The following is a 144,179-nucleotide window of genomic DNA, read 5'->3' as shown; positions in this document are numbered from 1 at the left end:
TTGATGTTGAATTTTGTTGCCATCTATTATCGTTGTTACGGCCATGTTTCATCCAAATAAAGCCATCTTGCACTATTTGAATGGCCTGAAATTTGATGTTGAATTTTGTTGCCATCTATTATCGTTGTTACGGCCATGTTTCATCCAAATAAAGCCATCTTGCACCATTTGAATGGCCTTGAAATTTGATGTTGAGTTTTTTTTGCCATCTATTATCGTTGTTACGGCCATGTTTCATCCAAATAAAGCCACCTTGCACTATTTGAATGGCCTTGAAATTTGATGTTGAATTTTGTTACCATCTATTATCGTTGTTGGGGCCATGTTTCATCTAAATGAAGCCATCTTGCACTATTTGAATGGCCTTGAAATTTGATGTTGAGTTTTTTTTGCCATCTATTATCGTTGTTGTGGCCATGTTTCATCCAAATGAAGCCATCTTGCACTATTTGAATGGCCTTGAAATTTGATGTTGAATTTTGTTGTCATCTATTATCGTTGTTACGGCCATGTTTCATCCAAATAAAGCCACCTTGCACTATTTGAATGGCCTTGAAATTTGATGTTGAATTTTGTTACCATCTATTATCGTTGTTACGGCCATGTTTCATCCAAAAAAAAGCCATCTTGCACTATTTGAATGGCCCTTGAAATTTGATGTTGAATTTTGTTACCATCTATTATCGTTATTACGGCCATGTTTCATCCAAATGAAGCCATCTTGCACTATTTGAATGGCCTTGAAATTTGATGTTGAGTTTTTTTTGCCATCTATTATCGTTGTTGTGGCCATGTTTCATCCAAATGAAGCCATCTTGCACTATTTGAATGGCCTTTGAAATTTGATTTTGAGTTTTTTTGCCATCTATTATCGTTGTTAAGGCCATGTTTCATCCAAATGAAGCCATCTTGCACTATTTGAATGGCCTTGAAATTTGATGTTGAGTTTTTTTTTGCCATCTATTATCGTTGTTACGGCCATGTTTCATCCAAATGAAGCCATCTTGCACTATTTGAATGGCCTTGAAATTTGATGTTGAATTTTGTTGCCATCTATTATCGTTGTTGTGGCCATGTTTCATCCAAATGAAGCCATCTTGCACTATTTGAATGGCCTTGAAATTTGAATGTTCAGTTTTTTTGCCATTTATTATCGTTGTTAGTGGCCATGTTTCATCCAAATGAAGCTATCTTGCACTATTTCAATGGCCCTTGAAATTTGATGTTGAATTTTGTTGCCATCTATTATCGTTGTTACGGCCATGTTTCATCCCAAATGAAGCCATCTTGCACTATTTGAATGTCCTTGAAATTTGATGTTGAGTTTTGTTACCATCTAGTATCGTTGTTACGGCCAGTTCATCCAAATAAAGCCATCTTGCACTATTTGAATGGCCTTGAAATTTTGATGTTGAATTTTGTTTCCATCTATTATCGTTGTTACGCCATGTTTCATCCAAATGAAGCCTTCTTGCACTATTTGAATGGCCTTGAAATTTGATGTTGAATTTTGTTGCCATCTATTATCGTTGTGTTGTGGCCATGTTTCATCCAAATGAAGCCATCTTACACTATTTGAATGGCCTTTAAATTTGATGTTGAATTTTGTTGCTATCTATTATCGTTGTTACGGCCATGTTTCATCCAAATGAAGCCATCTTGCACTATTTGAATGGCGTTGAAATTTGATGTTGAGTTTTTTTGCTATCTATTATAGTTGTTGTGGCCATGTTTCAACCAAATGAAGCCATCTTGCACTATTTGAATGGCCTTTTAAATTTGATGTTGAATTTTGTTGACATCTATTATCGTTGTTACGGCACATGTTTCATTAAAATGAAGCCATCTTGTACTATTTGAATGGCCTTGAAATTTGATGTTGAATTTTGTTGCCATCTATTATCGTTGTTACGGCCATGTTTCATCCAAATAAAGCCACCTTGCACTATTTGAATGGCCTTGAAATTTGATGTTGAATTTTGTTGCCATCTATTATCGTTGTTACGGCCATGTTTCATCCAAATAAAGCCATCTTGCACTATTTGAATGTCCTTGAAATTTGATGTTGAGTTTTGTTGCCATCTATTATCGTTGTTACGGCCATGTTTCATCCAAATGAAGCCATCTTGCACTATTTGAATGACCTTGAAATTTGATGTTGAATTTTGTTGCCATCTATTATCGTTGTTGTGGCCATGTTTCATCCAAATGAAGCCATCTTGCACTATTTGAATGTCCTTGAAATTTGATGTTGAGTTTTTTTGCCATCCATTATCGTTGTTGTGGCCATGTTTCATCCAAATGAAGCCATCTTGCACTATTTGAATGGCCTTGAAATTTGATGTTGAATTTCGTTACCATCTATTATCGTTGTTACGGCCATGTTTCATCCAAATGAAGCCATCTTGCACTATTTCAATGGCCTTGAAATTTGATGTTGAATTTTGTTGCCATCTATTATCGTTGTTATGGCCATGTATCATCCAAATGAAGCCATCTTGCACTATTTGAATGGCCTTGAAATTTAATGTTGAATTTTGTTGCCATCTATTATCGTTGTTACGGTCATGTTTCATCCAAATAAAGCCATCTTGCACTATTTGAATGGCCTGAAATTCGATGTTGAGTTTTTTTGTCATCTATTATCGTTGTTACGGCCATGTTTCATCCAAATGAAGCCATCTTGCACTATTTGAATGGCCTTGAAATTTAATGTTGAATTTTGTTGTCATCTATTATCGTTGTTACGGCCATGTTTCATCCAAATAAAGCCACCTTGCACTATTTGAATGTCCTTGAAATTTGATGTTGAGTTTTGTTGCCATCTATTATCGTTGTTGTGGCCATGTTTCATCCAAATGAAGCCATCTTGCACTATTTGAATGGCCTTGAAATTTGATGTTGAATTTCGTTACCATCTATTATCGTTGTTACGGCCATGTTTCATCCAAATGAAGCCATCTTGCACTATTTCAATGGCCTTGAAATTTGATGTTCAGTTTTTTGCCATCTATTATCGTTGTTATGGCCATGTATCATCCAACTGAAGCCATCTTGCGCTATTTGAATGGCCTTGAAATTTAATGTTGAATTTTGTTGCCATCTATTATCGTTGTTGTGTCCATGTTTCATCCAAATAAAGCCATCTTGCACTATTTGAATGGCCTGAAATTCGATGTTAAGTTTTTTTGTCATCTATTATCGTTGTTACGGCCATGTTTCATCCAAATGAAGCCATCTTGCACTATTTCAATGGCCTTGAAATTTGATGTTGAATTTTGTTGCCATCTATTATCGTTGTTACGGCCATGTTTCATCCAAATGAAGCCATCTTGCACTATTTGAATGTCATTGAAATTTGATGTTGAGTTTTGTTACCATTTAGTATCGTTGTTACGGCCATGTTTCATCCAAATAAAGCCAGCTTGCACTATTTGAATGGCCTTGAAATTTGATGTTGAATTTTGTTGCCATCTATTATCGTTGTTACGGCCATGTTTCATCCAAATGAAGCCTTCTTGCACTATTTGAATGGCCTTGAAATTTGATGTTGAATTTTGTTGCCATCTATTATCGTTGTTGTGGCCATGTTTCATCCAAATGAAGCCATCTTGCACTATTTGAATGGCCTTGAAATTTGATGTTGAATTTTGTTGCTATCTATTATCGTTGTTACGGCCATGTTTCATCCAAATGAAGCCATCTTGCACTATTTGAATGGCCTTGAAATTTGATGTTGAGTTTTTTTTTGCTATCTATTATAGTTGTTGTGGCCATGTTTCAACCAAATGAAGCCATCTTGCACTATTTGAATGGCCTTGAAATTTGATGTTGAATTTTGTTGACATCTATTATCGTTGTTACGGCCATGTTTCATCCAAATAAAGCCACCTTGCACTATTTGAATGGCCTTGAAATTTGATGTTGAATTTTGTTACCATCTATTATCGTTGTTGGGGCCATGTTTCATCCAAATGAAGCCATCTTGCACTATTTGAATGGCCTTGAAGTTTGATGTTGAGTTTTTTTTTGCCATCTATTATCGTTGTTACGGCCATGTTTCATCCAAATGAAGCCATCTTGCACTATTTGAATGACCTTGAAATTTGATGTTGAATTTTGTTGTCATCTATTATCGTTGTTACGGCCATGTTTCATCCAAATAAAGCCACCTTGCACTATTTGAATGGCCTTGAAATTTGATGTTGAATTTTGTTGCCATCTATTATCGTTGTTACGGCCATGTTTCATCCAAATAAAGCCATCTTGCACTATTTGAATGGCCTTGAAATTTGATGTTGAATTTTGTTACCATCTATTATCGTTATTACGGCCATGTTTCATCCAAATGAAGCCATCTTGCACTATTTGAATGGCCTTGAAATTTGATGTTGAGTTTTTTTGCCATCTATTATCGTTGTTGTGGCCATGTTTCATCCAAATGAAGCCATCTTGCACTATTTGAATGGCCTTGAAATTTGATTTTGAGTTTTTTTGCCATCTATTATCGTTGTTAAGGCCATGTTTCATCCAAATGAAGCCATCTTGCACTATTTGAATGGCCTTGAAATTTGATGTTGAGTTTTTTTTGCCATCTATTATCGTTGTTACGGCCATGTTTCATCCAAATGAAGCCATCTTGCACTATTTGAATGGCCTTTAAATTTGATGTTGAATTTTGTTACCATCTATTATCGTTGTTGTGTCCATGTTTCATCCAAATGAAGCCACCTTGCACTATTTGAATGGCCTTGAAATTTGATGTTGAGTTTGGTTGCCATCTATTATCGTTGTTGTGGCCATGTTTCATCCAAATGAAGCTATCTTGCACTATTTCAATGGCCTTGAAATTTGATGTTGAGTTTTGTTGTCATCTATTATCGTTGTTACGGCCATGTTTCATCCAAATGAAGCCTTCTTGCACTATTTGAATGGCCTTGAAATTTGATGTTGAATTTTGTTGCCATCTATTATCGTTGTTGTGGCCATGTTTCATCCAAATGAAGCCATCTTGCACTATTTGAATGGCTTTTAAATTTGATGTTGAGTTTTTTTGGCATCTATTATCGTTGTTACGGCCATGTTTCATCCAAATGAAGCCATCTTGCACTATTTGAATGGCCTTGAAATTTGATGTTGAGTTTTTTTGCTATCTTATATAGTTGTTGTGGCCATGTTTCAACCAAATGAAGCCATCTTGCACTATTTGAATGGCCTTGAAATTTGATGTTGAATTTTGTTGACATCTATTATCGTTGTTACGGCCATGTTTCATTAAAATGAAGCCATCTTGTACTATTTGAATGGCCTTGAAATTTGATGTTGAATTTTGTTGCCATCTATTATCGTTGTTACGGTCATGTTTCATCCAAATAAAGCCATCTTGCACTATTTGAATGGCCTTGAAATTTGATGTTGAATTTTGTTGCCATCTTTTATCGTTGTTACGGCCATGTTTCATCCAAATAAAGCCATCTTGCACTATTTGAATGTCCTTGAAATTTGATGTTGAGTTTTGTTGCCATCTATTATCGTTGTAACGGCCATGTTTCATCCAAATGAAGCCATCTTGCACTATTTGAATGACCTTGAAATTTGATGTTGAATTTTGTTGCCATCTATTATCGTTGTTGTGGCCATGTTTCATCCAAATGAAGCCATCTTGCACTATTTGAATGGCCTTGAAATTTGATGTTGAATTTTGTTGCCATCTATTATCGTTGTTACGTCCATGTTTCATCCAAATGAAGGCATCTTGCACTATTTGAATGGCCTTGAAATTTGATGTTGAATTTTGTTGCCATCTATTATCGTTGTTACGGCCATGTTTCATCCAAATGAAGCCATCTTGCACTATTTGAATGGCCTTTAAATTTGATGTTGAATTTTGTTGCCATCTATTATCGTTGTTACGGCCATGTTTCATCCAAATGAAGCCATCTTGCACTATTTGAATGGCCTTGAAATTTGATGTTGAGTTTTTTTGCCATCTATTATCGTTGTTGTGTCCATGTTTCATCCAAATGAAGCCATCTTGCACTATTTGAATGGCCTTTAAATTTGATGTTGAGTTTTTTTGCCATCTATTATCGTTGTTACGGCCATGTTATATCCAAATGAAGCCATCTTGCACCATTTGAATGGCCTTGAAATTTGATGTTCAGTTTTTTTGCCATCTATTATCGTTGTTGTGGCCATGTTTCATCCAAATGAAGCCATCTTGCACTATTTGAATGGCCTTGAAATTTGTTGTTGAATTTTGTTACCATCTATTATCGTTGTTACGGCCATGTTTCATCCAAATGAAGCCATCTTGCACTATTTGATTGTCCTTGAAATAGATGGTCCATGAACTGATGTTGAGTCCATTATTGATGTTGAGTTTTGTTGCCATCTATTATCGTTGTTACGGCCATGTTTCATCCAAATGAAGCCATCTTGCACTATTTTAATGGCCTTTAAATTTGATGTTGAATTTTGTTGCCATCTATTATCGTTGTTACGGCCATGTTTCATCCAAATGAAGCCATCTTGCACTATTTGAATGGCCTTGAAATTTGATGTTGAGTTTTTTTGCCATCTATTATCGCTGTTGGGGCCGTATTTCATCCAAATAAAGCCACCTTGCACTATTTGAATGGCCTTGAAATTTGATGTTGAATTTTGTTGCCATCTATTATCGTTGTTACGGCCATGTTTCATCCAAATAAAGCCATCTTGCACTATTTGAATGGCCTTTTAATTTGATGTTGAATTTTGTTACCATCTATTATCGTTGTTACGGCCATGTTTCATCTAAATGAAGCCATCTTGCACTATTTGAATGGCCTTGAAATTTGATGTTGAGTTTTTTTGGCATCTAGTATCGTTGTTACAGCCATGTTTCATCCAAATGAAGCCATCTTGCACTATTTGAATGGCCTTGAAATTTGATGTTGAATTTTGTTGCCATCTATTATCGTTGTTGTGTCCATGTTTCATCCAAATGAAGCCATCTTGTACTATTTGAATGGCCTTGAAATTTGATGTTGAATTTTGTTGACATCTATTATCGTTGTTACGGCCATGTTTCATCCAAATGAAGCCATCTTGCACTATTTGAATGGCCTTGAAATTTGATGTTGAGTTTTTTTGCCATCTATTATCGTTGTTGTGGCCATGTTTCATCCAAATGAAGCCATCTTGCACTATTTGAATGGCCTTGAAATTTGATATTGAGTTTTTTGCCAACTATTATCGTTGTTGTGGCCATGTTTCATCCAAATGAAGCCATCTTGCACTATTTGAATGGCCTTGAAATTTGATGTTGAATTTTGTTGCCATCTATTATCGTTGTTACGGCCATGTTTCATCCAAATGAAGCCATCTTGCACTATTTGAATGGCCTTGAAATTTGATGTTGAGTTTTTTTGCCATCTATTATCGTTGTTATGGCCATGTTTCATCCAAATGAAGCCATCTTGCACTATTTGAATGGCCTTGAAATTTGATGTTGAGTTTTGTTGCCATCTATTATCGTTGTTACGGCCATGTTTCATCCAAATAAAGACATCTTGCACTATTTGAATGTCCTTGAAATTTGATGTTGTGTTTTGTTGCCATCTATTATCGTTGTTACGGCCATGTTTCATCCAAATAAAGCCATCTTGCACTATTTGAATGGCCTTGAAATTTGATGTTGAATTTTGTTGCCATCTATTATCGTTGTTACGGCCATGTTTCATCCAAATGAAGCCATCTTGCACTATTTGAATGGCCTTGAAATTTGATATTGAGTTTTTTGCCATCTATTATCGTTGTTGTGGCCATGTTTCATCCAAATGAAGCCATCTTGCACTATTTGAATGGCCTTGAAATTTGATGTTGAATTTTGTTGCCATCTATTATCGTTGTTACGGCCATGTTTCATCTAAATGAAGCCATCTTGCACTATTTGAATGGCCTTGAAATTTGATGTTGAGTTTTTTTGCCATCTAGTATCGTTGTTACGGCCATGTTTCATCCAAATGAAGCCATCTTGCACTATTTGAATGGCCTTGAAATTTGATGTTGAATTTTGTTGCCATCTATTATCGTTGTTGTGTCCATGTTTCATCCAAATGAAGCCATCTTGTACTATTTGAATGGCCTTTTAATTTGATGTTGAATTTTGTTGACATCTATTATCGTTGTTACGGCCATGTTTCATCCAAATGAAGCCATCTTGCACTATTTGAATGGCCTTGAAATTTGATGTTGAGTTTTTTTGCCATCTATTATCGTTGTTGTGGCCATGTTTCATCCAAATGAAGCCATCTTGCACTATTTGAATGGCCTTGAAATTTGATATTGAGTTTTTTGCCATCTATTATCGTTGTTGTGGCCATGTTTCATCCAAATGAAGCCATCTTGCACTATTTGAATGGCCTTGAAATCTGAAATTTGAATTTTGTTACCATCTATTATCGTTGTTACGGCCATGTTTCATCCAAATGAAGCCATCTTGCACTATTTGAATGGCCTTGAAATTTGATGTTGAGTTTTGTTGCCATCTATTATCGTTGTTATGGCCATGTTTCATCCAAATGAAGCCATCTTGCACTATTTGAATGGCCTTGAAATTTGATGTTGAGTTTTTTTGCCATCTATTATCGTTGTTGTGTCCATGTTTTATCCAAATGAAGCCATCTTGCACTATTTGAATGGCCTTTAAATTTGATGTTGAGTTTTGTTGCCATCTATTATCGTTGTTACGGCCATGTTTCATCCAAATGAAGCCATCTTGCACTATTTGAATGGCCTTGAAATTTGATGTTGAGTTTTTTGCCATCTATTATCGTTGTTACGGCCATGTTTCATCCAAATGAAGCCATCTTGCACTATTTGAATGGCCTTGAAATTTGATGTTGAATTTTTTTGCCATCTATTATCGTTGTTGTGGCCATGTTTCATCCAAATGAAGCCATCTTGCACTATTTGAATGGCCTTTAAATTTGATGTTGAATTTTGTTGCCATCTATTATCGTTGTTACGGCCATGTTTCATCCAAATGAAGGCATCTTGCACTATTTGAATGGCCTTGAAATTTGATGTTGAGTTTTTTTGCCATCTATTATCGTTGTTGTGTCCATGTTTCATCCAAATGAAGCCATCTTGCACTATTTGAATGGCCTTGAAATTTGATGTTGAGTTTTGTTGCCATCTATTATCGTTGTTACGGCCATGTTTCATCCAAATGAAGCCATCTTGTACTATTTGAATGGCCTTGAAATTTGATGTTGAGTTTTGTTGCCATCTATTATCGTTGTTGTGGCCATGTTTCATCCAAATGAAGCCATCTTGCACTATTTGAATGGCCTTGAAATTTGATGTTGAATTTTGTTTCCATCTATTATCGTTGTTACGGCCATGTTTCATCCAAATAAAGCCATCTTGCACTATTTGAATGGCCTTGAAATTTGATGTTGAATTTTGTTGCCATCAATTATCGTTGTTACGGCCATGTTTCATCCAAATGAAGCCATCTTGCACTATTTGAATGGCCTTGAAATTTGAAATTTGAATTTTGTTACCATCTATTATCGTTGTTACGGCCATGTTTCATCCAAATGAAGCCATCTTGCACTATTTGAATGGCCTTGAAATTTGATGTTGAGTTTTTTTGCCATCTATTATCGTTGTTGTGGCCATGTTTCATCCAAATGAAGCCATCTTGCACTATTTGAATGGCCTTGAAATTTGATGTTGAATTTTGTTTCCATCTATTATCGTTGTTACGGCCATGTTTCATCCAAATAAAGCCATCTTGCACTATTTGAATGGCCTTGAAATTTGATGTTGAATTTTGTTGCCATCTATTATCGTTGTTACGGCCATGTTTCATCCAAATGAAGCCATCTTGCACTATTTGAATGGCCTTGAAATTTGAAATTTGAATTTTGTTACCATCTATTATCGTTGTTACGGCCATGTTTCATCCAAATGAAGCCATCTTGCACTATTTGAATGGCCTTGAAATTTGATGTTGATTTTTGTTGCCATCTATTATCGTTGTTACGGCCATGTTTCATCCAAATGAAGCCATCTTGCACTATTTGAATGGCCTTGAAATTAAAGTTGAATTTTGTTGCCATCTATTATCGTTGTTACGGCCATGTTTCATCCAAATGAAGCCATCTTGCACTAATTCAATGACCTTGAAATTTGATGTTGAATTTTGTTGCCATCTATTATCGTTGTTACTACCATGTTTCATCCAAATGAAGCCATCTTGCACTATTTGAATGGCCTTGAAATTTGATGTTGAATTTTGTTGCCATCTATTATCGTTGTTACGGCCATGTTTCATCCAAATGAAGCCATCTTGCACTATTTGAATGGCCTCGAAATTTGATGTTGAGTTTTTTTGCCATCTATTATCGTTGTTACGGCCATGTTTCATCCAAATGAAGCCATCTTGCACTAATTCAATGGCCTTGAAATTTGATGTTGAATTTTGTTGCCATCTATTATTGTTGTTAACGTACTTCACAACATGCCCGTCATGGGTTCTAGCCCTAAATAGACCGTGCTCCCATACGTAGGACTGACTATCCTGCTATGGTAACAATAAGTCACTGAAAGTCAAGCTCACTTCACTAGTGGGTACTTGGCAGGCCCTTGACCGACAGTGGTTGTTGTGCCCAAGAAAAAAAATTATCGTTGTTACGGCCATGCTTCATCCAAATAAAGGCATCTTGCACTATCAATGGCCTTGAAATTTGATGTTGAATTTTGTTGCCATCTATTATCGTTGTTACGGCCATGTTTCATCCAAATGAAGCCATCTCGCACTATTTGAATGGCCTTGAAATTTGATGTTGAATTTTGTTGCCATCTATTATCGTTGTTACGGCCATGTTTCATCCAAACGAAGCCATCTTGCACTATTTGAATGGCCTTGAAATTTGATGTTGATTTTTGTTGCCATATATTATCGTTGTTACGGCCATGTTTCATCCAAATGAAGCCATCTTGCACTATTTGAATGGCCTTGAAATTTGATGTTGAATTTTGTTGCCATCTATTATCGATGTTACGGCCATGTTTCATCCAAATAAAGGCATCTTGCACTTTTACAATGGCCTTGAAATTTGATGTTGAATTTTGTTGCCATCTATTATTGTTGTTACGGCCATGTTTCATCTCAATGAAGCCATCTTGCACTATTTGAATGGCCTTGAAATTTGATGATGAATTTTGTTGCCATCTATTATCGTTGTTACGGCCATGTTACATCCAAATGAAGCCATCTTGCACTATTTGAATGGCCTTGAAATTTGATGTTGAATTTTGTTGCCATCTATTATCGTTGTTACGGCCATGTTTCATCTAAATGAAGCCATCTTGCACTATTTGAATGGCCTTGAAATTTGATGTTGAGTTTTTTTGCCATCTAGTATCGTTGTTACGGCCATGTTTCATCCAAATGAAGCCATCTTGCACTATTTTAATGGCCTTTAAATTTGATGTTGAATTTTGTTGCCATCTATTATCGTTGTTACGGCCATGTTTCATCCAAATGAAGCCATCTTGCACTATTTGAATGGCCTTGAAATTTGATGTTGAGTTTTTTTGCCATCTATTATCGCTGTTGGGGCCGTATTTCATCCAAATAAAGCCACCTTGCACTATTTGAATGGCCTTGAAATTTGATGTTGAATTTTGTTGCCATCTATTATCGTTGTTACGGCCATGTTTCATCCAAATAAAGCCATCTTGCACTATTTGAATGGCCTTTTAATTTGATGTTGAATTTTGTTACCATCTATTATCGTTGTTACGGCCATGTTTCATCTAAATGAAGCCATCTTGCACTATTTGAATGGCCTTGAAATTTGATGTTGAGTTTTTTTGGCATCTAGTATCGTTGTTACAGCCATGTTTCATCCAAATGAAGCCATCTTGCACTATTTGAATGGCCTTGAAATTTGATGTTGAATTTTGTTGCCATCTATTATCGTTGTTGTGTCCATGTTTCATCCAAATGAAGCCATCTTGTACTATTTGAATGGCCTTTTAATTTGATGTTGAATTTTGTTGACATCTATTATCGTTGTTACGGCCATGTTTCATCCAAATGAAGCCATCTTGCACTATTTGAATGGCCTTGAAATTTGATGTTGAGTTTTTTTGCCATCTATTATCGTTGTTGTGGCCATGTTTCATCCAAATGAAGCCATCTTGCACTATTTGAATGGCCTTGAAATTTGATATTGAGTTTTTTGCCATCTATTATCGTTGTTGTGGCCATGTTTCATCCAAATGAAGCCATCTTGCACTATTTGAATGGCCTTGAAATTTGATGTTGAATTTTGTTGCCATCTATTATCGTTGTTACGGCCATGTTTCATCCAAATGAAGCCATCTTGCACTATTTGAATGGCCTTGAAATTTGATGTTGAGTTTTGTTGCCATCTATTATCGTTGTTATGGCCATGTTTCATCCAAATGAAGCCATCTTGCACTATTTGAATGGCCTTGAAATTTGATGTTGAGTTTTGTTGCCATCTATTATCGTTGTTACGGCCATGTTTCATCCAAATAAAGACATCTTGCACTATTTGAATGTCCTTGAAATTTGATGTTGAGTTTTGTTGCCATCTATTATCGTTGTTACGGCCATGTTTCATCCAAATAAAGCCATCTTGCACTATTTGAATGGCCTTGAAATTTGATGTTGAATTTTGTTGCCATCTATTATCGTTGTTACGGCCATGTTTCATCCAAATGAAGCCATCTTGCACTATTTGAATGGCCTTGAAATTTGATATTGAGTTTTTTGCCATCTATTATCGTTGTTGTGGCCATGTTTCATCCAAATGAAGCCATCTTGCACTATTTGAATGGCCTTGAAATTTGATGTTGAATTTTGTTGCCATCTATTATCGTTGTTACGGCCATGTTTCATCTAAATGAAGCCATCTTGCACTATTTGAATGGCCTTGAAATTTGATGTTGAGTTTTTTTGCCATCTAGTATCGTTGTTACGGCCATGTTTCATCCAAATGAAGCCATCTTGCACTATTTGAATGGCCTTGAAATTTGATGTTGAATTTTGTTGCCATCTATTATCGTTGTTACGGCCATGTTTCATCCAAATGAAGCCATCTTGTACTATTTGAATGGCCTTTTAATTTGATGTTGAATTTTGTTGACATCTATTATCGTTGTTACGGCCATGTTTCATCCAAATGAAGCCATCTTGCACTATTTGAATGGCCTTGAAATTTGATGTTGAGTTTTTTTGCCATCTATTATCGTTGTTGTGGCCATGTTTCATCCAAATGAAGCCATCTTGCACTATTTGAATGGCCTTGAAATTTGATATTGAGTTTTGTTGCCATCTATTATCGTTGTTGTGGCCATGTTTCATCCAAATGAAGCCATCTTGCACTATTTGAATGGCCTTGAAATCTGAAATTTGAATTTTGTTACCATCTATTATCGTTGTTACGGCCATGTTTCATCCAAATGAAGCCATCTTGCACTATTTGAATGGCCTTGAAATTTGATGTTGAGTTTTTTTGCCATCTATTATCGTTGTTATGGCCATGTTTCATCCAAATGAAGCCATCTTGCACTATTTGAATGGCCTTGAAATTTGATGTTGAGTTTTTTTGCCATCTATTATCGTTGTTGTGTCCATGTTTCATCCAAATGAAGCCATCTTGCACTATTTGAATGGCCTTTAAATTTGATGTTGAGTTTTGTTGCCATCTATTATCGTTGTTACGGCCATGTTTCATCCAAATGAAGCCATCTTGCACTATTTGAATGGCCTTGAAATTTGATGTTGAGTGTTTTGCCATCTATTATCGTTGTTACGGCCATGTTTCATCCAAATGAAGCCATCTTGCACTATTTGAATGGCCTTGAAATTTGATGTTGAATTTTTTTGCCATCTATTATCGTTGTTGTGGCCATGTTTCATCCAAATGAAGCCATCTTGCACTATTTGAATGGCCTTTAAATTTGATGTTGAATTTTGTTGCCATCTATTATCGTTGTTACGGCCATGTTTCATCCAAATGAAGCCATCTTGCACTATTTGAATGGCCTTGAAATTTGATGTTGAGTTTTTTTGCCATCTATTATCGTTGTTGTGTCCATGTTTCATCCAAATGAAGCCATCTTGCACTATTTGAATGGCCTTGAAATTTGATGTTGAGTTTTGTTGCCATCTATTATCGTTGTTACGGCCATGTTTCATCCAAATGAAGCCATCTTGCACTATTTGAATGGCCTTGAAATTTGATGTTGAGTTTTTTTGCCATCTATTATCGTTGTTGTGTCCATGTTTCATCCAAATGAAGCCATCTTGCACTATTTGAATGGCCTTGAAATTTGATGTTGAGTTTTGTTGCCATCTATTATCGTTGTTACGGCCATGTTTCATCCAAATGAAGCCATCTTGTACTATTTGAATGGCCTTGAAATTTGATGTTGAGTTTTTTTGCCATCTATTATCGTTGTTGTGGCCATGTTTCATCCAAATGAAGCCATCTTGCACTATTTGAATGGCCTTGAAATTTGATGTTGAATTTTGTTTCCATCTATTATCGTTGTTACGGCCATGTTTCATCCAAATAAAGCCATCTTGCACTATTTGAATGGCCTTGAAATTTGATGTTGAATTTTGTTGCCATCTATTATCGTTGTTACGGCCATGTTTCATCCAAATGAAGCCATCTTGCACTATTTGAATGGCCTTGAAATTTGAAATTTGAATTTTGTTACCATCTATTATCGTTGTTACGGCCATGTTTCATCCAAATGAAGCCATCTTGCACTATTTGAATGGCCTTGAAATTTGATGTTGAGTTTTTTTGCCATCTATTATCGTTGTTGTGGCCATGTTACATCCAAATGAAGCCATCTTGCACTATTTCAATGGCCTTGAAATTTGATGTTGAATTTTGTTGCCATCTATTATCGTTGTTACGGCCATGTTTCATCCAAATGAAGCCATCTTGCACTATTTGAATGGCCTTGAAATTTGATGTTGATTTTTGTTGCCATCTATTATCGTTGTTACGGCCATGTTTCATCCAAATGAAGCCATCTTGCACTATTTGAATGGCCTTGAAATTAAAGTTGAATTTTGTTGCCATCTATTATCGTTGTTACGGCCATGTTTCATCCAAATGAAGCCATCTTGCACTAATTCAATGACCTTGAAATTTGATGTTGAATTTTGTTGCCATCTATTATCGTTGTTACTACCATGTTTCATCCAAATGAAGCCATCTTGCACTATTTGAATGGCCTTGAAATTTGATGTTGAATTTTCTTGCCATCTATTATCGTTGTTACGGCCATGTTTCATCCAAATGAAGCCATCTTGCACTATTTGAATGGCCTCGAAATTTGATGTTGAGTTTTTTTGCCATCTATTATCGTTGTTACGGCCATGTTTCATCCAAATGAAGCCATCTTGCACTAATTCAATGGCCTTGAAATTTGATGTTGAATTTTGTTGCCATCTATTATCGTTGTTAACGTACTTCACAACATGCCCGTCATGGGTTCTAGCCCTAAATAGACCGTGCTCCCATACGTAGGACTGACTATCCTGCTATGGTAACAATAAGTCACTGAAAGTCAAGCTCACTTCACTAGTGGGTACTTGGCAGGCCCTTGACCGACAGTGGTTGTTGTGCCCAAGAAAAAAAATTATCGTTGTTACGGCCATGCTTCATCCAAATAAAGGCATCTTGCACTATCAATGGCCTTGAAATTTGATGTTGAATTTTGTTGCCATCTATTATCGTTGTTACGGCCATGTTTCATCCAAATGAAGCCATCTCGCACTATTTGAATGGCCTTGAAATTTGATGTTGAATTTTGTTGCCATCTATTATCGTTGTTACGGCCATGTTTCATCCAAACGAAGCCATCTTGCACTATTTGAATGGCCTTGAAATTTGATGTTGATTTTTGTTGCCATATATTATCGTTGTTACGGCCATGTTTCATCCAAATGAAGCCATCTTGCACTATTTGAATGGCCTTGAAATTTGATGTTGAATTTTGTTGCCATCTATTATCGATGTTACGGCCATGTTTCATCCAAATAAAGGCATCTTGCACTTTTACAATGGCCTTGAAATTTGATGTTGAATTTTGTTGCCATCTATTATTGTTGTTACGGCCATGTTTCATCTCAATGAAGCCATCTTGCACTATTTGAATGGCCTTGAAATTTGATGATGAATTTTGTTGCCATCTATTATCGTTGTTACGGCCATGTTACATCCAAATGAAGCCATCTTGCACTATTTGAATGGCCTTGAAATTTGATGTTGAATTTTGTTGCCATCTATTATCGTTGTTACGGCCATGTTTCATCTAAATGAAGCCATCTTGCACTATTTGAATGGCCTTGAAATTTGATGTTGAGTTTTTTTGCCATCTAGTATCGTTGTTACGGCCATGTTTCATCCAAATGAAGCCATCTTGCACTATTTGAATGGCCTTGAAATTTGATATTGAGTTTTTTGCCATCTATTATCGTTGTTGTGGCCATGTTTCATCCAAATGAAGCCATCTTGCACTATTTGAATGGCCTTGAAATTTGATGTTGAATTTTGTTGCCATCTATTATCGTTGTTACGGCCATGTTTCATCCAAATGAAGCCATCTTGCACTATTTGAATGGCCTTGAAATTTGATGTTGAGTTTTTTTGCCATCTATTATCGTTGTTATGGCCATGTTTCATCCAAATGAAGCCATCTTGCACTATTTGAATGGCCTTGAAATTTGATGTTGAGTTTTGTTGCCATCTATTATCGTTGTTACGGCCATGTTTCATCCAAATAAAGACATCTTGCACTATTTGAATGTCCTTGAAATTTGATGTTGAGTTTTGTTGCCATCTATTATCGTTGTTACGGCCATGTTTCATCCAAATAAAGCCATCTTGCACTATTTGAATGGCCTTGAAATTTGATGTTGAATTTTGTTGCCATCTATTATCGTTGTTACGGCCATGTTTCATCCAAATGAAGCCATCTTGCACTATTTGAATGGCCTTGAAATTTGATATTGAGTTTTTTGCCATCTATTATCGTTGTTGTGGCCATGTTTCATCCAAATGAAGCCATCTTGCACTATTTGAATGGCCTTGAAATTTGATGTTGAATTTTGTTGCCATCTATTATCGTTGTTACGGCCATGTTTCATCTAAATGAAGCCATCTTGCACTATTTGAATGGCCTTGAAATTTGATGTTGAGTTTTTTTGCCATCTAGTATCGTTGTTACGGCCATGTTTCATCCAAATGAAGCCATCTTGCACTATTTGAATGGCCTTGAAATTTGATGTTGAATTTTGTTGCCATCTATTATCGTTGTTGTGTCCATGTTTCATCCAAATGAAGCCATCTTGTACTATTTGAATGGCCTTTTAATTTGATGTTGAATTTTGTTGACATCTATTATCGTTGTTACGGCCATGTTTCATCCAAATGAAGCCATCTTGCACTATTTGAATGGCCTTGAAATTTGATGTTGAGTTTTGTTGCCATCTATTATCGTTGTTGTGGCCATGTTTCATCCAAATGAAGCCATCTTGCACTATTTGAATGGCCTTGAAATTTGATATTGAGTTTTTTGCCATCTATTATCGTTGTTGTGGCCATGTTTCATCCAAATGAAGCCATCTTGCACTATTTGAATGGCCTTGAAATCTGAAATTTGAATTTTGTTACCATCTATTATCGTTGTTACGGCCATGTTTCATCCAAATGAAGCCATCTTGCACTATTTGAATGGCCTTGAAATTTGATGTTGAGTTTTTTTGCCATCTATTATCGTTGTTATGGCCATGTTTCATCCAAATGAAGCCATCTTGCACTATTTGAATGGCCTTGAAATTTGATGTTGAGTTTTTTTGCCATCTATTATCGTTGTTGTGTCCATGTTTCATCCAAATGAAGCCATCTTGCACTATTTGAATGGCCTTTAAATTTGATGTTGAGTTTTGTTGCCATCTATTATCGTTGTTACGGCCATGTTTCATCCAAATGAAGCCATCTTGCACTATTTGAATGGCCTTGAAATTTGATGTTGAGTTTTTTGCCATCTATTATCGTTGTTACGGCCATGTTTCATCCAAATGAAGCCATCTTGCACTATTTGAATGGCCTTGAAATTTGATGTTGAATTTTTTTGCCATCTATTATCGTTGTTGTGGCCATGTTTCATCCAAATGAAGCCATCTTGCACTATTTGAATGGCCTTTAAATTTGATGTTGAATTTTGTTGCCATCTATTATCGTTGTTACGGCCATGTTTCATCCAAATGAAGCCATCTTGCACTATTTGAATGGCCTTGAAATTTGATGTTGAGTTTTTTTGCCATCTATTATCGTTGTTGTGTCCATGTTTCATCCAAATGAAGCCATCTTGCACTATTTGAATGGCCTTTAAATTTGATGTTGAGTTTTGTTGCCATCTATTATCGTTGTTACGGCCATGTTTCATCCAAATGAAGCCATCTTGCACTATTTGAATGGCCTTGAAATTTGATGTTGAGTTTTTTTGCCATCTATTATCGTTGTTGTGTCCATGTTTCATCCAAATGAAGCCATCTTGCACTATTTGAATGGCCTTGAAATTTGATGTTGAATTTTGTTGCCATCTATTATCGTTGTTACGGCCATGTTTCATCCAAATGAAGCCATCTTGTACTATTTGAATGGCCTTGAAATTTGATGTTGAGTTTTTTTGCCATCTATTATCGTTGTTGTGGCCATGTTTCATCCAAATGAAGCCATCTTGCACTATTTGAATGGCCTTGAAATTTGATGTTGAATTTTGTTTCCATCTATTATCGTTGTTACGGCCATGTTTCATCCAAATAAAGCCATCTTGCACTATTTGAATGGCCTTGAAATTTGATGTTGAATTTTGTTGCCATCTATTATCGTTGTTACGGCCATGTTTCATCCAAATGAAGCCATCTTGCACTATTTGAATGGCCTTGAAATTTGAAATTTGAATTTTGTTACCATCTATTATCGTTGTTACGGCCATGTTTCATCCAAATGAAGCCATCTTGCACTATTTGAATGGCCTTGAAATTTGATGTTGAGTTTTTTTGCCATCTATTATCGTTGTTACGGCCATGTTTCATCCAAATGAAGCCATCTTGCACTATTTGAATGGCCTTTAAATTTGATGTTGAATTTTGTTGCCATCTATTATCGTTGTTACGGCCATGTTTCATCCAAATGAAGCCATCTTGCACTATTTGAATGGCCTTGAAATTTGATGTTGAGTTTTTTTGCCATCTATTATCGTTGTTACGGCCATGTTTCATCCAAATGAAGCCATCTTGCACTATTTGAATGGCCTTGAAATTTGATGTTGAGTTTTTTTGCCATCTATTATCGTTGTTGTGGCCATGTTTCATCCAAATGAAGCCATCTTGCACTATTTCAATGGCCTTGAAATTTGATGTTGAATTTTGTTGCCATCTATTATCGTTGTTACGGCCATGTTTCATCCAAATAAAGCCATCTTGCACTATTTGAATGGCCTTTAAATTTGATGTTGAGTTTTTTTGCCATCTATTATCGTTGTTACGGCCATGTTTCATCCAAATAAAGCCATCTTGCACCATTTGAATGGCCTTGAAATTTGATGTTCAAATTTTTTTGCCATCTATTATCGTTGTTACGGCCATGTTTCATCCAAATGAAGCCATCTGGCACTATTTGAATGGCCTTGAAATTTGATGTTGAGTTTTTTTGCCATCTAGTATCGTTGTTACGGCCATGTTTCATCCAAATGAAGCCATCTTGCACTATTTTAATGGCCTTGAAATTTGATGTTGAATTTTGTTGCCATCTATTATCGTTGTTACGGCCATGTTTCATCCAAATGAAGCCATCTTGCACTATTTGAATGGCCTTGAAATTTGATGTTGAGTTTTTTTGCCATCTATTATCGTTGTTACGGCCATGTTTCATCCAAATGAAGCCATCTTGCACTATTTGAATGGCCTTGAAATTTGATGTTGAGTTTTGTTACCATCTATTATCGTTGTTACGGCCATGTTTCATCCAAATGAAGCCATCTTGCACTATTTGAATGGCCTTGAAATTTGATGTTGAGTTTTTTGCCATCTATTATCGTTGTTACGGCCATGTTTCATCTCAATGAAGCCATCTTGCACTATTTGAATGGCCTTGAAATTTGATGTTGAATTTTGTTGTCATCTATTATCGTTGTTACGGCCATGTTTCATCCAAATAAAGCCACCTTGCACTATTTGAATGGCCTTGAAATTTGATTGTTAAAAAACGAAGCGGAAAAATAATTCAATGCCGAACACGTTAAAGCCTTTTGGTTGTACTTTAGCTGTTGCCAAAAAATATGTCTTTTTATTCCGCCAGTTCGTTTGTAAATAACGCTCTGGCTAATCTTGCGAGTCTTTTTAGCCTATTTCCTTAACAATATTCTCTCTTTTTCCCATCTCTTTTCCTCTCTCACCAATTCCTAACGCATATGTCGACAGGTCGTTGGAACCATCCTATTTTGCTGTTGTAAGGTTCCAACAATGTCCCCCCAAGTGTGGCACAGTTGAATCACCTGGCATTTCACATCAACTGTAGCTTCACTTCCTATAGACCTGTCAAGTACGTTTGCGTGTTGTTATTGTCGTCCGTGAATTACATGTGCTTTTCATGATAGACTTATAGTATTAACAGATTTGCTTAAACGGTGCGTCTATGATGATAGCTGAACCGTTACAATTAGTCACCAAATCGAAATTCTAAACTGTTCCCGCAAAATATACGAGTAACGTGTGCTTTCCTAATCTAGCAGGAAAGCTAGCGTTTGCTAAACAATTAGACCACATCACTGCATGTCGCTTCCTCTCGGCTAGGAGTTATTGTTCGTCCTTCATAGCTAAGTATACAAGCCCTCGGCTTACTGCTCCATCTAAAACGAGAATATTTTAGTTTTAGGTGTACAGCATATCATACCGTCGATCAACTTATGGCGCATCGTAAATCGCTCTGCATTTGCATCTGAAGCTCCGGATGCACTTTCTGGGCTGCGTTGTGGAGGCTTCCTTATACGCTTTAGCTATCTTCCTGAACACATAGCAGTGGAAAAGGGACCCAGCACATCGGTTGCGTATCGCACACGGCTGGGCTGGTGTACTGTCAACTGCTATTTTTTCCGGATAGACGTTCGGCATACTAGTTGCGTTACGGTAAACTGGATGAATCGTACCATTTAGACGTCACTAGTTCTATCGACTGTGTCCCAAGCTGATGCCGATAAGGATGATTCCTCTTTGAAGCCATCGCCATATGATTCGACCTACAGCAGGTGCTTCTGCGGCCGGAAGGGTTCATTTTGCTACTGCTACTCATCAGATTCCACTGGAACTCGAGCCATGTCGCTATCACCACACAATTCGCCACCCAGCTGATCAATCCATCGTCCATCACCTTCGATAGGGCTTTCCTTGTCGTCTTCCAATCAACATATATGGTGCGAATTACATTCTTCGCATACTCTTGCTCGATGACGGCTGTTTGTAGAAGCCGTGTTTGTGATCCTGAGTGTGTAGTGTAATCCAAGTGTTGTGTCGACTGGTGCATTTTGTTTCTCGTGTGTTTGAAGTATGTGAAAGTTTCCCGGATTGCTAGACATAGCATGTACTGCGAGTGTGTAACAATCCGTCTTCGAAAGCATAGGTTTTTGTGATTTCTTTGGTGTACGGTATGTGACATTTGTCGCAAGTGCGTTGAGTTTCCTAAATTAATCACGCCTCTTAAGACAGTTGCGTCACCAGGATGCTGCGTGTGTATTGTATAGCTCGAATACATCGTATTGTTGTGTTGTGTTGCGTAGCTCTTATTAGTGTGCGTGTCATAAGTACGAAGTTCATGACCCACGGCCCACGAAAGGCCATTTTCTTTTGCCGCGATTTGTCTCATAAAATACTCCATCCCGCGAAACCGCACGACGAATGCTATCTTTGATTTCACTGGTTTGGCGCTGTCCATTTTTTGCGCGATGCCTATTGTCGAACTGCTTCGGACATCCTCGTCTACGAGCGTCCGCAGTTTGCGTAAAAATTTATCTTTTATTTTGCGTCGTCTTTCGTGCGCAGATCTCGTCCCTTCCGTCCCGACCCGCATTCTTTGCGTCTCACCCTTACACCCGTGTCTGTGCAACTCACCCGCCTTACTCCTGTACACCTGTTTGCGAGGACTCGCGTCTCCTGTTTCAGGGATGCTCCTCAAGGCGACTACTTCCGACGTGATGAGTTGGCGACGATGTAAAGTTCCCACCTTACTCTGCACCCGCTCATAAGGCATCAAATTTCCATTTTCTGGAATGCACCTTCCGGGGGTGACTACTTCCGACGGGATGGCAGCTTCGCGCAATGTTCCCGGGAGAAATGCTCCGCTAGGGTCGATGGAGACGTACACGCGTTCCATCTTCGGACTCATCTTTCGGTAGCTCTTTCCACCCTTCGCATACGACGCGTACTCAGCCTTCCTTTCACTCGTCACTTGCAACACGGGTTATGATTAACGCGAATAGAAACGCCCGCGCGACTTACTTCGACTTGGATCCGCGAGACGATATTTCGACACAATTGTTGACTAATATTTTTTGGAATGTTAAAAAACGAAGCGGAAAAATAATTCAATGCCGAACACGTTAAAGCCTTTTGGTTGTACTTTAGCTGTTGCCAAAAAATATGTCTTTTTATTCCGCCAGTTCGTTTGTAAATAACGCTCTGGCTAATCTTGCGAGTCTTTTTAGCCTATTTCCTTAACAATATTCTCTCTTTTTCCCATCTCTTTTCCTCTCTCACCAATTCCTAACGCATATGTCGACAGGTCGTTGGAACCATCCTATTTTGCTGTTGTAAGGTTCCAACATTGATGTTGAATTTTGTTACCATCTATTATCGTTGTAACAGCCATGTTTCAACCAAATAAAGCCATCTTGCACTATTTGAATGTCCTTGAAATTTGATGTTGAATTTTTTTACCATCTATTATCGTTGTTACGGCCATGTTTCATCCAAATGAAGCCATCTTGCACTATTTGAATGGCCTTGAAATTTGATGTTGAATTTTGTTGCCATCTATTATCGTTGTTACGGCCATGTTTCATCCAAATAAAGCCATCTTGCACCATTTGATTGTCCTTGAAATAGATGGTCCATGAACTGATGTTGAGTCCATTATTGATGTTGAGTTTTGTTGCCATCTATTATCGTTGTTACGGCCATGTTTCATCCAAATGAAGCCATCTTGTACTATTTGAATGGCCTTGAAATTTGATGTTGAGTTTTTTTGCCATCTATTATCGTTGTTGTGGCCATGTTTCATCCAAATGAAGCCATCTTGCACTATTTGAATGGCCTTGAAATTTGATGTTGAGTTTTTTGCCATATATTATCGTTGTTACGGCCATGTTATATCGAAATGAAGCCATCTTGCACCATTTGAATGGCCTTGAAATTTGATGTTGAATTTTGTTACCATCTATTATCGTTATTACGGCCATGTTTCATCCAAATGAAGCCATCTTGCACTATTTGAATGGCCTTGAAATTTGATGTTGAGTTTTTTTGCCATCTATTATCGTTGTTGTGTCCATGTTTCATCCAAATGAAGCCATCTTGCACTATTTGAATGGCCTTGAAATTTGATGTTGAGTTTTTTGCCATATATTATCGTTGTTACGGCCATGTTATATCGAAATGAAGCCATCTTGCACCATTTGAATGGCCTTGAAATTTGATGTTGAGTTTTTTTGCCATCTATTATCGTTGTTGTGGCCATGTTTCATCCAAATGAAGCCATCTTGCACTATTTGAATGGCCTTGAAATTTGTTGTTGAATTTTGTTGCCATCTATTATCGTTGTTACGGCCATGTTTCATCCAAATAAAGCCATCTTGCACCATTTGATTGTCCTTGAAATAGATGGTCCATGAACTGATGTTGAGTCCATTATTGATGTTGAGTTTTGTTGCCATCTATTATCGTTGTTACGGCCATGTTTCATCCAAATGAAGCCATCTTGTACTATTTGAATGGCCTTGAAATTTGATGTTGAGTTTTTTTGCCATCTATTATCGTTGTTGTGGCCATGTTTCATCCAAATGAAGCCATCTTGCACTATTTGAATGGCCTTGAAATTTGATGTTGAATTTTGTTGCCATCTATTATCGTTGTTACGGCCATGTTTCATCCAAATAAAGCCATCTTGCACTATTTGAATGGCCTTGAAATTTGATGTTGAATTTTGTTGCCATCTATTATCGTTGTTACGGCCATGTTTCATCCAAATGAAGCCATCTTGCACTATTTGAATGGCCTTGAAATTTGAAATTTGAATTTTGTTACCATCTATTATCGTTGTTACGGCCATGTTTCATCCAAACGAAGCCATCTTGCACTATTTCAATGGCCTTGAAATTTGATGTTGAGTTTTTTTTGCCATCTATTATCGTTGTTGTGGCCATGTTTCATCCAAATGAAGCCATCTTGCACTATTTCAATGGCCTTGAAATTTGATGTTGAATTTTGTTGCCATCTATTATCGTTGTTACGGCCATGTTTCATCCAAATAAAGCCATCTTGCACTATTTGAATGGCCTTTAAATTTGATGTTGAGTTTTTTTGCCATCTATTATCGTTGTTACGGCCATGTTTCATCCAAATAAAGCCATCTTGCACCATTTGAATGGCCTTGAAATTTGATGTTCAAATTTTTTTGCCATCTATTATCGTTGTTGTGGCCATGTTTCATCCAAATGAAGCCATCTTGCACTATTTGAATGGCCTTGAAATTTGATGTTGAGTTTTTTTGCCATCTAGTATCGTTGTTACGGCCATGTTTCATCCAAATGAAGCCATCTTGCACTATTTTAATGGCCTTGAAATTTGATGTTGAATTTTGTTGCCATCTATTATCGTTGTTACGGCCATGTTTCATCCAAATGAAGCCATCTTGCACTATTTGAATGGCCTTGAAATTTGATGTTGAGTTTTTTTGCCATCTATTATCGTTGTTACGGCCATGTTTCATCCAAATGAAGCCACCTTGCACTATTTGAATGGCCTTGAAATTTGATGTTGAGTTTTGTTACCATCTATTATCGTTGTTACGGCCATGTTTCATCCAAATGAAGCCATCTTGCACTATTTGAATGGCCTTGAAATTTGATGTTGAGTTTTTTGCCATCTATTATCGTTGTTACGGCCATGTTTCATCCAAATGAAGCCATCTTGCACTATTTGAATGGCCTTGAAATTTGATGTTCAGTTTTTTTGCCATCTATTATCGTTGTTGTGGCCATGTTTCATCCAAATAAAGCCACCTTGCACTATTTGAATGGCCTTGAAATTTGATGTTGAATTTTGTTACCATCTATTATCGTTGTAACAGCCATGTTTCAACCAAATAAAGCCATCTTGCACTATTTGAATGTCCTTGAAATTTGATGTTGAATTTTTTTACCATCTATTATCGTTGTTACGGCCATGTTTCATCCAAATGAAGCCATCTTGCACTATTTGAATGGCCTTGAAATTTGATGTTGAATTTTGTTGCCATCTATTATCGTTGTTACGGCCATGTTTCATCCAAATAAAGCCATCTTGCACTATTTGAATGGCCTTGAAATTTGATGTTGAATTTTGTTACCATCTATTATCGTTATTACGGCCATGTTTCATCCAAATGAAGCCATCTTGCACTATTTGAATGGCCTTGAAATTTGATGTTGAGTTTTTTTGCCATCTATTATCGTTGTTGTGTCCATGTTTCATCCAAATGAAGCCATCTTGCACTATTTGAATGGCCTTGAAATTTGTTGTTGAATTTTGTTGCCATCTATTATCGTTGTTACGGCCATGTTTCATCCAAATAAAGCCATCTTGCACCATTTGATTGTCCTTGAAATAGATGGTCCATGAACTGATGTTGAGTCCATTATTGATGTTGAGTTTTGTTGCCATCTATTATCGTTGTTACGGCCATGTTTCATCCAAATAAAGCCATCTTGCACTATTTGAATGGCCTTGAAATTTGATGTTGAGTTTCGTTGTCATCTATTATCGTTGTTACGGCCATGTTTCATCCAAATGAAGCCATCTTGCACTTTTTGAATGGCCTTGAAATTTGATGTTGAGTTTTTTTGCCATCTATTATCGTTGTTATGGCCATGTTTCATCCAAATGAAGCCATCTTGCACTATTTGAATGGCCTTGAAATTTGATGTTGAATTTTGTTGCCATCTATTATCGTTGTTACGGCCATGTTTCATCCAAATAAAGCCATCTTGCACTATTTGAATGGCCTGAAAATTGATGTTGAGTTTTTTTGCCATCTATTATCGTTGTTACGGCCATGTTTCATCCAAATAAAGCCATCTTGCACTATTTGAATGGCCTTGAAATTTGATGTTGAATTTTGTTGCAATCTATTATTGTTGTTGTGGCCATGTTTCATCCAAATGAAGCCATCTTGCACTATTTGAATGGCCTTGAAATTTGATGTTGAGTTTGTTTGCCATCTAGTATCGTTGTTACGGCCATGTTTCATCCAAATGAAGCCATCTTGCACTATTTTAATGGCCTTTAAATTTGATGTTGAATTTTGTTGCCATCTATTATCGTTGTTACGGCCATGTTTCATCCAAATGAAGCCATCTTGCACTATTTGAATGGCCTTGAAATTTGATGTTGAGTTCTTTTGCCATCTATTATCGCTGTTGGGGCCATGTTTCATCCAAATGAAGCCACCTTGCACTATTTGAATGGCCTTTTAATTTGATGTTGAATTTTGTTGCCATCTATTATCGTTGTTACGGCCATGTTTCATCCAAATGAAGCCATCTTGCACTATTTGAATGGCCTTTTAATTTGATGTTGAATTTAGTTACCATCTATTATCGTTGTTACGGCCATGTTTCATCCAAATGAAGCCATCTTGCACTATTTGAATGGCCTTTAAATTTGATGTTGAGTTTTGTTGCCATCTAGTATCGTTGTTACGGCCATGTTTCATCCAAATGAAGCCATCTTGCACTATTTGAATGGCCTTGAAATTTGATGTTGAATCTTGTTGCCATCTATTATCGTTGTTGTGTCCATGTTTCATCCAAATGAAGCCATCTTGTACTATTTGAATGGCCTTGAAATTTGATGTTGAATTTTGTTGCCATCTATTATCGTTGTTACGGCCATGTTTCATCTAAATAAAGCCATCTTGCACTATTTGAATGGCCTTTTAATTTGATGTTGAATTTTGTTGACATCTATTATCGTTGTTACGGCCTTGTTTCATCCAAATAAAGCCATCTTGCACTATTTGAATGGCCTTTTAATTTGATGTTGAATTTTGTTGACATCTATTATCGTTGTTACGGCCATGTTTCAGCCAAATAAAGCCATCTTGCACTATTTGAATGGCCTTTTAATTTGATGTTGAATTTTGTCACCATCTATTATCGTTGTTACGGCCATGTTTCATCCAAATGAAGCCATCTTGCACTATTTGAATGGCCTTGAAATTTGATGTTGAGTTTTTTTTGCCATCTATTATCGTTGTTACGGCCATGTTTCATCCAAATGAAGCCATCTTGCACTATTTGAATGGCCTTGAAATTTTATGTTGAGTTTTTTTTGCCATCTATTATCGTTGTTACGGCCATGTTTCATCCAAATGAAGCCATCTTGCACTATTTGAATGGCCTTGAAATTTTATGTTGAGTTTTTTTTGCCATCTATTATCGTTGTTACGGCCAAGTTACATCCAAATGAAGCCATCTTGCACTAATTCAATGACCTTGAAATTTGATGTTGTATTTTGTTGCCATCTATTATCGTTGTTACGACCATGTTTCATCCAAATAAAGCCATCTTGCACTATTTGAATGGCCTTGAAATTTGATGTTGAATTTTGTTGCCATCTATTATCGTTGTTACGGCCATGATTCATCCAAATGAAGCCATCTTGCACTATTTGAATGGCCTTGAAATTTGATGTTGAGTTTTTTTGCCATCTATTATCGTTGTTACGGCCATGTTTCATCCAAATGAAGCCATCTTGCACTATTTGAATGGCCTTGAAATTTGATGTTGAATTTTGTTGCCATCTATTATCGTTGTTACGGCCATGTTTCATCCAAATGAAGCCACCTTGCACTATTTGAATGTCCTTGAAATTTGATGTTGAATTTTTTTACCATCTATTATCGTTGTTACGGCCATGTTTCATCCAAATGAAGCCATCTTGCACTATTTGAATGGCCTTGAAATTTGATGTTGAATTTTGTTGCCATCTATTATCGTTGTTACGGCCATGTTTCATCCAAATAAAGCCATCTTGCACTATTTGAATGGCCTTGAAATTTGATGTTGAATTTTGTTACCATCTATTATCGTTGTTGTGTCCATGTTTCATCCAAATGAAGCCATCTTGCACTATTTGAATGGCCTTGAAATTTGATGTTGAGTTTGGTTGCCATCTATTATCGTTGTTGTGGCCATGTTTCATCCAAATGAAGCCATCTTGCACTATTTCAATGGCCTTGAAATTTGATGTTGAGTTTTGTTGCCATCTATTATCGTTGTTACGGCCATGTTTCATCCAAATGAAGCCTTCTTGCACTATTTGAATGGCCTTGAAATTTGATGTTGAATTTTGTTTCCATCTATTATCGTTGTTGTGGCCATGTTTCATCCAAATGAAGCCATCTTGCACTATTTGAATGGCTTTTAAATTTGATGTTGAATTTTGTTGCCATCTATTATCGTTGTTACGGCCATGTTTCATCCAAATGAAGCCATCTTGCACTATTTGAATGGCCTTGAAATTTGATGTTGAGTTTTTTTGCTATCTTATATAGTTGTTGTGGCCATGTTTCAACCAAATGAAGCCATCTTGCACTATTTGAATGGCCTTTAAATTTGATGTTGAATTTTGTTGACATCTATTATCGTTGTTACGGCCATGTTTCATTAAAATGAAGCCATCTTGTACTATTTGAATGGCCTTGAAATTTGATGTTGAATTTTGTTGCCATCTATTATCGTTGTTACGGTCATGTTTCATCCAAATAAAGCCATCTTGCACTATTTGAATGGCCTTGAAATTTGATGTTGAATTTTGTTGCCATCTTTTATCGTTGTTACGGCCATGTTTCATCCAAATAAAGCCATCTTGCACTATTTGAATGTCCTTGAAATTTGATGTTGAGTTTTGTTGCCATCTATTATCGTTGTAACGGCCATGTTTCATCCAAATGAAGCCATCTTGCACTATTTGAATGACCTTGAAATTTGATGTTGAATTTTGTTGCCATCTATTATCGTTGTTGTGGCCATGTTTCATCCAAATGAAGCCATCTTGCACTATTTGAATGTCCTTGAAATTTGATGTTGAATTTTGTTGCTATCTATTATCGTTGTTACGGCCATGTTTCATCCAAATGAAGCCATCTTGCACTATTTGAATGGCCTTGAAATTTGATTTTGAGTTTTTTTGCTATCTATTATAGTTGTTGTGGCCATGTTTCAACCAAATGAAGCCATCTTGCACTATTTGAATGGCCTTGAAATTTGATGTTGAATTTTGTTGACATCTATTATCGTTGTTACGGCCATGTTTCATTAAAATGAAGCCATCTTGTACTATTTGAATGGCCTTGAAATTTGATGTTGAATTTTGTTGCCATCTATTATCGTTGTTACGGCCATGTTTCATCCAAATAAAGCCATCTTGCACTATTTGAATGGCCTTGAAATTTGATGTTGAATTTTTTTGCCATCTATTATCGTTGTTACGGCCATGTTTCATCCAAATAAAGCCATCTTGCACTATTTGAATGTCCTTGAAATTTGATGTTGAGTTTTGTTGCCATCTATTATCGTTGTTACGGCCATGTTTCATCCAAATGAAGCCATCTTGCACTATTTGAATGACCTTGAAATTTGATGTTGAATTTTGTTGCCATCTATTATCGTTGTTGTGGCCATGTTTCATCCAAATGAAGCCATCTTGCACTATTTGAATGTCCTTGAAATTTGATGTTGAGTTTTTTTGCCATCTATTATCGTTGTTGTGGCCATGTTTCATCCAAATGAAGCCATCTTGCACTATTTGAATGGCCTTGAAATTTGATGTTGAATTTCGTTACCATCTATTATCGTTGTTACGGCCATGTTTCATCCAAATGAAGCCATCTTGCACTATTTCAATGGCCTTGAAATTTGATGTTCAGTTTTTTGCCATCTATTATCGTTGTTATGGCCATGTATCATCCAACTGAAGCCATCTTGCACTATTTGAATGGCCTTGAAATTTAATGTTGAATTTGGTTGCCATCTATTATCGTTGTTACGGCCATGTTTCATCCAAATAAAGCCATCTTGCACTATTTGAATGGCCTGAAATTCGATGTTGAGTTTTTTTGTCATCTATTATCGTTGTTACGGCCATGTTTCATCCAAATGAAGCCATCTTGCACTATTTGAATGGCCTTGAAATTTGATGTTGAGTTTTTTTGCCATCAATTATCGTTGTTATGGCCATGTTTCATCCAAATGAAGCCATCTTGCACTATTTGAATGGCCTTGAAATGTAATGTTGAATTTTGTTGCCATCTATTATCGTTGTTACGGCCATGTTTCATCCAAATAAAGCCATCTTGCACTATTTGAATGGCCTGAAATTTGATGTTGAATTTTGTTGCCATCTATTATCGTTGTTACGGCCATGTTTCATCCAAATAAAGCCATCTTGCACCATTTGAATGGCCTTGAAATTTGATGTTGAGTTTTGTTGCCATCTATTATCGTTGTTACGGCCATATTTCATCCAAATAAAGCCACCTTGCACTATTTGAATGGCCTTGAAATTTGATGTTGAATTTTGTTACCATCTATTATCGTTGTTGGGGCCATGTTTCATCCAAATGAAGCCATCTTGCACTATTTGAATGGCCTTGAAGTTTGATGTTGAGTTTTTTTTGCCATCTATTATCGTTGTTACGGCCATGTTTCATCCAAATGAAGCCATCTTGTACTATTTGAATGGCCTTGAAATTTGATGTTGAATTTTGTTGTCATCTATTATCGTTGTTACGGCCATGTTTCATCCAAATAAAGCCACCTTGCACTATTTGAATGGCCTTGAAATTTGATGTTGAATTTTGTTACCATCTATTATCGTTGTTACGGCCATGTTTCATCCAAATAAAGCCATCTTGCACTATTTGAATGGCCTTGAAATTTGATGTTGAATTTTGTTACCATCTATTATCGTTATTACGGCCATGTTTCATCCAAATGAAGCCATCTTGCACTATTTGAATGGCCTTGAAATTTGATGTTGAGTTTTTTTGCCATCTATTATCGTTGTTGTGGCCATGTTTCATCCAAATGAAGCCATCTTGCACTATTTGAATGGCCTTGAAATTTGATTTTGAGTTTTTTTGCCATCTATTATCGTTGTTAAGGCCATGTTTCATCCAAATGAAGCCATCTTGCACTATTTGAATGGCCTTGAAATTTGATGTTGAGTTTTGTTGCCATCTATTATCGTTGTTATGACCATGTTTCATTTAATGAAGCCATCTTGCACTATTTGAATGGCCTTGAAATTTGATGTTGAATTTTGTTGCCATCTATTATCGTTGTTATGGCCATGTTTCATCCAAATGAAGCCATCTTGCACTATTTGAATGGCCTTGAAATTTGATGTTGAGTTTGGTTGCCATCTATTATCGTTGTTACGGCCATGTTTCATCCAAATAAAGCCATCTTGCACCATTTGAATGGCCTTGAAATTTGATGTTGAGTTTTTTTGCCATCTATTATCGTTGTTACGGCCATATTTCATCCAAATAAAGCCACCTTGCACTATTTGAATGGCCTTGAAATTTGATGTTGAATTTTGTTACCATCTATTATCGTTGTTGGGGCCATGTTTCATCCAAATGAAGCCATCTTGCACTATTTGAATGGCCTTGAAGTTTGATGTTGAGTTTTTTTTGCCATCTATTATCGTTGTTACGGCCATGTTTCATCCAAATGAAGCCATCTTGCACTATTTGAATGGCCTTTAAATTTGATGTTGAATTTTGTTACCATCTATTATCGTTGTTGTGTCCATGTTTCATCCAAATGAAGCCATCTTGCACTATTTGAATGGCCTTGAAATTTGATGTTGAGTTTGGTTGCCATCTATTATCGTTGTTGTGGCCATGTTTCATCCAAATGAAGCTATCTTGCACTATTTCAATGGCCTTGAAATTTGATGTTGAGTTTTGTTGCCATCTATTATCGTTGTTACGGCCATGTTTCATCCAAATGAAGCCTTCTTGCACTATTTGAATGGCCTTGAAATTTGATGTTGAATTTTGTTGCCATCTATTATCGTTGTTGTGGCCATGTTTCATCCAAATGAAGCCATCTTGCACTATTTGAATGGCTTTTAAATTTGATGTTGAATTTTGTTGCCATCTATTATCGTTGTTACGGCCATGTTTCATCCAAATGAAGCCATCTTGCACTATTTGAATGGCCTTGAAATTTGATGTTGAGTTTTTTTGCTATCTTATATAGTTGTTGTGGCCATGTTTCAACCAAATGAAGCCATCTTGCACTATTTGAATGGCTTTTAAATTTGATGTTGAATTTTGTTGACATCTATTATCGTTGTTACGGCCATTTTTCATTAAAATGAAGCCATCTTGTACTATTTGAATGGCCTTGAAATTTGATGTTGAATTTTGTTGCCATCTATTATCGTTGTTACGGTCATGTTTCATCCAAATAAAGCCATCTTGCACTATTTGAATGGCCTTGAAATTTGATGTTGAATTTTGTTGCCATCTATTATCGTTGTTACGGCCATGTTTCATCCAAATAAAGCCATCTTGCACTATTTGAATGTCCTTGAAATTTGATGTTGAGTTTTGTTGCCATCTATTATCGTTGTTACGGCCATGTTTCATCCAAATGAAGCCATCTTGCACTATTTGAATGACCTTGAAATTTGATGTTGAATTTTGTTGCCATCTATTATCGTTGTTGTGGCCATGTTTCATCCAAATAAAGCCATCTTGCACTATTTGAATGGCCTTGAAATTTGATGTTGAATTTTGTTGCCATCTATTATCGTTGTTACGTCCATGTTTCATCCAAATGAAGGCATCTTGCACTATTTGAATGGCCTTGAAATTTGATGTTGAATTTTGTTGCCATCTATTATCGTTGTTACGGCCATGTTTCATCCAAATGAAGCCATCTTGCACTATTTGAATGACCTTTAAATTTGATGTTGAATTTTGTTGCCATCTATTATCGTTGTTACGGCCATGTTTCATCCAAATGAAGCCATCTTGCACTATTTGAATGACCTTGAAATTTGATGTTGAGTTTTTTTGCCATCTATTATCGTTGTTGTGTCCATGTTTCATCCAAATGAAGCCATCTTGCACTATTTGAATGGCCTTGAAATTTGATGTTGAGTTTTTTTGCCATCTATTATCGTTGTTACGGCCATGTTATATCCAAATGAAGCCATCTTGCACTATTTGAATGGCCTTTTAATTTGATGTTGAATTTTGTTGACATCTATTATCGTTGTTACGGCCATGTTTCATCCAAATAAAGCCATCTTGCACTATTTGAATGGCCTTTTAATTTGATGTTGAATTTTGTTGACATCTATTATCGTTGTTACGGCCATGTTTCAGCCAAATAAAGCCATCTTGCACTATTTGAATGGCCTTTTAATTTGATGTTGAATTTTGTCACCATCTATTATCGTTGTTACGGCCATGTTTCATCCAAATGAAGCCATCTTGCACTATTTGAATGGCCTTGAAATTTGATGTTGAGTTTTTTTGCCATCTATTATCGTTGTTACGGCCATGTTTCATCCAAATGAAGCCATCTTGCACTATTTGAATGGCCTTGAAATTTTATGTTGAGTTTTTTTTGCCATCTATTATCGTTGTTACGGCCATGTTTCATCCAAATGAAGCCATCTTGCACTATTTGAATGGCCTTGAAATTTTATGTTGAGTTTTTTTTGCCATCTATTATCGTTGTTACGGCCATGTTACATCCAAATGAAGCCATCTTGCACTAATTCAATGACCTTGAAATTTGATGTTGTATTTTGTTGCCATCTATTATCGTTGTTACGACCATGTTTCATCCAAATAAAGCCATCTTGCACTATTTGAATGGCCTTGAAATTTGATGTTGAATTTTGTTGCCATCTATTATCGTTGTTACGGTCATGTTTCATCCAAATAAAGCCATCTTGCACTATTTGAATGGCCTTGAAATTTGATGTTGAATTTTGTTGCCATCTTTTATCGTTGTTACGGCCATGTTTCATCCAAATAAAGCCATCTTGCACTATTTGAATGTCCTTGAAATTTGATGTTGAGTTTTGTTGCCATCTATTATCGTTGTTACGGCCATGTTTCATCCAAATGAAGCCATCTTGCACTATTTGAATGACCTTGAAATTTGATGTTGAATTTTGTTGCCATCTATTATCGTTGTTGTGGCCATGTTTCATCCAAATAAAGCCATCTTGCACTATTTGAATGGCCTTGAAATTTGATGTTGAATTTTGTTGCCATCTATTATCGTTGTTACGGCCATGTTTCATCCAAATGAAGCCATCTTGCACTATTTGAATGGCCTTTTAATTTGATGTTGAATTTAGTTACCATCTATTATCGTTGTTACGGCCATGTTTCATCCAAATGAAGCCATCTTGCACTATTTGAATGGCCTTTAAATTTGATGTTGAGTTTTGTTGCCATCTAGTATCGTTGTTACGGCCATGTTTCATCCAAATGAAGCCATCTTGCACTATTTGAATGGCCTTGAAATTTGATGTTGAATCTTGTTGCCATCTATTATCGTTGTTGTGTCCATGTTTCATCCAAATGAAGCCATCTTGTACTATTTGAATGGCCTTGAAATTTGATGTTGAATTTTGTTGCCATCTATTATCGTTGTTACGGCCATGTTTCATCTAAATAAAGCCATCTTGCACTATTTGAATGGCCTTTTAATTTGATGTTGAATTTTGTTGACATCTATTATCGTTGTTACGGCCATGTTTCATCCAAATAAAGCCATCTTGCACTATTTGAATGGCCTTTTAATTTGATGTTGAATTTTGTCACCATCTATTATCGTTGTTACGGCCATGTTTCATCCAAATGAAGCCATCTTGCACTATTTGAATGGCCTTGAAATTTGATGTTGAGTTTTTTTGCCATCTATTATCGTTGTTACGGCCATGTTTCATCCAAATGAAGCCATCTTGCACTATTTGAATGGCCTTGAAATTTTATGTTGAGTTTTTTTTGCCATCTATTATCGTTGTTACGGCCATGTTTCATCCAAATGAAGCCATCTTGCACTATTTGAATGGCCTTCAAATTTTATGTTGAGTTTTTTTTGCCATCTATTATCGTTGTTACGGCCATGTTACATCCAAATGAAGCCATCTTGCACTAATTCAATGACCTTGAAATTTGATGTTGTATTTTGTTGCCATCTATTATCGTTGTTACGACCATGTTTCATCCAAATAAAGCCATCTTGCACTATTTGAATGGCCTTGAAATTTGATGTTGAATTTTGTTGCCATCTATTATCGTTGTTACGGCCATGATTCATCCAAATGAAGCCATCTTGCACTATTTGAATGGCCTTGAAATTTGATGTTGAGTTTTTTTGCCATCTATTATCGTTGTTACGGCCATGTTTCATCCAAATGAAGCCATCTTGCACTATTTGAATGGCCTTGAAATTTGATGTTGAATTTTGTTGCCATCTATTATCGTTGTTACGGCCATGTTTCATCCAAATGAAGCCACCTTGCACTATTTGAATGGCCTTGAAATTTGATGTTGAGTTTTGTTACCATCTATTATCGTTGTTACGGCCATGTTTCATCCAAATGAAGCCATCTTGCACTATTTGAATGGCCTTGAAATTTGATGTTGAGTTTTTTGCCATCTATTATCGTTGTTACGGCCATGTTTCATCCAAATGAAGCCATCTTGCACTATTTGATTGGCCTTGAAATTTGATGTTGAATTTTGTTGTCATCTATTATCGTTGTTACGGCCATGTTTCATCCAAATAAAGCCACCTTGCACTATTTGAATGGCCTTGAAATTTGATGTTGAATTTTGTTACCATCTATTATCGTTGTAACAGCCATGTTTCAACCAAATAAAGCCATCTTGCACTATTTGAATGTCCTTGAAATTTGATGTTGAATTTTTTTACCATCTATTATCGTTGTTACGGCCATGTTTCATCCAAATGAAGCCATCTTGCACTATTTGAATGGCCTTGAAATTTGATGTTGAATTTTGTTGCCATCTATTATCGTTGTTACGGCCATGTTTCATCCAAATAAAGCCATCTTGCACTATTTGAATGGCCTTGAAATTTGATGTTGAATTTTGTTACCATCTATTATCGTTGTTGTGTCCATGTTTCATCCAAATGAAGCCATCTTGCACTATTTGAATGGCCTTGAAATTTGATGTTGAGTTTGGTTGCCATCTATTATCGTTGTTGTGGCCATGTTTCATCCAAATGAAGCTATCTTGCACTATTTCAATGGCCTTGAAATTTGATGTTGAGTTTTGTTGCCATCTATTATCGTTGTTACGGCCATGTTTCATCCAAATGAAGCCTTCTTGCACTATTTGAATGGCCTTGAAATTTGATGTTGAATTTTGTTTCCATCTATTATCGTTGTTGTGGCCATGTTTCATCCAAATGAAGCCATCTTGCACTATTTGAATGGCTTTTAAATTTGATGTTGAATTTTGTTGCCATCTATTATCGTTGTTACGGCCATGTTTCATCCAAATGAAGCCATCTTGCACTATTTGAATGGCCTTGAAATTTGATGTTGAGTTTTTTTGCTATCTTATATAGTTGTTGTGGCCATGTTTCAACCAAATGAAGCCATCTTGCACTATTTGAATGGCCTTTAAATTTGATGTTGAATTTTGTTGACATCTATTATCGTTGTTACGGCCATGTTTCATTAAAATGAAGCCATCTTGTACTATTTGAATGGCCTTGAAATTTGATGTTGAATTTTGTTGCCATCTATTATCGTTGTTACGGTCATGTTTCATCCAAATAAAGCCATCTTGCACTATTTGAATGGCCTTGAAATTTGATGTTGAATTTTGTTGCCATCTTTTATCGTTGTTACGGCCATGTTTCATCCAAATAAAGCCATCTTGCACTATTTGAATGTCCTTGAAATTTGATGTTGAGTTTTGTTGCCATCTATTATCGTTGTAACGGCCATGTTTCATCCAAATGAAGCCATCTTGCACTATTTGAATGACCTTGAAATTTGATGTTGAATTTTGTTGCCATCTATTATCGTTGTTGTGGCCATGTTTCATCCAAATGAAGCCATCTTGCACTATTTGAATGTCCTTGAAATTTGATGTTGAATTTTGTTGCTATCTATTATCGTTGTTACGGCCATGTTTCATCCAAATGAAGCCATGTTGCACTATTTGAATGGCCTTGAAATTTGATTTTGAGTTTTTTTGCTATCTATTATAGTTGTTGTGGCCATGTTTCAACCAAATGAAGCCATCTTGCACTATTTGAATGGCCTTGAAATTTGATGTTGAATTTTGTTGACATCTATTATCGTTGTTACGGCCATGTTTCATTAAAATGAAGCCATCTTGTACTATTTGAATGGCCTTGAAATTTGATGTTGAATTTTGTTGCCATCTATTATCGTTGTTACGGCCATGTTTCATCCAAATAAAGCCATCTTGCACTATTTGAATGGCCTTGAAATTTGATGTTGAATTTTTTTGCCATCTATTATCGTTGTTACGGCCATGTTTCATCCAAATAAAGCCATCTTGCACTATTTGAATGTCCTTGAAATTTGATGTTGAGTTTTGTTGCCATCTATTATCGTTGTTACGGCCATGTTTCATCCAAATGAAACCATCTTGCACTATTTGAATGACCTTGAAATTTGATGTTGAATTTTGTTGCCATCTATTATCGTTGTTGTGGCCATGTTTCATCCAAATGAAGCCATCTTGCACTATTTGAATGTCCTTGAAATTTGATGTTGAGTTTTTTTGCCATCTATTATCGTTGTTGTGGCCATGTTTCATCCAAATGAAGCCATCTTGCACTATTTGAATGGCCTTGAAATTTGATGTTGAATTTCGTTACCATCTATTATCGTTGTTACGGCCATGTTTCATCCAAATGAAGCCATCTTGCACTATTTCAATGGCCTTGAAATTTGATGTTCAGTTTTTTGCCATCTATTATCGTTGTTATGGCCATGTATCATCCAACTGAAGCCATCTTGCACTATTTGAATGGCCTTGAAATTTAATGTTGAATTTGGTTGCCATCTATTATCGTTGTTACGGCCATGTTTCATCCAAATAAAGCCATCTTGCACTATTTGAATGGCCTGAAATTCGATGTTGAGTTTTTTTGTCATCTATTATCGTTGTTACGGCCATGTTTCATCCAAATGAAGCCATCTTGCACTATTTGAATGGCCTTGAAATTTGATGTTGAGTTTTTTTGCCATCAATTATCGTTGTTATGGCCATGTTTCATCCAAATGAAGCCATCTTGCACTATTTGAATGGCCTTGAAATGTAATGTTGAATTTTGTTGCCATCTATTATCGTTGTTACGGCCATGTTTCATCCAAATAAAGCCATCTTGCACTATTTGAATGGCCTGAAATTTGATGTTGAATTTTGTTGCCATCTATTATCGTTGTTACGGCCATGTTTCATCCAAATAAAGCCATCTTGCACCATTTGAATGGCCTTGAAATTTGATGTTGAGTTTTTTTGCCATCTATTATCGTTGTTACGGCCATATTTCATCCAAATAAAGCCACCTTGCACTATTTGAATGGCCTTGAAATTTGATGTTGAATTTTGTTACCATCTATTATCGTTGTTGGGGCCATGTTTCATCCAAATGAAGCCATCTTGCACTATTTGAATGGCCTTGAAGTTTGATGTTGAGTTTTTTTTGCCATCTATTATCGTTGTTACGGCCATGTTTCATCCAAATGAAGCCATCTTGCACTATTTGAATGGCCTTGAAATTTGATGTTGAATTTTGTTGTCATCTATTATCGTTGTTACGGCCATGTTTCATCCAAATAAAGCCACCTTGCACTATTTGAATGGCCTTGAAATTTGATGTTGAATTTTGTTACCATCTATTATCGTTGTTACGGCCATGTTTCATCCAAATAAAGCCATCTTGCACTATTTGAATGGCCTTGAAATTTGATGTTGAATTTTGTTACCATCTATTATCGTTATTACGGCCATGTTTCATCCAAATGAAGCCATCTTGCACTATTTGAATGGCCTTGAAATTTGATGTTGAGTTTTTTTGCCATCTATTATCGTTGTTGTGGCCATGTTTCATCCAAATGAAGCCATCTTGCACTATTTGAATGGCCTTGAAATTTGATTTTGAGTTTTTTTGCCATCTATTATCGTTGTTAAGGCCATGTTTCATCCAAATGAAGCCATCTTGCACTATTTGAATGGCCTTGAAATTTGATGTTGAGTTTTGTTGCCATCTATTATCGTTGTTATGACCATGTTTCATTTAATGAAGCCATCTTGCACTATTTGAATGGCCTTGAAATTTGATGTTGAATTTTGTTGCCATCTATTATCGTTGTTATGGCCATGTTTCATCCAAATGAAGCCATCTTGCACTATTTGAATGGCCTTTTAATTTGATGTTGAGTTTGGTTGCCATCTATTATCGTTGTTACGGCCATGTTTCATCCAAATAAAGCCATCTTGCACCATTTGAATGGCCTTGAAATTTGATGTTGAGTTTTTTTGCCATCTATTATCGTTGTTACGGCCATATTTCATCCAAATAAAGCCACCTTGCACTATTTGAATGGCCTTGAAATTTGATGTTGAATTTTGTTACCATCTATTATCGTTGTTGGGGCCATGTTTCATCCAAATGAAGCCATCTTGCACTATTTGAATGGCCTTGAAGTTTGATGTTGAGTTTTTTTTGCCATCTATTATCGTTGTTACGGCCATGTTTCATCCAAATGAAGCCATCTTGCACTATTTGAATGGCCTTTAAATTTGATGTTGAATTTTGTTACCATCTATTATCGTTGTTGTGTCCATGTTTCATCCAAATGAAGCCATCTTGCACTATTTGAATGGCCTTGAAATTTGATGTTGAGTTTGGTTGCCATCTATTATCGTTGTTGTGGCCATGTTTCATCCAAATGAAGCTATCTTGCACTATTTCAATGGCCTTGAAATTTGATGTTGAGTTTTGTTGCCATCTATTATCGTTGTTACGGCCATGTTTCATCCAAATGAAGCCTTCTTGCACTATTTGAATGGCCTTGAAATTTGATGTTGAATTTTGTTGCCATCTATTATCGTTGTTGTGGCCATGTTTCATCCAAATGAAGCCATCTTGCACTATTTGAATGGCTTTTAAATTTGATGTTGAATTTTGTTGCCATCTATTATCGTTGTTACGGCCATGTTTCATCCAAATGAAGCCATCTTGCACTATTTGAATGGCCTTGAAATTTGATGTTGAGTTTTTTTGCTATCTTATATAGTTGTTGTGGCCATGTTTCAACCAAATGAAGCCATCTTGCACTATTTGAATGGCTTTTAAATTTGATGTTGAATTTTGTTGACATCTATTATCGTTGTTACGGCCATTTTTCATTAAAATGAAGCCATCTTGTACTATTTGAATGGCCTTGAAATTTGATGTTGAATTTTGTTGCCATCTATTATCGTTGTTACGGTCATGTTTCATCCAAATAAAGCCATCTTGCACTATTTGAATGGCCTTGAAATTTGATGTTGAATTTTGTTGCCATCTTTTATCGTTGTTACGGCCATGTTTCATCCAAATAAAGCCATCTTGCACTATTTGAATGTCCTTGAAATTTGATGTTGAGTTTTGTTGCCATCTATTATCGTTGTTACGGCCATGTTTCATCCAAATGAAGCCATCTTGCACTATTTGAATGACCTTGAAATTTGATGTTGAATTTTGTTGCCATCTATTATCGTTGTTGTGGCCATGTTTCATCCAAATAAAGCCATCTTGCACTATTTGAATGGCCTTGAAATTTGATGTTGAATTTTGTTGCCATCTATTATCGTTGTTACGTCCATGTTTCATCCAAATGAAGGCATCTTGCACTATTTGAATGGCCTTGAAATTTGATGTTGAATTTTGTTGCCATCTATTATCGTTGTTACGGCCATGTTTCATCCAAATGAAGCCATCTTGCACTATTTGAATGACCTTTAAATTTGATGTTGAATTTTGTTGCCATCTATTATCGTTGTTACGGCCATGTTTCATCCAAATGAAGCCATCTTGCACTATTTGAATGACCTTGAAATTTGATGTTGAGTTTTTTTGCCATCTATTATCGTTGTTGTGTCCATGTTTCATCCAAATGAAGCCATCTTGCACTATTTGAATGGCCTTGAAATTTGATGTTGAGTTTTTTTGCCATCTATTATCGTTGTTACGGCCATGTTATATCCAAATGAAGCCATCTTGCACCATTTGAATGGCCTTGAAATTTGATGTTGAGTTTTTTTGCTATCTATTATAGTTGTTGTGGCCATGTTTCAACCAAATGAAGCCATCTTGCACTATTTGAATGGCCTTGAAATTTGATGTTGAATTTTGTTGCCATCTATTATCGTTGTTACGGTCATGTTTCATCCAAATAAAGCCATCTTGCACTATTTGAATGGCCTTGAAATTTGATGTTGAATTTTGTTGCCATCTTTTATCGTTGTTACGGCCATGTTTCATCCAAATAAAGCCATCTTGCACTATTTGAATGGCCTTGAAATTTGATGTTGAGTTTTGTTGCCATCTATTATCGTTGTAACGGCCATGTTTCATCCAAATGAAGCCATCTTGCACTATTTGAATGACCTTGAAATTTGATGTTGAATTTTGTTGCCATCTATTATCGTTGTTATGGCCATGTTTCATCCAAATGAAGCCATCTTGCACTATTTGAATGTCCTTGAAATTTGATGTTGAATTTTGTTGCTATCTATTATCGTTGTTACGGCCATGTTTCATCTAAATGAAGCCATCTTGCACTATTTGAATGGCCTTGAAATTTGATGTTGAGTTTTTTTGCTATCTATTATAGTTGTTGTGGCCATGTTTCAACCAAATGAAGCCATCTTGCACTATTTGAATGGCGTTGAAATTTGATGTTGAATTTTGTTGACATCTATTATCGTTGTTACGGCCATGTTTCATTAAAATGAAGCCATCTTGTACTATTTGAATGGCCTTGAAATTTGATGTTGAATTTTGTTGCCATCTATTATCGTTGTTACGGCCATGTTTCATCCAAATAAAGCCATCTTGCACTATTTGAATGGCCTTGAAATTTGATGTTGAATTTTTTTGCCATCTATTATCGTTGTTACGGCCATGTTTCATCCAAATAAAGCCATCTTGCACTATTTGAATGTCCTTGAAATTTGATGTTGAGTTTTGTTGCCATCTATTATCGTTGTTACGGCCATGTTTCATCCAAATGAAGCCATCTTGCACTATTTGAATGACCTTGAAATTTGATGTTGAATTTTGTTGCCATCTATTATCGTTGTTGTGGCCATGTTTCATCCAAATGAAGCCATCTTGCACTATTTGAATGTCCTTGAAATTTGATGTTGAGTTTTTTTGCCATCTATTATCGTTGTTGTGGCCATGTTTCATCCAAATGAAGCCATACTGCACTATTTGAATGGCCTTGAAATTTGATGTTGAATTTTGTTGCCATCTATTATCGTTGTTACGGCCATGTTTCATCCAAATGAAGGCATCTTGCACTATTTGAATGGCCTTGAAATTTGATGTTGAATTTTGTTGCCATCTATTATCGTTGTTGTGGCCATGTTTCATCCAAATGAAGCCATCTTGCACTATTTCAATGGCCTTGAAATTTGATTTTGAGTTTCGTTACCATCTATTATCGTTGTTACGGCCATGTTTCATCCAAATGAAGCCATCTTGCACTATTTCAATGGCCTTGAAATTTGATGTTCAGTTTTTTGCCATCTATTATCGTTGTTATGGCCATGTATCATCCAACTGAAGCCATCTTGCACTATTTCAATGGCCTTGAAATTTAATGTTGAATTTGGTTGCCATCTATTATCGTTGTTACGGCCATGTTTCATCCAAATAAAGCCATCTTGCACTATTTGAATGGCCTGAAATTCGATGTTGAGTTTTTTTGTCATCTATTATCGTTGTTACGGCCATGTTTCATCCAAATGAAGGCATCTTGCACTATTTGAATGGCCTTGAAATTTGATGTTGAATTTTGTTGTCATCTATTATCGTTGTTACGGCCATGTTTCATCCAAATAAAGCCACCTTGCACTATTTGAATGGCCTTGAAATTTGATGTTGAATTTTGTTACCATCTATTATCGTTGTTACGGCCATGTTTCATCCAAATAAAGCCATCTTGCACTATTTGAATGGCCTTGAAATTTGATGTTGAATTTTGTTACCATCTATTATCGTTATTACGGCCATGTTTCATCCAAATGAAGCCATCTTGCACTATTTGAATGGCCTTGAAATTTGATGTTGAGTTTTTTTGCCATCTATTATCGTTGTTGTGGCCATGTTTCATCCAAATGAAGCCATCTTGCACTATTTGAATGGCCTTGAAATTTGATTTTGAGTTTTTTTGCCATCTATTATCGTTGTTAAGGCCATGTTTCATCCAAATGAAGCCATCTTGCACTATTTGAATGGCCTTGAAATTTGATGTTGAGTTTTGTTGCCATCTATTATCGTTGTTATGACCATGTTTCATTTAATGAAGCCATCTTGCACTATTTGAATGGCCTTGAAATTTGATGTTGAATTTTGTTGCCATCTATTATCGTTGTTATGGCCATGTTTTATCCAAATGAAGCCATCTTGCACTATTTGAATGGCCTTGAAATTTGATGTTGAGTTTGGTTGCCATCTATTATCGTTGTTACGGCCATGTTTCATCCAAATAAAGCCATCTTGCACCATTTGAATGGCCTTGAAATTTGATGTTGAGTTTTTTTGCCATCTATTATCGTTGTTACGGCCATATTTCATCCAAATAAAGCCACCTTGCACTATTTGAATGGCCTTGAAATTTGATGTTGAATTTTGTTACCATCTATTATCGTTGTTGGGGCCATGTTTCATCCAAATGAAGCCATCTTGCACTATTTGAATGGCCTTGAAGTTTGATGTTGAGTTTTGTTGCCATCTATTATCGTTGTTACGGCCATGTTTCATCCAAATGAAGCCATCTTGCACTATTTGAATGGCCTTTAAATTTGATGTTGAATTTTGTTACCATCTATTATCGTTGTTGTGTCCATGTTTCATCCAAATGAAGCCATCTTGCACTATTTGAATGGCCTTGAAATTTGATGTTGAGTTTGGTTGCCATCTATTATCGTTGTTGTGGCCATGTTTCATCCAAATGAAGCTATCTTGCACTATTTCAATGGCCTTGAAATTTGATGTTGAGTTTTGTTGCCATCTATTATCGTTGTTACGGCCATGTTTCATCCAAATGAAGCCTTCTTGCACTATTTGAATGGCCTTGAAATTTGATGTTGAATTTTGTTGCCATCTATTATCGTTGTTGTGGCCATGTTTCATCCAAATGAAGCCATCTTGCACTATTTGAATGGCTTTTAAATTTGATGTTGAATTTTGTTGCCATCTATTATCGTTGTTACGGCCATGTTTCATCCAAATGAAGCCATCTTGCACTATTTGAATGGCCTTGAAATTTGATGTTGAGTTTTTTTGCTATCTTATATAGTTGTTGTGGCCATGTTTCAACCAAATGAAGCCATCTTGCACTATTTGAATGGCTTTTAAATTTGATGTTGAATTTTGTTGACATCTATTATCGTTGTTACGGCCATTTTTCATTAAAATGAAGCCATCTTGTACTATTTGAATGGCCTTGAAATTTGATGTTGAATTTTGTTGCCATCTATTATCGTTGTTACGGTCATGTTTCATCCAAATAAAGCCATCTTGCACTATTTGAATGGCCTTGAAATTTGATGTTGAATTTTGTTGCCATCTTTTATCGTTGTTACGGCCATGTTTCATCCAAATAAAGCCATCTTGCACTATTTGAATGTCCTTGAAATTTGATGTTGAGTTTTGTTGCCATCTATTATCGTTGTTACGGCCATGTTTCATCCAAATGAAGCCATCTTGCACTATTTGAATGGCCTTGAAATTTGATTTTGAATTTTGTTGCCATCTATTATCGTTGTTGTGGCCATGTTTCATCCAAATAAAGCCATCTTGCACTATTTGAATGGCCTTGAAATTTGATGTTGAATTTTGTTGCCATCTATTATCGTTGTTACGTCCATGTTTCATCCAAATGAAGGCATCTTGCACTATTTGAATGGCCTTGAAATTTGATGTTGAATTTTGTTGCCATCTATTATCGTTGTTACGGCCATGTTTCATCCAAATGAAGCCATCTTGCACTATTTGAATGACCTTTAAATTTGATGTTGAATTTTGTTGCCATCTATTATCGTTGTTACGGCCATGTTTCATCGAAATGAAGCCATCTTGCACTATTTGAATGTCCTTGAAATTTGATGTTGAGTTTTTTTGCCATCTATTATCGTTGTTGTGTCCATGTTTCATCCAAATGAAGCCATCTTGCACTATTTGAATGGCCTTGAAATTTGATGTTGAGTTTTGTTGCCATCTATTATCGTTGTTACGGCCATGTTATATCCAAATGAAGCCATCTTGCACCATTTGAATGGCCTTGAAATTTGATGTTGAGTTTTTTTGCCATCTATTATCGTTGTTGTGGCCATGTTTCATCCAAATGAAGCCATCTTGCACTATTTGAATGGCCTTGAAATTTGTTGTTGAATTTTGTTACCATCTATTATCGTTGTTACGGCCATGTTTCATCCAAATGAAGCCATCTTGCACTATTTGATTGTCCTTGAAATAGATGGTCCATGAACTGATGTTGAAACCATTATTGATGTTGAGTTTTGTTGCCATCTATTATCGTTGTTACGGCCATGTTTCATCCAAATGAAGCCATCTTGCACTATTTGAATGGCCTTTTAATTTGATGTTGAATTTTGTTACCATCTATTATCGTTGTTACGGCCATGTTTCATCTAAATGAAGCCATCTTGCACTATTTGAATGGCCTTGAAATTTGATGTTGAGTTTTTTTGCCATCTAGTATCGTTGTTACGGCCATGTTTCATCCAAATGAAGCCATCTTGCACTATTTGAATGGCCTTGAAATTTGATGTTGAATTTTGTTGCCATCTATTATCGTTGTTGTGTCCATGTTTCATCCAAATGAAGCCATCTTGTACTATTTGAATGGCCTTTTAATTTGATGTTGAATTTTGTTGACATCTATTATCGTTGTTACGGCCATGTTTCATCCAAATGAAGCCATCTTGCACTATTTGAATGGCCTTGAAATTTGATGTTGAGTTTTTTTGCCATCTATTATCGTTGTTGTGGCCATGTTTCATCCAAATGAAGCCATCTTGCACTATTTGAATGGCCTTGAAATTTGATGTTGAGTTTTTTGCCATCTATTATCGTTGTTGTGGCCATGTTTCATCCAAATGAAGCCATCTTGCACTATTTGAATGGCCTTGAAATTTGATGTTGAATTTTGTTGCCATCTATTATCGTTGTTACGGCCATGTTTCATCCAAATGAAGCCATCTTGCACTATTTGAATGGCCTTGAAATTTGATGTTGAGTTTTTTTGCCATCTATTATCGTTGTTATGGCCATGTTTCATCCAAATGAAGCCATCTTGCACTATTTGAATGGCCTTGAAATTTGATGTTGAGTTTTTTTGCCATCTATTATCGTTGTTACGGCCATGTTTCATCCAAATGAAGCCACCTTGCACTATTTGAATGTCCTTGAAATTTGATGTTGAGTTTTGTTGCCATCTATTATCGTTGTTACGGCCATGTTTCATCCCAATGAAGCCATCTTGCACTATTTGAATGGCCTTGAAATTTGATGTTGAATTTTGTTGCCATCTGTTATCGTTGTTACGGCCATGTTTCATCCAAATGAAGCCATCTTGCACTATTTGAATGGCCTTGAAATCTGAAATTTGAATTTTGTTACCATCTATTATCGTTGTTACGGCCATGTTTCATCCAAATGAAGCCATCTTGCACTATTTGAATGGCCTTGAAATTTGATGTTGAGTTTTTTTGCCATCTATTATCGTTGTTATGGCCATGTTTCATCCAAATGAAGCCATCTTGCACTTTTTGAATGGCCTTGAAATTTGATGTTGAATTTTGTTGCCATCTATTATCGTTGTTACGGCCATGTTTCATCCAAATAAAGTCATCTTGCACTATTTGAATTGCCTGAAATTTGATGTTGAGTTTTTTTGCCATCTATTATCGTTGTTACGGTCATGTTTCATCCAAATAAAGCCATCTTGCACTATTTGAATGGCCTTGAAATTTGATGTTCAAATTTTGTTGCCATCTATTATCGTTGTTACGGCCATGTTTCATCCAAATGAAGCCATCTTGCACTATTTGAATGGCCTTTAAATTTGATGTTGAGTTTTGTTGCCATCTATTATCGTTGTTACGGCCATGTTTCATCCAAATGAAGCCATCTTACACTATTTGAATGGCCTTGAAATTTGATGTTGAGTTTTTTTGCCATCTATAATCGTTGTTGTGTCCATGTTTCATCCAAATGAAGCCATCTTGCACTATTTGAATGGCCTTTAAATTTGATGTTGAGTTTTGTTGCCATCTATTATCGTTGTTACGGCCATGTTTCATCCAAATGAAGCCATCTTGCACTATTTGAATGGCCTTGAAATTTGATGTTGAGTTTTTTTGCCATCTAGTATCGTTGTTACGGCCATGTTTCATCCAAATAAAGCCATCTTGCACTATTTGAATGGCCTTGAAATTTGATGTTGAGTTTTGTTGCCATCTATTATCGTTGTTACGGCCATGTTTCATCCAAATAAAGCCATCTTGCACTATTTGAATGGCCTTGAAATTTGATGTTGAGTTTTGTTGCCATCTATTATCGTTGTTACGGCCATGTTTCATCCAAATGAAGCCATCTTGCACTATTTGAATGGCCTTGAAATCTGAAATTTGAATTTTGTTACCATCTATTATCGTTGTTACGGCCATGTTTCATCCAAATGAAGCCATCTTGCACTATTTGAATGGCCTTGAAATTTGATGTTGAGTTTTTTTGCCATCTATTATCGTTGTTACGGCCATGTTTCATCCAAATGAAGCCATCTTGCACTATTTGAATGGCCTTGAAATTTGATGTTGAGTTTTGTTGCCATCTATTATCGTTGTTACGGCCATGTTTCATCCAAATAAAGCCACCTTGCACTATTTGAATGGCCTTTTAATTTGATGTTGAATTTTTTACCATCTATTATCGTTGTTACGGCCATGTTTCATCCAAATGAAGCCATCTTACACTATTTGAATGGCCTTGAAATTTGATGTTGAGTTTTTTTGCCATCTATAATCGTTGTTGTGTCCATGTTTCATCCAAATGAAGCCATCTTGCACTATTTGAATGGCCTTTAAATTTGATGTTGAGTTTTGTTGCCATCTATTATCGTTGTTACGGCCATGTTTCATCCAAATGAAGCCATCTTGCACTATTTGAATGGCCTTGAAATTTGATGTTGAGTTTTTTGCCATCTATTATCGTTGTTGTGGCCATGTTTCATCCAAATGAAGCCATCTTGCACTATTTGAATGGCCTTGAAATTTGATGTTGAATTTTTTTGCCATCTATTATCGTTGTTGTGGCCATGTTTCATCCAAATGAAGCCATCTTGCACTATTTGAATGGCCTTTAAATTTGATGTTGAATTTTGTTGCCATCTATTATCGTTGTTACGGCCATGTTTCATCCAAATGAAGCCATCTTGCACTATTTGAATGGCCTTGAAATTTGATGTTGAGTTTTTTTGCCATCTATTATTGTTGTTGTGTCCATGTTTCATCCAAATGAAGCCATCTTGCACTATTTGAATGGCCTTTAAATTTGATGTTGAGTTTTGTTGCCATCTATTATCGTTGTTACGGCCATGTTTCATCCAAATGAAGCCATCTTGCACTATTTGAATGGCCTTGAAATTTGATGTTGAGTTTTTTTGCCATCTATTATCGTTGTTGTGTCCATGTTTCATCCAAATGAAGCCATCTTGCACTATTTGAATGGCCTTGAAATTTGATGTTGAGTTTTGTTGCCATCTATTATCGTTGTTACGGCCATGTTTCATCCAAATGAAGCCATCTTGTACTATTTGAATGGCCTTGAAATTTGATGTTGAGTTTTTTTGCCATCTATTATCGTTGTTGTGGCCATGTTTCATCCAAATGAAGCCATCTTGCACTATTTGAATGGCCTTGAAATTTGATGTTGAATTTTGTTTCCATCTATTATCGTTGTTACGGCCATGTTTCATCCAAATAAAGCCATCTTGCACTATTTGAATGGCCTTGAAATTTGATGTTGAATTTTGTTGCCATCTATTATCGTTGTTACGGCCATGTTTCATCCAAATGAAGCCATCTTGCACTATTTGAATGGCCTTGAAATTTGAAATTTGAATTTTGTTACCATCTATTATCGTTGTTACGGCCATGTTTCATCCAAATGAAGCCATCTTGCACTATTTCAATGGCCTTGAAATTTGATGTTGAGTTTTTTTGCCATCTATTATCGTTGTTGTGGCCATGTTTCATCCAAATGAAGCCATCTTGCACTATTTGAATGGCCTTGAAATTTGATGTTGAATTTTGTTGCCATCTATTATCGTTGTTACGGCCATGTTTCATCCAAATGAAGCCATCTTGCACTATTTGAATGGCCTTTAAATTTGATGTTGAGTTTTTTTGCCATCTATTATCGTTGTTACGGCCATGTTTCATCCAAATAAAGCCATCTTGCACCATTTGAATGGCCTTGAAATTTGATGTTCAAATTTTTTTGCCATCTATTATCGTTGTTGTGGCCATGTTTCATCCAAATGAAGCCATCTTGCACTATTTCAATGGCCTTGAAATTTGATGTTGAGTTTTTTTGCCATCTATTATCGTTGTTGTGGCCATGTTTCATCCAAATGAAGCCATCTTGCACTATTTGAATGGCCTTGAAATTTGATGTTGAATTTTGTTGCCATCTAGTATCGTTGTTACGGCCATGTTTCATCCAAATGAAGCCATCTTGCACTATTTTAATGGCCTTGAAATTTGATGTTGAATTTTGTTGCCATCTATTATCGTTGTTACGGCCATGTTTCATCCAAATGAAGCCATCTTGCACTATTTGAATGGCCTTGAAATTTGATGTTGAGTTTTTTTGCCATCTATTATCGTTGTTACGGCCATGTTTCATCCAAATGAAGCCACCTTGCACTATTTGAATGGCCTTGAAATTTGATGTTGAGTTTTGTTACCATCTATTATCGTTGTTACGGCCATGTTTCATCCAAATGAAGCCATCTTGCACTATTTGAATGGCCTTGAAATTTGATGTTGAATTTTGTTGTCATCTATTATCGTTGTTACGGCCATGTTTCATCCAAATAAAGCCACCTTGCACTATTTGAATGGCCTTGAAATTTGATGTTGAATTTTGTTACCATCTATTATCGTTGTAACAGCCATGTTTCAACTAAATAAAGCCATCTTGCACTATTTGAATGTCCTTGAAATTTGATGTTGAATTTTTTTACCATCTATTATCGTTGTTACAGCCATGTTTCATCCAAATGAAGCCATCTTGCACTATTTGAATGGCCTTGAAATTTGATGTTGAATTTTGTTGCCATCTATTATCGTTGTTACGGCCATGTTTCATCCAAATAAAGCCATCTTGCACTATTTGAATGGCCTTGAAATTTGATGTTGAATTTTGTTACCATCTATTATCGTTATTACGGCCATGTTTCATCCAAATGAAGCCATCTTGCACTATTTGAATGGCCTTGAAATTTGATGTTGAGTTTTTTTGCCATCTATTATCGTTGTTGTGTCCATGTTTCATCCAAATGAAGCCATCTTGCACTATTTGAATGGCCTTTAAATTTGATGTTGAGTTTTTTTGCCATATATTATCGTTGTTACGGCCATGTTATATCGAAATGAAGCCATCTTGCACCATTTGAATGGCCTTGAAATTTGATGTTGAGTTTTTTTGCCATCTATTATCGTTGTTGTGGCCATGTTTCATCCAAATGAAGCCATCTTGCACTATTTGAATGGCCTTGAAATTTGATGTTGAGTTTTGTTGCCATCTATTATCGTTGTTACGGCCATGTTTCATCCAAATAAAGCCATCTTGCACTATTTGATTGTCCTTGAAATAGATGGTCCATGAACTGATGTTGAGTCCATTATTGATGTTGAGTCCATTATTGATGTTGAGTTTTGTTGCCATCTATTATCGTTGTTACGGCCATGTTTCATCCAAATAAAGCCATCTTGCACTATTTGAATGGCCTTGAAATTTGATGTTGAGTTTTGTTGTCATCTATTATCGTTGTTACGGCCATGTTTCATCCAAATGAAGCCATCTTGCACTTTTTGAATGGCCTTGAAATTTGATGTTGAGTTTTTTTGCCATCTATTATCGTTGTTATGGCCATGTTTCATCCAAATGAAGCCATCTTGCACTATTTGAATGGCCTTGAAATTTGATGTTGAATTTTGTTGCCATCTATTATCGTTGTTACGGCCATGTTTCATCCAAATAAAGCCATCTTGCACTATTTGAATGGCCTGAAAATTGATGTTGAGTTTTGTTGCCATCTATTATCGTTGTTACGGCCATGTTTCATCCAAATAAAGCCATCTTGCACTATTTGAATGGCCTTGAAATTTGATGTTCAAAATTTGTTGCAATCTATTATTGTTGTTGTGGCCATGTTTCATCCAAATGAAGCCATCTTGCACTATTTGAATGGCCTTGAAATTTGATGTTGAGTTTTTTTGCCATCTATTATCGTTGTTATGGCCATGTTTCATCCAAATGAAGCCATCTTGCACTATTTTAATGGCCTTTAAATTTGATGTTGAATTTTGTTGCCATCTATTATCGTTGTTACGGCCATGTTTCATCCAAATGAAGCCATCTTGCACTATTTCAATGGCCTTGAAATTTGATGTTGAGTTCTTTTGCCATCTATTATCGCTGTTGGGGCCATGTTTCATCCAAATGAAGCCATCTTGCACTATTTGAATGGCCTTTTAATTTGATGTTGAATTTTGTTGCCATCTATTATCGTTGTTACGGCCATGTTTCATCCAAATGAAGCCATCTTGCACTATTTGAATGGCCTTTTAATTTGATGTTGAATTTTGTTGCCATCTATTATCGTTGTTACGGCCATGTTTCATCCAAATGAAGCCATCTTGCACTATTTGAATGGCCTTTAAATTTGATGTTGAGTTTTGTTGCCATCTAGTATCGTTGTTGTGGCCATGTTTCATCCAAATGAAGCCATCTTGTACTATTTGAATGGCCTAGAAATTTGATGTTGAATTTTGTTGCCATCTATTATCGTTGTTACGGCCATGTTTCATCCAAATAAAGCCATCTTGCACTATTTGAATGTCCTTGAAATTTGGTGTTGAGTTTTTTTGCCATCTATTATCGTTGTTACGGCCATGTTTCATCCAAATAAAGCCATCTTGCACTATTTGAATGTCCTTGAAATTTGATGTTGAGTTTTGTTGCCATCTATTATCGTTGTTACGGCCATGTTTCATCCAAATAAAGCCATCTTGCACTATTTGAATGGCCTTTTAATTTGATGTTGAATTTTGTTGACATCTATTATCGTTGTTACGGCCATGTTTCAGCCAAATAAAGCCATCTTGCACTATTTGAATGGCCTTTTAATTTGATGTTGAATTTTGTCACCATCTATTATCGTTGTTACGGCCATGTTTCATCCAAATGAAGCCATCTTGCACTATTTGAATGGCCTTGAAATTTGATGTTGAGTTTTTTTGCCATCTATTATCGTTGTTACGGCCATGTTTCATCCAAATGAAGCCATCTTGCACTATTTGAATGGCCTTGAAATTTGATGTTGAGTTTTTTTTGCCATCTATTATCGTTGTTACGGCCATGTTACATCCAAATGAAGCCATCTTGCACTAATTCAATGACCTTGAAATTTGATGTTGTATTTTGTTGCCATCTATTATCGTTGTTACGACCATGTTTCATCCAAATCAAGCCATCTTGCACTATTTGAATGGCCTTGAAATTTGATGTTGAATTTTGTTGCCATCTATTATCGTTGTTACGGCCATGATTCATCCAAATGAAGCCATCTTGCACTATTTGAATGGCCTTGAAATTTGATGTTGAATTTTGTTACCATCTATTATCGTTGTAACAGCCATGTTTCAACCAAATAAAGCCATCTTGCACTATTTGAATGTCCTTGAAATTTGATGTTGAATTTTTTACCATCTATTATCGTTGTTACGGCCATGTTTCATCCAAATGAAGCCATCTTGCACTATTTGAATGGCCTTGAAATTTGATGTTGAATTTTGTTGCCATCTATTATCGTTGTTACGGCCATGTTTCATCCAAATAAAGCCATCTTGCACTATTTGAATGGCCTTGAAATTTGATGTTGAATTTTGTTACCATCTATTATCGTTATTACGGCCATGTTTCATCCAAATGAAGCCATCTTGCACTATTTGAATGGCCTTGAAATTTGATGTTGAGTTTTTTTGCCATCTATTATCGTTGTTGTGTCCATGTTTCATCCAAATGAAGCCATCTAGCACTATTTGAATGGCCTTTAAATTTGATGTTGAGTTTTTTTTTGCCATCTATTATCGTTGTTACGGTCATGTTATATCCAAATGAAGCCATCTTGCACCATTTCAATGGCCTTGAAATTTGATGTTGAGTTTTTTTGCCATCTATTATCGTTGTTGTGGCCATGTTTCATCCAAATGAAGCCATCTTGCACTATTTGAATGGCCTTGAAATTTGTTGTTGAATTTTGTTGCCATCTATTATCGTTGTTACGGCCATGTTTCATCCAAATAAAGCCATCTTGCACTATTTGATTGTCCTTGAAATAGATGGTCCAGAAACTGATGTTGAGTCCATTATTGATGTTGAGTTTTTTTGCCATCTATTATCGTTGTTACGGCCATGTTTCATGAAAATAAAGCCATCTTGCACTATTTGAATGGCCTTGAAATTTGATGTTGATTTTTGTTGTCATCTATTATCGTTGTTACGGCCATGTTTCATCCAAATGAAGCCATCTTGCACTATTTGAATGGCCTTGAAATTTGATGTTGAGTTTTTTTGCCATCTATTATCGTTGTTACGGCCATGTTTCATCCAAATGAAGCCATCTTGCACTATTTGAATGGCCTTGAAATTTGAAATTTAAATTTTGTTACCATCTATTATCGTTGTTACGGCCATGTTTCATCCAAATGAAGCCATCTTGCACTATTTGAATGGCCTTGAAATTTGATGTTGAGTTTTTTTGCCATCTATTATCGTTGTTATGGCTAGTGTTGCGAACGGTGACGTTCATCGACATAAAATTGTAAACATTCATTCGATTTGAAGCTTCCCATTCCCATCTCTCTCTGTCATTTGACATTCCCGTCAAAAAATGTCATTTGACATGAAGACATTTTCAAGATACATTCATTTGACATTCGCCAACCTGTATGAATCGTGAACTGTGTCGTATTGCAAACGGCCGTATTCATGTCAAACTACAACAGAGCGTGCGGTGCAAAGGCTTTCGTTTCACTAGTTTTTGCTATTTCACTAGAATCCCCATATTCAGCGACGATACACTTCATAATCCTCCGATCGTATCGATTTGTGTTGTTCAAAAAATGTCAAATGACATTCAGACTACATTGTTTTCATTTCATGTCATTGCATCAGCCCTGACGGTAGCGACACGAATGAATTTCGTTTAATAACAGTCGTGTCGTGGAAGCATTGAATGTCATCAGCCAAAAATTATTTTGACCGGCTGTTTACGGTGACTGTCATGAAAAATGTCAACAGTTAACAACACTGGTTATGGCCATGTTTCATCCAAATGAAGCCATCTTGCACTATTTGAATGGCCTTGAAATTTGATGTTGAATTTTGTTGCCATCTATTATCGTTGTTACGGCCATGTTTCATCCAAATAAAGTCATCTTGCACTATTGGAATTGCCTGAAATTTGATGTTGAGTTTTTTTGCCATCTATTATCGTTGTTACGGTCATGTTTCATCAACATAAAGCCATCTTGCACTATTTGAATGGCCTTGAAATTTGATGTTCAAATTTTGTTGCCATCTATTATCGTTGTTTTGGCCATGTTTCATTCAAATGAAGCCATCTTGCACTATTTGAATGGCCTTGAAATTTGATGTTGAGTTTTGTTGCCATCTATTATCGTTGTTACGGCCATGTTTCATCCAAATAAAGCCATCTTGCACTATTTGAATGGCCTTGAAATTTGATGTTGAATTTTGTTGCCATCTATTATCGTTGTTACGGCCATGTTTCATCCAAATGAAGCCATCTTGCACTATTTGAATGGCCTTGAAATTTGATGTTGAGTTTTTTTGCCATCTATTATCGTTGTTACGGCCATGTTTCATCCAAATAAAGCCACCTTGCACTATTTGAATGGCCTTGAAATTTGATGTTGAATTTTTTACCATCTATTATCGTTGTTACGGCCATGTTTCATCCAAATGAAGCTATCTTGCACTATTTGAATGGACTTGAAATTTGATGTTGAGTTTTTTTGCCATCTATTATCGTTGTTACGGCCATGTTTCATCCAAATGAAGCCATCTTGCACTATTTGAATGGCCTTGAAATTTGATGTTGAATTTTGTTGTCATCTATTATCGTTGTTGTGGCCATGTTTCATCCAAAGAAAGCCATCTTGCACTATTTGAATGGCCTTGAAATTTGATGTTGAATCTTGTTGCCATCTATTATCGTTGTTGTGGCCATGTTTCATCCAAATGAAGCCATCTTGCACTATTTGAATGGCCTTTAAATTTGATGTTGAATTTTGTTGCCATCTATTATCGTTGTTACGGCCATGTTTCATCCAAATGAAGCCATCTTGCACTATTTGAATGGCCTTGAAATTTGATGTTGAGTTTTTTTGCCATCTATTATCGTTGTTGTGTCCATGTTTCATCCAAATGAAGCCATCTTGCACTATTTGAATGGCCTTTAAATTTGATGTTGAGTTTTGTTGCCATCTATTATCGTTGTTACGGCCATGTTTCATCCAAATGAAGCCATCTTGTACTATTTGAATGGCCTTGAAATTTGATGTTGAGTTTTTTTTGCCATCTATTATCGTTGTTGTGGCCATGTTTCATCCAAATGAAGCCATCTTGCACTATTTGAATGGCCTTGAAATTTGATGTTGAATTTTGTTGCCATCTATTATCGTTGTTACGGCCATGTTTCATCCAAATGAAGCCATCTTGCACTATTTGAATGGCCTTCAAATTTGAAATTTGAATTTTGTTACCATCTATTATCGTTGTTACGGCCATGTTTCATCCAAATGAAGCCATCTTGCACTATTTCAATGGCCTTGAAATTTGATGTTGAGTTTTTTTTGCCATCTATTATCGTTGTTGTGGCCATGTTTCATCCAAATGAAGCCATCTTGCACTATTTGAATGGCCTTGAAATTTGATGTTGAGTTTTGTTGCCATCTATTATCGTTGTTATGGCCATGTTTCATCCAAATGAAGCTATCTTGCACTATTTGAATGGCCTTGAAATTTGATGTTGAATTTTATTGCCATCTATTATCGTTGTTACGGCCATGTTTCATCCAAATGAAGCCATCTTGCACTATTTGAATGGCCTTGAAATTTGATGTTGAATTTTGTTACCATCTATTATCGTTATTACGGCCATGTTTCATCCAAATGAAGCCATCTTGCACTATTTGAATGGCCTTGAAATTTGATGTTGAGTGTTGTTGCCATCTATTATCGTTGTTGTGGCCATGTTTCATCCAAATGAAGCCATCTTGCACTATTTGAATGGCCTTGAAATTTGATGTTGAATTTTGTTGCCATCTATTATCGTTGTTACAGCCATGTTTCATCCAAATGAAGCCATCTTGCACTATTTGAATGGCCTTGAAATTTGATGTTGAGTTTTGTTGCCATCTATTATCGTTGTTGTGGCCATGTTTCATCCAAATGAAGGCATCTTGCACTATTTCAATGGCCTTGAAATTTGATGTTGAATTTTGTTGCCATCTATTATCGTTGTTACGGCCATGTTTCATCCAAATAAAGTCATCTTGCACTATAGGAATTGCCTGAAATTTGATGTTGAGTTTTTTTGCCATCTATTATCGTTGTTACGGTCATGTTTCATCAAAATAAAGCCATCTTGCACTATTTGAATGGCCTTGAAATTTGATGTTCAAATTTTGTTGCCATCTATTATCGTTGTTTTGGCCATGTTTCATTCAAATGAAGCCATCTTGCACTATTTGAATGGCCTTGAAATTTGATGTTGAGTTTTGTTGCCATCTAGTATCGTTGTTACGGCCATGTTTCATCCAAATAAAGCCATCTTGCACTATTTGAATGGCCTTGAAATTTGATGTTGAATTTTGTTGCCATCTATTATCGTTGTTACGGCCATGTTTCATCCAAATGAAGCCATCTTGCACTATTTGAATGTCCTTGAAATTTGATGTTGAGTGTTGTTGCCATCTATTATCGTTGTTGTGGCCATGTTTCATCCAAATGAAGCCATCTTGCACTATTTGAATGGCCTTGAAATTTGATGTTGAATTTTGTTGCCATCTATTATCGTTGTTACAGCCATGTTTCATCCAAATGAAGCCATCTTGCACTATTTGAATGGCCTTGAAATTTGATGTTGAGTTTTGTTGTCATCTATTATCGTTGTTGTGGCCATGTTTCATCCAAATGAAGGCATCTTGCACTATTTCAATGGCCTTGAAATTTGATGTTGAATTTTGTTGCCATCGATTATCGTTGTTACGGCCATGTTTCATCCAAATGAAGCCATCTTGCACTATTTGAATGGCTTTGAAATTTGATGTTGAGTTGTTTTGCCATCTATTATCGTTGTTATGGCCATGTTTCATCCAAATGAAGCCATCTTGGACTATTTGAATGGCCTTGAAATTTGATGTTGAGTTTTGTTGCCATCTATTATCGTTGTTACGGCCATGTTTCATCCAAATAAAGTCATCTTGCACTATTGGAATTGCCTGAAATTTGATGTTGAGTTTTTTTGCCATCTATTATCGTTGTTACGGTCATGTTTCATCAAAATAAAGCCATCTTGCACTATTTGAATGGCCTTGAAATTTGATGTTCAAATTTTGTTGCCATCTATTATCGTTGTTACGGCCATGTTTCATCCAAATGAAGCCATCTTGCACTGTTTGAATGGCCTTGAAATTTGATGTTGAGTGTTGTTGCCATCTATTATCGTTGTTACGGCCATGTTTCATCCAAATGAAGCCATCTTGCACTATTTGAATGGCCTTGAAATTTGATGTTGAATTTTGTTGTCATCTATTATCGTTGTTACGGCCATGTTTCATCCAAATAAAGCCACCTTGCACTATTTGAATGGCCTTGAAATTTGATGTTCAAATTTTGTTGCCATCTATTATCGTTGTTGTGTTCATGTTTCATCCAAATAAAGCCACCTTGCACTATTTGAATGGCCTTGAAATTTGATGTTGAATTTTTTACCATCTATTATCGTTGTTGTGGCCATGTTTCATTCAAATGAAGCCATCTTGCACTATTTGAATGGCCTTGAAATTTGATGTTGAGTTTTGTTGCCATCTAGTATCGTTGTTACGGCCATGTTTCATCCAAATAAAGCCATCTTGCACTATTTGAATGGCCTTGAAATTTGATGTTGAATTTTGTTGTCATCCATTATCGTTGTTACGGCCATGTTTCATCCAAATGAAGCCATCTTGCACTATTTGAATGGCCTTAAAAATTAATGTTGAGTTTTTTTGCCATCTATTATGGTTGTTGTGGCCATGTTTCAACCAAATGAAGCCATCTTGCACTATTTGAATGGCCTTTAAATTTGATGTTGAGTTTTTTTGCCATCTATTATCGTTGTCGTGGCCATGTTTCATCCAAATGAAGCCATCTTGCACTATTTGAATGGCCTTGAAATTTGATGTTGAGTTTTTTTTGCCATCTATTATCGTTGTTATGGCCATGTTTCATCCAAATGAAGCCATCTTGCACTATTTGAATGGCCTTGAAATTTGATGTTGAGTTTTTTTGCTATCTTTTATCGTTGTTGTGGCCATGTTTCATCCAAATGAAGCCATCTTGCAGTATTTCAATGGCCTTTAAATTTGATGTTGAGTTTTTTTGCCATCTATTATCGTTGTTACGGCCATGTTTCATCCAAATGAAGCCATCTTGCATTATTTGAATGGCCTTGAAATTTGATGTTGAATTTTGTTGCCATCTATTATCGTTGTTACGGCCATGTTTCATTCAAATGAAGCCATCTTGCACTATTTGAATGGCCTTGAAATTTGATGTTGAGTTTTGTTGCCATCTATTATCGTTGTCATGGCCATGTTTCATCCAAATGAAGCCATCTTGCACTATTTGAATGGCCTTGAAATTTGATGTTGAGTTTTTTTGCCATCTATTATCGTTGTTACGGCCATGTTTCATCCAAATGAAGCCATCCTGCACTATTTGAATGGCCTTGAAATTTGATGTTGAATTTTGTTGCCATCTATTATCGTTGTTACGGCCATGTTTCATCCAAATGAAGCCATCTTGCACTATTTGAATGGCCTTGAAATTTGATGTTGAGTGTTGTTGCCATCTATTATCGTTGTTACGGCCATGTTTCATCCAAATGAAGCCATCTTGCACTATTTGAATGGCCTTGAAATTTGATGTTGAGTGTTGTTGCCATCTATTATCGTTGTTGTGGCCATGTTTCATCCAAATGAAGCCATCTTGCACTATTTGAATGGCCTTGAAATTTGATGTTGAATTTTGTTGCCATCTATTATCGTTGTTACAGCCATGTTTCATCCAAATGAAGCCATCTTGCACTATTTGAATGGCCTTGAAATTTGATGTTGAGTTTTGTTGCCATCTATTATCGTTGTTGTGGCCATGTTTCATCCAAATGAAGGCATCTTGCACTATTTCAATGGCCTTGAAATTTGATGTTGAATTTTGTTGCCATCGATTATCGTTGTTACGGCCATGTTTCATCCAAATGAAGCCATCTTGCACTATTTGAATGGCCTTGAAATTTGATGTTGAGTTTTGTTGCCATCTATTATCGTTGTTACGGCCATGTTTCATTCAAATGAAGCCATCTTGCACTATTTGAATGGCCTTGAAATTTGATGTTGAGTTTTGTTGCCATCTAGTATCGTTGTTACGGCCATGTTTCATCCAAATAAAGCCATCTTGCACTATTTGAATGGCCTTGAAATTTGATGTTGAATTTTGTTGCCATCTATTATCGTTGTTACGGCCATGTTTCATCCAAATGAAGCCATCTTGCACTATTTGAATGGCCTTGAAATTTGATGTTGAGTTTTTTTGCCATCTATTATCGTTGTTGTGGCCATGTTTCATCCAAATAAAGCCACCTTGCACTATTTGAATGGCCTTGAAATTTGATGTTGAATTTTTTGCCATCTATTATCGTTGTTACGTCATTGTTTCATCCAAATGAAGCCATCTTGCACTATTTGAATGGCCTTGAAATTTGATTTTGAGTTTTTTTGCCATCTATTATCGTTGTTACGGCCATGTTTCATCCAAATGAAGCCATCTTGCACTATTTGAATGGCCTTGAAATTTGATGTTGAATTTTGTTGTCATCTATTATCGTTGTTACGGCCATGTTTCATCCAAATAAAGCCACCTTGCACTATTTGAATGGCCTTGAAATTTGATGTTCAAATTTTGTTGCCATCTATTATCGTTGTTGTGTCCATGTTACATCCAAATAAAGCCATCTTGCACTATTTGAATGTCCTTGAAATTTGATGTTGAATTTTGTTGCCATCTATTATCGTTGTTACGGCCATGTTTCATCCAAATGAAGCCATCTTGCACCATTTGAATGGCCTTGAAATTTGATGTTGAATTTTGTTGCCATCTAGTATCGTTGTTACGGCCATGTTTCATCCAAATAAAGCCATCTTGCACTATTTTAATGGCCTTTATATTTGATGTTGAATTTTGTTGCCATCTATTATCGTTCTTACGGCCATGTTTCATCCAAATGAAGCCATCTTGCACTATTTGAATGGCCTTGAAATTTGATGTTGAGTTTTTTTGCCATCTATTATCGCTGTTGGGGCCATGTTTCATCCAAATAAAGCCATCTTGCACTATTTGAATGGCCTTTTAATTTGATGTTGAATTTTGTTACCATCTATTATCGTTGTTACGGCCATGTTTCATCCAAATGAAGCCATCTTGCACTATTTGAATGGCCTTGAAATTTGATGTTGAGTTTTTTTTGCCATCTATTATCGTTGTTACGGCCATGTTTCATCCAAATGAAGCCATCTTGCACTATTTGAATGTCCTTGAAATTTGATGTTGAGTTTTGTTGCCATCTATTATCGTTGTTGTGGCCATGTTTCATCCAAAGAAAGCCATCTTGCACTATTTGAATGTCTTTGAAATTTGATGTTGAGTTTTGTTTTCCATCTATTATCGTTGTTACGGCCATGTTTCATCCAAATGAAGCCATCTTGCACTATTTGAATGGCCTTGAAATTTGATGTTGAATTTTGTTGCCATCTAGTATCGTTGTTGTGTCCATGTTTCATCCAAATGAAGCCATCTTGTACTATTTGAATGGCCTTGAAATTTGATGTTGAATTTTGTTGCCATCTATTATCGTTGTTACGGCCATGTTTCATCCAAATAAAGCCATCTTGCACTATTTGAATGTCCTTGAAATTTGATGTTGAGTTTTGTTGCCATCTATTATCGTTGTTACGGCCATGTTTCATCCAAATGAAGCCATCTTGCACTATTTGAATGGCCTTTTAATTTGATGTTGAATTTTGTTACCATCTATTATCGTTGTTACGGCCATGTTTCATCCAAATGAAGCCATCTTGCACTATTTGAATGGCCTTGAAATTTGATGTTGAGTTTTTTTGCCATCTATTATCGTTGTTACGGCCATGTTTCATCCAAATAAAGCCATCTTGCACCATTTGAATGGCCTTGAAATTTGATGTTCAAATTTTGTTGCCATCTATTATCGTTGTTACGGCCATGTTTCATCCAAATGAAGCCATCTTGCACTATTTGAATGGCCTTGAAATTTGATGTTGAATTTTGTTGCCATCTATTATCGTTTTTAAGGCCATGTTTCATCCAAATGAAGCCATCTTGCACTATTTGAATGGCCTTGAAATTTGATGTTGAGTTTTTTTGCCATCTATTATCGTTGTTACGGCCATGTTTCATCCAAATGAAGCCATCTTGCACTATTTGAATGGCCTTGAAATTTGATGTTGAATTTTGTTACCATCTATTATCGTTATTACGGCCATGTTTCATCCAAATGAAGCCATCTTGCACTATTTGAATGGCCTTGAAATTTGATGTTGAGTTTTTTTGCCATCTATTATCGTTGTTGTGGCCATGTTTCATCCAAATGAAGCCATCTTGCACTATTTGAATGGCCTTGAAATTTGATGTTGAATTTTGTTGCCATCTATTATCGTTGTTACGGCCATGTTTCATCCAAATGAAGCCATCTTGCACTATTTGAATGGCCTTGAAATTTGATGTTGAGTTTTTTTGCCATCTATTATCGTTGTTACAGCCATGTTTCATCCAAATAAAGCCATCTTGCACTATTTGAATGGCCTTGAAATTTGATGTTGAGTTTTGTTGCCATCTATTATCGTTGTTGTGGCCATGTTTCATCCAAATGAAGGCATCTTGCACTATTTCAATGGCCTTGAAATTTGATGTTGAATTTTGTTGCCATCGATTATCGTTGTTACGGCCATGTTTCATCCAAATGAAGCCATCTTGGACTATTTGAATGGCCTTGAAATTTGATGTTGAGTTTTGTTGCCATCTATTATCGTTGTTACGGCCATGTTTCATTCAAATGAAGCCATCTTGCACTATTTGAATGGCCTTGAAATTTGATGTTGAGTTTTGTTGCCATCTAGTATCGTTGTTACGGCCATGTTTCATCCAAATAAAGCCATCTTGCACTATTTGAATGGCCTTGAAATTTGATGTTGAATTTTGTTGCCATCTATTATCGTTGTTACGGCCATGTTTCATCCAAATGAAGCCATCTTGCACTATTTGAATGGCCTTGAAATTTGATGTTGAGTTTTTTTTGCCATCTATTATCGTTGTTATGGCCATGTTTCATCCAAATGAAGCCATCTTGCACTATTTGAATGGCCTTGAAATTTGATGTTGAGTTTTTTGTTGCCATCTATTATCGTTGTTATGGCCATGTTTCATCCAAATGAAGCCATCTTGCACTATTTGAATGGCCTTGAAATTTGATGTTGAGTTTTTTTGCTATCTTTTATCGTTGTTGAGGCCATGTTTCATCCAAATGAAGCCATCTTGCAGTATTTCAATGGCCTTTAAATTTGATGTTGAGTTTTTTTGCCATCTATTATCGTTGTTACGGCCATGTTTCATCCAAATGAAGCCATCTTGCATTATTTGAATGGCCTTGAAATTTGATGTTGAATTTTGTTGCCATCTATTATCGTTGTTACGGCCATGTTTCATTCAAATGAAGCCATCTTGCACTATTTGAATGGCCTTGAAATTTGATGTTGAGTTTTGTTGCCATCTATTATCGTTGTCATGGCCATGTTTCATCCAAATGAAGCCATCTTGCACTATTTGAATGGCCTTGAAATTTGATGTTGAGTTTTTTTGCCATCTATTATCGTTGTTACGGCCATGTTTCATCCAAATGAAGCCATCCTGCACTATTTGAATGGCCTTGAAATTTGATGTTGAATTTTGTTGCCATCTATTATCGTTGTTACGGCCATGTTTCATCCAAATGAAGCCATCTTGCACTATTTGAATGGCCTTGAAATTTGATGTTGAGTGTTGTTGCCATCTATTATCGTTGTTACGGCCATGTTTCATCCAAATGAAGCCATCTTGCACTATTTGAATGGCCTTGAAATTTGATGTTGAGTGTTGTTGCCATCTATTATCGTTGTTGTGGCCATGTTTCATCCAAATGAAGCCATCTTGCACTATTTGAATGGCCTTGAAATTTGATGTTGAATTTTGTTGCCATCTATTATCGTTGTTACAGCCATGTTTCATCCAAATGAAGCCATCTTGCACTATTTGAATGGCCTTGAAATTTGATGTTGAGTTTTGTTGCCATCTATTATCGTTGTTGTGGCCATGTTTCATCCAAATGAAGGCATCTTGCACTATTTCAATGGCCTTGAAATTTGATGTTGAATTTTGTTGCCATCGATTATCGTTGTTACGGCCATGTTTCATCCAAATGAAGCCATCTTGGACTATTTGAATGGCCTTGAAATTTGATGTTGAGTTTTGTTGCCATCTATTATCGTTGTTACGGCCATGTTTCATTCAAATGAAGCCATCTTGCACTATTTGAATGGCCTTGAAATTTGATGTTGAGTTTTGTTGCCATCTAGTATCGTTGTTACGGCCATGTTTCATCCAAATAAAGCCATCTTGCACTATTTGAATGGCCTTGAAATTTGATGTTGAATTTTGTTGCCATCTATTATCGTTGTTACGGCCATGTTTCATCCAAATGAAGCCATCTTGCACTATTTGAATGGCCTTGAAATTTGATGTTGAGTTTTTTTGCCATCTATTATCGTTGTTGTGGCCATGTTTCATCCAAATAAAGCCACCTTGCACTATTTGAATGGCCTTGAAATTTGATGTTGAATTTTTTGCCATCTATTATCGTTGTTACGTCATTGTTTCATCCAAATGAAGCCATCTTGCACTATTTGAATGGCCTTGAAATTTGATTTTGAGTTTTTTTGCCATCTATTATCGTTGTTACGGCCATGTTTCATCCAAATGAAGCCATCTTGCACTATTTGAATGGCCTTGAAATTTGATGTTGAATTTTGTTGTCATCTATTATCGTTGTTACGGCCATGTTTCATCCAAATAAAGCCACCTTGCACTATTTGAATGGCCTTGAAATTTGATGTTCAAATTTTGTTGCCATCTATTATCGTTGTTGTGTCCATGTTACATCCAAATAAAGCCATCTTGCACTATTTGAATGTCCTTGAAATTTGATGTTGAATTTTGTTGCCATCTATTATCGTTGTTACGGCCATGTTTCATCCAAATGAAGCCATCTTGCACCATTTGAATGGCCTTGAAATTTGATGTTGAATTTTGTTGCCATCTAGTATCGTTGTTACGGCCATGTTTCATCCAAATAAAGCCATCTTGCACTATTTGAATGGCCTTTTAATTTGATGTTGAATTTTGTTACCATCTATTATCGTTGTTACGGCCATGTTTCATCCAAATGAAGCCATCTTGCACTATTTGAATGGCCTTGAAATTTGATGTTGAGTTTTTTTTGCCATCTATTATCGTTGTTACGGCCATGTTTCATCCAAATGAAGCCATCTTGCACTATTTGAATGTCCTTGAAATTTGATGTTGAGTTTTGTTGCCATCTATTATCGTTGTTGTGGCCATGTTTCATCCAAAGAAAGCCATCTTGCACTATTTGAATGTCTTTGAAATTTGATGTTGAGTTTTGTTTTCCATCTATTATCGTTGTTACGGCCATGTTTCATCCAAATGAAGCCATCTTGCACTATTTGAATGGCCTTGAAATTTGATGTTGAATTTTGTTGCCATCTAGTATCGTTGTTGTGTCCATGTTTCATCCAAATGAAGCCATCTTGTACTATTTGAATGGCCTTGAAATTTGATGTTGAATTTTGTTGCCATCTATTATCGTTGTTACGGCCATGTTTCATCCAAATAAAGCCATCTTGCACTATTTGAATGTCCTTGAAATTTGATGTTGAGTTTTGTTGCCATCTATTATCGTTGTTACGGCCATGTTTCATCCAAATGAAGCCATCTTGCACTATTTGAATGGCCTTTTAATTTGATGTTGAATTTTGTTACCATCTATTATCGTTGTTACGGCCATGTTTCATCCAAATGAAGCCATCTTGCACTATTTGAATGGCCTTGAAATTTGATGTTGAGTTTTTTTGCCATCTATTATCGTTGTTACGGCCATGTTTCATCCAAATAAAGCCATCTTGCACCATTTGAATGGCCTTGAAATTTGATGTTCAAATTTTGTTGCCATCTATTATCGTTGTTACGGCCATGTTTCATCCAAATGAAGCCATCTTGCACTATTTGAATGGCCTTGAAATTTGATGTTGAATTTTGTTGCCATCTATTATCGTTTTTAAGGCCATGTTTCATCCAAATGAAGCCATCTTGCACTATTTGAATGGCCTTGAAATTTGATGTTGAGTTTTTTTGCCATCTATTATCGTTGTTACGGCCATGTTTCATCCAAATGAAGCCATCTTGCACTATTTGAATGGCCTTGAAATTTGATGTTGAATTTTGTTACCATCTATTATCGTTATTACGGCCATGTTTCATCCAAATGAAGCCATCTTGCACTATTTGAATGGCCTTGAAATTTGATGTTGAGTTTTTTTGCCATCTATTATCGTTGTTGTGGCCATGTTTCATCCAAATGAAGCCATCTTGCACTATTTGAATGGCCTTGAAATTTGATGTTGAATTTTGTTGCCATCTATTATCGTTGTTACGGCCATGTTTCATCCAAATGAAGCCATCTTGCACTATTTGAATGGCCTTGAAATTTGATGTTGAGTTTTTTTGCCATCTATTATCGTTGTTACGGCCATGTTTCATCCAAATGAAGCCATCTTGCACTATTTGAATGGCCTTGAAATTTGATGTTGAATTTTGTTGCCATCTATTATCGTTGTTACGGCCATGTATCATCCAAATGAAGCCATCTTGCACTATTTGAATGGCCTTGAAATTTGATGTTCAAATTTTGTTGCCATCTATTATCGTTGTTGTGGCCATGTTTCATCCAAATGAAGCCATCTTGCACTATTTGAATGGCCTTGAAATTTGATGTTGAATTTTGTTGCCATCTATTATCGTTGTTAAGGCCATGTTTCATCCAAATGAAGCCATCTTGCACTATTTGAATGGCCTTGAAATTTGATGTTGAATTTTGTTGCCAACTATTATCGTTTTTAAGGCCATGTTTCATCCAAATGAAGCCATCTTGCACTATTTGAATGGCCTTGAAATTTGATGTTGAGTTTTTTTGCCATCTATTATCGTTGTTACGGCCATGTTTCATCCAAATGAAGCCATCTTGCACTATTTGAATGGCCTTGAAATTTGATGTTCAAATTTTGTTGCCATCTATTATCGTTGTTGTGGCCATGTATCATCCAAATGAAGCCATCTTGCACTATTTCAATGGCCTTGAAATTTGATGTTGTGTTTTTTTGCCATCTATTATCGTTGTTATGGCCATGTTTCATCCAAATGAAGCTATCTTGCACTATTTGAATGGCCTTGAAATTTGATGTTGAGTTTTTTTGCCATCTATTATCGTTGTTACGGCCATGTTTCATCCAAATGAAGCCATCTTGCACTATTTGAATGGCCTTGAAATTTGATGTTGAGTTTTTTTTGCCATCTATTATCGTTGTTACGGCCATGTTTCAACCAAATAAAGCCTTCTTGCACTATTTGAATGGCCTTGAAATTTGATGTTGAATTTTGTTACCATCTATTATCATTGTTACGGCCATGTTTCATCCAAATGAAGCCATCTTGCACTATTTGAATGGCCTTGAAATTTGATGTTGAATTTTGTTACCATCTATTATCGTTATTACGGCCATGTTTCATCCAAATGAAGCCATCTTGCACTATTTGAATGGCCTTGAAATTTGATGTTGAGTTTTTTTGCTATCTATTAACGTTGTTGTGGCCATGTTTCATCCAAATGAAGCCATCTTGCACTATTTGAATGGCCTTGAAATTTGATGTTGAGTTTTGTTGCCATCTATTATCGTTGTTGTGGCCATGTTTCATCCAAATGAAGCCATCTTGCACTATTTCAATGGCCTTGAAATTTGATGTTGAATTTTGTTGACATCTATTATCGTTGTTACGGCCATGTTTCATCCAAATGAAGCCATCTTGCACTATTTGAATGGCCTTGAAATTTGATGTTGAATTTTGTTGCCATCTATTATCGTTGTTACGGCCATGTATCATCCAAATGAAGCCATCTTGCACTATTTGAATGGCCTTGAAATTTGATGTTGAATTTTGTTGCCATCTATTATCGTTGTTACGGCCATGTTTCATCCAAATGAAGCCATCTTGCACTATTTGAATGGCCTTTAAATTTGATGTTGAATTTTGTTGCCATCTATTATCGTTGTTACGGCCATGTATCATCCAAATGAAGCCATCTTGCACTATTTGAATGTCCTTGAAATTTGATGTTGAGTTTTGTTTTCCATCTATTATCGTTGTTACGGCCATGTTTCATCCAAATAAAGCCATCTTGCACTATTTGAATGGCCTTGAAATTTGATGTTGAATTTTGTTGTCATCTATTATCGTTGTTACGGCCATGTATCATCCAAATGAAGCCATCTTGCACTATTTGAATGGCCTTAAAAATTAATGTTGAGTTTTGTTGCCATCTATTATCGTTGTTGTGGCCATGTTTCAACCAAATGAAGCCATCTTGCACTATTTGAATGGCCTTTAAATTTGATGTTGATTTTTTTTGGCATCTATTATCGTTGTTGTGGCCATGTTTCATCCAAATGAAGCCATCTTGCACTATTTGAATGGCCTTGAAATTTGATGTTGAGTTTTTTTGCCATCTATTATCGTTGTTATGGCCATGTTTCATCCAAATGAAGCCATCTTGCACTATTTGAATGGCCTTGAAATTTGATGTTGAGTTTTTTTGCTATCTATTATCGTTGTTGTGGCCATGTTTCATCCAAATGAAGCCATCTTGCAGTATTTCAATGGCCTTTAAATTTGATGTTGAGTTTTTTTTTGCCATCTATTATCGTTGTTACGGCCATGTTTTATCCAAATGAAGCCATCTTGCATTATTTGAATGGCCTTGAAATTTGATGTTGAATTTTGTTGCCATCTATTATCGTTGTTACGGCCATGTTTCATCCAAATGAAGCCATCTTGCACTATTTGAATGGCCTTGAAATTTGATGTTGAGTTTTTTTTGCCATCTATTATCGTTGTTACGGCCATGTTTCATCCAAATGAAGCCATCTTGCATTATTTGAATGGCCTTTAAATTTGATGTTGAATTTTGTTGCCATCTATTATCGTTGTTACGGCCATGTTTCATTCAAATGAAGCCATCTTGCACTATTTGAATGGCCTTGAAATTTGATGTTGAGTTTTTTTGCCATCTATTATCGTTGTTATGGCCATGTTTCATCCAAATGAAGCCATCTTGCACTATTTGAATGGCCTTGAAATTTGATGTTGAGTGTTGTTGCCATCTATTATCGTTGTTACGGCCATGTTTCATCCAAATGAAGCCATCTTGCACTATTTGAATGGCCTTGAAATTTGATGTTGAATCTTGTTGCCATCTATTATCGTTGTTACGGCCATGTTTCATCCAAATGAAGCCATCTTGCACTATTTGAATGGCCTTGAAATTTGATGTTGAGTTTTTTTTTGCCATCTAGTATCGTTGTTACGGCCATGTTTCATCCAAATAAAGCCATCTTGTACTATTTTAATGGCCTTGAAATTTGATGTTGAATTTTGTTGCCATCTATTATCGTTGTTATGGCCATGTTTCATCCAAATGAAGCCATCTTGCACTATTTGAATGGCCTTGAAATTTGATGTTGAGTTTTTTTGCCATCTATTATCGTAGTTGTGGCCATGTTTCATCCATATGAAGCCATCTTGCACTATTTGAATGGCCTTGAAATTTGATGTTGAATTTTGTTGCCATCTATTATCGTTGTTACAGCCATGTTTCATCCAAATGAAGCCATCTTGCACTATTTGAATGGCCTTGAAATTTGATGTTGAGTTTTTTTGCCATCTATTATCGTTGTTGTGGCCATGTTTCATCCAAATGAAGGCATCTTGCACTATTTGAATGGCCTTGAAATTTGATGTTGAATTTTGTTGCCATCGATTATCGTTGTTACGGCCATGTTTCATCCAAATGAAGCCATCTTGCACTATTTGAATGGCTTTGAAATTTGATGTTGAGTTGTTTTGCCATCTATTATCGTTGTTATGGCCATGTTTCATCGAAATGAAGCCATCTTGGACTATTTGAATGGCCTTGAAATTTGATGTTGAGTTTTGTTGCCATCTATTATCGTTGTTGTGGCCATGTCTCATCCAAATGAAACCATCTTGCACTATTTGAATGGCCTGAAATTTGATGTTGAGTTTTTTTTGCCATCTATTATCGTTGTTCCGGCCATGTTTCATCCAAATGAAGCCATTTTGCACCATTTGAATGGCCTTGAAATTTGATTTTCAAATTTTTTTGCCATCTATTATCGTTGTTGTGGCCATGTTTCATCCAAATGAAGCCATCTTGCACTATTTGAATGGCCTTGAAATTTGATGTTGAGTTTTTTTTGCCATCTAGTATCGTTGTTACGGCCATGTTTCATCCAAATAAAGCCATCTTGCACTATTTTAATGGCCTTGAAATTTGATGTTGAATTTTGTTGCCATCTATTATCGTTGTTACGGCCATGTTTCATCCAAATGAAGCCATCTTGCATTATTTGAATGGCCTTGAAATTTGATGTTGAATTTTGTTGCCATCTATTATCGTTGTTACGGCCATGTTTCATCCAAATGAAGCCATCTTGCACTATTTGAATGGCCTTGAAATTTGATGTTGAGTTTTTTTGCCATCTATTATCGTTGTTACGGCCATGTATCATCCAAATGAAGCCATCTTGCACTATTTGAATGGCCTTGAAATTTGATGTTGAGTTTTTTTGCCATCTATTATCGTTGTTACGGCCATGTTTCATCCAAATGAAGCCATCTTGCACTATTTGAATGGCCTTGAAATTTGATGTTGAATTTTGTTGCCATCTATTATCGTTGTTACGGCCATGTATCATCCAAATGAAGCCATCTTGCACTATTTCAATGACCTTGAAATTTGATGTTGAGTTTTTTTGCCATCTATTATCGTTGTTGTGGCCATGTTTCACCCAAATGAAGCCATCTTGCACTATTTGAATGGCCTTGAAATTTGATGTTGAGTTTGGTTGCCATCTATTATCGTTGTTACGGCCATGTTTCATCCAAATAAAGCCATCTTGTAGTATTTGAATGGCCTTGAAATTTGATGTTGAATTTTGTTGCCATCTATTATCGTTGTTACGGCCATGTATCATCCAAATGAAGCCATCTTGCACTATTTTAATGGCCTTGAAATTTGATGTTGAGTTTTTTTGCCATCTATTATCGTTGTTGTGGCCATGTTTCACCCAAATGAAGCCATCTTGCACTATTTGAATGGCCTTGAAATTTGATGTTGAATTTTGTTGCCATCTATTATCGTTGTTACGGCCATGTATCATCCAAATGAAGCCATCTTGCACTATTTCAATGACCTTGAAATTTGATGTTGAGTTTTTTTGCCATCTATTATCGTTGTTGTGGCCATGTTTCACCCAAATGAAGCCATCTTGCACTATTTGAATGGCCTGGAAATTTGATGTTGAGTTTTTTTGCCATCTATTATCGTTGTTATGGCCATGTTTCATCCAAATGAAGCCATCTTGCACTATTTGAATGGCCTTGAAATTTGATGTTGAGTTTGGTTGCCATCTATTATCGTTGTTACGGCCATGTTTCATCCAAATGAATCCATCTTGCACTATTTGAATGGCCTTGAAATTTGATGTTGAGTTTTTTTGCCATCTATTATCGTTGTTCCGGCCATGTTTCATCCAAATAAAGCCATCTTGCACCATTTGAATGGCCTTGAAATTTGATGTTCAAATTTTGTTGCCATCTATTATCGATGTTGTGGCCATGTTTCATCCAAATGAAGCCATCTTGCACTATTTGAATGGCCTTGAAATTTGATGTTGAGTTTTTTTGCCATCTAGTATCGTTGTTACGGCCATGTTTCATCCAAATAAAGCCATCTTGTAGTATTTGAATGGCCTTGAAATTTGATGTTGAACTTTGTTGCCATCTATTATCGTTGTTACGTCCATGTTTCATCCAAATGAAGCCATCTTGCACTATTTGAATGGCCTTGAAATTTGATGTTGAATTTTGTTGCCATCTATAATTGTTGTTACGGCCATGTTTCATCCAAATGAAGCCATCTTGCACTATTTGAATGGCCTTGAAATTTGATGTTGAGTTTTGTTGCCATCTATTATCGTTGTTACAGCCATGTTTCATCCAAATAAAGCCATCTTGCACTATTTGAATGGCCTTGAAATTTGATGTTGAATTTTGTTACCATCTATTATCGTTGTTACGGCCATGTTTCATCCAAATGAGGCCATCTTGCACTATTTGAATGGCCTTGAAACTTGATGTTGAATTTTGTTGCCATCTATTATCGTTGTTATGGCCATGTTTCATCCAAATAAAGCCATCTTGCACTATTTGAATGGCCTTGAAATTTGATGTTGAGTTTTGTTACCATCTATTATCGTTGTTGTGGCCATGTTTCATCCAAATAAAGCCATCTTGCTCTATTTGAATGGCCTTGAAATTTGATGTTGAGTTTTGTTGCCATCTATTATCGTTGTTACGGCCATGTTTCATCCAAATGAAGCCATCTTGCACTATTTGAATGGCCTTGAAATTTGATGCTGAGTTTTTTTGCCATCTATTATCGTTGTTATGGCCATGTTTCATCCAAATGAAGCCATCTTGCACTATTTGAATGGCCTTGAAATTTGATGTTGAGTTTTGTTGCCATCTATTATCGTTGTTACGGCCATGTATCATCAAAATGAAGCCATCTTGCACTATTTGAATGGCCTTGAAATTTGATGTTGAATTTTGTTGCCATCTATTATCGTTGTTATGGCCATGTTTCATCCAAATGAAGCCATCTTGCACTATTTGAATGACCTTGAAATTTGATGTTGAGTTTATTTGCCATCTATTATCGTTGTTACGGCCATGTTTCATCCAAATGAAGCCATCTTGCACTATTTGAATGGCCTTGAAATTTGATGTTGATTTTTGTTGCCATCTATTATCGTTGTTACGGCCATGTTTCATCCAAATGAAGCCATCTTGCACTATTTCAATGGCCTTGAAATTTGATGTTGAGTTTTTTTGCCATCTATTATCGTTGTTATGGCCATGTTTCATCCAAATGAAGCCATCTTGCACTATTTGAAATTTGATGTTGAGTTTGGTTGCCATCTATTATCGTTGTTACGGCCATGTTTCATCCAAATGAAGCCATCTTGCACTATTTGAATGGCCTGAAATTGGATGTTGAGTTTTTTTGCCATCTTGCACTATTTGAATGGCCTGAAATTGGATGTTGAGTTTTTTTGCCATCTATTATCGTTGTTACGGCATTGTTTCATCCAAATGAAGCCATCTTGCACCATTTGAATGGCCTTGAAATTTGATGTTCAAATTTTGTTGCCATCTATTATCGTTGTTGTGGCCATGTTTCATCCAAATGAAGCCAGCTTGCACTATTTGAATGGCCTTGAAATTTGATGTTGAGTTTTTTTGCCATCTAGTATCGTTGTTACGGCCATGTTTCATCCAAGTAAAGCCATCTTGCACTATTTGAATGGCCTTGAAATTTGATGTTGAATTTTGTTGCCATCTATTATCGTTGTTACGGCCATGTTTCATCCAAATGAAGCCATCTTGCACTATTTGAATGGCCTTGAAATTTGATGTTGAATCTTGTTGCCATCTATAATTGTTGTTACGGCCATGTTTCATCCAAATGAAGCCATCTTGCACTATTTGAATGGCCTTTTAATTTGATGTTGAATTTTGTTACCATCTATTATCGTTGTTACGGCCATGTATCATCCAAATGAAGCCATCTTGCACTATTTGAATGGCCTTGAAATTTGATGTTGAGTTTTTTTGCCATCTATTATCGTTGTTACGGCCATGTTTCATCCAAATGAAGCCATCTTGCACCATTTTAATGGCCTTGAAATTTGATGTTGACTTTTTTTGCATTTTTGAATGGCCTTGAAATTTGATGTTGATTTTTGTTGCCATCTATTATCGTTGTTACGGCCATGTTTCATCCAAATGAAGCCATCTTGCACTATTTCAATGGCCTTGAAATTTGATGTTGAGTTTGGTTGCCATCTATTATCGTTGTTACGGCCATGTTTCATCCAAATGAAGCCATCTTGCACTATTTGAATGGCCTGAAATTTGATGTTGAGTTTTTTTGCCATCTATTATCGTTGTTACAGCATTGTTTCATCCAAATAAAGCCATCTTGCACCATTTGAATGGCCTTGAAATTTGATGTTCAAATTTTGTTGCCATCTATTATCGTTGTTGTGGCCATGTTTCATCCAAATGAAGCCAGCTTGCACTATTTGAATGGCCTTGAAATTTGATGTTGAGTTTTTTTGCCATCTAGTATCGTTGTTACGGCCATGTTTCATCCAAATAAAGCCATCTTGCACTATTTTAATGGCCTTGAATTTTGATGTTGAGTTTTTTTGCCATCTATTATCGTTGTTACGGCCATGTTTCATCCAAATGAAGCCATCTTGCACTATTTGAATGGCCTTGAAATTTGATGTTGAGTTTTTTTTGCCATTTATTATCGTTGTTGTGGCCATGTTATATCCAAATGAAGCCATCTTGCACTATTTGAATGGCCTTGAAATTTGATGTTGAGTTTTGTTGCCATCTATTATCGTTGTTACGGCCATGTTTCATCCAAATGAAGCCATCTTGCACTATTTGAATGGCCTGAAATTTGATGTTGAGTTTTTTTGCCATCTATTATCGTTGTTACAGCCATGTTTCATCCAAATAAAGCCATCTTGCACTATTTGAATGGCCTTGAAATTTGATGTTGAATTTTGTTACCATCTATTATCGTTGTTACGGCCATGTTTCATCCAAATGAAGCCATCTTGCACTATTTGAATGGCCTTGAAATTCGATGTTGAATTTTGTTGCCATCTATTATCGTTGTTACGGCCATGTTTCATCCAAATAAAGCCATCTTGCACTATTTGAATGGCCTTGAAATTTGTTGTTGAACTTTGTTACCATCTATTATCGTTGTTTTGGCCATGTTTCATCCAAATAAAGCCATCTTGCACTATTTGAATGGCCTTGAAATTTGATGTTGAGTTTTTTTTTGCCATCTATTATCGTTGTTGTGGCCATGTTTCATCCAAATGAAGCCATCTTGCACTATTTGAATGGCCTTGAAATTTGATGTTGAGTTTTTTTGCCATCTAGTATCGTTGTTACGGCCATGTTTCATCCAAATGAAGCCATCTTGCACTATTTCAATGGCCTTGAAATTTGATGTTGAGTTTTTTTGCCATCTATTATCGTTGTTATGGCCATGTTTCATCCAAATGAATCCATCTTGCACTATTTGAATGGCCTTGAAATTTGATGTTGAGTTTTTTTGCCATCTAGTATCGTTGTTACGGCCATGTTTCATCCAAATAAAGCCATCCTGTAGTATTTGAATGGCCTTGAAATTCGATGTTGAATTTTGTTGCCATCTATTATCGTTGTTACGGCCATGTTTCATCCAAATAAAGCCATCTTGCACTATTTGAATGGCCTTGAAATTTGTTGTTGAACTTTGTTACCATCTATTATCGTTGTTTTGGCCATGTTTCATCCAAATAAAGCCATCTTGCACTATTTGAATGGCCTTGAAATTTGATGTTGAGTTTATTTGCCATCTATTATCGTTGTTGTGGCCATGTTTCATCCAAATGAAGCCATCTTGCACTATTTGAATGGCCTTGAAATTTGATGTTGAGTTTTTTTGCCATCTAGTATCGTTGTTACGGCCATGTTTCATCCAAATGAAGCCATCTTGCACTATTTGAATGGCCTTGAAATTTGATGTTGAGTTTTTTTGCCATCTATTATCGATGTTGTGGCCATGTTTCATCCAAATGAAGCCATCTTGCACTATTTGAATGGCCTTGAAATTTGATGTTGAGTTTTTTTGCCATCTAGTATCGTTGTTACGGCCATGTTTCATCCAAATAAAGCCATCTTGTAGTATTTGAATGGCCTTGAAATTTATGTTGAATTTTGTTGCCATCTATTATCGTTGTTACGTCCATGTTTCATCCAAATGAAGCCATCTTGCACTATTTGAATGGCCTTGAAATTTGATGTTGAGTTTTTTTGCCATCTATTATCGTTGTTACGGCCATGTTTCATCCAAATGAAGCCATCTTGCACTATTTGAATGGCCTTGAAATTTGATGTTGAGTTTTTTTGCCATCTATTATCGTTATTAATTTCGGATATGAAATTCGCGAAGTCGCGGAAGGTTAGTTGATCGGTTCAGACAAAAAAACTCTGTACACGGGTGCACAGTTAGGCGTCAGAATTGTAAGTGTTTATTCAGATTAAAAATGAATTCTTATATACTAATTTCTTCAAGTTCTATTTTGGGAAGGTTATTTTCTCTTCCTTTTTCGCATATGTTCGTGTCGCTAGCCTTTTCCTTTTTGCCACGCCTACGCATTCTCCTAGGAGGTTTTCTGGTTCTGGTGTGCTGTTTTATGTCAAGCGATCCTGAAGGAAATGTGATCCCTTTTTTATTGCTTTCTCTGGTGAGAACAAATTGTTGCATTGATTGCAGGCGTTGTGGTTTTCCCTTTTTGGCGTAACTGTACCTAACACTTGACTTCTGTGGTGCATGTTCCGGATGTATCGCATCATTGACAAATACTTGAACTTATTGCCTTTCGAAATCTTATCTGGTTCATGTTATTAACGCATCTATGTTTGAGAGATTTTTAGGTTTAACGATTTTACGGCCGTGAGAAAAATGGATGTGGAATTTTCCTACGCTTCTCGGAGTTGGTCTAGCTTGGCACACATGCATGCTGTAATCCTAAGTTAATCGTTATAGGTTCGAAACGAATTGAAGTAATTGACTGCTAAAAAATGCAAGTCAAAATACCCAGATGGCCCTACTTGAAGGGTTTAGGATTACATTAAGTTTGTCTCTTTGATTGTACGTCTTTTCTCGAGTATGTTTGAACTATCATATTTTATTCTATTTTATGGTTAGAAAGAAATATAAAAAAAATCTGGATTGTCGCGTTCGCAACATACCGGCCCTCGTAAAACTACAAGTTTTACAAAATAAAAGCGACTTAATAAAATTATAAGATTGAATTTAAATGCAATGAAGAAAAAGATGAAATTGTAATAGTGTTAATTATTCACCTAATTGCAATCATTTTGGGAGTTGTAGGGAAATGCGCTGGAGTGAAGCTGGTGCGAAGGTGAAACTGGACGTGTTGTCATCTCGTTGTACGACTCAGTTGTTTTTCGATGGAATAACTACGTGGATCATTTGGATGCTAGTTGTTTCGTTATTCAACGCTTTAAAGGTGGATCTCTTATTGTATGTTGAGTTGTTTTCTGTGACTTCGATGGCTCGATTTTTGAGCAAGTCAAGTGCCACTTATTGCAGCGGATTTCGAACGGAACTCTGGCTCAAATGTCGATTATCGTTTATAAGGCGCTCAAATGTCGATGTTATTTTTCTAGGTGATTCGTTTGTTTATTTGAATTGCAGCATTCTATTATTTGAAACCATGCATACAGAACTGGCGTAGTATTTCTATGGCAATTTTATCTTTCGTATATTGATTAATATACAAGAATGGCAATTATTATACTTTGTCTACTGCCGTGTAGCCGGAATTGGTTACCGTTGCATACACATTGTGCAGTGTCGTTAAAATAACCTCGACAAGAGATTATGTGAAGAGATTTGGGTTTCTCCTTTCGCCATAGAGTGTTCGAAATGCAATTGATTTTTGCTTAGATGATCCAAAAGTTTTTCGCTTATTGTCGTTGTAAGCTGGTCTCCAAATGAGGTAGCCGTACTCTGGATCCAAGCGCTAACCCATCGTATGTACGCATACGAGCCGCTGCGCAGTGTAAGCTGATCGCATGATGGTTGCTGTAATTACGTAATCGTATAACCCGATTTCGTATTCGTAGTATACTAGCTCATCTTCTCAGTCGAAGCTCGGAGTTGATAAGTTTCGCCGCTGCATGCTGAACCCTTGATGCTGCCAACGATGAGCGCTTTCCCTCTGGTCATGTGATTGCGACGCAATTCCCTAACTTTTACATTAACGGATTAAGAATTTTACAGTTTTGAATTGTTTAACTATGCACGCATAGCCGTTTTCGTAATCTGATGTGAGCGAGAACGCGCTACAATATTTAATTGATTCGTTAATAATGACATTGCATTGATAATATTTTTTGTATTTATGTCTTTCATTGGTATGATACCAGATGCTACGTCCATAAGGGAGTAATTGGTAATATTTACTTCGTTATTAGAACAGTCATATGCCTTTAATCTCTTTGTTGAATTCCCAAGTGCTTCAGCTGTAAGAAACAAAAACGTTAGTATCATGATTGTAAAGGAATTTGATTTCGTAAATTGTAAAGTGTTTGCTTGACGAAAATTTTCTTCATTCGTCGACTCCGGCCCTCGTTTTGAGATTGGCTCGGTGGAAACGGACGTCATTGGTACTTCATTTTCAAGAATTTTACCAGGGAGTTCGGTTGTTTTTTTGTTTCCGTTTGCTTTCGTCTTACGGTGTACTTTAGCGTGTACATTGAGGACAGCCTTTTCTTTAACCTTTGTATGATATTCTCTTTGTGATGCCCTACGTACACTATGGTTTTTTCTTCGGAAGGTATATTCCTTTTAATGCTGGATGTTTTTGTACTTTGATTATTTCTCTCTAATCGACCAAAACATGATTCCATCATTTTGTATAAAGTATCGTCGTCAAGACGTTTTAATGCTGTTAATAAGGAATAATGATTGTCTTCTTTATTATTTGTTTGTCCGTAGAGTACCCAACCTAATTTTGTTTTTGTTGCAATTGGTTCGTCGATTTTATGACTCCTGCTTTCAAGCCCCATTAACAAATGGCTATTATTAAGACCAATCATTATTGTAGGACGGATCCTTTCATGGCTTTGAATCGGCAGATTTCTAAGATGCGGATGCTTTGCACACAAATCTTCATAATTTAATGAATGAAGCGGCAATTGCAAATTTTTAATAGTTCTTGCGTCTTTCACATTAAACCCTTTTTTGGTTGTTCCTTTAATCCTCAAATTCACTTCTCGACTGGATTCTTGGAAAGATGAAGTTCCTTGCGTCCAAGTCATTTCAAGTGGTTTGTTAGGACCTGTTAGTTCTAACTGACGTGCAACGTCTTCTTCTAACAGTGTTACTGACGAACCTGGGTCCAAAAATGCGTATGTTTTAATTTTCCTATGTTGGTTAATTAGAGTTACCGGTAGGACTTGAAAAAGCGTCGAAGAAGATATTGTTGTGTTTTGAATCTTCTTTTTCCCCTTTTTGCGTTTTTGGTTTACATGCAGAACAGTGTTATTTTTATTTATTAGTGTTACTGGTAACACTTGATTATGCGTGGAAGATGCGCTTTGTACCTCGTGATGGTTATTTGCCACTTCTCTTTCAACTGCTGGGATTGATTCTGTAGAATGAAGCATTTTATGATGTTTAGCTGTACATCCGTTAATACCACATGTTTGCGCACTTCTGCAAACGTTTATACCGTGATTGTTAGATTTCAAACATCCGGCACAAAGTCGTTTGTTACGAACTATCTGTTGACGCTCTGTTATAGTTTTGTTTACTAAGGCGTAACATTTAATAGTTTCGTGGGATTTATTGCATATTAAACATTTTATAGATGGTTTGTTTTGATTTGGTTTATTATTGTCCTGCCATTTTGGCTTAGATTTATGTTCAAATTTTTGCTCATGTATGTTTAGATGTCCTTTGTTATTAATCGATTGTGCGGCACTCATGAGACTGGCTCTTTTGGCAAAGGGTTTTAACCATTCACACAATTCATCTAAGGTTTGATTTTCTAAATCTACCTTTTGTGCTATAATATAATCCGTCCTTTTGACTTGGATGTCGTAGGGGAGTTTGGACACTAATTCCAAAACCAGTCTATGATCGTTTAGATAAGACGGTTTATTCATGAGTTTTACCGTGTGCACTAGATTTTCTAATGCATTGGTCAATTCATAAATAATGGTTTTTGACTCTTTTTTAATTTTCTGTAGATTATTTAGGAGTTCAAGATAAACTAAATCATTTCTTCCATATTCCTCTTCTAACCTCGACATAATTTCTTTAACGTTATTGGATTCCATCATTAGCTGTTGAACGTGCTGCAACGCTTTTCCGTTCAAGGCCTGTGTTAAACGGTTTAGATTTTCTAAGTCCGTAAAACTGCCCTCTTCGTTTGTTTTATCAAACGTTTGTTTGAATTTCGTCCATTCTTTTGGATCGCCTCCAAACTTGGGCAACTGCATCAAGGATTGCCTTCTGATAAGGGTTTCCACGTGCGATGGTTCCTTTTTATCATCAACTAATATTTTGATGACGTTAAAAATGTCTTTCATCTGATCCTTTTGGCTGATGATAAAATCTTTTATGGAGGTTTCAATGCTTGTTTCTTGTTCCTTTCCCTCCTTGCCCTTGTCGGTTTCCTTTGTCAAGCTTGTAAGACGATTAATTTCGTACTTGATGCTTTGACATTTCGGACATAACCAATATTCTTCTCGTTTAGGCAGTCGTTGTAATTTAACACACGACAAATGGAACCAACGATCGCATTCATTGCATTGTGTCATCGTTGGTTCGCTCGTGTCCACCCCGGTACACAATCGACATGCGCCGTTTGGATTGGTCACAAATTTTACAGGCATTTTGGACGATGATTTCCTTGCCTTTTGTTAGTTTTAATAAGGAATTGGCTTACCTGGATAAGTTCCTTTATTTCCTTTTGAAGTGACGCAGGGTGACGTTCTCCTTGTCTGGACCTTGGCTGCGCTGTGATGAATTATTACAAGCACAATTGTTCAGTAATTTGATAAACAAACACTGCTGGTTCAGATTACGAGTTTTTTTTTGTTTTGTTTAATTAACGAGTTTAACGGACGAGGAGGAAATTTTTCTTTCACAAGAACGGTAAGAAATACGATTTGACGTTACAATTTAACACCCTTTTGTGTAAACTCATTCACTAACTTTTTTGTTCACTTCGTTCACTGGAGTAGATATAAAAAAATAAAGTTTTGGAGTTTTCCTATTTCTTTACACTACTCCTCTCTGGAGCCACCATTATTAATTTCGGATATGAAATTCGCGAAGTCGCGGAAGGTTAGTTGATCGGTTCAGACAAAAAAACTCTGTACACGGGTGCACAGTTAGGCGTCAGAATTGTAAGTGTTTATTCAGATTAAAAATGAATTCTTATATACTAATTTCTTCAAGTTCTATTTTGGGAAGGTTATTTTCTCTTCCTTTTTCGCATATGTTCGTGTCGCTAGCCTTTTCCTTTTTGCCACGCCTACGCATTCTCCTAGGAGGTTTTCTGGTTCTGGTGTGCTGTTTTATGTCAAGCGATCCTGAAGGAAATGTGATCCCTTTTTTATTGCTTTCTCTGGTGAGAACAAATTGTTGCATTGATTGCAGGCGTTGTGGTTTTCCCTTTTTGGCGTAACTGTACCTAACACTTGACTTCTGTGGTGCATGTTCCGGATGTATCGCATCATTGACAAATACTTGAACTTATTGCCTTTCGAAATCTTATCTGGTTCATGTTATTAACGCATCTATGTTTGAGAGATTTTTAGGTTTAACGATTTTACGGCCGTGAGAAAAATGGATGTGGAATTTTCCTACGCTTCTCGGAGTTGGTCTAGCTTGGCACACATGCATGCTGTAATCCTAAGTTAATCGTTATAGGTTCGAAACGAATTGAAGTAATTGACTGCTAAAAAATGCAAGTCAAAATACCCAGATGGCCCTACTTGAAGGGTTTAGGATTACATTAAGTTTGTCTCTTTGATTGTACGTCTTTTCTCGAGTATGTTTGAACTATCATATTTTATTCTATTTTATGGTTAGAAAGAAATATAAAAAAATCTGGATTGTCGCGTTCGCAACAATCGTTGTTACGGCCATGTTTCATCCAAATGAAGTCATCTTGCACTATTTCAATGGCCTTGAAATTTGATGTTGAGTTTTTTTGCCATCTATTATCGTTGTTACGGCCATGTTTCATCCAAATGAAGCCATCTTGCACTATTTCAATGGCCTTGAAATTTGATGTTGAGTTTTTTTGCCATCTATTATCGTTGTTATGGCCATGTTTCATTCAAATGAAGCCATCTTGCACTATTTGAATGGCCTTGAAATTTGATGTTGAGTTTGGTTGCCATCTATTATCGTTGTTACGGCCATGTTTCATCCAAATGAATCCATCTTGCACTATTTGAATGGCCTTGAAATTTGATGTTGAGTTTTTTTGCCATCTATTATCGTTGTTCCGGCCATGTTTCATCCAAATAAAGCCATCTTGCACCATTTGAATGGCCTTGAAATTTGATGTTCAAATTTTGTTGCCATCTATTATCGATGTTGTGGCCATGTTTCATCCAAATGAAGCCAGCTTGCACTATTTGAATGGCCTTGAAATTTGATGTTGAATTTTGTTGCCATCTAGTATCGTTGTTACGGCCATGTTTCATCCAAATAAAGCCATCTTGTAGTATTTGAATGGCCTTGAAATTTGATGTTGAATTTTGTTGCCATCTATTATCGTTGTTACGGCCATGTTTCATCCAAATGAAGCCATCTTGCACTATTTGAATGGTCTTGAAATTTGATGTTGAATTTTGTTGCCATCTATAATTGTTGTTACGGCCATGTTTCATCCAAATGAAGCCATCTTGCACTATTTGAATGGCCTTGAAATTTGATGTTAAATTTTGTTACCATCTATTATCGTTGTTACGGCCATGTTTCATCCAAATGAAGCTATCTTGCACTATTTGAATGGCCTTGAAATTTGATGCTGAGTTTTTTTGCCATCTATTATCGTTGTTATGGCCATGTTTCATCCAAATGAAGCCATCTTGCACTATTTTAATGGCCTTGAAATTTGATGTTGAGTTTTTTTGCCATCTATTATCGTTGTTACAGCCATGTTTCATCCAAATAAAGCCATCTTGCACTATTTGAATGGCCTTGAAATTTGATGTTGAATTTTGTTACCATCTATTATCGTTGTTACGGCCATGTTTCATCCAAATGAAGCCATCTTGCACTATTTGAATGGCCTTGAAATTTGATGTTGAATTTTGTTGCCATCTATTATCGTTGTTATGGCCATGTTTCATCCAAATAAAGCCATCTTGCACTATTTGAATGGCCTTGAAATTTGATGTTGAGTTTTTTTGCCATCTATTATCGTTGTTGTGGCCATGTTTCATCCAAATAAAGCCATCTTGCACTATTTGAATGGCCTTGAAATTTGATGTTGAGTTTTTTTGCCATCTATTATCGTTGTTACGGCCATGTTTCATCCAAATGAAGCCATCTTGCACTATTTGAATGGCCTTGAAATTTGATGTTGAGTTTTTTTGCCATCTATTATCGTTGTTGTGGCCATGTTTCATCCAAATGAAGCCATCTTGCACTATTTGAATGGCCTTGAAATTTGATATTTAATTTTGTTGCCATCTATTATCGTTGTTACAGCCATGTTTCATCCAAATGAAGCCATCTTGCACTATTTGAATGTCTTTGAAATTTGATGTTGAGTTTTGTTGCCATCTATTATCGTTGTTACGGCCATGTATCATCCAAATGAAGCCATCTTGGACTATTTGAATGGCCTTGAAATTTGATGTTGATTTTTGTTGCCATCTATTATCGTTGTTATGGCCATGTTTCATCCAAATGAAGCCATCTTGCACTATTTGAATGACCTTGAAATTTGATGTTGAGTTTATTTGCCATCTATTATCGTTGTTACGGCCATGTTTCATCCAAATGAAGCCATCTTGCACTATTTGAATGGCCTTGAAATTTGATGTTGATTTTTGTTGCCATCTATTATCGTTGTTACGGCCATGTTTCATCCAAATGAAGCCATCTTGCACTATTTCAATGGCCTTGAAATTTGATGTTGAGTTTTTTTGCCATCTATTATCGTTGTTATGGCCATGTTTCATCCAAATGAAGCCATCTTGCACTATTTGAAATTTGATGTTGAGTTTGGTTGCCATCTATTATCGTTGTTACGGCCATGTTTCATCCAAATGAAGCCATCTTGCACTATTTGAATGGCCTGAAATTTGATGTTGAGTTTTTTTGCCATCTATTATCGTTGTTACGGCATTGTTTCATCCAAATAAAGCCATCTTGCACCATTTGAATGGCCTTGAAATTTGATGTTCAAATTTTGTTGCCATCTATTATCGTTGTTGTGGCCATGTTTCATCCAAATGAAGCCAGCTTGCACTATTTGAATGGCCTTGAAATTTGATGTTGAGTTTTTTTGCCATCTAGTATCGTTGTTACGGCCATGTTTCATCCAAATAAAGCCATCTTGCACTATTTTAATGGCCTTGAAATTTGATGTTGAATTTTGTTGCCATCTATTATCGTTGTTACGGCCATGTTTCATCCAAATGAAGCCATCTTGCACTATTTGAATGGCCTTGAAATTTGATGTTGAATCTTGTTGCCATCTATAATTGTTGTTACGGCCATGTTTCATCCAAATGAAGCCATCTTGCACTATTTGAATGGCCTTGAAATTTGATGTTGAGTTTTTTTGCCATCTATTATCGTTGTTACGGCCATGTATCATCCAAATGAAGCCATCTTGCACTATTTGAATGGCCTTGAAATTTGATGTTGAGTTTTTTTGCCATCTATTATCGTTGTTACGGCCATGTTTCATCCAAATGAAGCCATCTTGCACCATTTTAATGGCCTTGAAATTTGATGTTGAGTTTTTTTGCATTTTTGAATGGCCTTGAAATTTGATGTTGATTTTTGTTGCCATCTATTATCGTTGTTACGGCCATGTATCATCCAAATGAAGCCATCTTGCACTATTTCAATGGCCTTGAAATTTGATGTTGAGTTTGGTTGCCATCTATTATCGTTGTTACGGCCATGTTTCATCCAAATGAAGCCATCTTGCACTATTTGAATGGCCTGAAATTTGATGTTGAGTTTTTTTGCCATCTATTATCGTTGTTACGGCATTGTTTCATCCAAATAAAGCCATCTTGCACCATTTGAATGGCCTTGAAATTTGATGTTCAAATTTTGTTGCCATCTATTATCGTTGTTGTGGCCATGTTTCATCCAAATGAAGCCAGCTTGCACTATTGGAATGGCCTTGAAATTTGATGTTGAGTTTTGTTGCCATCTAGTATCGTTGTTACGGCCATGTTTCATCCAAATAAAGCCATCTTGCACTATTTTAATGGCCTTGAATTTTGATGTTGAGTTTTTTTGCCATCTATTATCGTTGTTACGGTCATGTTTCATCCAAATGAAGCCATCTTGCACTATTTGAATGGCCTTGAAATTTGATGTTGAATCTTGTTGCCATCTATAATTGTTGTTACGGCCATGTTTCATCCAAATGAAGCCATCTTGCACTATTTGAATGGCCTTTTAATTTGATGTTGAATTTTGTTACCATCTATTATCGTTGTTACGGCCATGTATCATCCAAATGAAGCCATCTTGCACTATTTGAATGGCCTTGAAATTTGATGTTGAGTTTTTTTGCCATTTATTATCGTTGTTGTGGCCATGTTTCATCCAAATGAAGCCATCTTGCACTATTTGAATGGCCTTGAAATTTGATGTTGAGTTTTTTTGCTATCTATTATCGTTGTTACGGCCATGTTTCATCCAAATGAAGCCATCTTGCACTATTTGAATGGCCTGAAATTTGGTGTTGAGTTTTTTTGCCATCTATTATCGTTGTTACAGCCATGTTTCATCCAAATAAAGCCATCTTGCACTATTTGAATGGCCTTGAAATTTGATGTTGAATTTTGTTACCATCTATTATCGTTGTTACGGCCATGTTTCATCCAAATGAAGCCATCTTGCACTATTTGAATGGCCTTGAAATTCGATGTTGAATTTTGTTGCCATCTATTATCGTTGTTACGGCCATGTTTCATCCAAATAAAGCCATCTTGCACTATTTGAATGGCCTTGAAATTTGTTGTTGAACTTTGTTACCATCTATTATCGTTGTTTTGGCCATGTTTCATCCAAATAAAGCCATCTTGCACTATTTGAATGGCCTTTAAATTTGATGTTGAGTTTTTTTTTGCCATCTATTATCGTTGTTACGGCCATGTTTCATCCAAATGAAGCCATCTTGCACTATTTCAATGGCCTTGAAATTTGATGTTGAATCTTGTTGCCATCTATAATTGTTGTTACGGCCATGTTTCATCCAAATGAAGCCATCTTGCACTATTTGAATGGCCTTTTAATTTGATGTTGAATTTTGTTACCATCTATTATCGTTGTTACGGCCATGTATCATCCAAATGAAGCCATCTTGCACTATTTGAATGGCCTTGAAATTTGATGTTGAGTTTTTTTGCCATTTATTATCGTTGTTGTGGCCATGTTTCATTCAAATGAAGCTATCTTGCACTATTTGAATGGCCTTGAAATTTGATGTTGAGTTTTTTTGCTATCTATTATCGTTGTTACGGCCATGTTTCATCCAAATGAAGCCATCTTGCACTATTTGAATGGCCTTGAAATTTGATGTTGAGTTTTTTTGCCATCTATTATCGTTGTTACAGCCATGTTTCATCCAAATAAAGCCATCTTGCACTATTTGAATGGCCTTGAAATTTGATGTTGAATCTTGTTACCATCTATTATCGTTGTTACGGCCATGTTTCATCCAAATGAAGCCATCTTGCACTATTTGAATGGCCTTGAAATTCGATGATGAATTTTGTTGCCATCTATTATCGTTGTTACGGCCATGTTTCATCCAAATAAAGCCATCTTGCACTATTTGAATGGCCTTGAAATTTGTTGTTGAACTTTGTTACCATCTATTATCGTTGTTTTGGCCATGTTTCATCCAAATAAAGCCATCTTGCACTATTTGAATGGCCTTGAAATTTGATGTTGAGTTTTTTTTGCCATCTATTATCGTTGTTGTGGCCATGTTTCATCCAAATGAAGCCATCTTGCACTATTTGAATGGCCTTGAAATTTGATGTTGAGTTTTGTTGCCATCTAGTATCGTTGTTGTGGCCATGTTTCATCCAAATGAAGCCATCTTGCACTATTTGAATGGCCTTGAAATTTGATGTTGAGTTTTTTTGCTATCTATTATCGTTGTTGTGGCCATGTTTCATCCAAATGAAGCCATCTTGCACTATTTGAATGGCCTTTAAATTTGATGTTGAGTTTTTTTTTGCCATCTATTATCGTTGTTACGGCCATGTTTCATCCAAATGAAGCCATCTTGCACTATTTGAATGGCCTTGAAATTTGATGTTGAGTTTTTTTGCCATCTAGTATCGTTGTTACGGCCATGTTTCATCCAAATGAAGCCATCTTGCACTATTTGAATGGCCTTGAAATTTGATGTTGAGTTTTTTTGCCATCTATTATCGTTGTTATGGCCATGTTTCATCCAAATGAAGCCATCTTGCACTATTTGAAATTTGATGTTGAGTTTGGTTGCCATCTATTATCGTTGTTACGGCCATGTTTCTTCCAAATGAAGCCATCTTGCACTATTTGAATGGCCTTGAATTTCGATGTTGAATTTTGTTGCCATCTATTATCGTTGTTACGGCCATGTTTCATCCAAATGAAGCCATCTTGCATTATTTGAATGGCCTTTAAATTTGATGTTGAATTTTGTTGCCATCTATTATCGTTGTTACGGCCATGTTTCATCCAAATGAAGCCATCTTGCACTATTTGAATGGCCTTGAAATTTGATGTTGATTTTTGTTGCCATCTATTATCGTTGTTACGGCCATGTTTCATCCAAATGAAGCCATCTTGCACTATTTGAATGGCCTTGAAATTTGATGTTGAGTTTTTTTGCCATCTATTATCGTTGTTATGGCCATGTTTCATCCAAATGAAGCCATCTTGCACTATTTGAAATTTGATGTTGAGTTTGGTTGCCATCTATTATCGTTGTTACGGCCATGTTTCTTCCAAATGAAGCCATCTTGCACTATTTGAATGGCCTTGAATTTCGATGTTGAATTTTGTTGCCATCTATTATCGTTGTTACGGCCATGTTTCATCCAAATGAAGCCATCTTGCATTATTTGAATGGCCTTTAAATTTGATGTTGAATTTTGTTGCCATCTATTATCGTTGTTACGGCCATGTTTCATCCAAATGAAGCCATCTTGCACTATTTGAATGGCCTTGAAATTTGATGTTGAGTTTTTTTGCCATCTATTATCGTTGTTACGGCCATGTTTCATCCAAATGAAGCCATCTTGCATTATTTGAATGGCCTTTAAATTTTATGTTGAATTTTGTTGCCATCTATTATCGTTGTTACGGCCATGTTTCATCCAAATGAAGCCATCTTGCACTATTTGAATGACCTTGAAAATTGATGTTGAGTTTATTTGCCATCTATTATCGTTGTTACGGCCATGTTTCATCCAAATGAAGCCATCTTGCATTATTTGAATGGCCTTGAAATTTGATGTTGATTTTTGTTGCCATCTATTATCGTTGTTACGGCCATGTTTCATCCAAATGAAGCCATCTTGCACTATTTCAATGGCCTTGAAATTTGATGTTGAGTTTTGTTGCCATCTATTATCGTTGTTATGGCCATGTTTCATCCAAATGAAGCCATCTTGCACTATTTGAAATTTGATGTTGAGTTTGGTTGCCATCTATTATCGTTGTTACGGCCATGTTTCATCCAAATGAAGCCATCTTGCACTATTTGAATGGCCTGAAATTTGATGTTGAGTTTTGTTGCCATCTATTATCGTTGTTACGGCATTGTTTCATCCAAATAAAGCCATCTTGCACCATTTGAATGGCCTAGAAATTTGATGTTCACATTTTGTTGCCATCTATTATCGTTGTTGTGGCCATGTTTCATCCAAATGAAGCCAGCTTGCACTATTTGAATGGCCTTGAAATTTGATGTTGAGTTTTGTTGCCATCTAGTATCGTTGTTACGGCCATGTTTCATCCAAATAAAGCCATCTTGCACTATTTGAATGGCCTTGAAATTTGATGTTTAATTTTGTTGCCATCGATTATCTTTGTTACGGCCATGTTTCATCCAAATGAAGCCATCTTGCACTATTTGAATGGCCTTGAAATTTGATGTTGAATCTTTTTGCCATCTATAATTGTTGTTACGGCCATGTTTCATCAAAATGAAGCCATCTTGCACTATTTGAATGGCCTTTTAATTTGATGTTGAATTTTGTTACCATCTATTATCGTTGTTACGGCCATGTATCATCCAAATGAAGCCATCTTGCACAATTTGAATGGCCTTGAAATTTGATGTTGAGTTTTTTTGCCATCTATTATCGTTGTTGTGGCCATGTTTCATCCAAATGAAGCCATCTTGCACCATTTTAATGGCCTTGAAATTTGATGTTGAGTTTTTTTGCATTTTTGAATGGCCTTGAAATTTGATGTTGATTTTTGTTGCCATCTATTATCGTTGTTACGGCCATGTTTCATCCAAATGAAGCCATCTTGCACTATTTGAATGTCCTTGAAATTTGATGTTGAGTGTTGTTGCCATCTATTATCGTAGTTGTGGCCATGTTTCATCCAAATGAAGCCATCTTGCACTATTTGAATGGCCTGAAATTTGATGTTGAGTTTTTTTGCCATCTATTATCGTTGTTACGGCATTGTTTCATCCAAATAAAGCCATCTTGCACCATTTAAATGGCCTTGAAATTTGATGTTCAAATTTTGTTGCCATCTATTATCGTTGTTGTGGCCATGTTTCATCCAAATGAAGCCAGCTTGCACTATTTGAATGGCCTTGAAATTTGATGTTGAGTTTTTTTGCCATCTAGTATCGTTGTTACGGCCATGTTTCATCCAAATAAAGCCATCTTGCACTATTTTAATGGCCTTGAATTTTGATGTTGAATTTTGTTCACATCTATTATCGTTGTTACGGCCATGTTTCATCCAAATGAAGCCATCTTGCACTATTTGAATGGCCTTGAAATTTGATGTTGAATCTTGTTGCCATCTATAATTGTTGTTACGGCCATGTTTCATCCAAATGAAGCCATCTTGCACTATTTGAATGGCCTTTTAATTTGATGTTGAATTTTGTTACCATCTATTATCGTTGTTACGGCCATGTATCATCCAAATGAAGCCATCTTGCACTATTTGAATGGCCTTGAAATTTGATGTTGAGTTTTTTTTGCCATCTATTATCGTTGTTATGGCCATGTTTCATCCAAATGAAGCCATCTTGCACCATTTTAATGGCCTTGAAATTTGATGTTGAGTTTTTTTGCCATCTATTATCGTTGTTACAGCCATGTTTCATCCAAATGAAGCCATCTTGCACTATTTGAATGGCCTTGAAATTCGATGTTGAATTTTGTTGCCATCTATTATCGTTGTTACGGCCATGTTTCATCCAAATACAGCCATCTTGCACTATTTGAATGGCCTTGAAATTTGTTGTTGAACTTTGTTACCATCTAGTATCGTTGTTACGGCCATGTTTCATCCACATAAAGCCATCTTGCACTATTTGAATGGCCTTGAAATTTGATGTTTAATTTTGTTGCCATCTATTATCGTTGTTACGGCCATGTTTCATCCAAATGAAGCCATATTGCACTATTTGAATGGCCTTGAAATTTGATGTTGAATCTTGTTCACATCTATTATCGTTGTTACGGCCATGTTTCATCCAAATGAAGCCATCTTGCACTATTTGAATGGCCTTGAAATTTGATGTTGAATCTTGTTGCCATCTATTATCGTTGTTACGGCCATGTATCATCCAAATGAAGCCATCTTGCACTATTTGAATGTCCTTGAAATTTGATGTTGAGTGTTGTTGCCATCTATTATCGTAGTTGTGGCCATGTTTCATCCAAATGAAGCCATCTTGCACTATTTGAATGGCCTGAAATTTGATGTTGAGTTTTTTTGCCATCTATTATCGTTGTTACGGCATTGTTTCATCCAAATAAAGCCATCTTGCACCATTTAAATGGCCTTGAAATTTGATGTTCAAATTTTGTTGCCATCTATTATCGTTGTTGTGGCCATGTTTCATCCAAATGAAGCCATCTTGCACTATTTGAATGTCCTTGAAATTTGATGTTGAGTGTTGTTGCCATCTATTATCGTAGTTGTGGCCATGTTTCATCCAAATGAAGCCATCTTGCACTATTTGAATGGCCTGAAATTTGATGTTGAGTTTTTTTGCCATCTATTATCGTTGTTACGGCATTGTTTCATCCAAATAAAGCCATCTTACACCATTTAAATGGCCTTGAAATTTGATGTTGAATCTTGTTGCCATCTATAATTGTTGTTACGGCCATGTTTCATCCAAATGAAGCCATCTTGTACTATTTGAATGGCCTTGAAATTTGATGTTGAATTTTGTTGCCATCTATTATCGTTGTTACGGCCATGTTTCATCCAAATGAAGCCATCTTGCACTATTTGAATGGCCTTGAAATTTGATGTTGAGTTTTTTGCCATCTATTATCGTTGTTTTGGCCATGTTTCATCCAAATGAAGCCATCTTGCACCATTTTAATGGCCTTGAAATTTGATGTTGAGTTTTTTTGCATTTTTGAATGGCCTTGAAATTTGATGTTGATTTTTGTTGCCATCTATTATCGTTGTTACGGCCATGTTTCATCCAAATGAAGCCATCTTGCACTATTTGAATGTCCTTGAAATTTGATGTTGAGTGTTGTTGCCATCTATTATCGTAGTTGTGGCCATGTTTCATCCAAATGAAGCCATCTTGCACTATTTGAATGGCCTGAAATTTGATGTTGAGTTTTTTTGCCATCTATTATCGTTGTTACGGCATTGTTTCATCCAAATAAAGCCATCTTGCACCATTTAAATGGCCTTGAAATTTGATGTTCAAATTTTGTTGCCATCTATTATCGTTGTTGTGGCCATGTTTCATCCAAATGAAGCCAGCTTGCACTATTTGAATGGCCTTGAAATTTGATGTTGAGTTTTTTTTTGCCATCTAGTATCGTTGTTACGGCCATGTTTCATCCAAATAAAGCCATCTTGCACTATTTTAATGGCCTTGAAATTTGATGTTGAGTTTTGTTGCCATCTATTATCGTTGTTACGGCCATGTTTCATCCAAATGAAGCCATCTTGCATTATTTGAATGGCCTTGAAATTTGATGTTGAATCTTGTTGCCATCTATAATTGTTGTTACGGCCATGTTTCATCCAAATGAAGCCATCTTGCACTATTTGAATGGCCTTTTAATTTGATGTTGAATTTTGTTACCATCTATTATCGTTGTTACGGCCATGTATCATCCAAATGAAGCCATCTTGCACTATTTGAATGGCCTTGAAATTTGATGTTGAGTTTTTTTGCCATCTATTATCGTTGTTATGGCCATGTTTCATCCAAATGAAGCCATCTTGCACCATTTTAATGGCCTTGAAATTTGATGTTGAGTTTTTTTGCCATCTATTATCGTTGTTACAGCCATGTTTCATCCAAATGAAGCCATCTTGCACTATTTGAATGGCCTTGAAATTCGATGTTGAATTTTGTTGCCATCTATTATCGTTGTTACGGCCATGTTTCATCCAAATACAGCCATCTTGCACTATTTGAATGGCCTTGAAATTTGTTGTTGAACTTTGTTACCATCTATTATCGTTGTTTTGGCCATGTTTCATCCAAATAAAGCCATTTTGCACTATTTGAATGGCCTTGAAATTTGATGTTGAGTTTTTTTGCCATCTATTATCGTTGTTGTGGCCATGTTTCATCCAAATGAAGCCATCTTGCACTATTTGAATGGCCTTGAAATTTGATGTTGAGTTTTTTTGCCATTTATTATCGTTGTTGTAGCCATGTTTCATCCAAATGAAGCCATCTTGCACTATTTGAATGGCCTTGAAATTTGATGTTGAGTTTTTTTGCTATCTATTATCGTTGTTGTGGCCATGTTTCATCCAAATGAAGCCATCTTGCACTATTTGAATGGCCTTTAAATTTGATGTTGAGTTTTTTTTTGCCATCTATTATCGTTGTTACGGCCATGTTTCATCCAAATGAAGCCATCTTGCATTATTTGAATGGCCTTGAAATTTGATGTTGAATTTTGTTGCCATCTATTATCGTTGTTACGGCCATGTTTCATCCAAATGAAGGCATCTTGCACTATTTCAATGGCCTTGAAATTTGATGTTGAGTTTTTTTGCCATCTATTATCGTTGTTACGGCCATGTTTCATCCAAATGAAGCCATCTTGCATTATTTGAATGGCCTTTAAATTTGATGTTGAATTTTGTTGCCATCTATTATCGTTGTTACGGCCATGTTTCATCCAAATGAAGCCATCTTGCACTATTTGAATGGCCTTGAAATTTGATGTTGAGTTTTGTTGCCATCTATTATCGTTGTTGTGGCCATGTTTCATCCAAATGAAGCCATTTTGCACTATTTGAATGGCCTTGAAATTTGATGTTGAGTTTTTTTGCCATCTATTATCGTTGTTACGACCATGTTTCATCCAAATGAAGCCATCCTGCACTATTTGAATGGCCTTTAAATTTGATGTTGAATTTTGTTTGCCATCTATTATCGTTGTTACGGCCATGTTTCATCCAAATGAAGCCATCTTGCACCATTTGAATGGCCTTGAAATTTGATGTTGAGTTTTTTTGCCATCTATTATCGTTGTTGTGGCCATGTTTCATCCAAATAAAGCCATCTTGCACTATTTGAATGGCCTTGAAATTTGATGTTGAATTTTTTTGCCATCTATTATCGTTGTTACGGCCATGTTTCATCCAAATGAAGCCATCTTGCACTATTTGAATGTCCTTGAAATTTGATGTTGAGTTTTGTTGCCATCTATTATCGTTGTTACGGCCATGTTTCACCCAAATTAAGCCATCTTGCACTATTTCAATGGCCTTGAAACTTGATGTTGAATTTTGTTGCCATCTATTATCGTTGTTACGGCCATGTTTCATCCAAATGAAGCCATCTTGCACTATTTGAATGGCCTTGAAATTTGATGTTGAATTTTGTTGCCATCTATTATCGTTGTTGTGGCCATGTTTCATCCAAATGAAGGCATATTGCACTATTTGAATGGCCTTGAAATTTGATGTTGAGTTTTTTTGCCATCTATTATCGTTGTTACGGCCATGTTTCATCCAAATGAAGCCATCTTGCACTATTTGAAAGGCCTTTAAATTTGATGTTGAATTTTGTTGCCATCTATTATCGTTGTTACGGCCATGTATCATCCAAATGAAGCCATCTTGCACTATTTGAATAGCCTTGAAATTTGATGTTGAGTTTTGTTGCCATCTATTATCGTTGTTTTGTCCATGTTTCATCCAAATGAAACCATCATGCACTATTTCAATGGCCTTTAAATTTGATGTTGAGTTTTTTTGCCATCTATTATCGTTGTTACGGCCATGTTTCATCCAAATAAAGCCATCTTGCACTATTTGAATTGCCTTGAAATTTGATGTTGAGTTTTTTTGCCATCTATTATCGTTGTTGTGGCCATGTTTCATCCAAATGAAGCCATCTTGCACTATTTGAATGGCCTTGAAATTTGATGTTGAATTTTGTTGCCATCTATTATCGTTGTTACGGCCATGTTTCATCCAAATGAAGCCATCTTGCACTATTGGAATGGCCTTGAAATTTGATGTTGAGTTTTGTTGCCATCTATTATCGTTGTTACGGCCATGTTTCATCCAAATGAAGCCATCTTGCACTATTTGAATGGCCTTGAAATTTGATGTTGAATTTTGTTGCCATCTATTATCGTTGTTACGGCCATGTTTCATCCAAATGAAGCTATCTTGCACTATTTGAATGGCCTTGAAATTTGATGTTGAGTTTTTTTGCCATCTATTATCGTTGTTGTGGCCATGTTTCATCCAAATGAAGCCATCTTGTACTATTTGAATGGCCTTTAAAATTGATGTTGAATTTTGTTGCCATCTCTTATCGTTGTTACGGGCATGTATCATCCAAATGAAGCCATCTTGCACTATTTGAATGGGCTTGCCATCTTGCACTATTTGAATGGGCTTGAAATTTGATGTTGAGTTTTTTTGCCATCTATTATCGTTGTTACGGCCATGTTTCACCCAAATAAAGCCATCTTGCACTATTTGAATGGCCTTGAAATTTGATGTTGAGTTTTGTTGCCATCTATTATCGTTGTTACGGCCATGTTTCATCCAAATGAAGCCATCTTGCACTATTTCAATGGCCTTGAAATTTGATGTTGAATTTTGTTGCCATCTATTATCGTTGTTACGGCCATGTTTCATCCAAATGAAGCCATCTTGCACTATTTGAATGGCCTTGAAATTTGATGTTGATGTTTGATTTTTTGCCATCTATTATCGTTGTTGTGGCCATGTTTCATCCAAATGAAGCCATCTTGCACTATTTCAATGGCCTTGAAATTTGATGTTGAATTTTGTTGCCATCTATTATCGTTGTTACGGCCATGTTTCATCCAAATGAAGCCATCTTGCACTATTTGAAATTTGATGTTGAGTTTTGTTGCCATCTATTATCGTTGTTACGGCCATGTTTCATCCAAATGAAGCCATCTTGCACTATTTGAATGGCCTTGAAATTTGATGTTGAATTTTGTTGCCATCTATTATCGTTGTTACGGCCATGTTTCATCCAAATGAAGCTATCTTGCACTATTTGAATGGCCTTGAAATTTGATGTTGAGTTTTTTTGCCATCTATTATCGTTGTTGTGGCCATGTTTCATCCAAATGAAGCCATCTTGTACTATTTGAATGGCCTTTAAAATTGATGTTGAATTTTGTTGCCATCTCTTATCGTTGTTACGGGCATGTATCATCCAAATGAAGCCATCTTGCACTATTTGAATGGGCTTGAAATTTGATGTTGAGTTTTTTTGCCATCTATTATCGTTGTTACGGCCATGTTTCACCCAAATAAAGCCATCTTGCACTATTTGAATGGCCTTGAAATTTGATGTTGAGTTTTGTTGCCATCTATTATCGTTGTTACGGCCATGTTTCATCCAAATGAAGCCATCTTGCACTATTTCAATGGCCTTGAAATTTGATGTTGAATTTTGTTGCCATCTATTATCGTTGTTACGGCCATGTTTCATCCAAATGAAGCCATCTTGCACTATTTGAATGGCCTTGAAATTTGATGTTGAGTTTTTTTGCCATCTATTATCGTTGTTGTGGCCATGTTTCATCCAAATGAAGCCATCTTGCACTATTTCAATGGCCTTGAAATTTGATGTTGAATTTTGTTGCCATCTATTATCGTTGTTACGGCCATGTTTCATCCAAATGAAGCCATCTTGCACTATTTGAATGGCCTTGAAATTTGATGTTGAGATTTTTTGCCATCTATTATCGTTGTTACGGCCATGTTTCATCCAAATGAAGCCATCTTGCACCATTTTAATGGCCTTGAAATTTGATGTTGAGTTTTTTTGCATTTTTGAATGGCCTTGAAATTTGATGTTGATTGTTGTTGCCATCTATTATCGTTGTTACGGCCATGTTTCATCCAAATGAAGCCATCTTGCACTATTTCAATGGCCTTGAAATTTGATGTTGAGTTTGGTTGCCATCTATTATCGTTGTTACGGCCATGTTTCATCCAAATGAAGCCATCTTGCACTATTTGAATGGCCTGAAATTTGATGTTGAGTTTTTTTGCCATCTATTATCGTTGTTACGGCATTGTTTCATCCAAATGAAGCCATCTTGCACCATTTAAATGGCCTTGAAATTTGATGTTCAAATTTTGTTCACATCTATTATCGTTGTTACGGCCATGTTTCATCCAAATGAAGCCATCTTGCACTATTTGAATGGCCTTGAAATTTGATGTTGAATCTTGTTGCCATCTATAATTGTTGTTACGGCCATGTTTCATCCAAATGAAGCCATCTTGCACTATTTGAATGGCCATTTAATTTGATGTTGAATTTTGTTACCATCTATTATCGTTGTTGTGGCCATGTATCATCCAAATGAAGGCATATTGCACTATTTGAATGGCCTTGAAATTTGATGTTGAGTTTTTTTGCCATCTATTATCGTTGTTATGGCCATGTTTCATCCAAATGAAGCCATCTTGCACCATTTTAATGGCCTTGAAATTTGATGTTGAGTTTTTTTTGCCATCTATTATCGTTGTTACAGCCATGTTTCATCCAAATAAAGCCATCTTGCACTATTTGAATGGCCTTGAAATTTGATGTTGAATTTTGTTACCATCTATTATCGTTGTTACGGCCATGTTTCATCCAAATGAAGCCATCTTGCACTATTTGAATGGCCTTGAAATTCGATGTTGAATTTTGTTGCCATCTATTATCGTTGTTACGGCCATGTTTCATCCAAATACAGCCATCTTGCACTATTTGAATGGCCTTGAAATTTGTTGTTGAACTTTGTTACCATCTATTATCGTTGTTTTGGCCATGTTTCATCCAAATAAAGCCATCTTGCACTATTTGAATGGCCTTGAAATTTGATGTTGAGTTTTTTTGCCATCTATTATCGTTGTTGTGGCCATGTTTCATCCAAATGAAGCCATCTTGCACTATTTGAATTGCCTTGAAATTTGATGCTGAGTTTTTTTTGCCATTTATTATCGTTGTTGTGGCCATGTTTCATCCAAATGAAGCCATCTTGCACTATTTGAATGGCCTTGAAATTTGATGTTGAGTTTTTTTGCTATCTATTATCGTTGTTGTGGCCATGTTTCATCCAAATGAAGCCATCTTGCACTATTTGAATGGCCTTTAAATTTGATGTTGAGTTTTTTTTTTGCCATCTATTATCGTTGTTACGGCCATGTTTCATCCAAATGAAGCCATCTTGCATTATTTGAATGGCCTTGAAATTTGATGTTGAATTTTGTTGCCATCTATTATCGTTGTTACGGCCATGTTTCATCCAAATGAAGCCATCTTGCACTATTTGAATGGCCTTGAAATTTGATGTTGAGTTTTGTTGCCATCTATTATCGTTGTTACGGCCATGTTTCATCCAAATGAAGCCATCTTGCATTATTTGAATGGCCTTTAAATTTGATGTTGAATTTTGTTGCCATCTATTATCGTTGTTACGGCCATGTTTCATCCAAATGAAGCCATCTTGCACTATTTGAATGGCCTTGAAATTTGATGTTGAGTTTTGTTGCCATCTATTATCGTTGTTATGGCCATGTTTCATCCAAATGAAGCCATCTTGCACTATTTGAATGGCCTTGAAATTTGATGTTGAGTTTTTTTTCCATCTATTATCGTTGTTACGACCATGTTTCATCCAAATGAAGCCATCCTGCACTATTTGAATGGCCTTTAAATTTGATGTTGAATTTTGTTGCCATCTATTATCGTTGTTACGGCCATGTTTCATCCAAATGAAGCCATCTTGCACCATTTGAATGGCCTTGAAATTTGATGTTGAGTTTTTTTGCCATCTATTATCGTTGTTGTGGCCATGTACCATCCAAATGAAGCTATCTTGCACTATTTGAATGGCCTTGAAATTTGATGTTGAATTTTGTTGCCATCTATTATCGTTGTTACGGCCATGTTTCATCCAAATGAAGCCATCTTGCACTATTTGAATGTCCTTGAAATTTGATGTTGAGTTTTGTTGCCATCTATTATCGTTGTTACGGCCATGTTTCATCCAAATGAAGCCATCTTGCACTATTTCAATGGCCTTGAAACTTGATGTTGAATTTTGTTGCCATCTATTATCGTTGTTACGGCCATATTTCATCCAAATGAAGCCATCTTGCACTATTTGAATGGCCTTGAAATTTGATGTTGAATTTTGTTGCCATCTATTATCGTTGTTGTGGCCATGTTTCATCCAAATGAAGGCATATTGCACTATTTTAATGGCCTTGAAATTTGAGGTTGAGTTTTTTTGCCATCTATTATCGTTGTTACGGCCATGTTTCATCCAAATGAAGCCATCTTGCACTATGTGAAAGGCCTTTAAATTTGATGTTGAATTTTGTTGCCATCTATTATCGTTGTTACGGCCATGTATCATCCAAATGAAGCCATCTTGCACTATTTGAATAGCCTTGAAATTTGATGTTGAGTTTTTTTGCCATCTATTATCGTTGTTTTGTCCATGTTTCATCCAAATGAAACCATCATGCACTATTTAAATGGCCTTTAAATTTGATGTTGAGTTTTTTTGCCATCTATTATCGTTGTTACGGCCATGTTTCATCCAAATAAAGCCATCTTGCACTATTTGAATTGCCTTGAAATTTGATGTTGAGTTTTTTTGCCATCTATTATCGTTGTTGTGGCCATGTTTCATCCAAATGAAGCCATCTTGCACTATTTGAATGGCCTTGAAATTTGATGTTGAATTTTGTTGCCATCTATTATCGTTGTTACGGCCATGTTTCATCCAAATGAAGCCATCTTGCACTATTTGAATGTCCTTGAAATTTGATGTTGAGTTTTGTTGCCATCTATTATCGTTGTTACGGCCATGTTTCATCCAAATGAAGCCATCTTGCACTATTTGAATGGCCTTGAAATTTGATGTTGAATTTTGTTGCCATCTATTATCGTTGTTACGGCCATGTTTCATCCAAATGAAGCTATCTTGCACTATTTGAATGGCCTTGAAATTTGATGTTGAGTTTTTTTGCCATCTATTATCGTTGTTGTGGCCATGTTTCATCCAAATGAAGCCATCTTGTACTATTTGAATGGCCTTTAAAATTGATGTTGAGTTTTTTGCCATCTCTTATCGTTGTTACGGGCATGTATCATCCAAATGAAGCCATCTTGCACTATTTGAATGATCTTTAAATTTGATGTTGAGTTTTTTTGCCATCTATTATCGTTGTTACGGCCATGTTTCACCCAAATGAAGCCATCTTGCACTATTTGAATGGCCTTGAAATTTGATGTTGAGTTTTGTTGCCATCTATTATCGTTGTTACGGCCATGTTTCATCCAAATGAAGCCATCTTGCACTATTTCAATGGCCTTGAAATTTGATGTTGAATTTTGTTGCCATCTATTATCGTTGTTACGGCCATGTTTCATCCAAATGAAGCCATCTTGCACTATTTGAATGGCCTTGAAATTTGATGTTGAGTTTTTTTGCCATCTATTATCGTTGTTGTAGCCATGTTTCATCCAAATGAAGCCATCTTGCACTATTTGAATGGCCTTGAAATTTGATGTTGAGTTTTGTTGCCATCTATTATCGTTGTTGTGGCCATGTTTCATCCAAATGAAGCTATCTTGCACTATTTGAATGGCCTTGAAATTTGATGTTGAATTTTGTTACCATCTATTATCGTTGTTACGGCCATGTTTCATCCAAATGAAGCCATCTTGCACTATTTGAATGGCCTTGAAATTTGATGTTGAGTTTTTTTGCCATCTATTATCGTTGTTGTGGCCATGTTTCATCCAAATGAAGCTATCTTGCACTATTTCAATGGCCTTGAAATTTGATGTTGAGTTTTTTTTTTGCCATCTATTATCGTTGTTATGGCCATGTTTCATCCAAATGAAACCATCTTGCACTATTTTAATGGCCTTGAAATTTGATGTTGAGTTTTTTTTGCCATCTATTATCGTTGTTGTGGCCATGTTTCATCCAAATGAAGCCATCTTGCACTATTTGAATGGCCTTGAAATTTGATGTTGAATTTTGTTACCATCTATTATCGTTGTTACGGCCATGTTTCATCCAAATGAAGCCATCTTGCAATATTTGAATGGCCTTGAAATTTGATGTTGAGTTTTTTTGCCATCTATTATCGTTGTTACGGCCATGTTTCATCCAAATGAAGCTATCTTGCACTATTTCAATAGCCTTGAAATTTGATGTTGAGTTTTGTTGCCATCTATTATCGTTATTACAGCCATGTTTCATCCAAATAAAGCCATCTTGCACTATTTGAATGGCCTTGAAATTTGATGTTGAATTTTGTTACCATCTATTATCGTTGTTACGGCCATGTTTCATCCAAATGAAGCCATCTTGCACTATTTGGATGGCCTTGAAATTTGATGTTGAATTTTGTTGCCATCTATTATCGTTGTTAAGGCCATGTTTCATCCAAATGAAGCCATCTTGCACTATTTGAATGGCCTTGAAATTTGATGTTGAGTTTTGTTGCCATCCATTATCGACGGCCATGTTTCATCCAAATGAAGCCATCTTGCACTATTTGAATGGCCTTGAAATTTGATGTTGAGTTTTTTTTGCCATCTATTATCGTTGTTATGGCCATGTTTCATCCAAATGAAGCCATCTTGCACTATTTGAATGGCCTTGAAATTTGATGTTGAGTTTTGTTGCCATCTATTATCGTTGTTATGGCCATGTTTCATCCAAATGAAGCCATCTTGCACTATTTGAATGGCCTTGAAATTTGATGTTGAATTTTGTTACCATCTATTATCGTTGTTACGGCCATGTTTCATCCAAATGAAGCTATCTTGCACTATTTGAATGGCCTTGAAATTTGATGTTGAGTTTTTTTGCCATCTATTATCGTTGTTACGGCCATGTTTCATCCAAATGAAGCCATCTTGCACTATTTGAATGGCCTTGAAATTTGATGTTGAGTTTTGTTGCCATCTATTATCGTTGTTACGGCCATGTTTCATCCAAATGAAGCTATCTTGCACTATTTGAATGGCCTTGAAATTTGATGTTGAGTTTTTTTGCCATCTATTATCGTTGTTGTGGCCATGTTTCATCCAAATGAAGCCATCTTGTACTATTTGTATGGCCTTTAAAATTGATGTTGAATTTTGTTGCCATCTCTTATCGTTGTTACGGCCATGTTTCATCCAAATGAAGCCATCTTGCACTATTTCAATGATCTTTAAATTTGATGTTGAGTTTTGTTGTCATCTATTATCGTTGTTACGGCCATGTTTCATCCAAATGAAGCCATCTTGCACTATTTGAATGGCCTTGAAATTTGATGTTGAGTTTTGTTGCCATCTATTATCGTTGTTATGGCCATGTTTCATCCAAATGAAGCCATCTTGCACTATTTGAATGGCCTTGAAATTTGATGTTGAATTTTGTTACCATCTATTATCGTTGTTACGTCCATGTTTCATCCAAATGAAGCTATCTTGCACTATTTGAATGGCCTTGAAATTTGATGTTGAGTTTTGTTGCCATCTATTATCGTTGTTACGGCCATGTTTCATCCAAATGAAGCCATCTTGCACTATTTGAATGGCCTTGAAATTTGATGTTGAATTTTGTTGCCATCTATTATCGTTGTTACGGCCATGTTTCATCCAAATGAAGCCATCTTGCACTATTTGAATGGCCTTGAAATTTGATGTTGAGTTTTTTTGCCATCTATTATCGTTGTTGTGGCCATGTTTCATCCAAATGAAGCCATCTTGCACTATTTGAGTGGACTTGAAATTTGATGTTGAATTTTGTTGCCATCTATTATCGTTGTTGTGGCCATGTATCATCCAAATGAAGCCATCCTGCACTATTTGAATGGCCTTGAAATTTGATGTTGAGTTTTTTTGCCATCTATTATCGTTGTTGTGGCCATGTTTCATCCAAATGAAGCTATCTTGCACTATTTGAATGGCCTTGAAATTTGATGTTGAGTTTTTTTTGCCATCTATTATCGTTGTTATGGCCATGTTTCATCCAAATGAAACCATCTTGCACTATTTGAATGGCCTTGAAATTTGATGTTGAGTTTTTTTTGCCATCTATTATCGTTGTTGTGGCCATGTTTCATCCAAATGAAGCCATATTGCACTATTTGAATGGCCTTGAAATTTGATGTTGAATTTTGTTACCATCTATTATCGTTGTTACGGCCATGTTTCATCCAAATGAAGCCATCTTGCAATATTTGAATGGCCTTGAAATTTGATGTTGAGTTTTTTTGCCATCTATTATCGTTGTTACGGCCATGTTTCATCCAAATGAAGCTATCTTGCACTATTTCAATAGCCTTGAAATTTGATGTTGAGTTTTGTTGCCATCTATTATCGTTATTACAGCCATGTTTCATCCAAATAAAGCCATCTTGCACTATTTGAATGGCCTTGAAATTTGATGTTGAATTTTGTTACCATCTATTATCGTTGTTACGGCCATGTTTCATCCAAATGAAGCCATCTTGCACTATTTGGATGGCCTTGAAATTTGATGTTGAATTTTGTTGCCATCTATTATCGTTGTTAAGGCCATGTTTCATCCAAATGAAGCCATCTTGCACTATTTGAATGGCCTTGAAATTTGATGTTGAGTTTTGTTGCCATCCATTATCGACGGCCATGTTTCATCCAAATGAAGCCATCTTGCACTATTTGAATGGCCTTGAAATTTGATGTTGAGTTTTTTTTGCCATCTATTATCGTTGTTATGGCCATGTTTCATCCAAATGAAGCTATCTTGCACTATTTCAATGGCCTTGAAATTTGATGTTGAGTTTTTTTTTGCCATCTATTATCGTTGTTATGGCCATGTTTCATCCAAATGAAGCCATCTTGCACTATTTGAATGGCCTTGAAATTTGATGTTGAGTTTTTTTGCCATCTATTATCGTTGTTGTGGCCATGTTTCATCCAAATGAAGCTATCTTGCACTATTTCAATGGCCTTGAAATTTGATGTTGAGTTTTTTTTTGCCATCTATTATCGTTGTTATGGCCATGTTTCATCCAAATGAAACCATCTTGCACTATTTGAATGGCCTTGAAATTTGATGTTGAGTTTTTTTTGCCATCTATTATCGTTGTTGTGGCCATGTTTCAACCAAATGAAGCCATATTGCACTATTTGAATGGCCTTGAAATTTGATGTTGAATTTTGTTACCATCTATTATCGTTGTTACGGCCATGTTTCATCCAAATGAAGCCATCTTGCACTATTTCAATGGACTTGAAATTTGATGTTGAGTTTTGTTGCCATCTATTATCGTTGTTATGGCCATGTTTCATCGAAATGAAGCCATCTTGCACTATTTGAATGGCCTTGAAATTTGATGTTGAATTTTGTTACCATCTATTATCGTTATTACGGCCATGTTTCATCCAAATAAAGCCATCATACACTATTTGAATGGCCTTGAAATTTGATGTTGAGTTTTTTGCCATCTATTATCGTTGTTGTGGCCATGTTTCATCCAAATGAAGCCATCTTGCACTATTTGAATGGCCTTGAAATTTGATGTTGAGTTTTGTTGCCATCTATTATCGTTGTTGTGGCCATGTTTCATCCAAATAAAGCCATCGTGCACTATTTGAATGGCCTTGAAATTTGATGTTGAGTTTTTTTGCCATCTATTATCGTTGTTGTGGCCATGTTTCATCCAAATGAAGCCATCTTGCACTATTTGAATGGCCTTGAAATTTGATGTTGAGTTTTGTTGCCATCTATTATCGTTGTTGTGGCCATGTTTCATCCAAATGAAGCCATCTTGCACTATTGGAATGGCCTTGAAATTCGATGTTGAATTTTGTTGCCATCCATTATCGACGGCCATGTTTCATCCAAATGAAGCCATCTTGCACTATTTGAATGGCCTTGAAATTTGATGTTGAGTTTTTTTTGCCATCTATTATCGTTGTTGTGGCCATGTTTCATCCAAATAAAGCCATCTTGCACTATTTGAATGGCCTTGAAATTTGATGTTGAGTTTTTTTTGCCATCTATTATTGTTATAACAATCATGTTCCATCCAAATAAAGCCATCTTGCACTATTTGAATGGCCTTGAAATTTGATGTTGAAATTTGTTACCATCTATTATCGTTGTTACGGCCATGTTTCATCCAAATGAAGCCATCTTGCACTATTTGAATGGCCTTGAAATTTGATGTTGAATTTTGTTCACATCTATTATCGTTGTTACTGCCATATTTCATCCAAATGAAGCCATCTTACACTATTTGAATGGCCTTGAAATCTGATGTTGAATTTTGTTACCATCTATTATCGTTATTACGGCCATGTTTCATCCAAATGAAGCCATCTTGCACTATTTGAATGGCCTTGAAATTTGATGTTGAGTTTTTTGCCATCTTTTATCGTTGTTGTGGCCATGTTTCATCCAAATGAAGCCATCTTGCACTATTTGAATGGCCTTGAAATTTGATGTTGAATTTTGTTGCCATCTATTATCGTTGTTACGGCCATGTTTCATCCAAATAAAGCAATCTTGCAATATTTGAATGTCCTTGAAATTTGATGTTGAGTTTTGTTGCCATCTATTATCGTTATTACGGCCATGTTTCATCCAAATGAAGCCATCTTGCACTATTTGAATGGCCTTGAAATTTGATGTTGAATTTTGTTGCCATCTATTATCGTTGTTATGGCCATGTTTCATCCAAATGAAGCTATCTTGCACTATTTGAATGGCCTTGAAATTTGATGTTGAGTTTTTTTTGCCATCTATTATTGTTATTACAGCCATGTTTCATCCAAATAAAGCCATCTTGCACTATTTGAATGGCCTTGAAATTTGATGTTGAAATTTGTTACCATCTATTATCGTTGTTGGGGCCATGTTTCATCCAAATGAAGCCATCTTGCACTATTTGAATGGCCTTGAAATTTGATGTTGAATTTTGTTGCCATCTATTATCGTTGTTATGGCCATGTTTCATCCAAATGAAGCTATCTTGCACTATTTGAATGGCCTTGAAATTTGATGTTGAGTTTTTTTTGCCATCTATTATCGTTATTACAGCCATGTTTCATCCAAATAAAGCCATCTTGCACTATTTGAATGGCCTTGAAATTTGATGTTGAAATTTGTTACCATCTATTATCGTTGTTATGGCCATGTTTCATCCAAATGAAGCTATCTTGCACTATTTGAATGGCCTTGAAATTTGATGTTGAGTTTTTTTTGCCATCTATTATCGTTGTCACGGCCATGTTTCATCCAAATAAAGCCATCTTGCACTAATTCAATGGCCTTGAAATTTGATGTTGAGTTTTTTTGCCATCTATTATCGTTGTTATGACCATGTTTCATTTAATGAAGCCATCTTGCACTATTTGAATGGCCTTGAAATTTGATGTTGAGTTTTTTGCCATCTTTTATCGTTGTTGTGGCCATGTTTCATCCAAATGAAGCCATCTTGCACTATTTGAATGGCCTTGAAATTTGATGTTGAATTTTGTTGCCATCTATTATCGTTGTTATGGCCATGTTTCATCCAAATGAAGCTATCTTGCACTATTTGAATGGCCTTGAAATTTGATGTTGAGTTTTTTTTGCCATCTATTATCGTTATTAAAGCCATGTTTCATCCAAATAAAGCCATCTTGCACTATTTGAATGGCCTTGAAATTTGATGTTGAATTTTGTTGCCATCTATTTTCGTTGTTATGGCCATGTTTCATCCAAATGAAGCCATCTTGCACTATTTGAATGACCTTGAAATTTGATGTTGAGTTTTTTTTGCCATCTATTATCGTTATAACAATCATGTTCCATCCAAATGAAGCCATCTTGCACTATTTGAATGGCCTTGAAATTTGATGTTGAAATTTGTTACCATCTATTATCGTTGTTACGGCCATGTTTCATCCAAATGAAGCCATCTTGCACTATTTGAATGGCCTTGAAATTTGATGTTGAATTTTGTTCACATCTATTATCGTTGTTACTGCCATGTTTCATCCAAATGAAGCCATCTTACACTATTTGAATGGCCTTGAAATCTGATGTTGAATTTTGTTACCATCTATTATCGTTATTACGGCCATGTTTCATCCAAATGAAGCCATCTTGCACTATTTGAATGGCCTTGAAATTTGATGTTGAGTTTTTTGCCATCTTTTATCGTTGTTGTGGCCATGTTTCATCCAAATGAAGCCATCTTGCACTATTTGAATGGCCTTGAAATTTGATGTTGAGTTTTTTTGCCATCTATTATCGTTGTCACGGCCATGTTTCATCCAAATAAAGCCATCTTGCACTAATTCAATGGCCTTGAAATTTGATGTTGAGTTTTTTTGCCATCTATTATCGTTGTTATGACCATGTTTCATTTAATGAAGCCATCTTGCACTATTTGAATGGCCTTTAAATTGGATGTTGAGTTTTTTTGTCATCTATTATCGTTGTTATGGCCATGTTTCATCCAAATGAAGCTATCTTGCACTATTTGAATGGCCTTGAAATTTGATGTTGAATTTTGTTGCCATCTATTATCGTTGTTATGGCCATGTTTCATCCAAATGAAGCCATCTTGCACTATTTGAATGGCCTTGAAATTTGATGTTGAGTTTTTTTTGCCATCTATTATCGTTATTACAGCCATGTTTCATCCAAATAAAGCCATCTTGCACTATTTGAACGACCTTGAAATTTGATGTTGAAATTTGTTACCTTCTATTATCGTTGTTACGGCCATGTTTCATCCAAATGAAGCCATCTTGCACTATTTGAATGGCCTTGCAATTTGATGTTGAATTTTGTTCACATCTATTATCGTTGTTACTGCCATGTTTCATCCAAATGAAGCCATCTTACACTGTTTGAATGGCCTTGAAATTTGATGTTGAATTTTGTTACCATCTATTATCGTTATTACGGCCATGTTTCATCCAAATGAAGCCATCTTGCACTATTTGAATGGCCTTGAAATTTGATGTTGAGTTTTTTGCCATCTATTATCGTTGTTGTGGCCATGTTTCATCCAAATGAAGCCATCTTGCACTATTTGAATGGCCTTGAAATTTGATGTTGAGTTTTTTTGCCATCTATTATCGTTGTCACGGCCATGTTTCATCCAAATAAAGCCATCTTGCACTATTTCAATGGCCTTGAAATTTGATGTTGAGTTTTTTTGCCATCTATTATCGTTGTTATGACCATGTTTCATTCAATGAAGCCATCTTGCACTATTTGAATGGCCTTTAAATTGGATGTTGAGTTTTTTTGCCATATATTATCGTTGTTATGGCCATGTTTCATCCAAATGAAGCTATCTTGCACTATTTGAATGGCCTTGAAATTTGATGTTGAGTTTTTTTTTGCCATCTATTATCGTTGTTACGGCCATGTTTCATCCAAATAAAGCCATCTTGCACTATTTGAACGGCCTTGAAATTTGATGTTGAAATTTGTTACCATCTATTATCGTTGTTACGGCCATGTTTCATCCAAATGAAGCCATCTTGCACTATTTGAATGGCCTTGAAATTTGATGTTGAATTTTGTTCACATCTATTATCGTTGTTACGGCCATGTTTCATCCAAATAAAGCCATCTTGCACTATTTGAACGGCCTTGAAATTTGATGTTGAAATTTGTTACCATCTATTATCGTTGTTACGGCCATGTTTCATCCAAATGAAGCCATCTTGCACTATTTGAATGGCCTTGAAATTTGATGTTGAGTTTTGTTGCCATCTATTATCGTTGTTGTGGCCATGTTTCATCCAAATGAAGCCATCTTGCACTATTTGAATGGCCTTGAAATTTGATGTTGAGTTTTGTTGCCATCTATTATCGTTGTTGTGGCCATGTTTCATCCAAATGAAGCCATCTTGCACTATTTGAATGGCCTTGAAATTTGATGTTGAGTTTTTTTGCCATCTATTATCGTTGTTAAGGCCATGTTTCATCCAAATAAAGCCATCTTGCACTATTTGAATGGCCTTGAAATTTGATGTTGAATTTTGTTGCCATCTATTATCGTTTTGATGGCCATGTTTCATCCAAATGAAGCCATCTTGCACTATTTGAATGGCCTTGAAATTTGATGTTGAATTTTGTTGCCATCTATTATCGTTGTTATGGCCATGTTTCATCCAAATGAAGCCATCTTACACTATCTGAATGGCCTTGAAATTTGATGTTGAATTTTGTTACCATCTATTTTCGTTATTACGGCCATGTTTCATCCAAATGAAGCCATCTTGCACTATTGGAATGGCCTTGAAATTTGATGTTGAGTTTTGTTGCCATCTATTATCGTTGTTGTGGCCATGTTTCATCCAAATGAAGCCATCTTGCACTATTTGAATGGCCTTGAAAATTGATGTTGAGTTTTTTTGCCATCTATTATCGTTGTTATGACCATGTTTCATTCAATGAAGCCATCTTGCACTATTTGAATGGCCTTTAAATTGGATGTTGAGTTTTTTTGCCATATATTATCGTTGTTATGGCCATGTTTCATCCAAATGAAGCTATCTTGCACTATTTGAATGGCCTTGAAATTTGATGTTGAGTTTTTTTTGCCATCTATTATCGTTGTTACGGCCATGTTTCATCCAAATAAAGCCATCTTGCACTATTTGAACGGCCTTGAAATTTGATGTTGAAATTTGTTACCATCTATTATCGTTGTTACGGCCATGTTTCATCCAAATGAAGCCATCTTGCAATATTTGAATGGCCTTGAAATTTGATGTTGAGTTTTTTTGCCATCTATTATCGTTGTTACGGCCATGTTTCATCCAAATAAAGCCATCTTGCACTATTTGAACGGCCTTGAATTTTGATGTTGAAATTTGTTACCATCTATTATCGTTGTTACGGCCATGTTTCATCCAAATGAAGCCATCTTGCACTATTTGAATGGCCTTGAAATTTGATGTTGAGTTTTGTTGCCATCTATTATCGTTGTTGTGGCCATGTTTCATCCAAATGAAGCCATCTTGCACTATTTGAATGGCCTTGAAATTTGATGTTGAGTTTTGTTGCCATCTATTATCGTTGTTGTGGCCATGTTTCATCCAAATGAAGCCATCTTGCACTATTTGAATGGCCTTGAAATTTGATTTTGAGTTTTTTTGCCATCTATTATCGTTGTTAAGGCCATGTTTCATCCAAATAAAGCCATCTTGCACTATTTGAATGGCCTTGAAATTTGATGTTGAATTTTGTTGCCATCTATTATCGTTTTGATGGCCATGTTTCATCCAAATGAAGCCATCTTGCACTATTTGAATGGCCTTGAAATTTGATGTTGAATTTTGTTGCCATCTATTATCGTTGTTATGGCCATGTTTCATCCAAATGAAGCCATCTTACACTATCTGAATGGCCTTGAAATTTGATGTTGAATTTTGTTACCATCTATTTTCGTTATTACGGCCATGTTTCATCCAAATGAAGCCATCTTGCACTATTGGAATGGCCTTGAAATTTGATGTTGAGTTTTGTTGCCATCTATTATCGTTGTTATGACCATGTTTCATTCAATGAAGCCATCTTGCACTATTTGAATGGCCTTTAAATTGGATGTTGAGTTTTTTTGCCATATATTATCGTTGTTATGGCCATGTTTCATCCAAATGAAGCTATCTTGCACTATTTGAATGGCCTTGAAATTTGATGTTGAGTTTTTTTTTGCCATCTATTATCGTTGTTACGGCCATGTTTCATCCAAATAAAGCCATCTTGCACTATTTGAACGGCCTTGAAATTTGATGTTGAAATTTGTTACCATCTATTATCGTTGTTACGGCCATGTTTCATCCAAATGAAGCCATCTTGCACTATTTGAATGGCCTTGAAATTTGATGTTGAATTTTGTTCACATCTATGATCGTTGTTACGGCCATGTTTCATCCAAATAAAGCCATCTTGCACTATTTGAACGGCCTTGAAATTTGATGTTGAAATTTGTTACCATCTATTATCGTTGTTACGGCCATGTTTCATCCAAATGAAGCCATCTTGCACTATTTGAATGGCCTTGAAATTTGATGTTGAGTTTTGTTGCCATCTATTATCGTTGTTGTGGCCATGTTTCATCCAAATGAAGCCATCTTGCACTATTTGAATGGCCTTGAAATTTGATGTTGAGTTTTGTTGCCATCTATTATCGTTGTTGTGGCCATGTTTCATCCAAATGAAGCCATCTTGCACTATTTGAATGGCCTTGAAATTTGATGTTGAGTTTTTTTGCCATCTATTATCGTTGTTAAGGCCATGTTTCATCCAAATAAAGCCATCTTGCTCTATTTGAATGGCCTTGAAATTTGATGTTGAATTTTGTTGCCATCTATTATCGTTTTGATGGCCATGTTTCATCCAAATGAAGCCATCTTGCACTATTTGAATGGCCTTGAAATTTGATGTTGAATTTTGTTGCCATCTATTATCGTTGTTATGGCCATGTTTCATCCAAATGAAGCCATCTTACACTATCTGAATGGCCTTGAAATTTGATGTTGAATTTTGTTACCATCTATTTTCGTTATTACGGCCATGTTTCATCCAAATGAAGCCATCTTGCACTATTGGAATGGCCTTGAAATTTGATGTTGAGTTTTGTTGCCATCTATTATCGTTGTTACGGCCATGTTTCATCCAAATGAAGCCATCTTGCACTATTTGAATGGCCTTGAAATTTGATGTTGAATTTTGTTGCCATCTATTATCGTTGTTGTGGCCATGTTTCATCCAAATGAAGCCATCTTGCACTATTTGAATGGCCTTGAAATTTGATGTTGAGTTTGGTTGCCATCCATTATCGACGGCCATGTTTCATCCAAATGAAGCCATCTTGCACTATTTGAATGGCCTTGAAATTTGATGTTGAATTTTGTTACCATCTATTATCGTTATTACGGCCATGTTTCATCCAAATGAAGCCATCTTGCACTATTTGAATGGCCTTGAAATTTGATGTTGAGTTTTTTGCCATCTATTATCGTTGTTGTGGCCATGTTTCATCCAAATGAAGCCATCTTGCACTATTTGAATGGCCTTGAAATTTGATGTTGAGTTTTTTTGCCATCTATTATCGTTGTCACGGCCATGTTTCATCCAAATAAAGCCATCTTGCACTATTTCAATGGCCTTGAAATTTGATGTTGAGTTTTTTTGCCATCTATTATTTTTGTTATGACCATGTTTCATTCAATGAAGCCATCTTGCACTATTTGAATGGCCTTTAAATTGGATGTTGAGTTTTTTTGCCATATATTATCGTTGTTATGGCCATGTTTCATCCAAATGAAGCTATCTTGCACTATTTGAATGGCCTTGAAATTTGATGTTGAGTTTTTTTTTGCCATCTATTATCGTTGTTACGGCCATGTTTCATCCAAATAAAGCCATCTTGCACTATTTGAACGGCCTTGAAATTTGATGTTGAAATTTGTTACCATCTATTATCGTTGTTACGGCCATGTTTCATCCAAATGAAGCCATCTTGCACTATTTGAATGGCCTTGAAATTTGATGTTGAATTTTGTTCACATCTATTATCGTTGTTACGGCCATGTTTCATCCAAATAAAGCCATCTTGCACTATTTGAACGGCCTTGAAATTTGATGTTGAAATTTGTTACCATCTATTATCGTTGTTACGGCCATGTTTCATCCAAATGAAGCCATCTTGCACTATTTGAATGGCCTTGAAATTTGATGTTGAGTTTTGTTGCCATCTATTATCGTTGTTGTGGCCATGTTTCATCCAAATGAAGCCATCTTGCACTATTTGAATGGCCTTGAAATTTGATGTTGAGTTTTGTTGCCATCTATTATCGTTGTTGTGGCCATGTTTCATCCAAATGAAGCCATCTTGCACTATTTGAATGGCCTTGAAATTTGATGTTGAGTTTTTTTGCCATCTATTATCGTTGTTAAGGCCATGTTTCATCCAAATAAAGCCATCTTGCACTATTTGAATGGCCTTGAAATTTGATGTTGAATTTTGTTGCCATCTATTATCGTTTTGATGGCCATGTTTCATCCAAATGAAGCCATCTTGCACTATCTGAATGGCCTTGAAATTTGATGTTGAATTTTGTTGCCATCTATTATCGTTGTTATGGCCATGTTTCATCCAAATGAAGCCATCTTACACTATTTGAATGGCCTTGAAATTTGATGTTGAATTTTGTTACCATCTATTATCGTTATTACGGCCATGTTTCATCCAAATGAAGCCATCTTGCACTATTTGAATGGCCTTGAAATTTGATGTTGAGTTTTTTTGCCATCTATTATCGTTGTTACGGCCATGTTTCATCCAAATGAAGCCATCTTGCACTATTTGAATGGCCTTGAAATTTGATGTTGAATTTTGTTGCCATCTATTATCGTTGTTGTGGCCATGTTTCATCCAAATGAAGCCATCTTGCACTATTTGAATGGCCTTGAAATTTGATGTTGAGTTTGGTTGCCATCCATTATCGACGGCCATGTTTCATCCAAATGAAGCCATCTTGCACTATTTGAATGGCCTTGAAATTTGATGTTGAATTTTGTTGCCATCTATTATCGTTGTTATGGCCATGTTTCATCCAAATGAAGCCATCTTACACTATTTGAATGGCCTTGAAATTTGATGTTGAAATTTGTTACCATCTATTATCGTTGTTACGGCCATCTTTCATCCAAATGAAGCCATCTTGCACTATTTGAATGGCCTTGAAATTTGATGTTGAATTTTGTTCACATCTATTATCGTTGTTACTGCCATGTTTCATCCAAATGAAGCCATCTTACACTATTTGAATGGCCTTGAAATTTGATGTTGAATTTTGTTACCATCTATTATCGTTATTACGGCCATGTTTCATCCAAATGAAGCCATCTTGCACTATTTGAATGGCCTTGAAATTTGATGTTGAGTTTTGTTGCCATCTATTATCGTTGTTGTGGCCATGTTTCATCCAAATGAAGCCATCTTGCACTATTTGAATGGCCTTGAAATTTGATGTTGAATTTTGTCGCCATCTATTATCGTTGTCACGGCCATGTTTCATCCAAATAAAGCCATCTTGCACTATTTGAATGGCCTTGAAATTTGATGTTGAGTTTTTTTGCCATCTATTATCGTTGTTATGATCATATTTCATTTAATGAAGCCATCTTGCACTATTTGAATGGCCTTTAAATTGGATGTTGAGTTTTTTTGCCATCTATTATCGTTGTTATGGCCATGTTTCATCCAAATGAAGCCATCTTGCACTATTTGAATGGCCTTGAAATTTGATGTTGAATTTTGTTGCCATCTATTATCGTTGTTATGGCCATGTTTCATCCAAATGAAGCCATCTTGCACTATTTGAATGGCCTTGAAATTTGATGTTGAGTTTTTTTTTCCATCTATTATCGTTATTACAGCCATGTTTCATCCAAATAAAGCCATCTTGCACTATTTGAACGGCCTTGAAATTTGATGTTGAAATTTGTTGCCATCTATTATCGTTGTTACGGCCATGTTTTATCCAAATGAAGCCATCTTGCACTATTTGAATGGCCTTGAAATTTGATGTTGAAATTTGTTACCATCTATTATCGTTGTTACGGCCATGTTTCATCCAAATGAAGCCATCTTGCACTATTTGAATGGCCTTGAAATTTGATGTTGAATTTTGTTCACATCTATTATCGTTGTTATGGCCATGTTTCATCCAAATGAAGCCATCTTACACTATCTGAATGGCCTTGAAATTTGATGTTAAATTTTGTTACCATCTATTATCGTTATTACGGCCATGTTTCATCCAAATGAAGCCATCTTGCACTATTTGAATGGCCTTGAAATTTGATGTTGAGTTTTTTTGCCATCTATTATCGTTGTTGTGGCCATGTTTCATCCAAATGAAGCCATCTTGCACTATTTGAATGGCCTTGAAATTTGATGTTGAATTTTGTTGCCATCTATTATCGTTGTTGTGGCCATGTTTCATCCAAATGAAGCCATCTTGCACTATTTGAATGGCCTTGAAATTTGATGTTGAGTTTTGTTGCCATCTATTATCGTTGTTATGGCCATGTTTCATCCAAATGAAGCCATCTTGCACTATTTGAATGGCCTTGAAATTTGATGTTGAGTTTTTTTGCCATCTATTATCGTTATTACAGCCATGTTTCATCCAAATAAAGCCATCTTGCACTATTTGAACGGCCTTGAAATTTGATGTTGAAATTTGTTACCTTCTATTATCGTTGTTACGGCCATGTTTCATCCAAATGAAGCCATCTTGCACTATTTGAATGGCTTTGAAATTTGATGTTGAATTTTGTTCACATCTATTATCGTTGTTACTGCCATGTTTCATCCAAATGAAGCCATCTTACACTATTTGAATGGCCTTGAAATTTGATGTTGAATTTTGTTACCATCTATTATCGTTATTACGGCCATGTTTCATCCAAATGAAGCCATCTTGCACTATTTGAATGGCCTTGAAATTTGATGTTGAGTTTTTTGCCATCTATTATCGTTGTTGTGGCCATGTTTCATCAAAATGAAGCCATCTTGCACTATTTGAATGGCCTTGAAGTTTGATGTTGAGTTTTTTTGCCATCTATTATCGTTATTACGGCCATGTTTCATCCAAATAAAGCCATCTTGCACTATTTGAATGGCCTTGAAATTTGATGTTGAGTTTTTTTGCCATCTATTATTTTTGTTATGACCATGTTTCATTCAATGAAGCCATCTTGCACTATTTGAATGGCCTTTAAATTGGATGTTGAGTTTTTTTGCCATATATTATCGTTGTTATGGCCATGTTTCATCCAAATGAAGCTATCTTGCACTATTTGAATGGCCTTGAAATTTGATGTTGAGTTTTTTTTTGCCATCTATTATCGTTGTTACGGCCATGTTTCATCCAAATAAAGCCATCTTGCACTATTTGAACGGCCTTGAAATTTGATGTTGAGTTTTTTTACCATCTATTATCGTTGTTACGGCCATGTTTCATCCAAATGAAGCCATCTTGCACTATTTGAATGGCCTTGAAATTTGATGTTGAATTTTGTTCACATCTATTATCGTTGTTACGGCCATGTTTCATCCAAATAAAGCCATCTTGCACTATTTGAACGGCCTTGAAATTTGATGTTGAAATTTTTTACCATCTATTATCGTTGTTACGGCCATGTTTCATCCAAATGAAGCCATCTTGCACTATTTGAATGGCCTTGAAATTTGATGTTGAATTTTGTTGCCATCTATTATCGTTGTTGTGGCCATGTTTCATCCAAATGAAGCCATCTTGCACTATTTGAATGGCCTTGAAATTTGATGTTGAGTTTTTTGCCATCTATTATCGTTGTTGTGGCCATGTTTCATCCAAATGAAGCCATCTTGCACTATTTGAATGGCCTTGAAATTTGATGTTGAGTTTTGTTGCCATCTATTATCGTTGTTGTGGCCATGTTTCATCCAAATGAAGCCATCTTGCACTATTTGAATGGCCTTGAAATTTGATGTTGAGTTTTGTTGCCATCTATTATCGTTGTTAAGGCCATGTTTCATCCAAATAAAGCCATCTTGCACTATTTGAATGGCCTTGAAATTTGATGTTGAATTTTGTTGCCATCTATTATCGTTTTGATGGCCATGTTTCATCCAAATGAAGCCATCTTGCACTATTTGAATGGCCTTGAAATTTGATGTTGAATTTTGTTGCCATCTATTATCGTTGTTATGGCCATGTTTCATCCAAATGAAGCCATCTTACACTATCTGAATGGCCTTGAAATTTGATGTTGAATTTTGTTACCATCTATTATCGTTATTACGGCCATGTTTCATCCAAATGAAGCCATCTTGCACTATTTGAATGGCCTTGAAATTTGATGTTGAGTTTTTTTGCCATCTATTATCGTTGTTACGGCCATGTTTCATCCAAATGAAGCCATCTTGCACTATTTGAATGGCCTTGAAATTTGATGTTGAATTTTGTTGCCATCTATTATCGTTGTTGTGGCCATGTTTCATCCAAATGAAGCCATCTTGCACTATTTGAATGGCCTTGAAATTTGATGTTGAATTTTGTTGCCATCTATTATCGTTGTTACTGCCATGTTTCATCCAAATGAAGCCATCTTACACTATTTGAATGGCCTTGAAATTTGATGTTGAAATTTGTTACCATCTATTATCGTTGTTACGGCCATGTTTCATCCAAATGAAGCCATCTTGCACTATTTGAATGGCCTTGAAATTTGATGTTGAATTTTTTTGCCATCTATTATCGTTGTTACTGCCATGTTTCATCCAAATGAAGCCATCTTACACTATTTGAATGGCCTTGAAATTTGATGTTGAATTTTGTTACCATCTATTATCGTTATTACGGCCATGTTTCATCCAAATGAAGCCATCTTGCACTATTTGAATGGCCTTGAAATTTGATGTTGAGTTTTGTTGCCATCTATTATCGTTGTTGTGGCCATGTTTCATCCAAATGAAGCCATCTTGCACTATTTGAATGGCCTTGAAATTTGATGTTGAGTTTTTTTGCCATCTATTATCGTTGTCACGGCCATGTTTCATCCAAATAAAGCCATCTTGCACTATTTCAATGGCCTTGAAATTTGATGTTGAGTTTTGTTGCCATCTATTATCGTTGTTATGACCATATTTCATTTAATGAAGCCATCTTGCACTATTTGAATGGCCTTTAAATTGGATGTTGAGTTTGGTTGCCATCTATTATCGTTGTTATGGCCATGTTTCATCCAAATGAAGCCATCTTGCACTATTTGAATGGCCTTGAAATTTGATGTTGAATTTTGTTGCCATCTATTATCGTTGTTATGGCCATGTTTCATCCAAATGAAGCCATCTTGCACTATTTGAATGGCCTTGAAATTTGATGTTGAGTTTTTTTGCCATCTATTATCGTTATTACAGCCATGTTTCATCCAAATAAAGCCATCTTGCACTATTTGAACGGCCTTGAAATTTGATGTTGAAATTTGTTGCCATCTATTATCGTTGTTACGGCCATGTTTTATCCAAATGAAGCCATCTTGCACTATTTGAATGGCCTTGAAATTTGATGTTGAAATTTGTTACCATCTATTATCGTTGTTACGGCCATGTTTCATCCAAATGAAGCCATCTTGCACTATTTGAATGGCCTTGAAATTTGATGTTGAATTTTGTTCACATCTATTATCGTTGTTATGGCCATGTTTCATCCAAATGAAGCCATCTTACACTATCTGAATGGCCTTGAAATTTGATGTTGAATTTTGTTACCATCTAGTATCGTTATTACGGCCATGTTTCATCCAAATGAAGCCATCTTGCACTATTTGAATGGCCTTGAAATTTGATGTTGAGTTTTTTTGCCATCTATTATCGTTGTTACGGCCATGTTTCATCCAAATGAAGCCATCTTGCACTATTTGAATGGCCTTGAAATTTGATGTTGAATTTTGTTGCCATCTATTATCGTTGTTGTGGCCATGTTTCATCCAAATGAAGCCATCTTGCACTATTTGAATGGCCTTGAAATTTGATGTTGAGTTTGGTTGCCATCCATTATCGACGGCCATGTTTCATCCAAATGAAGCCATCTTGCACTATTTGAATGGCCTTGAAATTTGATGTTGAATTTTGTTGCCATCTATTATCGTTGTTACTGCCATGTTTCATTCAAATGAAGCCATCTTACACTATTTGAATGGCCTTGAAATTTGATGTTGAAATTTGTTACCATCTATTATCGTTGTTACGGCCATGTTTCATCCAAATGAAGCCATCTTGCACTATTTGAATGGCCTTGAAATTTGATGTTGAATTTTGTTCACATCTATTATCGTTGTTACTGCCATGTTTCATCCAAATGAAGCCATCTTACACTATTTGAATGGCCTTGAAATTTGATGTTGAATTTTGTTACCATCTATTATCGTTATTACGGCCATGTTTCATCCAAATGAAGCCATCTTGCACTATTTGAATGGCCTTGAAATTTGATGTTGAGTTTTGTTGCCATCTATTATCGTTGTTGTGGCCATGTTTCATCCAAATGAAGCCATCTTGCACTATTTGAATGGCCTTGAAATTTGATGTTGAGTTTTTTTGCCATCTATTATCGTTGTCACGGCCATGTTTCATTCAAATAAAGCCATCTTGCACTATTTCAATGGCCTTGAAATTTGATGTTGAGTTTTTTTGCCATCTATTATCGTTGTTATGACCATATTTCATTTAATGAAGCCATCTTGCACTATTTGAATGGCCTTTAAATTGGATGTTGAGTTTTGTTGCCATCTATTATCGTTGTTATGGCCATGTTTCATCCAAATGAAGCCATCTTGCACTATTTGAATGGCCTTGAAATTTGATGTTGAATTTTGTTGCCATCTATTATCGTTGTTATGGCCATGTTTCATCCAAATGAAGCCATCTTGCACTATTTGAATGGCCTTGAAATTTGATGTTGAGTTTTTTTTGCCATCTATTATCGTTATTACAGCCATGTTTCATCCAAATAAAGCCATCTTGCACTATTTGAACGGCCTTGAAATTTGATGTTGAATTTTGTTGCCATCTATTATCGTTGTTACGGCCATGTTTTATCCAAATGAAGCCATCTTGCACTATTTGAATGGCCTTGAAATTTGATGTTGAAATTTGTTACCATCTATTATCGTTGTTACGGCCATGTTTCATCCAAATGAAGCCATCTTACACTATTTGAATGGCCTTGAAATTTGATGTTGAATTTTGTTGCCATCTATTATCGTTATTACGGCCATGTTTCATCCAAATGAAGCCATCTTGCACTATTTGAATGGCCTTGAAATTTGATGTTGAGTTTTGTTGCCATCTATTATCGTTGTTGTGGCCATGTTTCATCCAAATGAAGCTATCTTGCACTATTTGAATGGCCTTTAAATTGGATGTTGAGTTTTTTTGCCATCTATTATCGTTGTTATGGCCATGTTTCATCGAAATGAAGCTATCTTGCACTATTTGAATGGCCTTGAAATTTGATGTTGAGTTTTGTTGCCATCTATTATCGTTGTTATGACCATGTTTCATTTAATGAAGCCATCTTGCACTATTTGAATGGCCTTGAAATTTGATGTTGAATTTTGTTGCCATCTATTATCGTTGTTATGGCCATGTTTCATCCAAATGAAGCCATCTTGCACTATTTGAATGGCCTTGAAATTTGATGTTGAATTTTGTTGCCATCTATTATCGTTGTTATGGCCATGTTTCATCCAAATGAAGCCATCTTACACTATCTGAATGGCCTTGAAATTTGATGTTGAATTTTGTTGCTATCTATTATCGTTATTACGGCCATGTTTCATCCAAATGAAGCCATCTTGCACTATTTGAATGGCCTTGAAATTTGATGTTGAGTTTTTTTGCCATCTATTATCGTTGTTACGGCCATGTTTCATCCAAATGAAGCCATCTTGCACTATTTGAATGGCCTTGAAATTTGATGTTGAGTTTTTTTGCCATCTATTATCGTTGTTGTGGCCATGTTTCATCCAAATGAAGCCATCTTGCACTATTTGAATGGCCTTGAAATTTGATGTTGAGTTTGGTTGCCATCCATTATCGACGGCCATGTTTCATCCAAATGAAGCCATCTTGCACTATTTGAATGGCCTTGAAATTTGATGTTGAGTTTTTTTTGCCATCTATTATCGTTGTTATGGCCATGTTTCATCCAAATGAAGCCATCTTGCACTATTTCAATGGCCTTGAAATTTGATGTTGAGTTTTTTTGCCATCTATTATCGTTGTTATGGGCATGTTTCATCCAAATGAAGCTATCTTGCACTATTTGAATGACCTTGAAATTTGATGTCGAATTTTGTTGCCATCTATTATCGTTGTTACGGCCATGTTTCATCCAAATAAAGCAATCTTGCACTATTTGAATGTCCTTGAAATTTGATGTTGAGTTTTGTTGCCATCTATTATCGTTATTTCGGCCATGTTTCATCCAAATGAAGCCATCTTGCACTATTTGAATGGCCTTGAAATTTGATGTTGAATCTTGTTGCCATCTATTATCGTTGTTACGGCCATGTTTCATCCAAATGAAGCCATCTTGCACTATTTGAATGGCCTTGAAATTTGATGTTTAATTTTGTTGCCATCTATTATCGTTGTTATGGCCATGTTTCATCCAAATGAAGCCATCTTGTACTATTTGAATGGCCTTGAAATTTGATGTTGAATTTTGTTACCATCTATTATCGTTATTACGGCCATGTTTCATCCAAATGAAGCCATCTTGCACTATTTGAATAACCTTGAAATTTGATGTTGAGTTTTTTTTGCCATCTATTATCGTTGTTGTGGCCATATTTCATCCAAATGAAGCCATCTTGCACTATTTGAATGGCCTTGAAATTTGATGTTGAGTTTTTTTGCCATCTATTATCGTTGTTATGGCCATGTTTCATCCAAATGAAGTTATCTTGCACTATTTGAATGGCCTTGAAATTTGATGTTGAGTTTTGTTGCCATCCATTATCGACGGCCATGTTTCATCCAAATGAAGCCATCTTGCACTATTTGAATGGCCTTGAAATTTGATGTTGAGTTTTTTTTTGCCATCTATTATCGTTGTTATGGCCATGTTTCATCCAAATGAAGCCATCTTGCACTATTTCAATGGCCTTGAAATTTGATGTTGAGTTTTTTTGCCATCTATTATCGTTGTTATGGCCATGTTTCATCCAAATGAAGGCATCTTGCACTATTTGAATGGCCTTGAAATTTGATGTTGAGTTTTTTTGCCATCCATTATCGTTGTTACGGCCATGTTTCATCCAAATGAAGCCATCTTGCACTATTTGAATTGCCTTGAAATTTGATGTTGATTTTTGTTGCCATCTATTATCGTTGTTATGGCCATGTTTCATCCAAATGAAGCCATCTTGCACTATTTGAATGGCCTTGAAATTTGATGTTGAGTTTTTTTGCCATGTATTATCGTTGTTGTGGCCATGTTTCATCCAAATGAAGCTATCTTGCACTATTTGAATGGCCTTGAAATTTGATGTTTAATTTTATTGCCATCTATTATCGTTGTTACGGCCATGTTTCATCCAAATAAAGCCATCTTGCACTATTTGAATGTCCTTGAAATTTGATGTTGAGTTTTGTTGCCATCTATTATCATTATTACGGCCATGTATCATCCAAATGAAGCCATCTTGCACTATTTGAATGGCCTTGAAATTTGATGTTGAATTTTGTTACCATCTATTATCGTTGTTCCGGCCATGTTTCATCCAAATGAAGCCATCTTGCACTATTTGAATGGCCTTGAAATTTGATGTTGAGTTTTTTTGCCATCTATTATCGTTGTTGTGGCCATGTTTCATCCAAATGAAGCCATCTTGCACTATTTGAATGGCCTTGAAATTTGATGTTGAGTTTTTTTGCCATCTATTATCGTTGTTATGGCCATGTTTCATCCAAATGAAGCTATCTTGCACTATTTGAATGGCCTTGAAATTTGATGTTGAGTTTTGTTGCCATCCATTATCGACGGCCATGTTTCATCCAAATAAAGCCATCTTGCACTATTTGAATGGCCTTGAAATTTGATGTTGAGTTTTTTTGCCATCTATTATCGTTGTTATGGCCATGTTTCATCCAAATGAAGCCATCTTGCACTATTTCAATGGCCTTGAAATTTGATGTTGAGTTTTTTTGCCATCTATTATCGTTGTTATGGCCATGTTTCATCCAAATGAAGCTATCTTGCACTATTTGAATGTCCTTGAAATTTGATGTTGAATTTTGTTGCCATCTATTATCGTTGTTACGGCCATGTTTCATCCAAATGAAGCCATCTTGCACTATTTGAATGTCCTTGAAATTTGATGTTGAGTTTTGTTGCCATCTATTATCGTTATTACGGCCATGTTTCATCCAAATGAAGCCATCTTGCACTATTTGAATGGCCTTGAAATTTGATGTTGAGTTTTGTTGCCATCTATTATCGTTGTTGTGGCCATGTTTCATCCAAATGAAGCCATCTTGCACTATTTGAATGGCCTTTAAATTTGATGTTGAGTTTTTTTGCCATCTATTATCGTTGTTATGGCCATGTTTCATCCAAATGAAGCTATCTTGCACTATTTGAATGGCCTTGAAATTTGATGTTGAGTTTTTTTGCCATCCATTATCGTTGTTACGGCCATGTTTCATCCAAATGAAGCCATCTTGCACTATTTGAATGGCCTTGAAATTTGATGTTGAGTTTTTTTGCCATCTATTATCGTTGTTATGGCCATGTTTCATCCAAATGAAGCCATCTTGCACCATTTCAATGGCCTTGAAATTTGATGTTGAGTTTTTTTTCCATATATTATCGTTGTTACGGCCATGTTTCATCCAAATGAAGCCATCTTTTACTATTTGAATGGCCTTGAAATTTGATGTTGAATCTTGTTGCCATCTATTATCGTTGTTACGGCCATGTTTCATCCAAATGAAGCCATCTTGCACTATTTGAATGGCCTTGAAATTTGATGTTTAATTTTGTTGCCATCTATTATCGTTGTTACGGCCATGTTTCATCCAAATGAAGCCATCTTGTACTATTTGAACGGCCTTGAAATTTGATGTTGAGTTTTTTTGTCATCTATTATCGTTGTTACGGCCATGTTTCATCCAAATGAAGCCATCTTTTACTATTTGAATGGCCTTGAAATTTGATGTTGAATCTTGTTGCCATCTATTATCGTTGTTACGGCCATGTTTCATCCAAATGAAGCCATCTTGCACTATTTGAATGGCCTTGAAATTTGATGTTGAATTGTGTTACCATCTATTATCGTTGTTACGGCCATGTTTCATCCAAATGAAGCCATCTTGCACTATTTGAATGGCCTTGAAATTTGATGTTGAGTTTTGTTGCCATCTATTATCTTTGTTACGGCCATGTTTCATCCAAATGAAGCCATCTTGCACTATTTGAACGGCCTTGAAATTTGATGTTGAGTTTTTTTGTCATCTATTATCGTTGTTACGGCCATGTTTCATCCAAATGAAGCCATCTTTTACTATTTGAATGGCCTTGAAATTTGATGTTGAATCTTGTTGCCATCTATTATCGTTGTTACGGCCATGTTTCATCCAAATGAAGCCATCTTGCACTATTTGAATGGCCTTGAAATTTGATGTTGAATTTTGTTGCCATCAATTATCGTTGTTACGGCCATGTTTCATCCAAATGAAGCCATCTTGCACTATTTGAATGGCCTTGAAATTTGATGTTGAGTTTTTTTGCCATCTATTATCGTTGTTACGGCCATGTTTCATCCAAATGAAGCCATCTTGCACTATTTGAATGGCCTTGAAATTTGATGTTGAATTGTGTTACCATCTATTATCGTTGTTACGGCCATGTTTCATCCAAATGAAGCCATCTTGCACTATTTGAATGGCCTTGAAATTTGATGTTGAGTTTTGTTGCCATCTATTATCGTTGTTGTGGCCATGTTTCATCCAAATGAAGCCATCTTGCACTATTTGAATGGCCTTGAAATTTGATGTTGAGTTTTGTTGCCATCGATTATCGTTGTTACGGCCATGTATCATCCAAATGAAGCCATCTTGCACTATTTGAATGGCCTTGAAATTTGATGTTGAGTTTTTTTGCCATCTATTATCGTTGTTGTGGCCATGTTTCATCCAAATGAAGCCATCTTGCACTATTTGATTGGCCTTTAAATTTGATGTTGAATTTTGTTACCATCTATTATCGTTGTTATGGCCATGTTTCATCCAAATGAAGCCATCTTGCACTATTTGAATGGTCTTGAAATTTGATGTTGAATTTTTTTTGTCATATATTATCGTTGTTACGGCCATGTTTCATCCAAATAAAGCCATCTTGCACTATTTGAATGGCCTTGAAATTTGATGTTGAGTTTTGTTGCCATCTATTATCGTTGTTGTGGCCATGTTTCATCCAAAAGAAGCCATCTTGCACTATTTGAATGGCCTTGAAATTTGATGTTGAGTTTTTTTGCCATCTATTATCGTTGTTGTGGCCATGTTTCATCCAAATGAAGCCATCTTGCACTATTTGAATGGCCTTGAAATTTGATGTTGAATTTTGTTACCATCTATTATCGTTGTTACGGCCATGTTTCATCCAAATGAAGCCATCTTGCACTATTTGAATTGCCTTTAAATTTGATGTTGAGTTTTTTTGCCATCTATTATCGTTGTTATGGCCATGTTTCATCCAAATGAAGCCATCTTGCACTATTTGAATGGCCTTGAAATTTGATGTTGAATTTTGTTGCCATCTATTATCGTTGTTACGGCCATGTTTCATCCAAATAAAGCCATCTTGCACTATTTCAATGTCCTTGAAATTTGATGTTGAATCTTGTTGCCATCTATTATCGTTGTTACGGCCATTTTTCATCCAAATGAAGCCATCTTGCACTATTTGAATGGCCTTGAAATTTGATGTTGAATTTTGTTGCCATCTATTATCGTTGTTACGGCCATGTTTCATCCAAATGAAGCCATCTTGCACTATTTGAATGGCCTTGAAATTTGATGTTGAGTTTTTTTGCCATCTATTATCGTTGTTGTGGCCATGTTTCATCCAAATGAAGCCATCTTGCACTATTTGAATGGCCTTGAAATGTGATGTTGAATCTTGTTGCCATCTATTATCGTTGTTACGGCCATGTTTCATCCAAATAAAGGCAACTTTTACTAATTCAATGGCCTTTAAATTTGATGTTTAATTTTGTTGCCATCTATTATCGTTGTTACGGCCATGTTTCATCCAAATGAAGCCATCTTGTACTATTTGAACGGCCTTGAAATTTGATGTTGAGTTTTTTTGTCATCTATTATCGTTGTTACGGCAATGTTTCATCCAAATGAAGCCATCTTGTACTATTTGAATGGCCTTGAAATTTGATGTTGAATCTTGTTGCCATCTATTATCGTTGTTACGGCCATGTTTCATCCAAATGAAGCCATCTTGCACTATTTGAATGGCCTTGAAATTTGATGTTGAATTTTGTTGCCATCAATTATCGTTGTTACGGCCATGTTTCATCCAAATGAAGCCATCTTGCACTATTTGAATGGCCTTGAAATTTGATGTTGAGTTTTGCTGCCATCTATTATCGTTGTTGTGGTCATGTTTCATCCAAATGAAGCCATCTTGCACTATTTGAATGGCCTTGAAATTTGATGTTGAGTTTTTTGCCATCTATTATCGTTGTTGTGGCCATGTTTCATCCAAATGAAGCCATCTTGCATTATTTGAATGGCCTTGAAATTTGATGTTGAGTTTTTTTGCCATCTATTATCGTTGTTACGGCCATGTTTCATTTAAATGAAGCCATCTTGCACTATTTGAATGGCCTTGAAATTTGATGTTAAATTTTGTTGCCATCTATTGTCGTTGTTACGGCCATGTTTCATTAAAATAAAGCCATCTTGCACTATTTGAATGGCCTTTAAATTTGATGTTGAATTTTGTTGCCATCTATTATCGTTGTTATGGCAATGTTTCATCTAAATGAAGCCATCTTGCACTATTTGAATGGCCTTGAAATTTGATGTCGAGTTTTTTTGCCATCTATTATCGTTGTTACGGCCATGTTTCATCCAAATGAAGCTATCTTGCACTATTTGAATGGCCTTGAAATTTGATGTTGAGTTTTGTTGCCATCTATTATCGTTGTTACGGCCATGTATCATCCAAATGAAGCCATCTTGCACTATTTGAATGGCCTTGAAATTTGATGTTGAATTTTGTTGCCATCTATTATCGTTGTTGTGGCCATGTATCATCCAAATGAAGCCATCTTGCACTATTTGAATGGCCTTGAAATTTGATGTTGAGTTTTTTTGCCATCTATTATCGTTGTTGTGGCCATGTTTCATCCAAATGAAGCCATCTTGCACTATTTGATTGGCCTTTAAATTTGATGTTGAATTTTGTTACCATCTATTATCGTTGTTATGGCCATGTTTCATCCAAATGAAGCCATCTTGCACTATTTGAATGGTCTTGAAATTTGATGTTTAGTTTATTTACCATCTATTATCGTTGTTACGGCCATGTTTCATCCAAATGAAGCCATCTTGCACTATTTGAATGGCCTTGAAATTTGATGTTGAGTTTTGTTGCCATCTATTATCGTTTTTACAGCCATGTTTCATCCAAAAGAAGCCATCTTGCACTATTTGAATGGCCTTGAAATTTGATGTTGAGTTTTTTTGCCATCTATTATCGTTGTTGTGGCCATGTTTCATCCAAAAGAAGCCATCTTGCACTATTTGAATGGCCTTGAAATTTGATGTTGAATTTTGTTGCCATCTATTATCGTTGTTACGGCCATGTTTCATCCAAATGAAGCCATCTTGCACTATTTGAATGGTCTTGAAATTTGATGTTTAGTTTTTTTACCATCTATTATCGTTGTTACGGCCATGTTTCATCCAAATGAAGCCATCTTGCACTATTTGAATGGCCTTGAAATTTGATGTTGAGTTTTGTTGCCATCTATTATCGTTTTTACAGCCATGTTTCATCCAAAAGAAGCCATCTTGCACTATTTGAATGGCCTTGAAATTTGATGTTGAGTTTTTTTGCCATCTATTATCGTTGTTGTGGCCATGTTTCATCCAAAAGAAGCCATCTTGCACTATTTGAATGGCCTTGAAATTTGATGTTGAGTTTTGTTGCCATCTATTATCGTTGTTGTGGCCATGTTTCATCCAAAAGAAGCCATCTTGCACTATTTGAATGGCCTTGAAATTTGATGTTGAATTTTGTTGCCATCTATTATCGTTGTTACGGCCATGTTTCATCCAAATGAAGCCATCTTGCACTATTTGAATGTCCTTGAAATTTGATGTTGAGTTTTGTTGCTATCTATTATCGTTATTACGGCCTTGTTTCATCCAAATAAAGCCATCTTGCACCATTTGAATGGCCTTGAAATTTGATGTTGAATTTTGTTACCATCTATTATCGTTGTTACGGCCATGTTTCATCCAAATGAAGCCATCTTGCACTATTTGAATTGCCTTTAAATTTGATGTTGAGTTTTTTTGCCATCTATTATCGTTGTTATGGCCATGTTTCATCCAAATGAAGCCATCTTGCACTATTTGAATGGCCTTGAAATTTGATGTTGAATTTTGTTGCCATCTATTATCGTTGTTACGGCCATGTTTCATCCAAATAAAGCCATCTTGCACTATTTCAATGTCCTTGAAATTTGATGTTGAATCTTGTTGCCATCTATTATCGTTGTTACGGCCATTTTTCATCCAAATGAAGCCATCTTGCACTATTTGAATGGCCTTGAAATTTGATGTTGAATTTTGTTGCCATCTATTATCGTTGTTACGGCCATGTTTCATCCAAATGAAGCCATCTTGCACTATTTGAATGGCCTTGAAATTTGATGTTGAGTTTTTTTGCCATCTATTATCGTTGTTGTGGCCATGTTTCATCCAAATGAAGCCATCTTGCACTATTTGATTGGCCTTTAAATTTGATGTTGAATTTTGTTACCATCTATTATCGTTGTTATGGCCATGTTTCATCCAAATGAAGCCATCTTGCACTATTTGAATGGTCTTGAAATTTGATGTTGAATTTTTTTTGTCATATATTATCGTTGTTACGGCCATGTTTCATCCAAATAAAGCCATCTTGCACTATTTGAATGGCCTTGAAATTTGATGTTGAGTTTTGTTGCCATCTATTATCGTTGTTGTGGCCATGTTTCATCCAAAAGAAGCCATCTTGCACTATTTGAATGGCCTTGAAATTTGATGTTGAGTTTTTTTGCCATCTATTATCGTTGTTGTGGCCATGTTTCATCCAAATGAAGCCATCTTGCACTATTTGAATGGCCTTGAAATTTGATGTTGAATTTTGTTACCATCTATTATCGTTGTTACGGCCATGTTTCATCCAAATGAAGCCATCTTGCACTATTTGAATTGCCTTTAAATTTGATGTTGAGTTTTTTTGCCATCTATTATCGTTGTTACGGCCATGTTTCATCCAAATGAAGCCATCTTGCACTATTTGAATGGCCTTGAAATTTGATGTTGAATTTTGTTGCCATCTATTATCGTTGTTACGGCCATGTTTCATCCAAATAAAGCCATCTTGCACTATTTCAATGTCCTTGAAATTTGATGTTGAATCTTGTTGCCATCTATTATCGTTGTTACGGCCATTTTTCATCCAAATGAAGCCATCTTGCACTATTTGAATGGCCTTGAAATTTGATGTTGAATTTTGTTGCCATCTATTATCGTTGTTACGGCCATGTTTCATCCAAATGAAGCCATCTTGCACTATTTGAATGGCCTTGAAATTTGATGTTGAGTTTTTTTGCCATCTATTATCGTTGTTGTGGCCATGTTTCATCCAAATGAAGCCATCTTGCACTATTTGAATGGCCTTGAAATGTGATGTTGAATCTTGTTGCCATCTATTATCGTTGTTACGGCCATGTTTCATCCAAATAAAGGCAACTTTTACTAATTCAATGGCCTTTAAATTTGATGTTTAATTTTGTTGCCATCTATTATCGTTGTTACGGCCATGTTTCATCCAAATGAAGCCATCTTGTACTATTTGAACGGCCTTGAAATTTGATGTTGAGTTTTTTTGTCATCTATTATCGTTGTTACGGCAATGTTTCATCCAAATGAAGCCATCTTGTACTATTTGAATGGCCTTGAAATTTGATGTTGAATCTTGTTGCCATCTATTATCGTTGTTACGGCCATGTTTCATCCAAATGAAGCCATCTTGCACTATTTGAATGGCCTTGAAATTTGATGTTGAATTTTGTTGCCATCAATTATCGTTGTTACGGCCATGTTTCATCCAAATGAAGCCATCTTGCACTATTTGAATGGCCTTGAAATTTGATGTTGAGTTTTGCTGCCATCTATTATCGTTGTTGTGGTCATGTTTCATCCAAATGAAGCCATCTTGCACTATTTGAATGGCCTTGAAATTTGATGTTGAGTTTTTTGCCATCTATTATCGTTGTTGTGGCCATGTTTCATCCAAATGAAGCCATCTTGCATTATTTGAATGGCCTTGAAATTTGATGTTGAGTTTTTTTGCCATCTATTATCGTTGTTACGGCCATGTTTCATTTAAATGAAGCCATCTTGCACTATTTGAATGGCCTTGAAATTTGATGTTAAATTTTGTTGCCATCTATTGTCGTTGTTACGGCCATGTTTCATTAAAATAAAGCCATCTTGCACTATTTGAATGGCCTTTAAATTTGATGTTGAATTTTGTTGCCATCTATTATCGTTGTTATGGCAATGTTTCATCTAAATGAAGCCATCTTGCACTATTTGAATGGCCTTGAAATTTGATGTCGAGTTTTTTTGCCATCTATTATCGTTGTTACGGCCATGTTTCATCCAAATGAAGCTATCTTGCACTATTTGAATGGCCTTGAAATTTGATGTTGAGTTTTGTTGCCATCTATTATTGTTGTTACGGCCATGTTTCATCCAAATGAAGCCATCTTGCACTATTTGAATGGCCTTGAAATTTGATGTTGAATTTTGTTGCCATCTATTATCGTTGTTGTGGCCATGTATCATCCAAATGAAGCCATCTTGCACTATTTGAATGGCCTTGAAATTTGATGTTGAGTTTTTTTGCCATCTATTATCGTTGTTGTGGCCATGTTTCATCCAAATGAAGCCATCTTGCACTATTTGATTGGCCTTTAAATTTGATGTTGAATTTTGTTACCATCTATTATCGTTGTTATGGCCATGTTTCATCCAAATGAAGCCATCTTGCACTATTTGAATGGTCTTGAAATTTGATGTTTAGTTTATTTACCATCTATTATCGTTGTTACGGCCATGTTTCATCCAAATGAAGCCATCTTGCACTATTTGAATGGCCTTGAAATTTGATGTTGAGTTTTGTTGCCATCTATTATCGTTTTTACAGCCATGTTTCATCCAAAAGAAGCCATCTTGCACTATTTGAATGGCCTTGAAATTTGATGTTGAGTTTTTTTGCCATCTATTATCGTTGTTGTGGCCATGTTTCATCCAAAAGAAGCCATCTTGCACTATTTGAATGGCCTTGAAATTTGATGTTGAATTTTGTTGCCATCTATTATCGTTGTTACGGCCATGTTTCATCCAAATGAAGCCATCTTGCACTATTTGAATGGTCTTGAAATTTGATGTTTAGTTTTTTTACCATCTATTATCGTTGTTACGGCCATGTTTCATCCAAATGAAGCCATCTTGCACTATTTGAATGGCCTTGAAATTTGATGTTGAGTTTTGTTGCCATCTATTATCGTTTTTACAGCCATGTTTCATCCAAAAGAAGCCATCTTGCACTATTTGAAAGGCCTTGAAATTTGATGTTGAGTTTTTTTGCCATCTATTATCGTTGTTGTGGCCATGTTTCATCCAAAAGAAGCCATCTTGCACTATTTGAATGGCCTTGAAATTTGATGTTGAGTTTTGTTGCCATCTATTATCGTTGTTGTGGCCATGTTTCATCCAAATGAAGCCATCTTGCACTATTTGAATGGCCTTGAAATTTGATGTTGAATTTTGTTGCCATCTATTATCGTTGTTACGGCCATGTTTCATCCAAATGAAGCCATCTTGCACTATTTGAATGTCCTTGAAATTTGATGTTGAGTTTTGTTGCTATCTATTATCGTTATTACGGCCTTGTTTCATCCAAATAAAGCCATCTTGCACCATTTGAATGGCCTTGAAATTTGATGTTGAATTTTGTTACCATCTATTATCTTTGTTGTGGCCATGTTTCATCCAAATGAAGCCATCTTGCACTATTTGAATGGCCTTGAAATTTGATGTTGAGTTTTTTGCCATCTATTATCGTTGTTGTGGCCATGTTTCATCCAAATGAAGCCATCTTGCACTATTTGAATGGCCTTGAAATTTGATGTTGAATTTTGTTGCCATCTATTATCGTTGTTACGGCCATGTTTCATCCAAATGAAGCCATCTTGCACTATTTGAATGGCCTTGAAATTTGATGTTGAGTTTTGTTGCCATCTATTATCGTTGTTGTGGTCATGTTTCATCCAAATGAAGCCATCTTGCACTATTTTCAATGGCCTTTAAATTTGATGTTGAATTTTGTTGCCATCTATTATCGTTGTTACGGCCATGTTTCATCCAAATGAAGCCATCTTGCACTATTTGAATGGCCTTGAAATTTGATGTTGAGTTTTTTGCCATCTATTATCGTTGTTACGGCCATGTTTCATCGAAATAAAGCCATCTTGCACTATTTGAATGGCCTTGAAATTTGATGTTGAATTTTTTGGCCATCTATTATCGTTGTTACGGCCATGTTTCATCCAAATGAAGCCATCTTGCACTATTTCAATGGCCTTGAAATTTGATGTTGAGTTTTTTTTGCCATATATTATCGTTGTTACGGCCATGTTTCATCCAAATAAAGCCATCTTGAACTATTTGAATGGCCTTGAAATTTGATGTTGAATTTTGTTGCCATCTATTATCGTTGTTACGGCCATGTTTCATCCAAATGAAGCCATCTTGCACTATTTGAATGGCCTTGAAATTTGATGTTGAGTTTTGTTGCCATCTATTATCGTTGTTGTGGTCATGTTTCATCCAAATGAAGCCATCTTGCACTATTTTCAATGGCCTTTAAATTTGAAGTTGAATTTTGTTACCATCTATTATCGTTGTTACGGCCATGTTTCATCCAAATGAAGCCATCTTGCACTATTTGAATGGCCTTGAAATTTGATGTTCAATTTTGTTGCCATCTATTATCGTTGTTACGGCCATGTTTCATCCAAATGAAGCCATCTTGCACTATTTGAATGGCCTTGAAATTTGATGTTGAATTTTGTTGCCATCTATTATCGTTGTTATGGCCATGTTTCATCCAAATGAAGCCATCTTGCACTATTTGAATGGCCTTGAAATTTGATGTTGAGTTTTGTTGCCATCTATTATCGTTGTTGTGGTCATGTTTCATCCAAATGAAGCCATCTTGCACTATTTGAATGGCCTTGAAATTTGATGTTGAGTTTTGTTGCCATCTATTATCGTTCTTGTGGTCATGTTTCATCCAAATGAAGCCATCTTGCACTATTTTCAATGGCCTTTAAATTTGATGTTGAATTTTGTTGCCATCTATTATCGTTGTTACGGCCATGTTTCATCCAAATGAAGCCATCTTGCACTATTTGAATGGCCTTGAAATTTGAGGTTGAGTTTTTTGCCATCTATTATCGTTGTTACGGCCATGTTTCATCCAAATAAAGCCATCTTGAACTATTTGAATGGCCTTGAAATTTGATGTTGAATTTTGTTGCCATCTATTATCGTTGTTACGGCCATTTTTCATCCAAATGAAGCCATCTTGCACTATTTGAATGGCCTTGAAATTTGATGTTGAGTTTTTTGCCATCTATTATCGTTGTTGTGGCCATGTTTCATCCAAATGAAGCCATCTTGCACTATTTGAATGGCCTTGAAATTTGATGTTGAATTTTGTTGCCATCTATTATCGTTGTTACGGCCATGTTTCATCCAAATGAAGCCATCTTGCACTATTTGAATGGCCTTGAAATTTGATGTTGAGTTTTGTTGCCATCTATTATCGTTGTTGTGGTCATGTTTCATCCAAATGAAGCCATCTTGCACTATTTTCAATGGCCTTTAAATTTGAAGTTGAATTTTGTTACCATCTATTATCGTTGTTACGGCCATGTTTCATCCAAATGAAGCCATCTTGCACTATTTGAATGGCCTTGAAATTTGATGTTCAATTTTGTTGCCATCTATTATCGTTGTTACGGCCATGTTTCATCCAAATGAAGCCATCTTGCACTATTTGAATGGCCTTGAAATTTGATGTTGAATTTTGTTGCCATCTATTATCGTTGTTATGGCCATGTATCATCCAAATGAAGCCATCTTGCACTATTTGAATGGCCTTGAAATTTGATGTTGAGTTTTTTGGCCATCTTTTATCGTTGTTACGGCCATGTTTCATCCAAATGAAGCCATCTTGCACTATTTGAATGGCCTTGAAATTTGATGTTGAGTTTTGTTGCCATCTATTATCGTTGTTACGGCCATGTTTCATCCAAATGAAGCCATCTTGCACTATTTGAATGGCCTTGAAATTTGATGTTGAATTTTGTTGCCATCTATTATCGTTGTTACGGCCATGTTTCATCCAAATAAAGCCATCTTGCACTATTTGAATGGCCTTGAAATTTGATGTTGAATCTTGTTGCCATCTATTATCGTTGTTACGGCCATGTTTCATCCAAATGAAGCCATCTTGCACTATTTGAATGGCCTTGAAATTTGATGTTGAATTTTGTTGCCATCTATTATCGTTGTTACGGCCATGTTTCATCCAAATAAAGCCATCTTGCACTATTTGAATGGCCTTGAAATTTGATGTTGAATCTTGTTGCCATCTATTATCGTTGTTACGGCCATGTTTCATCCAAATGAAGCCATCTTGCACTATTTGAATGGCCTTGAAATTTGATGTTTAATTTTGTTGCCATCTATTATCGTTGTTATATCCATGTTTCATCCAAATGAAGCCATCTTGCACTATTTCAATGGCCTTGAAATTTGATGTTGAGTTTTTTTTGCCATATATTATCGTTGTTACGGCCATGTTTCATCCAAATAAAGCCATCTTGAACTATTTGAATGGCCTTGAAATTTGATGTTGAATTTTGTTACCATCTATTATCGTTGTTACGGCCATGTTTCATCCAAATGAAGCCATCTTGCACTATTTGATTGGCCTTGAAATTTGATGTTGAATTTTGTTGCCATCTATTATCGTTGTTACGGCCATGTTACATCCAAATAAAGGCATCTTGCACTAATTCATTGGCCTTGAAATTTGATGTTGAATCTTGTTGCCATCTATTATCGTTGTTACGGCCATGTTTCATCCAAATGAAGCCATCTTGCACTATTTGAATGGCCTTGAAATTTGATGTTAAATCTTGTTGCCATCTATTATCGTTGTTACGGCCATTTTTCATCCAAATGAAGCCATCTTGCACTATTTCAATGGCCTTGAAATTTGATGTTGAGTTTTTTTTGCCATCCATTATCGTTGTTACGGCCATGTTTCATCCAAATAAAGCCATCTTGCACTATTTGAATGGCCTTGAAATTTGATGTTGAATTTTGTTGCCATCTATTATCGTTGTTACGGCCATGTTTCATCCAAATGAAGCCATCTTGCACTATTTGAATGGCCTTGAAATTTGATGTTGAATTTTGTTGCCATCTATTATCGTTGTTACGGCCATGTTTCATCCAAATGAAGCCATCTTGCACTATTTGAATGGCCTTGAAATTTGATGTTGAATTTTGTTGCCATCTATTATCGTTGTTACGGCCATGTTTCATCCAAATGAAGCCATCTTGCACTATTTGAATGGCCTTGAAATTTGATGTTGAGTTTTTTTGCCATCTATTATCGTTGTTACGGCCATGTTTCATCCAAATGAAGCCATCTTGCACTATTTGAATGGCCTTGAAATTTGATGTTGAGTTTTTTTGCCATCTATTATCGTTGTTGTGGCCATGTTTCATCCAAATGAAGCCATCTTGCACTATTTGAATGGCCTTGAAATTTGATGTTGAATTTTGTTGCCATCTATTATCGTTGTTACGGCCATGTTTCATCCAAATGAAGCCATCTTGCACTATTTGAATGGCCTTGAAATTTGATGTTGAATTTTGTTGCCATCTATTATCGTTGTTACGGCCATGTTTCATCCAAATGAAGCCATCTTGCACTATTTGAATGGCCTTGAAATTTGATATTGAATTTTGTTGCCATCTATTATCGTTGTTATATCCATGTTTCATCCAAATGAAGCCATCTTGCACTATTTCAATGGCCTTGAAATTTGATGTTGAATTTTGTTGCCATCTATTATCGTTGTTACGGCCATGTATCATCCAAATGAAGCCATCTTGCACTATTTGAATGGCCTTGAAATGTGATGTTGAATTTTGTTGCCATCTATTATCGTTGTTGTGGCCATGTTTCATCCAAATGAAGCCATCTTGTACTATTTGAATGGCCTTGAAATTTGATGTTGAATCTTGTTGCCATCTTTTATCGTTGTTACGGCCATGTTTCATCCAAATAAAGGCATCTTGAACTTATTCAAAGGCCTTGAAATTTAATGTTCAATTTTGTTGCCATCTATTATCGTTGTTACGGCCATGTTTCATCCAAATGAAGCCATCTTGTACTATTTGAATGGCCTTGAAATTTGATGTTGAGTTTTTTGCCATCTATTATCGTTGTTGTGGCCATGTTTCATCCAAATGAAGCCATCTTGCACTATTTGAATGGCCTTTAAATTTGATGTTGAATTTTGTTGCCATCTATTATCGTTGTTACGGCCATGTTTCATCCAAATAAAGCCATCTTGTACTATTTGAATGGCCTTGAAATTTGATGTTGAGTTTTTTGCCATCTATTATCGTTGTTACGGCCATGTTTCATCCAAATGAAGCCATCTTGCACTATTTGAATGGCCTTGAAGTTTGATGTTGAATTTTGTTGCCATCTATTATCGTTGTTGTGGCCATGTTTCATCCAAATGAAGCCATCTTGCACTATTTGAATGGCCTTTAAATTTGATGTTGAATTTTGTTGCCATCTATTATCGTTGTTACGGCCATGTTTCATCCAAATGAAGCCATCTTGCACTATTTGAATGGCCTTGAAATTTGATGTTGAATTTTGTTGCCATCTGTTATCATTGTTACATCCATTTTTCATCCAAATGAAGCCATCTTGCACTATTTCAATGGCCTTGAAATTTGATGTTGAATTTTGTTGCCATCTATTATCGTTGTTACGGCCATGTTTCATCCAAATAAAGGCATCTTTTACTAATTCAATGGCCTTGAAATTTGATGTTGAATTTTGTTGCCATCTATTATCGTTGTTACGGCCATGTTTCATCCAAATAAAGCCATCTTGCACTATTTGAATGGCCTTGAAATTTGATGTTGAATTTTGTTGCCATCTATTATCGTTGTTACGGCCATGTATCATCCAAATGAAGCCATCTTGCACTATTTGAATGGCCTTGAAATTTGATGTTGAATTTTGTTACCATCTATTATCGTTGTTGTGGCCATGTTTCATCCAAATGAAGCCATCTTGTACTATTTGAATGGCCTTGAAATTTGATGTTGAGTTTTTTGCCATCTATTATCGTTGTTACGGCCATGTTTCATCCAAATAAAGCCATCTTGAACTAATTCCAAGGCCTTGAAATTTGATGTTGATTTTTGTTGCCATCCATTATCGTTGTTACAGCCATGTTTCATCCAAATGAAGCCATCTTGTACTATTTCAATGGCCTTGAAATTTGATGTTGAATTTTGTTGCCATCTATTATCGTTGTTACGGCCATGTTTCATCCAAATGAAGCCATCTTGTACTATTTGAATGGCCTTGAAATTTGATGTTGAATCTTGTTGCCATCTATTATCGTTGTTACGGCCATGTTTCATCCAAATGAAGCCATCTTGCACTATTTGAATGGCCTTGAAATTTGATGTTGAATCTTGTTGCCATCTATTATCGTTGTTACGGCCATGTTTCATCCAAATCAAGGCATCTTAAACTAATTCAATGGCCTTGAAATTTTATGTTGATTTTTGTTCCCATCCATTATCGTTGTTATGGCCATGTTTCATCCAAATGAAGCCATCTTGCACTATTTGAATGGCCTTGAAATTTGATGTTGAGTTTTTTTTGCCATCTATTATCGTTATTACAGCCATGTTTCATCCAAATAAAGCCATCTTGCACTATTTGAACGGCCTTGAAATTTGATGTTGAAATTTGTTGCCATCTATTATCGTTGTTACGGCCATGTTTTATCCAAATGAAGCCATCTTGCACTATTTGAATGGCCTTGAAATTTGATGTTGAAATTTGTTACCATCTATTATCGTTGTTACGGCCATGTTTCATCCAAATGAAGCCATCTTGCACTATTTGAATGGCCTTGAAATTTGATGTTGAATTTTGTTCACATCTATTATCGTTGTTATGGCCATGTTTCATCCAAATGAAGCCATCTTGCACTATTTGAATGGCCTTGAAATTTGATGTTGAGTTTTGTTGCCATCTATTATCGTTGTTACGGCCATGTTTCATCCAAATGAAGCCATCTTGCACTATTTGGATGGCCTTGAAATTTGATGTTGAATTTTGTTGCCATCTATTATCGTTGTTACGGCCATGTTTTATCCAAATGAAGCCATTTTGCACTATTTCAATGGCCTTGAAATTTGATGTTGAGTTTGTTGCCATCTATTATCGTTGTTACGGCCATGTTTCATCCAAATAAAGGCATCTTGCACTATTTGAATGGCCTTGAAATTTGATGTTGAATTTTGTTGCCATCTATTATCGTTGTTACGGCCATGTTTCATCCAAATGAAGCCATCTTGCACTAATTCAATGGCCTTGAAATTTGATGTTGAGTTTTTTTGCCATCTATTATCGTTGTTACGGCCATGTTTCATCCAAATGAAGCCATCTTGCACTATTTGAATGGCCTTGAAATTTGATGTTGAATTTTGTTGCCATCTATTATCGTTGTTACGGCCATGTTTCATCCAAATGAAGCCATCTTGCACTATTTGAATGGCCTTGAAATTTGATGTTGAATTTTGTTGCCATCTATTATCGTTGTAACGGCCATGTTTCATCCAAATGAAGCCATCTTGCACTAATTCAATGGCCTTGAAATTTGATGTTGAGTTTTGTTGCCATCTATTATCGTTGTTACGGCCATGTTTCATCCAAATGAAGCCATCTTGCACTATTTGAATGGCCTTGAAATTTGATGTTGAATTTTGTTGCCATCCTGCTATGGTAACAATAAGTCACTGAAAGCCAAGCTCACTTCACTAGTGGGTACTTGGCAGGCCCTTGACCGACAGTGGTTGTTGTGCCAAAGCAAAAAAAAAAATTATCGTTGTTACGGCCATGTTACATCCAAATAAAGGCATCTTGCACTAATTCAATGGCCTTGAAATTTGATGTTGAATTTTGTTGCCATCTATTATCGTTGTTACGGCCATGTTTCATCCAAATGAAGCCATCTTGCACTATTTGAATGGCCTTGAAATTTGATGTTGAATTTTGTTGCCAATTATTATCGTTGTTACGGTCATGTTTCGTCCAAATAAAGGCATCTTTCACTATTTCAATGGCCTTGAAATTTGATGTTGAATTTTGTTGCCATCTATAATCGTTGTTAACGTACTTAACAACATGCCCGTCATGGGTTCAAGCCCCGAATAGACCGTGCTCCCATACGTAGGTCTGACTATCCTGCTATGGTAACAATAAGTCACTGAAAGCCAAGCTCACTTCACTAGTGGGTACTTGGCAGGCCCTTGACCGACAGTGGTTGTTGTGCCAAAGCAAAAAAAAAAAATTATCGTTGTTACGGCCATGTTTCATCCAAATAAAGGCATCTTGCACTAATTAAATGGCCTTGAAATTTGATGTTGAGTATTTTTACCATCTATTATCGTTGTTACGGCCATGTTTCATCCAAATGAAGCCATCTTGCACTATTTGAATGGCCTTGAAATTTGATGTTGAATTTTGTTGTCATCTATTATCGTTGTTACGGCCATGTTTCATCCAAATAAAGGCATCTTGCACTATTTGAATGGCCTTGAAATTTGATGTTGAATTTTGTTGCCATCTATTATCGTTGTTACGGCCATGTTTCATCCAAATAAAGGCATCTTGGACTATTTGAATGGCCTTGAAATTTGATGTTGAATTTTGTTGTCATCTATTATCGTTGTTACGGCCATGTTTCATCCAAATAAAGGCATCTTGCACTATTTGAATGGCCTTGAAATTTGATGTTGAATTTTGTTGCCATCTATTATCGTTGTTACGGCCATGTTTCATCCAAATGAAGCCATCTTGCACTATTTGAATGGCCTTGAAATTTGATGTTGAATTTTGTTGCCATCTATTATCGTTGTTACGGCCATGTTTCATCCAAATAAAGGCATCTTGCACTATTTGAATGGCCTTGAAATTTGATGTTGAATTTTGTTGCCATCTATTATCGTTGTTACGGCCATGTTTCATCCAAATGAAGCCATCTTGCACTATTTGAATGGCCTTGAAATTTGATGTTGAATTTTGTTGCCAATTATTATCGTTGTTACGGCCATGTTTCATCCAAATAAAGGCATCTTGGACTATTTGAATGGCCTTGAAATTTGATGTTGAATTTTGTTGCCATCTATTATCGTTGTTACGGCCATGTTTCATCCAAATAAAGGCATCTTGCACTAATTAAATGGCCTTGAAATTTGATGTTTAGTATTTTTACCATCTATTATCGTTGTTACGGCCATGTTTCATCCAAATGAAGCCATCTTGCACTATTTGAATGGCCTTGAAATTTGATGTTGAATTTTGTTGCCATCTATTATCGTTGTTAACGTACTTAACAACATGCCCGTCATGGGTTCAAGTCCCGATCAGATCGTGCTCCCATACGTAGGACTGACTATCCTGCTATGGTAACAATAAGTCACTGAAAGCCAAGCTCACTTCACTAGTGGGTACTTGGCAGGCCCTTGACCGACAGTGGTTGTTGTGCCAAAGCAAAAAAAAAATTATCGTTGTTACGGCCATGTTACATCCAAATAAAGGCATCTTGCACTAATTCAATGGCCTTGAAATTTGATGTTGAGTATTTTTACCATCTATTATCGTTGTTACGGCCATGTTTCATCCAAATGAAGACATCTTGCACTATTTGAATGGCCTTGAAATTTGATGTTGAATTTTGTTGTCATCTATTATCGTTGTTACGGCCATGTTTCATCCAAATAAAGGCATCTTGCACTATTTGAATGGCCTTGAAATTTGATGTTGAATTTTGTTGCCATCTATTATCGTTGTTACGGCCATGTTTCATCCAAATAAAGGCATCTTGGACTATTTGAATGGCCTTGAAATTTGATGTTGAATTTTGTTGCCATCTATTATCGTTGTTACGGCCATGTTTCATCCAAATGAAGCCATATTGCACTATTTGAATGTCCTTGAAATTTGATGTTGAGTTTTTTTGCCATCTATTATCGTTGTTACGGCCATGTTTCATCCAAATGAAGCCATCTTGCATTATTTGAATGGCCTTGAAATTTGATGTTGAGTTTGTTGCCATCTATTATCGTTGTTAACGTACTTAACAACATGCCCGTCATGGGTTCAAGCCCCGAATAGACCGTGCTCCCATACGTAGGACTGACTATCCTGCTATGGTAACAATAAGTCACTGAAAGCCAAGCTCACTTCACTAGTGGGTACTTGGCAGGCCCTTGACCGACAGTGGTTGTTGTGCCAAAGCAAAAAAAAAAATTATCGTTGTTACGGCCATGTTACATTCAAATAAAGGCATCTTGCACTAATTCAATGGCCTTGAAATTTGATGTTGAGTATTTTTACCATCTATTATCGTTGTTACGGCCATGTTTCATCCAAATGAAGCCATCTTGCACTATTTGAATGGCCTTGAAATTTGATGTTGAATTTTGTTGCCATCTATTATCGTTGTTACGGCCATGTTTCATCCAAATAAAGGCATCTTGCACTATTTGAATGGCCTTGAAATTTGATGTTGAATTTTGTTGCCATCTATTATCGTTGTTACGGCCATGTTTCATCCAAATCAAGGCATCTTGGACTATTTGAATGGCCTTGAAATTTGATGTTGAATTTTGTTGCCATCTATTATCGTTGTTACGGCCATGTTTCATCCAAATGAAGCCATCTTGTACTATTTGAATGGCCTTGAAATTTGATGTTGAATTTTGTTGCCATCTATTATCGTTGTTAACGTACTTAACAACATGCCCGTCATGGGTTCAAGCCCCGAATAGACCGTGCTCCCATACGTAGGACTGACTATCCTGCTATGGTAACAATAAGTCACTGAAAGCCAAGCTCACTTCACTAGTGGGTACTTGGCAGGCCCTTGACCGACAGTGGTTGTTGTGCCAAAGCAAAAAAAAAAATTATCGTTGTTACGGCCATGTTACATCCAAATAAAGGCATCTTGCACTAATTTAATGGCCTTGAAATTTGAAGTTGAGTATTTTTACCATCTATTATCGTTGTTACGGCCATGTTTCATCCAAATGAAGCCATCTTGCACTATTTGAATGGCCTTGAAATTTGATGTTGAATTTTGTTGCCATCTATTATCGTTGTTACGGCCATGTTTCATCCAAATAAAGGCATCTTGCACTATTTGAATGGCCTTGAAATTTGATGTTGAATTTTGTTGCCATCTATTATCGTTGTTACGGCCATGTTTCATCCAAATAAAGGCATCTTGGACTATTTGAATGGCCTTGAAATTTGATGTTGAATTTTGTTGCCATCTATTATCGTTGTTACGGCCATGTTTCATCCAAATGAAGCCATATTGCACTATTTGAATGTCCTTGAAATTTGATGTTGAGTTTTTATGCCATCTATTATCGTTGTTACGGCCATGTTTCATCCAAATGAAGCCATCTTGCACTATTTGAATGGCCTTGAAATTTGATGTTGAATTTTGTTGCCAATTATTATCGATGTTGCGGTCATGTTTCATCCAAATAAAGGCATCTTTCACTATTTCAATGGCCATGAAATTTGATGTTGAATTTTGTTGCCATCTATTATCGTTGTTACGGCCATGTTTCATCCAAATGAAGCCATTTTGCACTATTTGAATGGCCTTGAAATTTGATGTTGAGTTTGTTGCCATCTATTATCGTTGTTGACTTACTTAACAACATGCCCGTCATGGGTTCAAGCCCCGAATAGACCGTGCTCCCATACGTAGGACTGACTATCCTGCTATGGTAACAATAAGTCACTGAAAGCCAAGCTCACTTCACTAGTGGGTACTTGGCAGGCCCTTGACCGACAGTGGTTGTTGTGCCAAAGCAAAAAAAAAAATTATCGTTGTTACGGCCATGTTACATCCAAATAAAGGCATCTTGCACTAATTTAATGGCCTTGAAATTTGATGTTGAGTATTTTTACCATCTATTATCGTTGTTACGGCCATGTTTCATCCAAATGAAGCCATCTTGCACTATTTGAATGGCCTTGAAATTTGATGTTGAATTTTGTTGCCATCTATTATCGTTGTTACGGCCATGTTTCATCCAAATAAAGGCATCTTGCACTATTTGAATGGCCTTGAAATTTGATGTTGAATTTTGTTGCCATCTATTATCGTTGTTACGGCCATGTTTCATCCAAATAAAGGCATCTTGGACTATTTGAATGGCCTTGAAATTTGATGTTGAATTTTGTTGCCATCTATTATTGTTGTTACGGCCATGTTTCATCCAAATGAAGCCATATTGCACTATTTGAATGTCCTTGAAATTTGATGTTGAGTTTTTATGCCATCTATTATCGTTGTTACGGCCATGTTTCATCCAAATGAAGCCATCTTGCACTAT

Source organism: Anopheles gambiae, unplaced genomic scaffold (genome assembly GCF_943734735.2).
Source record: "Anopheles gambiae unplaced genomic scaffold, idAnoGambNW_F1_1 scaffold_14, whole genome shotgun sequence".
NCBI lineage: Eukaryota > Metazoa > Arthropoda > Insecta > Diptera > Culicidae > Anopheles > Anopheles gambiae.
This window is presented reverse-complemented; position numbering follows the sequence as displayed.